The 141,543-nt window shown below is 33.0% G+C and overlaps 14 protein-coding genes and 2 long non-coding RNA genes across 38 annotated transcripts in view; 5 read left to right on the top strand and 11 right to left on the bottom strand.

Moving 5' to 3' along the window:
• LOC118061363 (uncharacterized) overlaps nt 1-973 on the bottom strand; it is a 2,781-nt gene extending 1,808 nt beyond the window's left edge. The window contains exon 1 of the mRNA XM_035074795.2: nt 1-973. This exon is cut by the window's left edge and continues 469 nt beyond it. Within this exon, the coding sequence (XP_034930686.2) occupies nt 1-672 (672 nt within the window). The 5' untranslated portion in view covers nt 673-973.
• Nucleotides 974-15,536: 14,563 nt separating this feature from the next.
• Nucleotides 15,537-22,301, bottom strand: LOC118061360 (F-box/LRR-repeat protein At5g63520-like). The gene is made up of 10 exons (XM_035074789.2): nt 21,896-22,301; nt 21,683-21,793; nt 21,340-21,432; nt 21,123-21,245; nt 19,437-19,541; nt 19,248-19,287; nt 18,355-18,513; nt 17,148-17,335; nt 16,267-16,376; nt 15,537-16,111 (listed from the first exon to the last, which is right to left on the bottom strand). Exons 1-10 carry the CDS (start codon nt 22,100-22,102, stop codon nt 15,661-15,663), a joined length of 1,587 nt encoding a protein of 528 aa, XP_034930680.1. The 5' UTR covers nt 22,103-22,301; the 3' UTR covers nt 15,537-15,660.
• A 9,650-nt stretch (nt 22,302-31,951) lies between these two features.
• Nucleotides 31,952-42,567, bottom strand: LOC118061361 (F-box/LRR-repeat protein At5g63520-like). Its single transcript, XM_035074790.2, has 11 exons — nt 42,470-42,567; nt 39,742-40,069; nt 39,513-39,626; nt 39,244-39,336; nt 39,018-39,140; nt 34,532-34,633; nt 34,417-34,456; nt 33,810-33,968; nt 33,360-33,547; nt 32,725-32,834; nt 31,952-32,571 (listed from the first exon to the last, which is right to left on the bottom strand). The coding sequence occupies exons 2-11, from the start codon at nt 39,946-39,948 to the stop codon at nt 32,121-32,123; spliced, it is 1,587 nt and encodes a 528-aa protein (XP_034930681.1). The 5' UTR covers nt 39,949-40,069; nt 42,470-42,567; the 3' UTR covers nt 31,952-32,120.
• A 731-nt stretch (nt 42,568-43,298) lies between these two features.
• LOC118061358 (F-box/LRR-repeat protein At5g63520-like) lies at nt 43,299-48,928 on the bottom strand. Its single transcript, XM_035074787.2, has 10 exons — nt 48,534-48,928; nt 48,321-48,431; nt 47,978-48,070; nt 47,761-47,883; nt 46,130-46,234; nt 45,945-45,984; nt 45,056-45,214; nt 44,443-44,630; nt 44,059-44,168; nt 43,299-43,903 (listed from the first exon to the last, which is right to left on the bottom strand). Exons 1-10 carry the CDS (start codon nt 48,738-48,740, stop codon nt 43,453-43,455), a joined length of 1,587 nt encoding a protein of 528 aa, XP_034930678.1. The 5' UTR covers nt 48,741-48,928; the 3' UTR covers nt 43,299-43,452.
• A 2,251-nt stretch (nt 48,929-51,179) lies between these two features.
• On the top strand, nt 51,180-52,639 carry LOC118061352 (chaperonin-like RBCX protein 1, chloroplastic). Of its 3 annotated transcripts, none has more exons than XR_012171304.1 (6): nt 51,180-51,496; nt 51,577-51,671; nt 51,774-51,891; nt 51,987-52,050; nt 52,155-52,226; nt 52,329-52,395. XR_012171304.1 is itself a non-coding variant. In XM_035074782.2 (6 exons), exons 1-6 carry the CDS (start codon nt 51,349-51,351, stop codon nt 52,404-52,406), a joined length of 519 nt encoding a protein of 172 aa, XP_034930673.1. In that variant the 5' UTR covers nt 51,189-51,348; the 3' UTR covers nt 52,407-52,639. The 3 variants fall into 3 exon arrangements, 1 of the variants encoding a protein (XP_034930673.1); XR_012171303.1 differs by having other exon boundaries at nt 51,181-51,496; nt 52,164-52,226; nt 52,329-52,398; XM_035074782.2 differs by having other exon boundaries at nt 51,189-51,496; nt 52,034-52,050; nt 52,164-52,226; nt 52,329-52,639.
• A 356-nt stretch (nt 52,640-52,995) lies between these two features.
• Nucleotides 52,996-58,049, bottom strand: LOC118061351 (uncharacterized). Its single transcript, XM_073412802.1, is given in 13 exon segments — nt 52,996-53,107; nt 53,355-53,483; nt 54,274-54,452; nt 54,737-54,820; nt 55,288-55,365; nt 55,433-55,491; nt 55,982-56,072; nt 56,163-56,307; nt 56,987-57,173; nt 57,259-57,385; nt 57,471-57,561; nt 57,684-57,781; nt 57,902-58,049. Coding segments are annotated over 13 exon segments (1,320 nt in total). The 5' UTR covers nt 57,914-58,049; the 3' UTR covers nt 52,996-53,067.
• A 13,147-nt stretch (nt 58,050-71,196) lies between these two features.
• LOC118061384 (protein STRUBBELIG-RECEPTOR FAMILY 8) lies at nt 71,197-77,267 on the top strand. The gene is made up of 16 exons (XM_035074816.2): nt 71,197-71,596; nt 72,072-72,204; nt 72,297-72,368; nt 72,472-72,537; nt 72,630-72,701; nt 72,789-72,860; nt 73,438-73,509; nt 73,631-73,696; nt 73,776-73,841; nt 73,936-74,246; nt 74,630-74,886; nt 75,243-75,514; nt 75,595-75,730; nt 75,867-76,006; nt 76,134-76,290; nt 76,805-77,267. Exons 1-16 carry the CDS (start codon nt 71,494-71,496, stop codon nt 76,955-76,957), a joined length of 2,148 nt encoding a protein of 715 aa, XP_034930707.1. The 5' UTR covers nt 71,197-71,493; the 3' UTR covers nt 76,958-77,267.
• Nucleotides 77,268-78,995: 1,728 nt separating this feature from the next.
• Nucleotides 78,996-84,671, top strand: LOC118061348 (O-fucosyltransferase 15). Of its 2 annotated transcripts, XM_073412496.1 has the most exons (11): nt 78,996-79,415; nt 79,798-79,887; nt 80,047-80,140; nt 80,329-80,390; nt 80,533-80,621; nt 81,011-81,131; nt 81,231-81,374; nt 81,504-81,838; nt 82,796-83,036; nt 83,819-84,107; nt 84,398-84,671. In XM_073412496.1, exons 1-11 carry the CDS (start codon nt 79,143-79,145, stop codon nt 84,541-84,543), a joined length of 1,884 nt encoding a protein of 627 aa, XP_073268597.1. In that variant the 5' UTR covers nt 78,996-79,142; the 3' UTR covers nt 84,544-84,671. The 2 variants fall into 2 exon arrangements, with proteins under 2 accessions (XP_073268597.1, XP_034930670.1); XM_035074779.2 differs by lacking the exon at nt 84,398-84,671 and having other exon boundaries at nt 83,819-84,298.
• LOC118061347 (subtilisin-like protease SBT2.4) lies at nt 84,478-89,476 on the bottom strand. Its single transcript, XM_035074778.2, has 10 exons — nt 87,896-89,476; nt 87,609-87,753; nt 87,113-87,510; nt 86,918-87,013; nt 86,743-86,812; nt 86,361-86,643; nt 85,858-86,198; nt 85,509-85,776; nt 85,156-85,428; nt 84,478-85,079 (listed from the first exon to the last, which is right to left on the bottom strand). The coding sequence occupies exons 1-10, from the start codon at nt 88,105-88,107 to the stop codon at nt 84,667-84,669; spliced, it is 2,499 nt and encodes an 832-aa protein (XP_034930669.1). The 5' UTR covers nt 88,108-89,476; the 3' UTR covers nt 84,478-84,666.
• A 140-nt stretch (nt 89,477-89,616) lies between these two features.
• On the bottom strand, nt 89,617-93,894 carry LOC118061350 (chromatin remodeling protein EBS). The gene is made up of 5 exons (XM_035074780.2): nt 93,571-93,894; nt 93,053-93,395; nt 92,876-92,944; nt 91,680-91,818; nt 89,617-89,871 (listed from the first exon to the last, which is right to left on the bottom strand). Exons 1-5 carry the CDS (start codon nt 93,668-93,670, stop codon nt 89,845-89,847), a joined length of 678 nt encoding a protein of 225 aa, XP_034930671.1. The 5' UTR covers nt 93,671-93,894; the 3' UTR covers nt 89,617-89,844.
• Nucleotides 93,895-94,608: 714 nt separating this feature from the next.
• LOC118061388 (uncharacterized) lies at nt 94,609-98,288 on the bottom strand. 20 transcript variants are annotated; one of them, XR_012171119.1, is made up of 8 exons: nt 98,062-98,287; nt 97,651-97,826; nt 97,502-97,533; nt 97,337-97,397; nt 97,054-97,174; nt 96,442-96,831; nt 96,050-96,142; nt 95,292-95,965 (listed from the first exon to the last, which is right to left on the bottom strand). It is a non-coding gene; the product is annotated as an uncharacterized lncRNA (long non-coding RNA). The 20 variants fall into 20 exon arrangements; XR_012171107.1 differs by adding an exon at nt 94,609-95,251 and having other exon boundaries at nt 95,394-95,965; nt 96,442-97,179; nt 97,502-97,826; nt 98,062-98,284; XR_012171108.1 differs by adding an exon at nt 94,610-95,123 and having other exon boundaries at nt 95,394-95,965; nt 96,442-97,179; nt 97,502-97,826; nt 98,062-98,284.
• Nucleotides 98,289-100,446: 2,158 nt separating this feature from the next.
• LOC118061385 (homeobox protein knotted-1-like LET6) lies at nt 100,447-105,710 on the bottom strand. The gene is made up of 4 exons (XM_035074817.2): nt 104,435-105,710; nt 103,795-104,038; nt 101,333-101,577; nt 100,447-100,849 (listed from the first exon to the last, which is right to left on the bottom strand). Exons 1-4 carry the CDS (start codon nt 104,846-104,848, stop codon nt 100,646-100,648), a joined length of 1,107 nt encoding a protein of 368 aa, XP_034930708.1. The 5' UTR covers nt 104,849-105,710; the 3' UTR covers nt 100,447-100,645.
• Nucleotides 105,711-122,056: 16,346 nt separating this feature from the next.
• On the bottom strand, nt 122,057-125,078 carry LOC118061387 (plant UBX domain-containing protein 4). Its single transcript, XM_035074818.2, has 4 exons — nt 124,834-125,078; nt 123,390-123,675; nt 122,903-122,998; nt 122,057-122,668 (listed from the first exon to the last, which is right to left on the bottom strand). The coding sequence occupies exons 1-4, from the start codon at nt 124,983-124,985 to the stop codon at nt 122,285-122,287; spliced, it is 918 nt and encodes a 305-aa protein (XP_034930709.1). The 5' UTR covers nt 124,986-125,078; the 3' UTR covers nt 122,057-122,284.
• Nucleotides 125,079-126,673: 1,595 nt separating this feature from the next.
• LOC118061391 (uncharacterized protein At4g22160) lies at nt 126,674-127,419 on the top strand. Its single transcript, XM_035074819.2, has 2 exons — nt 126,674-127,127; nt 127,218-127,419. Exons 1-2 carry the CDS (start codon nt 126,709-126,711, stop codon nt 127,264-127,266), a joined length of 468 nt encoding a protein of 155 aa, XP_034930710.1. The 5' UTR covers nt 126,674-126,708; the 3' UTR covers nt 127,267-127,419.
• A 419-nt stretch (nt 127,420-127,838) lies between these two features.
• Nucleotides 127,839-129,098, bottom strand: LOC118061393 (uncharacterized). Its single transcript, XR_004689568.2, has 3 exons — nt 128,933-129,098; nt 128,791-128,834; nt 127,839-128,708 (listed from the first exon to the last, which is right to left on the bottom strand). It is a non-coding gene; the product is annotated as an uncharacterized lncRNA (long non-coding RNA).
• Nucleotides 129,099-129,102: 4 nt separating this feature from the next.
• On the top strand, nt 129,103-133,864 carry LOC118061392 (disease resistance protein RPV1-like). Its single transcript, XM_073412796.1, is given in 8 exon segments — nt 129,103-129,405; nt 129,523-129,615; nt 129,716-130,246; nt 130,584-131,343; nt 131,345-131,662; nt 131,770-132,177; nt 132,252-133,013; nt 133,103-133,864. Coding segments are annotated over 6 exon segments (3,396 nt in total). The 5' UTR covers nt 129,103-129,405; nt 129,523-129,615; nt 129,716-129,749; the 3' UTR covers nt 133,754-133,864.
• The last annotated feature ends 7,679 nt before the right edge of the window (nt 133,865-141,543 follow it).

Here is a 141,543-nt window from a genome sequence, read left to right as displayed (position 1 = left end):
GATTTTATCTAGCCGATCGTCCAGTCCATCAAGGAACACATACACCCGATCCTCTTGAAGCAGGGTGTTGTGTCTCTGTACATCAATTGCACACTCCATTGGGTTTGGTCGCCGGTAATCAATTTCCCTCCATAAGCCCTGAAGACAATTGTAATATCCCTCAATAGATTCCCCATTTTGTTTCATTCGAGTGACCCTTCTCTTCAAATCGTATACCTGCGATTTATCATTCCCATCAAAATAAGTTGTGGCAATTGATTCCCATACCTGTTTTGCTGTTGGAAATCGGATAAAGTTGCCGACTAGAGAAGGGTCCATTGAATTAATCAGCCAACCCTTTACAATAGAGTTTTCTGTCCTCCATCTTCTGAATGTTGGATCATTCAATTCTGGTTGCGGAAGATCACCATTGATATATCCTAGTTTGTCTTTTCCTGAGATATACATCTCGACAATCTGAGACCATATAGCATAATTAGTTCCATTGAGTTTGATAGCAATCGGTGCAGCAGTATCATATGTTACTGCAGGGGTCTGGTTCAGGCTTTGTCTCAAAGCCTGGGTCATTCTCGTAGTCAAATCTTCCAGGATAGCCTCTGTTCCTTGTTGATTTTGTTCTACTAAATCGGTAGGGGCTGCCATCGTATCTACTAAATCAGTAGGAATTTCCATCAAGTTTCTACGCTAACAGGGAGAGATAGTTTGTTCTGGGTGGCGGCTGCCTCTTTGTTTCACAACTCAAAGGAAAAAAAAGGTTAAAAAATTTAGGGTATTTGCTCTGATACCATGTAAGTAAAGAAGGAAATTTGGTAATTGTAAAATCTTTATTAAAATCTTACGTTTACACTGTTGTAGTATATATACAAAAAAAAAAGAATTTGTAACGTTCTAGGTTCCTATTATAATTAGGAAATTTACAACTGTAGAATAAATCAATTCCTAGAATCTCTCCAATGACAGTAAATGCTAACAATATATACTGTGGAACCTTATGAAATCCACTTAAGATTATGATATTTTCTCATACTCTAACAAGATTTCAGAGAATTCCAACTTCCCCTTATTTTTTAATCTTTATATAGAAAATAAAAATACATTCCAAACAGATTGAATTAATTTCTATTAACAAAGCAAAAAATGACACCTCAAAACAGATTGGATTTCGAGGCACTATCTGTCTCTCCGGGCTCGCACTTCTACTTGCTTCTTTCCCTCAACGTAATCTTTATTAATTTGCAGATCTTGGAGACTACTTTTCTAGCTTTTCCAATATCTGTAATCATGTGCCTTTGACCATGCTGATCGTTTCTTGATCATCAACTACTTCCCTCGTTCGTCAAAACAATCACCCTTGTTCTTTGGTTACTGCTAGCGAATGATTTATCCTCTTGTTTGGATTTTCCTCGTCTATATATCTACTTTATTGTAAGTTTTCATCTTAGACGAGTGCGCATTGAGTCACATTCAAAATATCTAGCAAATAAACATTTACCCGAGTCAAGTTTTCAGCAAATGAAAGCTTTGTCCACTTAAAAAAAAACAAGAAAACAAAAAAAAAACAAGTTGGTGGCTTCATTGAAAGGGAAGATGGGATAGATGTGGGCTCACGATCATGCAAGGTGGCCGCACACGGTGTGATGACCGTGTGCGATCCGTGTGCGGTGGGTGCCAAGGAGGAGAAAAGTATTTGAAAGCAGAAAGATCATTTAAAAAGATAATTAAATCCCACTTGTGAAAATCCAGTCAAGCAATTAAAGTTTTTGCTGTTGAATTTCAATCATATTTAATTCAATCTTGGCCAACTAGCCTGCCCATAATGATCTTAAGCATTGTGGCCCAAATTTGTCCACATGCATTGAGAATAACTATGTTGGAAAAATGAAATATTATTAGCATTGAAAACTTTAAGGTGTTGTAGTTAAGCTAAAAAATGGATTTATTTTAGCAGATTATTGCTTTGAGTTTGAATTCAATGGTGGGTTGTGAAAATCTGATGATAAAAAAATATTTGTTTTGATATATTGACTATCAAAACTAAATAAAGTAGAGCCAGAATTCTAGAAATCAAGTTATGATTTCAGGTAACAGGTGAGTTTGTTTTTCACATTATTATTTTAAAATCAAATTAAAAAAACTGCAATAAAGGGACTTCTTTGTTCACCTCAAGGAATAAAGATTTTATTAATTTGAAGTATATAAAAAAATTAATATCCTAATTACCTTTATTATTAAATTTTAAATTTTCTATTATTAGGTTTATTTTCCCCTATATTGCTAGACACTGTTGATATATAAATTCATTATCCATGTGAACCAACAAAATGCCATGGAAAATGCTATCATAGACATCCAAAACAAGAAGTACTAAGAAAGCAACAAGGATTTTCAGTTTTATGAAGTACTTTTATGGTTCATCTATTTATTTTTAAAGTGTTTTAGAAATTGCGTTTCAATTTTTTTTAATATATTAAATGCAAGATTCAATAAAAAAAATAATTTTAAAGATATGTCAAAACTCTTCTAACATACTCGAGATAAATTTAATAACATTAAAAATATTCACAAACAATAAATAAAATGAATTCTACAAGTGGTCCAAAAATATCAAGATTCATTCGTTTTTGGGCTACTCGTGTAGTTCATTTTGATTATCATTTTTAATTTTTTTTTAGTGTTATTAAAATTTGTCTTGTATATATCTTTCCATCAATAACAAAGACATTGTTATTGAAGTTAATGTGCGTCCAAGGTGGTTTTTTCTTTTTTATTTTTTTATTAAGTTTTGTGTATAATAATTTTATAATTTAAGAGAATCTTACTTAATTATTGTGACTTGCTAATTATAGGTGTCATTTGAAACTCTTTAAACTAGGTTAATTTTTAAAAAATATTTGAAGTATGATATTATTTTTTATTTTAAGATCTAATACATCATTATTTTATTTTAATTTTGCATCTTGTATTATTCTTGGACTCTTCCTTTTTGTTATTTTTTTCATATATTTGGAAGAGTTAAGAACATGTAATTCAAGTTAAAATTGGGAAATTTGTAACATTTTCCCTCATTAACTTATCCAGCATATATGTTTTGGCAAATATAAACAATATTGATATTTTTTTTTGGGTTTAGAGATTACAGATCAAAGTTCGAGGATTCTGTAGAAAAAAAAAAAAACTTGAATTTGTTCTTAAACAAACACAAATGAAATTCATAATGTAAGAGTTTAGGAGACGTTTTACTTTAAATGTTTTTTAAATAAATATTTTTATCACCAAATGAAAGCTCCGCCCACTTAAAAAAAATAAGTTGGTGGCTTCTGAATTTTCGATACACGATTACTTTAGTGAATGAATTGTGATTAATCCCAACATTTGACCAATAATTTCTTACCAAAAATAAAATAAAATAAAAAAAACCATGGGCTCACGATCATGTAATTTGGCTGCACGCAGTGTGCAATCCGTGTGTGGTAGGTGCCAAGGAGGAGAAAATTATTTGAAAGCAGAAAGATCATGGCTTTTGAAAGCAGAATCCCCTACTCACTTGTTCATTTATAAATTAAAAAGCAACCACTAACATTGTAGGTAATTAAAAATATTAAAATTACTTAATCATTAATTTTAGGATTTGTAAAATTAGTCGAGGTACGTGTAAGCTTGTCCGGACACCAAAGTTAATAAAAAATTTATAAAATTAATTTTAAAAGGTAGCTCAACTGGTCAGATCTTGAGTTCGTTCTTCAATGGTTATAAATTTGAGTCTTTTTAGAATCACTGTAGGCTTACATGTTAGTTAACTTCAAGACCCGTAAAATTAGTTGAGATATGTACAAATTAGCATAATACCTATATTAATTAAAAAAACATTTTTAATATATTTCTAAATAAAAATATTTTTAAAAATCATAATACACCAAACACACATAATGATTTTTGTGATTCAAAATGCTTGTAAGTGGTTGCCAAAACTAACATGTTTGAGCTTTAAACCAAATAAATACTATGGAACCTTATGAAATCCACTTAAGATTATGATATTTTCTCATACTCTAACAAGATTCAGAGAATTCCAACTTCCCCTTATTTTTGAATCTTTATAAGAAAATAAAAATACCTTCCAAACAGATTGAATTAATTTCTATTAACAAAGCAAAAAATGACACCTCAAAACAGATTGGATTTCTAGGTACTCTCTGTCTCCCCGGGCTCTCACTTCTACTTGCTTCTTTCCCTCAACGTAATCTTTATTAATTTGCAGATCTTGGAGAGGAGCTTTTCTAGCTTTTCCAATATCTGTAATCATGTGCCTTTGACCATGCTGATCGTTTCTTGATCATCAACTACTTCCCTCGTTTGTCGAAACAATCACCCTTGTTCTTTGATTACTGCTAGCGAATGATTTAACCTCTTGTTTGGATTTTCTTCGTCTATATATCGACTTTGTTGTAAGTTTTCATCTTAGACGAGTGCGCATTGAGTCACATTCAAAATATCTAGCAAATAAACATTTACCCGAGTCAAGTTTTCAGCAAATGAAAGCTTTGCCCACTTAAAAAAAACAAGAAAACAAAAAAAAAAAACAAGTTGGTGGCTTCATTGAAAGGGAAGATGGGATAGATGTGGGCTCACGATCATGCAAGGTGGCCGCACACGGTGTGATGACAGTGTGCGATCCGTGTGTGGTGGGTGCCAAGGAGGAGAAAAGTATATGAAAGCAGAAAGATCATGGCTTTCGATGGAATCCTATCCCTACTCTCCTGTTCATTTAAAAAGATAATTAAATCCCACTTGAGAAAATCCAGTCAAGCAATTAAAGTTTTTGCTGTTGAATTTCAATCATATTTAATTCAATCTTGGCCAACTAGCCTGCTCATAATGATCTTAATCATTGTGGCCCAAATGTGTCCACATACATTGAGAATAACTATGTTGGAAAAATGTTAAGAAAAATGAAATATTATTAGCATTGAAAACTTTAAGGTGTTGTAGTTAAGCTAAAAAAATGGATTTATTTTAGCAGATTATTGCTTTGAGTTTGAATTCAATGGTGGGTTGTGAAAATCTGATGATATAAAAATATTTGTTTTGATATATTGACTATCAAAACTAAATAAAATAGAGCCAGAATTCTAGAAATCAAGTTATGATTTCAGGTAACAAGTGAGTTTGTTTTTCACATTATTATTTTAAAATCAAATTAAAAAAACTGAAATAAAGGGACTTCTTTGTTCACCTCAAGGAATAAAGATTTTATTAAGTTGAAGTATATAAAAAATTAATATCCTAATTACCTTTATTATTAAATTTAAAATTTTTCTATTATTAGGTTTATTTTCCCCTATATTGCTAGACACTGTTGATATATAAATTCATTATCCATGTGAACCAACAAAATGCCATGGAAAATGCTATCATAGACATCCAAAACAAGAAGTACTAAGAAAGCAACAAGGATTTTCAGTTTTATGAAGTACTTTTATGGTTCATCTATTTATTTTAAAGTGTTTTAGAAATTGCGTTTCAATTTTTTTTAATATATTAAAATAATATATTTTTATTATTTTTAAAACATATTTTTAATATTAACAATAAAATATTCTAAAATCACTCTCAGACAGATGACAGCAACCTTTTTTAGCAACTTGGGGAAACAGTGGCATAATCATTCCAAAGGTAATGACAACAAACCTTTTTCAGCAACTTGGGAAAAAGTGGCATAATCACTACTTCCATGGAAGGACGTGATCCAAGCACTATTGTTAATTTTGTTTTGAAAGATATTTTATTTTTTTAATTAAAATTAAATGTTTTAGTTTTAAAATGTTTCAACATGTTGTTTCGAGGTTAAATTGTTTATGTGTGTATATATATATATATATTTAATAAACATCATTTAAATTTAAAATAAATTAATTATAAATTATACAATATAAACATAATGCCAAACAAATATAATTTTAAAATTTAAAATATTTCTAAATAGTGAAGATTAAATAAATCTTTAACTTAAAATAATTCAACTTAAACAAAATATCAAAAATATTATGAAAGTAAAATGTTTTAACACAAATATTTTAAATATAAAGTTAGGTTAATGTTATCAAGGTTAATGAAATATAAAACATTTATTGTTTTGCTCAAATTCCTACAAAGTATAAACATGGAAAAAAACATGAATATAAACCATGTAATTAGTGATAAATCTAATTTTAAAAAATTAATATCAATGTTAATGAAAATAGTAATGATAATCTTCAATATTATTATTAATATCATTGTTATTGAAAATAGTAATGAAAAAAGAGCTTTTATATTTGAGTGGTTTGATTAATTAAATTGAATAAGGTTCAATTTGATTTAATGGCTTTTCAAGAGCGGAACGGAACATGTGGAATGAAATCTAAAATGAACCGAAATTTAAAATGAGAAGAAACTTATTATGTTTTGTTCTGTTTTTTGAATTAATATGAAATGTTTCGGCCATTTCAAACGAAACAGAACGGAATTGATAACTTGGACCCAAGAGCTTACATGCTTGAAGTTGTCTTGGTTTTGTTTTTGTTCAACTACCATTCCATTATCCTAGAGACCTTCTCAAGCTTGTGGCAGAAGATGTTTTCAAGAAATATCATCTTTGTTGTGTGATTCTGAATTTTCTGATGCATTATCGGGCCAAAATTTGAACAGCTTTTGAATTTTTTCTCACTTTCTTCCATGTTTTAATAATTCTTAAGCATTGTCGGGCCAAAATACTTTGAATTAATCTACTGTGTGTGCTGAGAAAGTGCAGGGACAAACACCATCTTAAACATCCATAGGAGAAAGGAGTTACCAGCAAAGTAAGAGGATTTTTCTGTCTTATGGAGTGGTTTCTGCTGTCCACCCATTTAACCAAATTTTGGGGACCAATGTACTGTTGTCATCATCATTTAGAAACTTTCATGGAAGGACCTGGAATTAGTCAGAAGAGCCAAAGAGACCAAGTCCATTTGCATCAAAGTCATGTTGGTTTTTGTAGTTTTTCCGCAACCACTGTCCTAAAGTCGTTTTCAAGCATGGACTGAAGAAGAAAGATCATTTAAGGACTCAGTCAGGCTTCGGAATTTAGTTGTTGATTTTTCGAAACTCCACAGAAACATCATTTTAATGGTTGAAGCGTCTCAGTCTGGTTTTATTGGGTTTTCCACGGTTTTTCAGTGGCTTAGATATGCACAAGTTATTAAATCCTTCCGATTTAGCAGGTTGATTTTAGAAAAATTACATTGACTTAGCTAAACTGATTGATCAATGACTCGACCAGACCGCTCCAAATCTAGATAGGTTAACACCAAGATTTTTTTTTAATTTTTTTAACAAAAGGATGAAACAAAATTAGTTTTGATAAATTTTTTTTTACTCTGGGAGTCCCGGCAACCCAATGACCTGAGTTATTTTCGAGTCATATCCCAGACCGAGTCTAACAAGGTATAGTATGGCACTCCTGATAAGAATTATTCTTTGTTCTGCAAATAAAGTTCCTATTTACTAGGAAGACTTTTTCTTATTTCCATTGTACACGTTACCACTTCTGTTAGCATAGATAGTGGGCTGAATTTGTGGTCTTTCTGTTATCTTTGTAAGGCTATTTAATAGCTAACATTTCTATTCAATAATTATCTATTCCAGTTTTGCTTGGCATATTGCAATAGTTGCCGTGTAGTTAACAAACTGGTATCAGAGCCCCCACTGGGAACTGAAAATAAAGCAGCAGCTTTTGTGAGAGTTTTATACAGAGAGAGGTGAAGAGAGCAATGTCTTCTGAAGGGCATTTTGTGCAACCAGCTATTCCACGCTTTGATGGTCACTATGACCATTGGAGCATGCTCATGGAAAATTTTCTTCGCAGCAAGGAATATTGGTGCTTAATTGAAACTGGTTTTGAAGAACCAGCACTTGGGGAACAACCACTGTCAGAAGGAAGACAGAAAGAGCTTGATGCATGGAAGCTAAAGGATCTTAAAGCCAAGAACTATCTTTTCCAAGCAATTGACAGAAGTATTCTGGAGACAATCTTGGAAAAGGATACGTCTAAGAAGATCTGGGAGTCAATGAAGACCAAATATGAGGGAAATGCTCGAGTCAAACGATCAACACTTCAAGCCCTGCGAAGGGATTTTGAAATACTGGAGATGAAGACTGGTGAAACAATTACTGCTTATTTTGCTAGAGTAATGACGGTAGCAAATAAGATGAGGGTGTATGGAGAAGCCATGACTGATGTCACAATCTGTGAAAAAATTCTTCGATCTCTCACGGACAAATTTAATTACATAGTTTGTTCGATTGAGGAATCCAGGAATTTGGATACAATTACTATTGATGAGTTGCAGAGTTCTCTTACTATACACGAGCAAAAATTCCACAAAAGCAGTGGTTTGGAGCAGGCTTTGAAGGTGACAACAGACAATACCTGGAGCAGCAGTGGACGTGGAAGGGGACATTACAGAGGACGAGGGCGTGGAAGAGGAGGTTCAGCCTTCAATAGAGCTACTGTGGAATGTTACAAGTGTCATAATCTTGGACATTTTCAATATGAATGTCCAAGATGGAATAAAGAAGCAAATTATGTGGAAGCAAGTGCAGAAACCGATATGCTTTTGATGGCATACATAGAGACGCATGAAGCCGATCAGGTTGAGGACATGTTATTGATAACTTACACTGAGTTATCTGAAGCAGAACAGGTTCAAGTTGATGATATGCTATTGATGGCATACACTGAGTCAGCTGAAACTGAACAAATTGAAGCCTGGTTTCTTGACTCCGGGTGTTCAAATCACATGTGTGGCAGCAGAGGTATGTTCATAAATCTTGATGAGAGTTTTGTTCATTCAGTAAAATTGGGCAACAATAGCAAAATGAATGTGATTGGGAAGGGCAGTATTAAGTTATTTCTGAATGGAATTACTCATGTTGTGAATGAGGTATATTATGTCCCAGAACTCAAAAACAATCTTTTGAGCATTGGCCAATTACAAGAGAAGGGTTTGGCTATTTTAATTCAACATGGTTTTTGCAAATTATATCACCCTCTAAAGGGTCTGATTATTCAGACCAAAATGAGTATAAACCGAATGTTTATACTGCTGTCTCATACACCAGCTGCTGCTAAAGTGTCATCAGAATGGTGCTCTTATACAAGCACAAATGATCTGTTTTTTTGTGGCACCGAAGATACGGTCACCTTAGTTATTCAGGCTTGAAAGTTTTGCAACAAAAGGGGATGGTTCGTGGTCTTCCTAGGCTTCAAGAATCACATACTGTCTGTATAAATTGTATCAATGGGAAGCAACAGCGTGGTGATATGCAGACAAGGACAACGTGGAGAGCAAGTCAGCCTTTGGAGCTCATTCATGCAGATATATGTGGCCCAATATCTCCTACTTCAAATGGTGGAAAAAGGTATACCTTGTGTTTTATTGATGATTTTAGCCGTAAATCATGGGTATACCTGTTGACAGCAAAGAGTGAAGCACTGTGTTGTTTCAAATTGTTTACAACAATGGTGGAAAAGGAGAGAGGTTTGAGCATCAAATGCTTACGCACTGACAGGGGAGAGGAGTTTACTTCCATTGATTTCACAGATTACTGCAACAAAATGGGCATCAAAAGGCAGCTCACAAATGCTTACACGCCACAACAAAACGGGGTGGCTGAAAGGAAAAATCATACGGTGATGAATATGGTTAGATCGATGCTATCTGATAAAAAGCTTCCAAAAACATTCTGGCCTGAAGCTGTGAAATGGACTTTTTATGTCTTGAATCGTTGTCCTACTTTGGCAGTGAAGAATATCACACCACAAGAGGCGTGGAGTGGTGTGAAGCCTTCTGTTGAGCATTTCAGGGTATTCGGCTGCCTAGCTCATGTGCATGTCCCTGCTGCTAAAAGAGGTAAATTAGATGACAGAAGTTTTCCATGTGTTTTGTTAGGGGTGAGTGAAGAATCAAAGGGTTATCGTTTATTTGATCCATTAGCAAAAAAAAATTGTTGTTAGTAGAGATGTTATTTTTGAGGAGGATGAACAATGGAATTGGGATGTATGTTATGAGAGCCAAATCTTGTTAGATTTAGACTGGGGAGAAAATAACAGTGATGCGGTAGAGAGGGTGAGTGCAGACACTGAAATTCATGGGGAAAGCAACATAAGGGTGAGTGAAAATAATGGGGATCGAGTGCATGAAAATAGTGAGAATCATGGGGACAGTGATGAAATGGTGAGTGAAAATGATGCAAGGGTGAGTGATGCAAGGGAAATTGATACACGGGTGAATGAACTTCAGGGAAGGGCACGGGTGAGTGAATTTGAGGGAGAAGAGGGTGAAAGCAGTAACATGTTTAATGATGATACAGAGAGATTACGTAATCAAAGAACACGACGTCCTCCCTCTTACCTACATGATTATGTCCTCTTGGCCGATGAGGACATAGAAGACGAAGCACATATTGTTCAGAATATGTCAACAGGGGATCCTCTTTATTTTGAAGATGCAGTAACGGATGCAAAGTGGAGACAAGCTATGGACATTGAGATCAGCTCAATTAAAAAAAATAACACATGGTCCTTGCATGAATTGCCCACCGGAGCAAAGAAAATTGGTGTCAAATGGGTATACAAGACCAAATACAATGAACATGGCGAAATCGACAAGCACAAAGCACGGCTTGTAGCTAAAGGCTATTCGCAAAAACATGGAATAGACTACACGGAGGTTTTTGCACCAGTAGCAAGAATGGACACTGTGAGAATGATCATTGCCCTGGCAGCACAAAAGGGATGGAAGATTTTTCAGCTAGATGTCAAGTCAGCTTTTCTTTATGGAGAACTAAGCGAAGAAGTTTATATTGAGCAACCAAGGGGTTACGAGATAGAAGGAAAGGAACACTTGGTCTACAAATTACACAAAGCACTGTATGGATTAAAACAGGCTCCACGAGCATGGTTTAGTCGAATTGAGGGACACTTTATCAAGGAGGGATTTCAGAAGTGTGATAGTGAGCAAACACTTTTCATAAAGAAGAATGCAGCAGGAAAAATCATCATTGTAAGTATTTATGTTGATGATTTGATTTTTACTGGTGATGATAAAAATATGATGTGCGATTTCAAAAATTCAATGATGAGAGAGTTTGATATGACTGATTTGGGGAGCATGAGATTTTTTCTTGGCATAGAAGTGCTTCAACAAGCGGATGGTATTTTTATATATCAAAGAAATTATGCTATTGAAATCTTAAAGAGATTTGGAATGCTTGAAAGTAATGAAGTGAGCAGTCCAATTATCCCAGGTTTTAAGATCAATAAAGATGAAAATGGTACTACTATAGATGAGACATATTTTAAACAAATTGTGGGAAGTTTGATGTATCTCACTGCCACAAGACCGGATATGATGTTTGCCACAAGTCTTATAAGCAGATTCATGTCAAGACCAACTGAGTTGCATTTACAGGCTGCAAAGCGAGTTCTTCGGTACTTAAAAGGAACGGTAAATTATGGTATTTACTACAGAAAAGTTGGAGATGATGGACTTCTTGCTTTCACTGATAGTGATTATGCAGGAGATATGGAAGATCGAAAGAGCACAAGTGGTTATGTGTTTTTATTAAGTTCAGGTGCTGTAACGTGGAGTTCAAAGAAACAGCCTATTGTCACATTGTCCACTACAGAAGCAGAATTTATAGCAGCTGCAGTTTGTGCGTGTCAAGCCATATGGATGAAAAGAGTACTGAAGGAGTTTGAATACAATAATGAGACTTGTACTTTGATCAGATGTGATAACAGTTCAACCATCAAGTTGTCCAAGAATCCTGTGATGCATGGTCGAAGTAAACATATCGATGTGAGGTATCATTTTCTACGAAATCTCACGAAGGAAGGTTCGATTGCTTTAATTCATTGTGGGAGCAAGGATCAGGTAGCAGACATAATGACCAAACCATTAAAGGTCGATGTTTTTCAAAGACTTCGAAGGATGATGGGTGTCTGCGATGCTTATAGTATAAACTAACTGTTGAATGACAGTAAGTTTAAGGGAGGGATTTGATAAGAATTATTCTTTGTTCTGCAAATAAAGTTCCTATTTACTAGGAAGACTTTTTCTTATTTTCATTGTACACGTTACCACTTCTGTTAGCATAGATAGTGGGCTGAATTTGTGGTCTTTCTGTTATCTTTGTAAGGCTATTTAATAGCTAACATTTCTATTTAATAATTATCTATTCCAGTTTTGCTTGGCATATTGCAATAGTTGCCGTGTAGTTAACAACTCCTCCCAAAATGAAAGCCTCAAGTTTTCTCCTGAGAGAAATTCTATAGGTATGCAGAAATTAAAGAAGGAGAGAATTATACATGAAATGAATCTAGGAAGAAGACAATCTGTCTTCCCATATATATATATATATATATATATATATATATATATATATATATTATAGACAGGGAGACGTTGAAAGAACAATTAAATTAATATCCTAATTACCTTTATTATTAAATTTAAAAATTTCTACTATTAGGTTTATTTTTCCCCATATTGCTAGACACTGTTGATATATATAAATTCATTATCCATGTGAACCAACAAAATGCCATGGAAAATGCTATCATAGACATCCAAAGCAAGAAGTGCTAAGAAAGCAACAAGGATTTTCAGTTTTATGAAGTACTTTTATGGTTCATCTATTTAATATTTATTTTAATGTTAGTAATAAATTGTATGGGACTGCGAATCTAAGAGTTTGCTCGATAAGATCAGTCAATAATCATTATTTATTAAAAAAATAATATAAATTTTATTTTTAAAATCTCACATAATAATTTAAGTTTTTAGATTAAATTGGTTATTTGACAAAACATTAAAGTTTTAATGATCAAGCGATTACAAGTTCGAATCTTATCATTTTTATTTATTTAATAAAAATTAAGCATAAATTAGTGTGAGTCTAGATAAATTTTTAAATTAAAAAAACTTTTACTTAAAAGGGGTGTATTAAAGAATAATATAAATTATATTATAAAATTAAACTTCATCTAACCATTTTTTAAATTTAGATTAAATTGATTCTTTAATATACTTTATTTTTTCAAATCATTCTTTTTGGGATGTCTTGCGTGGTTCTCTCAATGAAAACACCACTGATAAAAACTCCAGAAGAGAAAATCTCACAACCCTTATTCTTTTTAATTAAATTAATAAAAATTGAAGCATAAAGCAAATGCCAATCCTTCCGATTCCCTTCGATAGTGAGGTGAAGAAAGTTTTTCCATTTCCTGACTTGTCAATCATCCCTTGTTTCATGTACATCTGCTCCTTCTCCAACTCACTCAGGTTCACCCGCATTCTTGATATCTCAAGCTTTAGTTCTCGGTTTTCCCTCCGCAAAGAAGCATAATTATCTGTGATAGGAACCCGTCTCCTGAGCTTCCAGACAAGGCATTCTTTAAACGTAGCTGCTCAGAGTAGAGAACTTGAACTGTCATCTGCACTGGAAGACGATCATTCTGTGCAGCATGATTTGCACGACATGGGACAGTATAAGTTTTGATTTTTAAAAACTTTCATACATTATATAAATAAGTTTTCGGGTTAATTTATATGAATAGATCTATGATCAATCTGATTAATCTAATAAGTTGTTCTCCTGTAAGGATTTAGATCATCCAGTAAAAACTCATTTCACTGGCAACGTACCTTCCAACATTAGCTTGATTAAAGCTTTGAATTTGCATAGAAAGGATCGACATCCCTACCCTCAATTGAGAAGGAAAGTGTCATAAGGGCAACAACAAATGACCCCATCGCATTGGTCTTAGTTGAGGATTTTCTACTGGGAAAGTTCTAGCAAGCTCAGCCATTTGTAAGCACAAGTCATCGTATACACAAACCTGCATTTCACCTTGCGATACTGTCTCGTGGGTAGTCATCTCCAAGCTTAGGATCGTCAAGTTGATCAGGCTGACACATAACATCCTCGGACTGCAGTAGATCCACACATGTAACTCTATGTTACTTTGTGCTTCAAAAAATGCACAGGACCTAATAGCATAGGCGCACATAAGTACCTGGGTAATTAATGAACTATCGAAACATGCTAGCTATCTTACCTTGTAAGCAAATGAAGTTAGGCAAAGTAAAGAAGGAATGTATTCAGAATCATAAGCCCCCTTTGCTGTTAGATCAGATTGAAACTGATATAGTCTAAAGCTAAAGATAGTAACAAACAGAAGAAAAAATACATAAATTTTAATGAGTAAATTAAAGAAGCTGCAGATGTGAACTTTAAGTTTACATGTTTTAACGAGATTTTCAAAATCTGAAGTTCAAATAGTCAGAGTAGCGATTTCATGGAACCACATTTGCAATAAAAACAGCCTCTAAAAATTATTGTAAAATTTTTAACGTAATTTAATAATCAGATTAAAAGTTATGCTTTATTATTCTAGTCTGGTATGATTAGATCTTCTCTTGAGTCTAAATCTGTCCCATTAATTCATAAATACATTTATTAGATCATTAACGTAATCTTTCTAAGATAAATCCTCAACTAGTTATAGCAGATAAATATCTGATTGTTTAGATTACAAGCCTGTAAATATTGGTGTTGCAAATGTAAGTAAACTGGAACTTACTCCGGAGGCATGTATTCGAAATGAATGCAGAAGCACTTCCCAAATTCAGTTATCTTTGCCCATCCAGAATCTGAAACATGTACAAAGCATTAATTAGGACTACGCACATGAATCAACTTCAGGGTCTATCCCATGAACACAAGAATCTGAATTCAGAACCCCTCCATTGAAGTTTTATTTTATTAAAATGTTTGCTGCTTTTAACATCACGATCGACTGTAGTTGATGCAGGGGAAGATAGGGCTTCTCAAGGCTTAAAGTTACAATCTAAACTGTAGAGAAAAATTGTTTAATCTATTTTAAAATTTAATAATTCATAAAACGTTTCTAAAACTAACTTTTAAATAAGTACTAAAACAAACCTAGTTAAGGAAATCTAAATCGAATTAGGAATCCTCATTAAAAAAATAAAGAAAATCTCCGAACAACAACTTTTAGACTTAATTTAGACATAGATCCCGACTTTAACTGTAATAACCTTAGCTAGTTACATTAATCCGAACCTATAAAGAATTAGACTCGGAGTACATGCTGACTGATTCTCAACCCAATCCAACGATAGTCACGCGTCCATTATATGCTTATGGATATATTCAAGGCCTCTAACCCATCAGTCAAAAGAAATTGTACCCTAGTCGGCCATGGCATTATGTGCATCAAGCTTGATTGATAACAAAGTTATTACGTTTTATGGCAGTGGACTCTGCCGCTGGGGATAACAGATTCTTTCCGGACTGAAGCAGGTAGGTCAGGAACAGTTTGGTTAACAAGGTACAATATTAGATCTTTCATCTACATTTCAACTTCTGTAAATTTCATATAGATGGTCTCCTATGATCCATACGAATATTATAATATAAGCAGAAAATGTAGTAAGAATTCTGTAGTACTAGATATATTTCACCCCAATAAAATAAAACAACAAGTCCTACCAATAGTAGAGAGAGTCATCAGTACTTCTGGTAATCCATCAATAAGAAGATGGACAAACTCTAATGCTTTAGAGGTGCTGGAGTATAAGACACCAACACATATATAGTGCTATATACATGAAGACAGCAACACGAAGTCTGTTCTTCTTGGTCTTCATGGTCATCTGCGTTCAACATTGTAAAGCCACGTCCGACTTCGCCATAGCAAAAGATTCCTGCCATTGGGATTCCTGGAAAGTTATCCAAGAATGGTGAGCTATCCACGTTGCTGTGTCCAAAGAATGATTCACCACGACCCCAACAAGAGAAAACCAAACCTCCAACAACTTCCTTACTACCAACACCACCTGCATGAAGCTGGCAGCTTCTCCAATCCAGTTTCAAGTTTCTGAAATTCTTGGAGACATTACTACATGCACATAATGCGGCCTTTGGATCTGAATGGTAGAAATGAAAATAGTCTCCAGAACCGATGCCATCTCCACTAACAAAAAGGTGCTCTCCATCTCCTCTGTTGACAAGCAATCCATGTATTAATAAGAAGATAATCTTTGAGAATATACTTAAAACCAAGCTAAGAAAAAAAAGTCTCAAGTGCTTGGCAAACTTTCTGTAAAAAATACAATGCCACCATACATAAATACTGGTGAAAGTTCAGCATCTCACCCCTTAACTTCATGGAAAGCCAGGGATCTCAACAGTTTTGGATTCTCTGACCCAATATCGCATTGTCTTTGTTTTGAAACCCCAATGAACAGTTCAGTTTTGTTCACCAACTGTCATATATTGGAAAAAATCAATAGCAGAAAACTTCATTCATGGAACTTTAAAGCCTAGAGACAAATTATAACTAATAGCTGAAAATTTAACTCATACACGTATTCTATCTCTTAAATGTAAGCTTAAGAGCTCTAATGTGAGATTTCAGATTATAGGTTTGTAGTTATCAAGGAATTCTTCTATGGCTTACTCTAGGGATCCATGGCAAAAGTATCTTGTTTTTTTTTTTTTTTTTTGGTTAATAGTCAAAATTTTATTAACAAAAAGACTATAAAAATAATAGCCTAACTTATATCAGATGAACAAATAGAAAAAATAAAAATATAAAAACTATTGCATGAAACATAGGAGAGCAACAAAAGGAGGAACAAACAAATCAAACAAGTCTATTTTAAAGGCATATGAGTGGTAAAAGGGTTAGTATTTTAATTATTTTGGTAGAAATTGCTTGAACTTAAAAGGGATAGGAGTATTTGGATCTTAGAAGAGATGATATAGGTCTCCTGGTGTATTTCTTCTTCACTTACATAAAATCACTCTATCGAAGTACGAATACGTACATGGACCTTTTTTTTATAAGGTTTAAGCATCATAAATGAGAAAGTAATCACATTTTCAACCATATAATTTTAAAAATATAACTCGATAATGTCACTAAACAAGATCTTGCGGACACAACTATGCAATCGGTCTCAGGGATTTTCCGGTAACGTCAAAGCAGAAGCAAACGGTACAAACAACTAGCTAAATCATCGTAAGGCAAATACCTCATTGTTGATCTCATCTATAATCCTTTGACCTCCTAGAATCTCTTGCTCTCCTTCTCTTCTAGCTTTAAGGCATGTAGTAAGATCTGTCTCAGGTTGAATCTCTTTGACAGAAACTACCTTGTACCTTGGACCTACTGTAGAAACACCACTTGATAATGCAGAATGGAACTGGATTTCCCCTACATCTGCTCATTAAGCCAAAGCATCAGAGGTATATATGATGAGATAACATGTCATATGTATGATTTGTGTGTCATCCTTGCACAGGGACAATCAGTGGCAAAGTAAAAAACTTTTGTCAGTGGGAGCAAAGTCTATATATAGATGAACACATATGGACAGAAACAAAAGAGAACATATATTTTATGTTGGCATTTGAACAAGAATGCTGCTAGCTCTATCTATTAAAACATCTACTTAATCATCATTTATTTCCATAATTCTATTCATTTTATTTAATAACAAATTCATATTCGAGGCAATCATTCCAGATTGAAAACATGTTTTTTGTCTTTTATTTCATTAAGTTGCATCTTGGTTTCGTTCCTATAAATCTAGTTTCGTATATACTGGTATGGATATCTTAAAAAATAGAGAAAAGTGTAGTGGACTGGAGTATTTAGTGTCTGTATCATATTATTCTGCCATAACTATTATGTTTCTTTGTTTTGCTGGATTTTCATCCTCTAGATGGCCAGCTTAATAAATTTTCTCAATTTTCAAAAAAACAAAAAGGATAAATAATAAGAATTGGGATTTAAAATCAAATTTGTAATTGTCAAACAGGAGCAAGATTAAGATAAAAATACATTCTGAATTTATAATTTTTGAAAATAAATTATTTAGAAACGAATGAAAAAAAAAGAAGAATTTAAGGATAACATTTAAGTTTAAAAATAAATATAAAAGAGATATGTAAGAAAACAATAAAACAATATACGACCGCATATGAAATCTAAAGAATGTATAGTCATTAATTTTTTTTTAAAAAAACTTTTTTTTTATTTTACACCTATGAAAATATTTTGAGGCCAGTGTAAGCAAGTGCTCCCACTGCCCACGTACTGGCCTTGCCCTATGAGCCATGTCAAAAACATTTATTGTTCTAATCTTATCACAAGTGCTTGAAGGGATGTTTTATCTCTCCATTTTTAGATGTCAAAAGAGAATGATGTAGTAAGAACATGGATGAATAAACAGATACCAGAAGCTCTGTGTCGATCCCTTGCAAAAACAAGAACAACTGCATCAGAAATATATTCATTGCCGCTCCCATGTACATTTCTTGACTCTATGCCACTTTTGTACAGGAATTGAGCTCTCTGATCACCCGCAATGAAAGTTTCCCTCGACGTGGCATGATCTGTAACATAAAATATATATTATCAACTTCAAGAACCTAGCTAGTGTTGTAAATCTTGATCAAGAATTGCAAAATCTGGATCAAGGAGTATAAGTGACTTAAGTTATCAACTAAATAGATATGTTTTAGAATTTTTTTTTTATTATAGTTATTAAACTCATCCGACATATCAACAGGGTGACTTGTTGATCAAGAGCTTAGCCTAAGCTGAGTTTTTTATTGAACCGAAATATATATTAGCATGGTCAGATCTATGTTAATTGACCAGTTAATTTCAAGAAATTTTATATTTTATTTGTTTAAAATGATATCATTTTACCTTTTTTTTATTTTTTATTTGAAACAATATATTTTTTAAGATAGATCCGGGTAGAGATAGTAAACTCATTACTCAAGTCATTAGCCAAGCCAGACTCCATATCAGGTAACTATGCGTTTTAGGAATCGGGTTTATAATGGTTGGAAGAAAGGAAATCAAGAAAATATATCTTGTAAAAGCACAAAAATGGTGGTGTAAGGATCAAATTCAGAAAAAGAATTATAATAGAATGGACTAAGATTTTCAATAATTGCATTAGTAGTTGTTGCCTTCTCTCAGCAGCCCCAAAAGTTAAATATCAGCTCTCTTTGCTGCCTATATATATTTTATGTGGGCGGACGAGCCTCGATGTATTTTCCTTCGAACAAAATCAAACAAAAGTAAATTCAAAGATCGCTTGTCTAGAAAAACTCACCCAACTTTTCCATGACAGGTTTTTGCTCGGCCTTTTCACCCTAGAGTGGAACAAAATTCACATCTCATGATATTAGCTAAAAATTTCAATTCCGAATCGGCCGGGTTTTGGATCGATCCATTAGGTAAGATTCAATTTCAAAACTATGCAATTAAGAATGTGCAAGCATGAAAACATGTATTAACTTACTCCAAACATTATAAGGAGAGCCGGTGAAGTGGAACCAGAAACATTTGCTGAGTAATTCCTAATATCCATCACAAACTTATCAACCATTGCCATTCCACTAGCTGCCTGATGTCACCATGTCAACAAAAACACTCAAGATCAGTATCAGAAGTGGCAAATGGGTGGCTATGAGTTACGAAATGTTTAGCAGAAATATACCCTTAATGTTATAATCTACTTTGTTGACGCGTTTTAACCACGAATAATTAAACATTAATATTTTTAATCATTTCATTGGTGATTTCATTTGTAATATTTAATTTAAATTTTTAATTTAATCAAAAATTTTCAGAAATCACTAAATATCACCAACGAGTCTTTCAATCCATTGATGATTCTATTTGTAATATTTAATTTAATAGAAATTTTTTAGAAAACTGCCAAAATAACACCGACGCCTTTTCATTCCATCGATGATTTTATCTGTAAAAAACAGTAATTAACAATGCAATTAGGAAGTGAACAATTTCAGAGCTCTCAGAAAATATCGACGGAATTTTTTGTTGGTGATTCCCTTTGTAATTGACATGATGAACAGTGTTCACAGTTTACCAACAAATTTACCAACAGAATTTATTCCATCGGTAATTTCGTTAGTAAAAATGGCACGTCATCATTTTTTTTGCTTTGTTTTAATCATTTTTTTTTCCACTCTAATTCACTCGCTAAATATCAAGAGAATATTTATGTCGGTAATTTATCAATGAATATATTTCCTCGATATTTTTATTTATATTTATTAATTTTTTAGCAGTGAAAAGAGATAAAACATGTTGCACTATATATAAAACCTACAACCTACACAAATGAAACTTGCACATTTGAAATAAAAAAATAAATAATTAAAGATTGACAAAAATTATAAGAATTGATTGCTAGAATTTCATCAAGAGAGCTTGAAAACAATACAGCTAGCACACTACAATGGTGTTGAAGTCAAATCACATGACACCATGAAGTAATATTGTACATAAAATAACTTTAGATAATAACTTTTAAGAAAAAAAAAATGATTTCCTATGCTATATCAGAATTCAGTATCATGGTTCTATCAACATAAAAAAAAAAAAAAAATCTCTTTTCTCTTTTCTTATTTTATTCACCCAAAGAATCATGGTATTTACTTTCAATTAACAAATATTTTTCTACTTTTTTTTTAGCACAGCTCATACCACTTATAAATAATAAGAAGATTGATTGCAGTGTTGATGCTTTTTTTATTTATTTTTGTGGAGGCATGTTTTTTTTTTTTTTTTTTTTTTTAAATAAACCTAAGTTTTGACCGAATTATATGGAAAACTCTTAAATAATTTTTATTAAACCAAGTTCAAGCTGGTTTCGCATCAACAGGCTAAATCAAACCGGGTTTAAAAATTATAGTATATATCAAGTATAATGACTGTTAGCAAAGATAGCATCTCTATCTGAGATTCTATTTGTAGACTGACTTTTTGTGGTTCTCTGTGATGCCATTTGAGAAGGAGCAAACCGGCTCTAAGAAATATCACTTTCTAAATAAGGCAAACTTCTGACCTTTCTTTTTTCTTTTTTTCTCTTATAATCATCAAGATATATTGAAAAGGCAATAAAGCCAATAGCTAAAGTAAAATAAAGGATATGAAAAAAAAAAAAAAAAAAACTTCTGACCTTTCTTGGCCGTAACAGCGGGATAGCTTCAACTTGGAGTCCCGGAAAGAATCCCACAGTCAGCAGGACACCAAAGCCTGAATTTTTTGATGCAGCATCAGCCCAAAAATCTTCTAACATAACCTGCATGCAAATTTGTTGATTACCAAGCCAAGAATTCATAAAACCTTTCATCTTTCTTAAGAACAAGAGAAGAAAAAATGTTAAAAGCGGCGACCTCTTGATGTTCATCAGTAACAGCATCTCTTCCTATGATTCCATTTGCACAAGACACAATAATTGGAGTTTTTGAACCAAGTTTCGCTGCTAACTGCAACATATACCATACAGAGTAACATAGAATTAGATTAACAAAAAAAAGGAATAAGAGGAAGAAGTGGAAGTAGAAGAAGGTCAAAAGGAGTTAAAACGAAGAAGAATAAAAAAGAGACATCAAAATATTATTAACTTATGTTATTTTGTAGCTCGAGTAAACATTAACCCCTCTTCCAAGGGCTTTAGGATCGAGTTTTTCCTTGGTAACAAGAAATAAAAAGGCAAAGTTTACTGATAAATCTTACAAAATTGAGGGTTTCACTCAAATCAACACCACTCCCAATAACATTTGCAATGGCAAACTGGGGTCTAATGGGCTCGGAGAGAACCTTATTCACAACCTCTTGTGATGCAACCTGTTTGATCATCATGAAAACACACTCAAAGTCAATTCAAGTTAGAGACTTACCATAAAATATAATGGCATTTGTAGGTTTTCTTTCGAAGGCCCAACAAACCTTCTGGTCTGGGTTGAGAGAAAAGGCAGAAGCAAGCTTTGGTTTGGAGAGGATTTGATTGCAAGTTTGGTTCCATGATTTGCAAACACAAGCTGCTGCTGCGAAGGATGTTGCTGGTGTTCTCTTTAGAATGTTTTGAACAAGGTCTTCGTTTATTGACGCAAAGCCTGTCAATGGCGTTCGGGGTTCTTTAGGTTTCCTCTCCATTGCTGATATCTAGATAGGGTGCAACTATTACTTTACCTGGACGTGATGGGTGTTAATTTATGGAGAGCCTCAAAAGGAAGTCAATTACTAACAGTGAAGACTCCGGCGTAATTTCGGGCACCTGCATTCAAAGAAATGTCCATAAACTTGCCCCTTTTTTCACGGAGAAGAACTCAAATCTACAACTTTTCAATGTAGGTCAAATAGACTCCAAACAGATCGTACGTAGCTAATTTGAAATGGAACCCATAAAAACGTTTAGTGGACTACAAAGACGAGTGGCCCCAAAGTGTATGAATATTATTTCATACGTATGAAGTAATCTATTAATGGTGGGGTTTGGATTCAATAATGGTCATTGTTGATTTGGACTTGACCATCCAAGATAGACTGTTAACAACATGTAAGATTAGAAAAGTCAAAAATCTTGAGCGTGTAATTTAATTATTTATATTTTAAATTTATTTATTAAAAATTATCGGTTCGAGTTTTATAAATCTTAAAACTACTAGAAACTTATATAATTATTAATTTTAGAACCTGTAAAATTAATTAAGATATATGCAAGTTGATCCGAACACCCATGTTAATTAAAAAAAATCATTTAGAAGTATGATGTAGACATACAAAAAAGGTTTTATGTTTATTATGGTGGATAGTGTTTTTTAAAAGTGTTTTTTTATTTAAAAATAATATTTTATTTTATTTTTTATATTAAAATTATTAAAAAATATTAATTTTATATTTTTCAAGCATTTTTAAAACTTAACACGGATAAAATGGTGATGGATCACACAAGATGGTTCAAAAGAAATCAAGCGAGTACTAATCATGATGATCATGGGTCTTGCTCACCAAACAAAAGCTTAATCTCACAACCTATTTTCGTCGTAATCAGATTTACCATAGCTTGAATTTTCATAGAAAGAACCAACATCCATTTTGTTGAAAAAAAAAAAAAAACAAAGCATTTTAGTATTGATTAGATTATTGACTACTAAATCGTGATTCAGATCAAAAAAATTTTGAACACATAAAAGAAACATCTAGTTATTGCTAATATTTTTTCATAGAAAAAAATAAACCATGTGGAGATTGACCCGATTAACTTGATGAATCCAAAAGCAACTCGAATAACTGATAAAAACATAATTTGATTACCAAAAATTCAAGACAACATTTTTTAAAAAAATATATAATATTAAAATGACAATATATTGGATTTATTTGGATCAATTTAAGTTAACCTATCAAATCCATAGTATGGATTATGAGACCATGATAACCCCATACAAAGCAAATCAAAACAAATAATGAAGCTCAATTCTCAATCAACCCAAAGTTTAAGAATGGAATTGAAAAAAAAAAATTAACTTGAGTTAAATTGTCAAACTTATGACCCAAGTCATGAAATCGATCATAGAAAGTAAATAAAAAAAAAATAACCTGAGTCAACGCGGATTAATCTACCAAACCTGCAATCAAGGTCATGAGATTGTGATAACCCCATAAAAAATAATCAAAAGAAATTATGAAGCTTAATTTTAAATAAACCCATAGCTAAAGGTTGAAGATGAAAAGAAAAATCAATCTAAAAATAGAACACATTAAAACAACCCAAGTTTACTCGGGTTAACTTGTAAAACACTTGACCTTAATAATAAAAACAGAATAACCTTATAGAAAGCAAACAAAAATAAATCATGAAGTCTAATTCATAATCAATTAAATGCTGAAAGATGAAATATAAAAAAAAATACCAATTAAAGAAGACAAAAAAAAAAACTCGAGTCAACTGGGTTAACCCGCTAAACACGTGACTTAAGTCATGAGAATGAAATAATCTCGTAGAAAGTAAATCAAAATAAATTATAAAGTCTAATACACAATCAACTCAATGTTGAAGAATAAAATTGAAAAAAAAATTGTTAATTAAAAAAAACTCGAGTCAACTCGTTAAAACTCGTAATACAAGTTATGAGACTAAGCTAACCACATATAAAACAAACCATAATAAATTATAAAGTATAATTTCCAATAAACTAAATAATTAAGTATGAAATTAGAAAAAAAAAATAAATTTAGAAAGAAAAAAAAACTAAAGGCAAAACAAATAATACTATTAAAATAAATAGTATTTTGTGCGGTGATGCATAGTAAGAGCACCGTCTTTCCTAGTATATGCTATAATAACTAACTATGTAACTTATGCTCTACCGCATTTCAATTAAAAAAATTAGCATATGAAATTAATATTTATTCGATGCAAAAAAAAGTAATAGATCAAAATACCTCTAATGAATCTTACAAAAACAATTTTGTCACGTTGAAAAATATTATTCTACTTTCAAGCAAAGTTTAAGAAATAAAAAATAAAAAAGTAAAATGATAATTTTACTGGAATAATTTACAATAAATTATGTCTATTATTACTGTAAAAAACTCACACGCTGTATATTTTTGTTAAAAAATAAAAGTCTAGTATATAAACACAAACTTGATCAAAATTTACATTGCAATTAAACCGAGTCAAGTGGATCAGGCTGACGAAGAACATCCTAAGATTGCAGCCTATCCACTCAGACAACAAGTCATCTAGTGCTTCAAAACTCCAAATGACCTGAAAATGAGGCACACGGAAGTAGTGGAGTAAGGTAATGGAGTAAATGCAATATCAAAACAAACTGTACTAAGTAAACCACTCATATGATATTATTTTTTGATGAGCGAATCAATCTTATATCCTGTAAGAAAATGCAGTAAGGAAAGTAGAGAAGGAATATATTCAAAATCAGAAGCCTCTTTCCTAGCTTAGATCAAATTGTGACCTTCTATGCTAATGCTGCAACCATAAACTGAAACTTACTCTGGTGGCATAAATCCGAATTTGCCCACAAGGCTTGTTAGCAATTAAGCACTAATTCCAGATTTAACGTTGTCAATCCAAAATTAGGACTATGTACAATAATCAACTTCCATGAACATATAGGAATATGTTGCCTGCTTAAGCTTTTGCTTATTAGACATCATGGTGGATTCTTACACACACTGTGTGCTCATGGATATTTCAAGGCCTCTAGCTGAGTCTAACGTAACTCTTACCCTAGCCGGACAACGCTGTCGAATATCCATCCCTAATTGTAAAACTGCATTGTGTTCATTAGACTTTGATTACAATAATTATGTCTGTCACTCCGCTGCTAGAGATGACAAAATCTCGCAATTCTGTCAGTATGGTATAGCTAAGTCTAGTATGATCCATAAATAGTACTATGTTATGAGCAGAAAATGTGATAAGAGTTCTGAGAACTGCAGTACTAAAGTGATATATTTCTCCTACAAACTACAGGATTTCACCCCAATAAAATAAAACAACAAGTCCTACCAATAGTAGAGAGAGTCATCAGTACTTCTGGTAATCCATCAATAAGAAGATGGACAAACTCTAATGCTTTAGAGGTGCTGGAGTATAAGACACCAACACATATATAGTGCTATATACATGTAGACAGCAACACGAAGTCTGTTCTTCATGGTCTTCATGGTCATCTGCGTTCAACAATGTAAAGACACGTCCGACTTCGCCATAGCAAAATATTCCTGCCATTGGGATTCCTGGAAAGTTATCCAAGAATGGTGAGCTATCCACGTTGCTGTGTCCAAAGAATGATTCACCACGGCCCCAACAAGAGAAAACCAAACCTCCAACAACTTCCTTACTACCAACACCACCTGCATGAAGCTGGCAGCTTCTCCAATCCAGTTTCAAGTTTCTGAAATTCTTGGAGACATTACTAGTTGAAGATAATGCGGCCTTTGGATCTGAATGGTAGAAATGAAAATATATACTGTGGAACCTTATGAAATCCACTTAAGATTATGATATTTTCTCATACTCTAACAAGATTTCAGAGAATTCCAACTTCCCCTTATTTTTTAATCTTTATATAGAAAATAAAAATACATTCCAAACAGATTGAATTAATTTCTATTAACAAAGCAAAAAATGACACCTCAAAACAGATTGGATTTCGAGGCACTATCTGTCTCTCCGGGCTCGCACTTCTACTTGCTTCTTTCCCTCAACGTAATCTTTATTAATTTGCAGATCTTGGAGACTACTTTTCTAGCTTTTCCAATATCTGTAATCATGTGCCTTTGACCATGCTGATCGTTTCTTGATCATCAACTACTTCCCTCGTTCGTCAAAACAATCACCCTTGTTCTTTGGTTACTGCTAGCGAATGATTTATCCTCTTGTTTGGATTTTCCTCGTCTATATATCTACTTTATTGTAAGTTTTCATCTTAGACGAGTGCGCATTGAGTCACATTCAAAATATCTAGCAAATAAACATTTACCCGAGTCAAGTTTTCAGCAAATGAAAGCTTTGTCCACTTAAAAAAAAACAAGAAAACAAAAAAAAAAAAACAAGTTGGTGGCTTCAACTTGAAAGCAGAAAGATCATTTAAAAAGATAATTAAATCCCACTTGTGAAAATCCAGTCAAGCAATTAAAGTTTTTGCTGTTGAATTTCAATCATATTTAATTCAATCTTGGCCAACTAGCCTGCCCATAATGATCTTAAGCATTGTGGCCCAAATTTGTCCACATGCATTGAGAATAACTATGTTTGTTTCGAAAAATGAAATATTATTAGCATTGAAAACTTTAAGGTGTTGTAGTTAAGCTAAAAAATGGATTTATTTTAGCAGATTATTGCTTTGAGTTTGAATTCAATGGTGGGTTGTGAAAATCTGATGATAAAAAAATATTTGTTTTGATATATTGACTATCAAAACTAAATAAAGTAGAGCCAGAATTCTAGAAATCAAGTTATGATTTCAGGTAACAGGTGAGTTTGTGTAGGTTTATTGCTAGACACTGTTGATCCATGTGACCAACAAAATGCCGTACAAAGCTTATTTATTTCTGCGTTTCAAAAGCATTTTTGAAAAAAATTTAAATATTTTTTATTTTTTTATTAACTTTAAATTAATTTGTTTTTAGTGTTTTCAAATCATTTTGATGTACTGATATCAAAAATAATTTTTTAAAAATAAAAAAATATCATTGACATGTATTTTTGCATGAAAAATTATTTTAAAAAGAAATCGCAATCACACTGCCAAACAAACTCTAAAAAAGTAATAAGGATTTTCAGTTTTATGAAGTACTTTTATGGTTCATCTATTTATTTTAAAGTGTTTTAGAAATTGCGTTTCATATTATTATATATATATATTAAAATAATATATTTTTATTATTTTTAAAACTTATTTTTAATATTAACAATAAAATATTCTAAAATCACTCTCAGACAGATGACAGCAACCTTTTTTAGCAACTTGGGGAAACAGTGGCATAATCATTCCACAGGTAATGACAACAAACCTTTTTCAGCAACTTGGGGAAAAGTTGACGAGACTGAGTTTACATGCTTGAAGTTGTCTTGGTTTTGTTTTTGTCCATCTACCATTCCATTATCCTAGAGACCTTCTCAAGCTTGTGGCAGAAGATGTTTTCAAGAAATATCATCTTTGTTGTGTGATTCTGAATTTTCTGATGGATTATCAGGCCAAAATTTGAACAGCTTTTGAATTTTTTTCTCACTTTCTTCCATGTTTTAATAATTCTTAAGCATTGTCGGGCCAAAATACTTTGAATTAATCTACTGTGTGTGCTGAGAAAGTGCAGGGACAAACACCATCTTAAACATCCATAGGAGAAAGGAGTTACCAGCAAAGTAAGATTATTTTTCTGTCTTATGGAGTGGTTTCTGCTGTCCACCCATTTAACCAAATTTTTGGGGAACAATGTACTTTTGTCATCATCATTTAGAAACTTTCATGGAAGGACCTGGAATTAGTCAGAAGAGCCCAAGAGACCAAGTCCATTTGCATCAAAGTCATGTTGGTTTTTGTAGTTTTTCCGCAACCACTGTCCTAAAGTCGTTTTCAAGCATGGACTGAAGAAGAAAGATCATTTAAGGATCCAGTCAGGCTTCGGAATTTAGTTGTTGATTTTTCGAAACTCCACAGAAACATCATTTTCGAAACTCCACAGAAACATCATTTAAACTTCAGTCTGGTTTTATTGGGTTTTCCACGGTTTTTCAGTGGCTTAGATATGCACAAGTTATTAAATCCTTCCGATTTAGCAGGTTGATTTTAGAAAAATTACATTGACTTAGCTAAACTGATTGATCAATGACTCGACCAGACCGCTCCAAATCTAGATAGGTTAACACCAAGATTTTTTTTTTTATTATTTTTTTAACAAAAGGATGAAACAAAATTAGTTTTGTTCATTTTTTTTTTACTCTGGGAGTCCCAACAACCCAATGACCTGAGTTATTTTCGAGTCATATCCCAGACCGAGTCTAACAAGGTATAGTATGGCACTCCTCCCAAAATGGAAGCCTCAAGTTTTCTCCTGAGAGAAATTAAAGAAGGAGAGAATTATACATGAAATGAATCTAGGAAGAAGACAATCTGTCTTCCCATATATATATTATAAACAGGGAGACGTTGAAAGAACAATTAAATTAATATCCTAATTACCTTTATTATTAAATTTAAAAATTTCTACTATTAGGTTTATTTTTCCCCATATTGCTAGACACTGTTGATATATATAAATTCATTATCCATGTGAACCAACAAAATGCCATGGAAAATGCTATCATAGACATCCAAAGCAAGAAGTGCTAAGAAGCAACAAGGATTTTCAGTTTTATGAAGTACTTTTATGGTTCATCTATTTAATATTTATTTTAATGTTAGTAATAAATTGTATGGGACTGCGAATCTAAAGAGTTTGCTCGATAAGATCAGTCAATAATCATTATTTATTAAAAAAATAATATAAATTTATTTTTAAAATCTCACATAATAATTTAAGTTTTTAGATTAAATTGGTTATTTGACAAACATTAAAGTTTTAATGATCAAGCGATTACAAGTTCGAATCTTATCATTTTTATTTATTTAATAAAAATTAAGCATAAATTAGTGTGAGTCTAGATAAATTTTAAATTAAAAAAACTTTTACTTAAAAAGGGGTGTATTAAAGAATAATATAAATTATATTATAAAATTAAACTTCATCTAACCATTTTTTAAATTTAGATTAAATTGATTCTTTAATATACTTTATTTTTTCAAATCATTCTTTTTGGGATGTCTTGCGTGGTTCTCTCAATGAAAACACCACTGATAAAAACTCCAGAAGAGAAAATCTCACAACCCTTATTCTTTTTAATTAAATAATAAAAATTGAAGCATAAAGCAAATGCCAATCCTTCCGATTCCCTTCGATAGTGAGGTGAAGAAAGTTTTTCCATTTCCTGACTTGTCAATCATCCCTTGTTTCATGTACATCTGCTCCTTCTCCAACTCACTCAGTCTCACCCGCATTCTTGATATCTGAAGCTCACTCAGGCAATGTAAGAAAAATAACTCACTCGGGGACAAACTTCTTTTCCCTCCGTTGTTTGCAAATCTTTGAACTTTATCTAAATAATATTATTTTTAATGACGCTGAACCTTCAAATCTGTTTCTCCATGGTGCGTCAAAGTATTGCTTTATGGCCAAGGCTTGACTCCAACTCTTTAAAGCTTAATATAGAGAATGTTTAGTCAGGAGTTTGATTGAACTGTTTCATGTAATAGTTTCTGTGCTTTCCTTTCCTCTGCTTGTTCATCTGATGTAAGTTAAGCTACTATCTTTGTAGTCTTTTCTTAATAAAATTTTGACTATAACAAAAAAAAAAAGTTTTGATTTTTAAAAACTTTCATACATTATATAAAAAAGTTTTCGGATTAATTTATATGAATAGATCTATGATCAATCTGATTAATCTAATAAGTTGTTCTCCTGTAAGGATTTAGATCATCCAGTAAAAACTCATTTCACTGGCAACGTACCTTCCAACATTAGCTTGATTAAAGCTTTGAATTTGCATAGAAAGGATCGACATCCCTACCCTCAATTGAGAAGGAAAGTGTCATAAGGGCAACAACAAATGACCCCATCGCATTGGTCTTAGTTGAGGATTTTCTACTGGGAAAGTTCTAGCAAGCTCAGCCATTTGTAAGCACAAGTCATCGTATACACAAACCTGCATTTCACCTTGCGATACTGTCTCGTGGGTAGTCATCTCCAAGCTTAGGATCGTCAAGTTGATCAGGCTGACACATAACATCCTCGGACTGCAGTAGATCCACACATGTAACTCCATGTAATTAATGAAATATCGAAACACGCTAGCTGTTGAGCAAAATCTATCTTACCTTGTAAGCAAATGAAGTTAGGCAAAGTAAAGAATGAATGTATTCAGAATCATAAGCCCCCTTTGCTGTTAGATCATATTGAAACTGATATAGTCGAAAGCTAAAGATAGTAACAAACAGAAGAAAAAATACATAAATTTTAATGAGTAAATTAAAGATGCTGCAGATGTGAACTTTAAGTTTACAGGTTTTATTTTCTCGAGGATAACAATCTTCCAGTTTTCCTCTTTAGAAGATTTACAAAGCTTTACATAAGATAAAAACATTACCTCAACTAAAAAACAAAATAAAAAATTCTCAAAATAGTAAGGAAAAAAAGCATGAAATCTAAAAATAATAAAAAAAATCACAAAAATTATCAAAACCAGAGTCTTTTAGTGAGATTTTCAAAATCTAAAGTTCAAATAGTCAGAGTAGCAATTCCATGAAACATTTGCAATAAAAACAACCTCCAAAAATTATTGTAAAATTTTTAACGTAATCTAATAATCAGATCAAAAGTTATGTTTTATTATTCTGGTTTGGTACGATCAGATCTTCTTTTGAGTCTAAATCTGTCCCACTAATTCATAAATATATTTGTTAGGCTATTCACATAATCTATCTTAGACAAATCATCATCTAGTTATAGGAAATACATATCTGATTATTCAGAATCACTCGTTATCACAAGCCTAACCATGTAAATCTTTTATATTAATGCTGCAAATGTAAGTAAACTGGAACTTACTCCGGAGGCATGTATTCGAAATGAATGCAGAAGCACTTCCCAAATTCAGTTATCTTTGCCCATCCAGAATCTGAAACATGTACAAAGCATTAATTAGGACTACGCACATGAATCAACTTCAGGGTCTATCCCATGAACACAAGAATCTGAATTCAGAACCCCTCCCTTGAAGTTTTATTTTATTAAAATGTTTGCTGATTTTAACATCACGATCGACTGTAGTTGATGCAGGGGAAGATAGGGCTTCTCAAGGCTTAAAGTTACAATCTAAACTGTAGAGAAAAATTGTTTAATCTATTTTAAAATTTAATAATTCATAAAACGTTTCTAAAACTAACTTTTAAATAAGTACTAAAACAAACCTAGTTAAGGAAATCTAAATCGAATTAGGAATCCTCATTAAAAAAAATAAAGAAAATCTCCGAACAACAACTTTTAGAGTTAATTTAGACATAGATCCCGACTTTAACTGTATTAACCTTAGCTAGTTACATTAATCCGAACCTATAAAGAATTAGACTCGGAGTACATGCTGACTAATTCTCAACCCAATCCAACGATAGTCACGCGTCCATTATATGGTCATGGATATATTCAAGGCCTCTAACCCATCAGTCAAAAGAAATTGTACCCTAGTCGGCCATGGCATTATGTGCATCAAGCTTGATTGATAACAAAGTTATTACGTTTTATGGCAGTGGACTCTGCCGCTGGGGATAACAGATTCTTTCCGAACTGAAGCAGGTATGTCAAGAACAGTTTGGTTAATAAGGTACAATATTAGATCTTTCATCTACATTTCAACTTCTGTAAATTTCATATAGATGGTCTCCTATGATCCATACGAATATTATAATATAAGCAGAAAATGTAGTAAGAATTCAGTAGTACTAGATTTATTTCACCCCAACAAAATAAAAACAACAAGTCCTGCCAATAGTAGAGAGAGTCATCAGTACTTCTGGTAATCCATCAAGAAGAAGATGGACAAACTCTAATGCTTTAGAGGTGCTGGAGTATAAGACACCAACACATATATAGTGCTATATACATGTAGACAGCAACACGAAGTCTTTTCTTCTTGGTCTTCATGATCATCTGCGTTCAACATTGTAAAGCCACGTCCGACTTCGCCACAGCCAAATATTCCTGCCATTGGGATTCCTGGAAAGTTATCCAAGAATGGTGAGCTATCCACGTTGCTGTGTCCAAAGAATGATTCACCACGGCCCCAACAAGAGAAAACCAAACCTCCAACAACTTCCTTACTACCAACACCACCTCCATGAAGCTGGCAGCTTCTGCAATCCAGTTTCAAGTTTCTGAAATACTTGGAGACATTACTACATGCACATAATGCGGCCTTTGGATCTGAATGGTAGAAATGAAAATAGTCTCCAGAACCGATGCCATCTCCACTAACAAGAAGGTGCTCTCCATCTCCTCTGTTGACAAGCAATCCATGTCTCAATAAGAAGAGAATCTTTGACAATATACTTAAAACCAAGCTAAGAAAAAAATCTCACGTGCTTGGCAAACTTTCTGTAAGAAATAAAAAGCCAACATATAAAAATACTGGTGAAAGTTCAGCATCTCACCCCTTAACTTGATGTAAAGCCAGGGATCTCAACAGTTTTGGATTCTCTGACCCAGTAACGCATTGTCTTTGTTTTGAAACCCCGATGAACAGTTCAGTTTTGTTCACCAGCTGTCATATATTGGAAAAAATCAATAGAGAAAACTTCATTCATGGAACTTTAAAGCCAGAAAAAAATGATATTGTTAAAGAGAGTAATATAAAACCATTAATTAATGATAACTTTTTCAATAATTTAATATTTTGGATTAGAATAATTCTTTGATATTTCAAAATCTTAATGAACAAGTCTTATTATTTTTATTCTTTCTAATTAAATGAATAAAAAATCAAGTACAAAATAGTGGTGTGACTATACAAATTTTATGGGGGTTGAAAGAAATTCTTGCATGGCTTGATGTAGGGAGAGCAAAAGTCCCTCGTACCCATTAAGGCATTAACCCATTCATAGAGTCAAAGGGATATGAATAATAAAAGGGCCAGAGTAAAAATTAAATTAAATTAAATGGGTTGAATAGGCTCAAAACTTAAAACGGCTGAATGGTTTTGAGTACAACCCCACTCACATAAAACTCTATCGTAAGGTTCGCATGTCATATATGGATGAAAAAAATGGTTTTTCAAAAACTAGCATACCTCACTCTCGATGCTATCTATAATCATTTGACCACCAAGAATCTCTTGTTCTCCTTGTCTTCTGGCAGTAAGCCATGTAGTAAGACCTGTCTCAGATTGAGTTTCTTTGACGGAAACTGCCTTGTACCTTGGTCCTATTGCAGAAACACCACTTGATATTGCAGAATGGAATTGGATTTTCCCTTCACCTGCACATTAAGCCAAATGAAGCAGCAGAGATATGAGATAACATGTCATAATTTCAGGTGAAAAAAAAAGAGGCAATTACATTGTGATCTTTCCATTCTTTTCTTTTATCTACGAATGAAAAATATTTGAAATATTTCTTGATCTGTGCATGTCATGCTAATTTCTTTTAATCTTTCCAAATTTATAGGAAGAACATTCGTCATTAGATTTCAGTTTTCGAGAAGAATGAAATTGCAAAAACATAGACGAGTAAGGAGATACCAGAAGGTTTGTCTTCATCCCTTGCAAATATAAGAGCAACTGCATCAGTAAAATATTTTGTACTGCTCCCATTTACATTTCTTGCCTCTGTGCCCCTTCTGTACAGGAATTGGGATCTCCTACCACCGGCAATGATAGTTTCCCTTGACATGGCATGATCTGCAACATACAATATACATTTTCAAATTCAAGAACCAATACAGCAGCTTTCTACTATGCAATTTATTTTGAGGTTAATCCACTTCATAATGACATATCCACCGATATTTATATTCTTTCAATATTCTGATCATCCAGAAAAAAGACTCAAATATTCTGATCATCCGGTGATGGATTAGAAAGAAGTTTTTGCTTTAGAATAGCAGAGATTGATGCTTGAAAATGTCAATTAAATATCCTTATGGAGAGAAAATGAAAAGGGTTTGAAGAAAATAGCTTTTCGAAGCTGAAAAATGGAGTAAACATATTTTATTTATAAGAAACAAACTGAAGATTTTAAAGAAATTGGACTAAATTTTTTAGATTCTTGCCCATATTTTCCGTTTTCCTACGAATAAAATTGAATCAAACGCAAGAATTCTGGAACATCCCTTGTTAAAAAACTCACCCAACTTTTCCATGACAGGTTTGAGGTCAGCCTCTTCACCCTGTAGCATTACAGAAGTCACATCTTAGCAAGAAACTCATACAAGAATGAAGCATGTAAGCATGCATCAGCTTACTCCAAACATTATGATCAGAGCTGGTGATGTGGAACCAGAAACAGAAGCTGAATAATTCTTGATATCCATCACAAAGTTATCAATCATTGCCACTGGACCAGCCTGAGGTCACCAAGTTAGCGAAAATACTCAAGATCAGTTAATTTATTGTCACAAATCCATAAAGCTCTACGCGGAATTTTTTCATAAACTAACACGGCAGTAAAAATTATTTTCTAAACTATCACAACTAAGAAAACAATTTTCAACTACCACAATTTTCAACTAATAAATTTCATTTCAAGTTTTTATTATAAAGATCCAATGACATGAAATAAAGCAACATAATTTAATGGCTAGAAAGAAAAAATGACAAGGAAAAAAAAATAGAGAAGAGAAAGTTAAAAAAAAGGCATCGGAGACATACTAGAGTTTCAATAATGAAACCCCAAGTACCAGAAAAAATACATTGACAAAATGAATCTATAGACACTATGAAAAGCCAACTTTAAAGTCAATGGTGAGTTACACATGCAATCTAAAGATAGTTACATGCTCACGTACTAGCATCTTATCACAACTTTGAAGTTAACTTTTCATTGTATTTATGGATTTGTCTTATCAATATCATTACAAAAAAAATAGCAAATACAAACAGAAACACCATTATATTTTTTCTATCTATATATTACGATGATATTTACCAATTTAATTTTTCCATTGCTAAATCTATTGGTAAATAGTGATAGTAATATGTCATCGGTATATGCTGAGGTATATGCTGAGGGAATCACAATTGGAATAAAATGAATTAAAAAAGCCAAACAATTTGATCACATGTAAGTTTTTACCGACATAATTACCAACAGAATTCAACTAATGGTACAATTCGTCCATGAATATACTAATGTTTTTCATCTGTACATTACATAAAATATTACAATGAGATTGAAAAAAGTAAATCTTACAGTGATGTAGCATTGATATAGATAGAATTGTCGATGGAGTCACCATTAAAATAATTCCATAGGTAAAGCCATCGATGTTAAAGAACCATCTCAACCCAATAGCTTAAGCTGTTAGGTGATGTCCCGAGATATGATTTATATTATTCTCCAACACACCCTCTCAAGTGAAAACTCTTTGAGCTTGAAACTTGCACACGCCTACATTACATGTGCTTAATTTTTATCAAATAAATGGGATGTTAAGATTCGAATTCATGACCACTTGGTCATTAAAGCTTTAATACAATGTCATATAACTATTTCAACCCAATAGTTTAAGCTATTAGGTAAAGTTCAAATATATGATTTATATTATTCTCCTCCTCTAACGGTATCTCTTTTCTAGTTTCATTGTATTTGAATGCATAAATTTGTAATAAATATTTGGTTTTTATATTAAGATAATTGATTTTTAAATACTTGAATTTTATATAAATTTAATTTTTTAATTATTTTCTATTTCTGTTCAATAGATTTTTTTAAAAAATATATTTTTAATTTATTACTAATGGGGTTACTGATGGAATAATTTTATCGGTATATTCTAGAAAGTTAAAAAAAATTACCGCAAACGCGCCTGCAACTATTAAGTCGTCGATAAAATTATTTTATCGGTATATTATAAGAGAGTTTAAAAAGACTGTAAATGTTACTGCAACTCATCGAGAAAATTACAAATGGGTTGAAGAAGGTAATTGTTGTTTCTAGTGAACATGGTTTGCTTGTAAAGCCATCAATAAATTTAATAACGACACTTTTTTTATGGATAATTGATGTTCGTAATTCTATCAGTAAAATAATCATAAATAAAATATAAATATAAATATCAACAAAAAATTCTTATTGTAAATTTATTAAATCTAATAGTGTATATTTTTTGTAATAGTTTTATCATTGTAGTTCTGACTCCAACGCCTATTCTTTCTTTCTTCAAGCAAGTGATGTATATATGCACTACATAATTCATTATATTACTAGCTTTGATACCCGCACGATGTCGCAGGTCATTTTTGTTTGTATAAAAAATATTAAAAAAAATAAAAAATTTAAAATCTTGGGTTTTTCTGCAAAGTTATATCCAAAAATCTTAGGTTTGGCTGCAACACCTGACCTAAGAGTAATATTTATAATATTAATAATAAAATTAAACTTGCATGACCCAAGTTTAAGTGAGCCTGACTATAACACCGAACCCAAGAATATTGGATGTGGGTCTGGCTATAAGGTTGTGTCATAAAAGTGTGATAATTAAATAGATTAATTAAAAAAACAAAGAAAAAAATCAACAAAAAGAAAAAAACTAATGAACAAAAAGAAAAAGAAAAAGAAATTGAATTAATTGGGTTAACCCTTTAAACCAGGTTTTCCTGTAAAACCTGGGATTTGCGTCATGAAAGTTTGATAACTAAATAGAAAACAAATGACGGGTTTACCCAGAATTAACCGGGTTAACCCATCAAACCAAGTTAACCCATCAAGCCCAGGATACGTGTCATGAAAGTCTGATAATTAAATAGAAAGAAAATTAACTTTAACAAACTAAACTAAATGAAAAAAATAACTCGTCAAATCAGGTTAACCCATCAAACCCTAGATTCGTATCATGAAAATATGATAACTAAATTAAAAAGAAATTAACATTAACAAACTAAATCAAACAAAAAAAATTCATTAAAAAAAATTAAAAAGAAAAAACAAAAGAAAAAAACAGTCATATAATATATTGCAATATAATAATAATTATAATGAAAAAACATGAGGAAAGTTAAAGCTAAAGCTAAATTCTCAACCAACTCAATATTAAAAAAAAAAATTTAACAAAGATAATTTAAAAAATAAACATGTGGGGGAAACACTGCAACCAAACAAAAATCATGTAAGGAAAACACTAAGTTCTCAACCAGCTTAATATATATAAAAAACCGAGATATGTGTAATGAAAGTATGATAACTAAATTAAATTTTTTTTTCACATTAACAAACTAAATTAAACAAAAACAATTTCATTAAAAGAAACAAAAACACAAAGAAAAAAGAAAAAAGAAAAAAAAAACCAATGGGCAAAATGAATAAAAAAAGTTAAGTGTTTCACTGTGTGCACAGTGATACATTATATGTAAAAAAACAGAAGAAAACAAAAGCGAGGAAAAAAAAACAAAGCTACTACAATGAAAAACCCACCCGTTAAAAAAAAAACATGTAAAAAAAAAGAAAAAAAAAAGCTGCTACAGTGAAAAAACATTAAAAAAAAAACAAAAGCAAAAGCAAAAAAGAAAAGAAAAAGAAAAAACTGCTACAAAAAAAAAAACCAAAAACAAAAATAAAATACCTCCGAAGAAAAAACAAAAAAATAAAACTGCAAAAAAAAAAAAGCTTAAATAAGTAAAAGGCGCGGAGAAGCTACAGTAGTTTCCCCACGCCTTTTAGTAAATTAGAAAAAAAATCAAAAACCAAAAAAAATACCACCAAAAAAAAAACAAAACAAAAAAAAACTTAAATAAGTAAAAGGCATGGAGAAGCTACAGTAGTTTCCCCACGCCTTTTAGTATATTACTTAATTGGATTGTGTTTCTAAATGGTTTGATGGAAACCTGTCTATTTAGTCAAACTTTGCGACTGGTAGACTTGACAATTGAAGGACCATTGTGAAATTAGGTATATATACCAGTGGTTTTAAACACGGTTTGGTGGTTAATTTGGCTAAAGTTTCAGGTTACTGGGTTTTGACCGGATTATCCGGGTCAACTTTAATTTTTTTATAAATCAAAACAGTACTGTTTTAATAAAAAATAATTAATCAATGGGTTGCAACTAGATTTTTGATCGAGTCTTGCCATGTCATCCGAATTTTTTATTGCCCTTATTTTTTCTTAAACCTGGCCCTATTCTAGTTTCAGGTCAGTCGGGTTATGGATCAACCCGCCAAGCTGGGTCGGGTTTTAAAACTATAATACATAGATATAATCTCTTTTCATTCTATTTTTTATTTTGACAAAAAAGGATATAATTTCTTGTTTGACCTTCACATCAAGTTAAAATTTGGTAAGCATGTTTTATAGTTTTGGTTCTAAAATATATTTGCCTTTCGCAACCAAATGAGGTCATTTTATGACTAAATTAAACCTAGAAAATGTTGTTTTATTTTTTTTTCCAAATTATTTTTTTGATTCCTTTATGAATTATATTTATAATTTTGTTTGGTTTTTGTTTCATTAATCAGGTTTTTTTAGCTATTATTTAAACAATTTCTATGTTATTTTTCAGATGAGATTAAGAATATTATTATTATTATTATTATTATTATTATTATTATTATTATCACTGCCAGAAAATACATCAAATCAAAGTTTTCTTTACAGATTCTTTCTCTAAAATTTAGAACATTTTAAAGCTTATAAAACCCCAACTTTTCATCTATTCACTGCATCATTCCATGATGCCATGAAGGGGCTAACATGCTCTAATAAATATCATTTTCCAAAAAATGCAATTCTGCTTACCTTTCTTGGTCTTAACAGTGGAAAGGCTTCGACTTTGAGTCCTGGTAGATACCCCACCGTCAACAGCATACCAAAGCCTGAATTATTTGATGCAGCATCAACCCAGAAATCTTCCAACATAACCTGCACGCAAATTTATTGAAGAGGACAATAAATCACTCTGTCTTTCATATCTCGTGAAAACCAGAGAAGTGAAAATGTTAATAATAATCACTGTGGTACTGACCTCTTTATGTTCACCAGTAACAGCATCTCTTCCTATGATTCCATTGGTGCAGGACACTATAATCGGAGTTTTTGAACCAAGTTTTGCCGCTAACTGCAACATAAACAATGGAAGCCAGAATATTTAGATTAACAAAAAAGGCCAAGAGGAGTTAGGAAAACTTATCTTAATAGCTCAACTGGCATCCAAAACCTCCTTTCCGAAGAGCTATGGGTTTGAGGCTTTCCTTTGTAACAAAAAAATAAATAAAATACAATGGAAAATCTTACTAAATAGAGTGTTTCACTCAAATATTCAACACCATTCTCAATAACATTTGCAATGGCAAACTGGGGTCTGATTGGCTCGGAGAGAACCTTACTCACAACCTCTTGTAATGCAACCTGTTTGATCACCATCAAAGCATACAAAAGCACAGTTCACGTTAGAGAATTTACCATGAAGTATAATGACATTTGTAGGGTGTTTTTTTTTTTTTTTTTTGAAGGCCCAACAAACCTTTGGGTCTGGGTTGAGAGAAAAGGCAGAAGCAAGCTTTGGTTTGGAGAGGATTTGATTGCAATTGTCGTTCCATGATTTGCTAACACAAGCTGCTGATGCGAAGGATGTAGCTGGTGTTCTCTTTAGAATGTTTTGAACAAGGTCTTCGTTTATTGATGCAAAGCCTGTCAATGGCGTTAGGGGTTCTTTAGGTTTCTTCTCCATTGCTGATATCTAGATAGGGTGCAACTATTACTTAACCTGGACATGATGGGTGTTAATTTATGGAGAGCCTCAAAAGAAAGTCAATTTGTAATAGTGAAGACTACGGCATAATTTCGGGCACCTGCATTCAAAGAAATGTCCATAAACTTACCTCTTTTTTCATGGAGAAGAACTCAAATCTACAACTTCTCAATGCAGGTCAAATAAATTAATTCCAAACAGATCGTACGTAGCAAATTTGAAGTGGAACCCTTAAACACGTTTAGTGGACTACAAAGATGAGTGGACCCCAAAGTGTATGAATATTATTTCAAACGTATGAAGTAATCTATTAATGGTGGGGTTTGGATTCAATAATGGTCATTGTTGATTTGGACTTACCATCCAAGATAGACTGTTAACAGCCTGTAAGATTAGAAAAGTCATTCAAAAAATCTTGAAGGTGTAATTTAACTAATTATATTCTGAATTTATTTATTAAAGATTATCAGTTCGAGTTTTATAAATTCCAGGATCACTAGAGACCTATATAGTTATTAATTTTAGAATATGTGGAATTAATTGATATATATGCAAGCTAGTCCGAACAACCACGTTAATTTTTTTAAAAAAAATCATTTAGAAGTATGATGTAGACATACAGAAAAGGTTTTACGTTTATTATAGTGAATAGTATTTTTTAAAAGTGTTTTTTAATTTAAAAATATTTAAAAATAATATTTTATTTTATTTTTTATATTAAAAAATATTAATTTAATATTTTTCAAGCATTTTTAAAACTTAACACAGATAAAATGGTGATGGATCACACAAGATGGTTCAAAAGAAATAAAGCGAGTACTAACCATGATGATCATGGGTCTTGCTCACCAAACAAAAGCTTAATCTCACAACCTATTTTCTTCGTAATCTGATTTACCATAGCTTGAATTTTCATAGAAAGAACCAACATCCATTTGTTGACAAAAAAAAACAAAGCATTTTAGTATTGATTAGGTTATTGACTACTATATCATCATTCAGATCAAAAAAATTTTGAACATATAAAAGAAACATCTAGTCATTGCTACTATTTTTTTCGTAGAAAAAATAAACCATGCGAAGGTTGACCAAATTGATTTGATGAATCTAAAAACAACCCGAATAAGTGGTAAAAACATAGTTTGATTACTAAAAATTCAAGACAATATTTTAAAAAATATATATAATATTAAAATGACAATATATTGGATTTATTTGGATCAACTTAAGTTAACCTATCAAATTCACAACATGGATTATGAAACCATGATAACCCCATATAAAGCAAATCAAAACAAATTATAAAGCTCAATTCTCAATCAACCCAAAGTTTAATAATGGAATTGAAAAAAAAAAATTGACTCGAGTTAAATTATCAAACTCATGATCCGGATCATGAGATCAATCATAGAAAGTAAATAAAAAAATAATCTGAGTCAACGCGGATTATTCTACCAAACCCGCAATCAAGGTCATGAGATTGTGATAACCCTATAAAAAGTAAATCAAAACAAATTATGAAACTTAATTTTAAATAAACCCATTGTCAAAGGTTGAAAATATAAAAAAAAAATCAATCTAAAAATGAGACACATTAAAACAACTCAAGTCTATTCGAATTAACCTGTGAAACACGTGACCCGAATAATAAAAACATGATAACCTTATAAAAAGCAAACCAAAATAAATCATGAATCCTAATTCATAATGAATTAAATGCTGAAAGATGAAATAGAAAAAAATAACAATTAAAGAGGACAAAAAAAAAACTCGAGTCAACTGGGTTAACCCGCTAAACACGTGACTTGAGTCATGAGAACGAAATAACCTCATAGAAAGTAAATCAAAATAAATCATGAAACCTAATTCACAATCAACTCAACGTTGAAGAATGAAATTGAAAAAGAAATTGTCAATTAAAAAAAACTCGAGTCAACTCGCCGAACTCGTTACACAAGTTATGAAACTGAGCTAACGACGTTTAAAACAAACTACAATAAATTATAAAGTCTAAGATTCAATAAATTAAATATTTAAGTATGAAATTAGGAAAAGAAATATAGATTTAAAAAAAAAAACTAAAGGCAAAACAAATAATATTATTGAAATAAATAGTTATTTGTGCCGTGGTGTATAGTAAGAGCATCACCTATTTCTAGTTTATAATATAATAACTAACTATGTAACTTATGCTTTGCCGCATTTCAATTAAAACAAAATTAGCATAAGAAAATAATATTCATTCGATGCAAAAAAAAAAAGTATCAGGTCAAAATACCTGCAATGAATCTTACAAAAACAATTTTGTGACGTGAAAAATATTATTCTACTTTCGAGCAAAGTTTAAAAAATAAAAAGTAAAAAGTAAAATGATAATTTTACTGTAATAATTTACAATAAATTATGTCTATTATTACTGTAAAAAACTCACACGCTGTATATTTTTGTTAAAAAATAAAAGTCTAGTATATATGCATGCACAAACTTGATCAAATTGTACCTTGCAATGAAACCGAGTCAAGTGGATCAGGCTGACGAAGAACATCCTAAGATTGCAGCCTATCCACTCAGACAACAAGTCATCTAGTGCTTCAAAACTCCAAATGACCTGAAAAATGAGGCACGCGGAAGTAGTGGAGTAAGGTCAAGGAGTAAATGCAATATCAAAACAAACTGTACTAAGTAAACCACTCATATGATATTATTTTTTGATGAGCGAATCAATCTTATATCCTGTAAGAAAATGCAGTAAGGGAAAGTAGAGAAGGAATATATTCAAAATCAGAAGCCTCTTTCCTAGCTTAGATCAAATTGTGACCTTCTATGCTAATGCTGCAACTATAAACTGAAACTTACTCTGGTGGCATGAATCCGAGTTTGCCCACAAGGCTTGTTAGCAATTAAGCACTAATTCCAGATTTAACTTTGTCAATCCAAAATTAGGACTATGTACATTAATCAACTTCCATGAACATATAGGAATATGTTGCCTGCTTAAGCTTTTGCTGATTAGACATCATGGTGGATTCTTACAGACACTGTATGCTCATGGATATTTCAAGGCCTCTGGCTGAGTCTAAGGTAAATCTTACCCTAGCCGGACAAGGCTGTGGAATATCCTTCCCTAATTGTAAAACTGCATTGTGTTCATTAGACTTTGATTACAATAGTTATGTCTGTCACTCCGCTGCTAGAGATGACAAAATCTCGCAATACTGTCGATATGGTACTAGAGTATTTCATTTAAATTTCATATTATCCTTCTGTAAATATGATATAACTAAGTCTAGTATGATCCATAAATAGTACTATGTTATGAGCAGAAAATGTGATAAGAATTCTGAGAAATGCAGTACTAAAGTGATATATTTCTCCTACAAACTACAGGATTTCACCCCAATAAAATAAAACAACAAGTCCTACCAATAGTAGAGAGAGTCATCAGTACTTCTGGTAATCCATCAATAAGAAGATGGACAAACTCTAATGCTTTAGAGGTGCTGGAGTATAAGACACCAACACATATATAGTGCTATATACATGTAGACAGCAACACGAAGTCTGTTCTTCATGGTCTTCATGGTCATCTGCGTTCAACAATGTAAAGCCACGTCCGACTTCGCCATAGCAAAATATTCCTGCCATTGGGATTCCTGGAAAGTTATCCAAGAATGGTGAGCTATCCACGTTGCTGTGTCCAAAGAATGATTCACCACGGCCCCAACAAGAGAAAACCAAACCTCCAACAACTTCCTTACTACCAACACCACCTGCATGAAGCTGGCAGCTTCTCCAATCCAGTTTCAAGTTTCTGAAATTCTTGGAGACATTACTAGTTGAAGATAATGCGGCCTTTGGATCTGAATGGTAGAAATGAAAATAGTCTCCAGAACCGATGCCATCTCCACTAACAAAAAGGTGCTCTCCATCTCCTCTGTTGACAAGCAATCCATGTCTCAATAAAAAGAGAATCTTTGAGAATATACTTAAAACCAAGCTAAGAAAAAAAAGTCTCAAGTGCTTGGCAAACTTTCTGTGAAAAATACAATGCCACCATATATAAATACTGGTGAAAGTTCAACATCTCACCCCTTAACTTCATGGAAAGCCAGGGATCTCAACAGTTTTGGATTCTCTGACCCAATATCGCATTGTCTTTGTTTTGAAACCCCAATGAACAGTTCAGTTTTGTTCACCAACTGTCATATATTGGAAAACATTAACATCAGAAAACTTCATTCATGGAACTTTAAAGCCTAGAGACAAATTATAACTAATAGCTGAAAATTTAACTCATACACGTATTCTATCTCTTAAATGTAAGCTTAAGAGCTCTAATGTGAGATTTCAGATAATGTCACTAAACAAGATCTTGCGGACACAACTATGCAATCGGTCTCAGGGATTTTCCGGTAACGTCAAAGCAGAAGCAAACGGTACAAACAACTAGCTAAATCATCGTAAGGCAAATACCTCATTGTTGATGTCATCTATAATCCTTTGACCTCCAAGAATCTCTTGCTCTCCTTCTCTTCTAGCTTTAAGGCATGTAGTAAGATCTGTCTCAGGTTGAATCTCTTTGACAGAAACTACCTTGTACCTTGGACCTATTGTAGAAACACCACTTGATAATGCAGAATGGAACTGGATTTCCCCTACATCTGCTCATTAAGCCAAAGCATCAGAGGTATATATGATGAGATAACATGTCATATGTATGATTTGTGTGTCATCCTTGCACAGGGACAATCAGTGGCAAAGTAAAAAACTTTTATCAGTGCGAGCAAAGTCTATATATAGATGAACACATATGGACAGAAACAAAAGAGAACATATATTTTATGTTGGCACTTGAACAAGAATGCTACTAGCTCTATCTATTAAAACATCTACTTAATCATCATTTATTTCCATAATTCTATTCATATTTATTTAATAACAAATTCATATTCGAGGCAATCATTTCAGATTGAAAACATATATTGTTCTAGTCTTATCGCAAGTGCTTGAAGGGATGCTTTATCTCTCCATTTTTAGTTGTCAAAAGAGAATGAAACAGTAAGAAAATGGATGGACAAACAGATACCAGAAGCTCTGTGTCGATCCCTTGCAAATACAAGAACAACTGCATCAGAAATATATTCAGTGCCGCTCCCGTGTACATTTGTTGACTCTATGCCACTTTTGTACAGGAATTGGGCTCTCTCATCACCCGCAATGAAAGTTTCCCTGGACATGGCATGATCTGTAACATACAATATATAGTATCAACTTCAAGAACCTAGCTAGTGTTGTAAATCTGGATCAAGAATTGCTAAATCTGGATCAAGGAGTATTAAGTGACTTAAGTTATCAACTAAATAGATATATTTTTGGATATTTTATTTTTATCATAGTTATTAAACTCTTCTCGACATATATATCAACAAACTGTAACTTGTTGATCAAGAGCTTAGCCGAAGCCGAGCTTTTTATTAAACCGAAATATATATTAGCATGGTCAAATCTATGTTACTTGGCCCAGTTAATTTCAAGAAATTTATTTTTTATTTGTTTAAAATAATATATATTTTTTACTTAAAACGATATATTTTTAAGATAAATATGAGTTGAGATAGTAAACTAATTACTAAGTCTTCGGCCAAGCCAGACTCCATATCAGGTAACTATATGCGTTTTCGGAATCGGGTTTATAATGGTTGGAAGAAAGGAAATCAAGAAAATATATCTTGTAAAAGCACAAAAATGGTGGTGTAAGGATCAAATTCAGAAAAAGAATTATAATAAAATGGACTAAGATTTTCAATAATTGCATTAGTAGTAGTTGCCTTCTCTCAGCAGTCCCAAAAGTCAAATATTAGCTCTCTTTGCTGCCTATATATATTTTATGTGGGAAGGACGAGCCTCGATGTATTTTCCTCCGAACAAAATCAAACAAAAGTAAATTCAAAGATCGCTTGTCTAGAAAAACTCACCCAACTTTTCCATGACAGGTTTTTGCTCGGCCTTTTCACCCTATAGAGGAACAAAAAAAAAACACATCTCATGATCTTAGCAAGAAATTTCAGTGGCCGGGTCTCGAATCGATCCATCAGGTAAGATTGAATTTCAAAACTATGGAATTAAGAATGTGCAAGCATGAAAACATGCATTAACTTACTCCAAACATTATAACGAGAGCCGGTGAAGTGGAACCGGAAACATATGCTGCATAATTCCTAATATCCATCACAAACTTATCAACCATTGCCATTCCACTAGCTGCCTGATGTCACCATGTCAACAAAAACACTCAAGATCAGTATCAGAAGTGGCAAATGGGTGGCTATGAGTTGGGAAATGTTTAGCATGTTCATAACCTATTTATTTTTTGAAGAATATACCCTTATTTTTGTAATCCACTTTATCCTATATCCTATGTATCTTCCAGTAAATATTAATCTATTTAAATTGTTTTATATTTGTAATTTTTATAATTGTGACATATATGAATTGTAATAACAATCATAAATCTATAAAATAATAATAAAACTCAAGTAAATCCATGATCACTGTTGACATGTAATTTGTCTAATTTGATACACTACATATGATAATCATATGGCATTTTATCCTATTTGGCTTTTTTTAGGGCAATACAATATCGTTGAGTCATTATTAGTTGCTGTCAAATAAAATTGAGAGTTGTTGAGATTCAAAACTATATTTAGAAAAATAATATATGCATATATATGAAACATGGGAGTAAAGACTTTACATTTTATATTAATGGCTAATATTTTCTTCTTTCACACTTTACATGGGAGTACAAATAATATATGCCTATGACATTTTATATTAATGTCAAATAAAAAATGTATATTATTAATTAAAGATACATAATTAATTGAATCACTCAATTATTAGTTTCAAAAACACATTAAACTACTCAATTCTATGCTTGAGCCTCAAGAGACAAAATACATTGGACAGTTGGCAGATTAGAGTGACACATATTAATACTCTAGTTGTAGCGATTTCAAGTTTTGTAACGAATAACTTTTCTTTTTTTTATTTGAATCCCTTGAACTTTGTTTATTTTTATGTCTTAAATGTATTTTGAAAAAAAATTAATTTTTTTTATTTTTTTCTTTACTTCAAATTAATATTATTTTTTTTGTATTTTTAAATCATTTTTTATATGTTAATATCAAAAATAATTTTTTAAAAATAAAAAATATATTATTTTGATATATTTCTGAATAAAAAATACAATTGCAACTGCACTCTTAAATAGGCCAATATATATAGATATTTTAATATATTTCTTGATTATAAAAAAGACGATGAACAAGAAAAAATGATTATAAATACCAGACATAACATGTTGCAATATATATAAAACCTACAACCTCCACAAATGAAACTTTCACAATTGAAAAAAAAAATTAATTAAAGATTGATAAAAATCAAAAGAATTGATTGCTAGAATTTCATCAAGAGAGCTTCAAAACAATAAAGCTAGCACGCTACCATGGTGTTGAAGTCAAACCAACCCGACAGCATGAATAATATTGTACATATAAGTTATTATCTAATAACTTTAGATTATAACTTTATAAAAAAAAGATGATTTCCTATGCTATATCAGAATTCAGTATCATGGTTCTATCATCGAGATTCTAATTGTAGGGCATGATTATCTCTCCATTAATTTCCTTTTTTCCAAACCATACAAAGTAGACTGACATTTGAGAAGAAGCAAACAGGCTCTAAGAAATATCACTTTCTAAATAATGCAAAATTTCTGACCTTTCTTGGCCGTAACAGCGGGATAGCTTCAACTTGGAGTCCCGGAAAGAATCCCACAGTCAGCAGGACACCAAAGCCTGAATTTTTTGATGCAGCATCAGCCCAAAAATCTTCTAACATAACCTGCATGCAAATTTGTTGATTACCAAGCCAAGAATTCATAAAACCTTTCATCTTTCTTAAGAAAAAGAGAAGAAAAAATGTTAAAAGCGGGGACCTCTTGATGTTCATCAGTAACAGCATCTCTTCCTATGATTCCATTTGCACAAGACACAATAATTGGAGTTTTTGAACCAAGTTTCGCTGCTAACTGCAACATATACCATACAGAGTAACATAGAATTAGATTAACGAAAAAAAGGAATAAGAGGAAGAAGTGGAAGTAGAAGAAGGTCAAAAGGAGTTAAAACGAAGAAGAATAAAAAAGAGACATCAAAATATTATTAACTTATGTTATTTTGTAGCTCGAGTAAACATTAACCCCTCTTCCAAGGGCTTTAGGATCGAGTTTTTCCTTCGTAACAAGAAATAAAAAGGCAAAGTTTACTGATAAATCTTACAAAATTGAGGGTTTCACTCAAATCAACACCACTCCCAATAACATTTGCAATGGCAAACTGGGGTCTAATGGGCTCGGAGAGAACCTTATTCACTACCTCTTGTGATGCAACCTGTGTGATCATCATGAAAACACACTCAAAGTCAATTCAAGTTAGAGACTTAACATAAAATATAATGGCATTTGTAGGTTTTCATTCGAAGGCCCAACAAACCTTCTGGTCTGGGTTGAGAGAAAAGGCAGAAGCAAGCTTTGGTTTGGAGAGGATTTGATTGCAAATTTGGTTCCATGATTTGCAAACACAAGCAGCTGATGCAAAGGATGAAGCTGGTGTTTTCTTCAGAATGTTTTGAACAAGGTCTTCGTTTATTGACGCAAAGCCTGTCAATGGCGTTCTTGCTTCTTTAGGTTTCTTCTCCATTATTGATAGATATCAGTAATAGTGCAACTGATGCTTAACCTCAACGTGAGGGGTCCCATTATATGGGGAGCTCAACAGGAAGTCAATTGCTAACAGTGAAGTCTCGATCCAGCCAATAATCAACTTGGAAGGGACTGGAGGGATCAGCAAGCGCGTATGAGGGCACCTATCAGCATTCACATAATTGTTTTTAGGGTTGACTCTTTTTTTTTTTTTTTTATGATGTGTGAAGGTGTGTTTGTTACGAATAAAAGCATGAACATCATTTTTTTTTCTTTTCAAGCAAGCTTGAACATCCTTAAAATGATTTAACTATATATTTACTCTATATACACATTTATATATATTATAGATCGTGTGTATAATATAATGACATTACATGCGATAAATATTCACTTTTTAATTAAAGCAGTTAAAGTGTTATTATGTACGCCTTAAAATATTGAAATTATATAAAAAAAAATACATTAAAATATGTGAGAAATATTTCATATATCATAATATTAATTAACTGATATCGAAACTTAATTCTCGTATGAATCAAAAACCTAAGATGGCTTCCAAAACAACTTTGAATTCTTATATATCGATCAAAGGGAGACTTGAACGATGGTCTCCAAGTGTATTATTTCTTTGAAACGTGAGCGGTTGGGCCTCAGATTAAATAATGGACATTATTGATCAGGACTTAAACCAGCCAAAATAGACTGTTGACATCCTGTAAGAGAAGAAAAGTCGTTGGCAATAATGGTGTAGACATATAATTCAGGAAAGCGAAAGGTCTGATTCTCTCAATAGAGTATGAGGCTAAGTCAAGGTCACAAATAGTTGTGGAGGAGGATTTGGACTTCGAATTAATTGAGGAAAAAGAAGGGAAGAGCATGAAAGATTTGACTGCAAGAATTGATTTGAGAAGCGATCGATCGTTTACAAGGGTGCAAGAAGGTATTCAGTGGATTGTTTATTTGAATTCTGTATCCAATCTTGGCCTATTTTGATGACATTGAATTTGCTTGTTTATAGCCGTAAGTATCAGATTGTCAGTCAATTTTTGCAGCAGATGTTTTGGGTGCAATTTAATCATAAAATTACTTTTTGAAAGCCAAGTTAATTTCAAATCGACTATTCAGGTTCAAATTAATATCATTATTCATCTACATTTATTAAATTTAATCTGGTTTAATATTTTTATCCAAAACTCGGCTAATTTAATTCTAGTTTGGTCCAGTGTTAAAAAATATATTAACTTGTAATTAATATAGTTATTTAACTTCATAAAACTTAAGAGATTGTTGTTTTGATTCACTCAGGTCAATTCATCCAACTAGTAATCAAAGTTTTGATCTAGTTCAGTGATGAGTTTAAGACTTCGCATTCATCTTTCTTTAAGAACCGACCCTCCCTTGTTTAAAGCAAATATCATCATCTATTTAAACTCGGCTTTTGTTGTCATGTTGATCCAAGATCTGCTAACCTAGTTCCTGGTCTAGGTCAAGTATTAGAACAAGTTAACTCGATACGACTACCTATAATCTGATTTATTCAGTCAAAACATGATTTAATTTAAAAAAATAAAATAAAACTCGATATGACTATCTATAACCTGATTTATTCAATCAAAACATGGTTTTATTTAAAAAAATAAAATACAACGATATCATTATTGATCAAAGTTAACTCAAATAAACCCATCTAACTTGTGATTAAAGGTTTAATCAAGGTTATAGATCAAAGTCAACTCAAATAAACCCATCTAACTTGTGATTAAAGGTTTAATCAAGGTTATAGATCAAGCTGTTTTATAACTTTACATCCATCTTTAGTTATTATTTAAAGATGTTTCAAAATGATTTTTATTTAATTTTAATATAAAAAATATTAATTAGATATTTTTTTAATATTAGATATAATTTTAAAAACGTATTAAAATATATTTAAAAAAAAAAAAGTGAATAAGGAAGTAGTCTCCCTTGTTCAAAGCAAAATGAAGACGTACAAGAGTCATCAAGTTCTATCACACTGTCCTTCGCTTCAAAAATTAGTTAAGATGTCATAATTTTGTTTTAGCAAATCTCAAAGAAACCCCTCGACTATTGGATTGCTATCTTTTAGCTCCAAGCAATTTTGATTTCGTCAATTGAAGCCTTCTATCATAATTCTTTAAAACAAAAAAAAAACCAACAACAACCACAATTTGGATGGAATCTGCTATCAAATATGGATGGAAATACTTGGTTAAATTTTTAAAAAACTATAGGCGACACATTTGCTATCCACATGACTCTACCTGGTCCAGATTTGTAGTTTTGTGCAATTTGGCAGGAGCAACTTCCCTTTGCACCTAAGACAACAGTGGTGGGGCTCCATCCTGGAGGATATGAAAGAAAGTGTGACTACTGAGAGAGATTTTACCACTTTTCCAGATGGACTCATAAGATATTTTTGCATCAACTACTGGAAGCAAAGCTGAAGCGGATAGGATTTTGTTTTTTTTTTTTTTTTGTGCTTCAATCAGTTTTGGTGGTCTCAGCCTGAGCTCAAAGCATCACAAAAAACAGAACCCAAATCTTCACTTCTCAGACCAAAACTAAGATTTCTATCAGCAAGCATGGAAACCTCTTCAGTTCTGTCACTCTCTCAGCTCTCTTTTTTCTTACCAAAATCTTACAGGAACAAAGCTTATCCTTCTTGGCCATGCAAGAAACCAAGAACCACTCAACCAACTCGCTTGTACTGCCAAAAGATGTATGTCCCTGGTGGGTGTCAGACAGAAATATACATCTTTGTGTTTCTTTATCTTTTTTAAGTTTTAATTGTTAGACGTATAATTGTGTAGGATTTGGAGAAGCATCACCAGAGAAAAAGGCAGCAAAAAACCTGCATGATTTCTTCACTTACATTGCTGTTAGAATTGTCACTGCACAGCTAGAGGTTCCTCCTTTCCTTGCTGCTGAAGTTTCATCTGTTTTGTTTATAAGCCTATGATTGTTTGTTTGGATGATTTCATCTGTTAACAATTATTTCCCAGAGCAGAGCTATAGCCCCGAAGCATATGAAGAGTTGATGGAGTTTTTGAGTAGGCATTCCTTGAATGATGGAGACAAATTTTGTGCTGAATTGATGAGGGAATCTTCTAGGCATAAGGGTTTGGGTAATGCTAACCACACATCTCTTACTGGTTCTTAATTTTCTATTTCTGTTGTTAATTCTTCCTCTCTAACATTATATCCTTTTTTCTCTCAAACGTGCCCAAATCCTATGATTCAAATCACACCATCATGTCCGCATTACAGCTATGCGAATCTTAGAGGTCAGCACACTTTTTGTTCTTGTTCAAAATTTCATTTTTTTTTATCCAGAAATGCCAGCCACATCTGCATGTATTGATCAACAATAATCTGAATCTATGGCAAGCTGCTGTAGGTTCGATCTGCGTACTGTAAGAATGATTTTGAGTGGGACAACTTGAAGAGATTATCAGTGGAGGTCAGAATTCAGTCATTTTGTTTCTGATGCTTCTCGCCATTGATAAATGATGATGGATAATTCTTCTTATTGTTTCGTGGTTCTTTGGCCTCCTTTTTACAGATAGTTGATGAATCAAACACAAGGCTCATGAGAGATTATGTTGTCGAAACAAGCCCCACTAAAGAAAATGAGAAGTGATCAATCTATATGCACCAGCTGTTGTGTCTGTCAGAATCCATCCAGTGTTCTGGCCTGATTACACCATATACCTATGTTATGCAATAGAAATATCCTTCTGATATGAGCTATGATAGCCATTCGAATGGTTAAGGTTCCAAAGTTCGATCGCAGGCGTTGGAGACCAAATTATTGTAATGTATGAACACAAGAGTTAATTAATGAAGATTACGCTAGGTATCTTTTTAATGTAATGCTTTCTAGTATTCAATCCGTGTACATTGTTGACACTTTATTGGTTTATTTTTCCATATAAAAAGGAAATTGCAAAACAAATATACAAGGTTACAGAAACAAACACAGGAAGTGAAGCAACAAGAAAGACGTCTTCTGTCAACCTGGAACAGAGTGTGGCATCTTCTTGAACCTTATTTGATCAAAGCTCATCCAAGACCATAAATTGAGCAAGACATGAGCTTCCCTTCCTTTGTATTCTTAATAATCTACAAATGCAAGAACTAGCTAAACTGGAAGCAAAATTATGTACTGGATGTTTATCCTGCAAAGCTAATCTGCAGTCGCCTCATGTTCCTTCTGTGGCTACAGACAATAACCAAAAAATTAAGGCTTTATCCAACAAAAGAACTGAGAAATACAAGGCCATCTCCACCACACCCGGTTATTAGACCTCTGTGTCACTTACTACACATGACCTGTCATTTCTATGAAACAAATGGAACAACTTTATGAGGAAGTGTTCTTTGTACGTAAGGAAAAGAGAGTTACAATTATATGCACCAAAGGCAGAGAAAGTTACAATTTCAATCAATATTGTATGTTGCTTCAACTGCCATGCCTCGTGACAATTTGGTTCCTTTGACATTTTCAATTAGAAATATAACCTTTTGCAGGGGATTCAAAGCCCCTGGCCAGCAGTTTCATTAGACTTAAATGTTAAAGTTCTCTTACCTGGCACACAACCGCATTAGAGGGGGCTTCAAGGCAGAGAGTAATTCAGCTGAACTGGTCCACTCATAGTTTGTTGATGTCAGCAAGTTCAGCATCACTTCCATGCCCTTTTTTCCAGCACAAGTCCCCCTACAGACTGAAGTGTGTTATCCATCTATAGCATTTTGATGCAAGTTCTTAATTGGTCATAGTTTTAAGAAACATAAGAGAAGCAACTGTTGATACTATGATGAGACAATGATATCATGATGATTGGTCCAAGATGACCTTTGAGATGTCATGTACAAAAGCACTGCAGTTTTGAGGAAAACAGAGAGCAACAAGGATCATGAATCCATATTTTATCTGCTGGAGACTGGACCTGCCACCTTTCAATGTTGTTCAATGAGATTCTTACAGCTTCTTTCAACACAAAGTACTGTTGTACAATATAAGAGGATTATACTGCCTTCATTAGGTGGCAGGCTTCTGATCATCCTAAATTATCAGAATGTATGACATATTTGCAAAATCTGTGTACATATGTTTTCCATGCTGGTAAAAAACTGCTAAAAGCCCTTGGTAAAAGAAAACGTTTAGGACTCTTTAGAATCTGCTTCAGTTGGGAATTAGTGAAGCATGATGGTGCAAAAGTGGAACTGAGATGAAAAAATAAATTGCTGAATGAGGGAATTAGTTGTCTAATATGTGTTAGGATGGTAAAACAAATTGTAGGAAATGACAGCTTAGAAAGGATTGATGCTTGAGTATGACCTAGAAGCAAGACAAAAGAGGAAGCTTTGAAGCAGCCTGTGAGAGAGACATTTTTTTAGTTTTATAAGAATACTATTCCAGATGCTATTGGGGAAAAGACTCTCTCAAGGATACAAACCACAGAATAATCAAAATTCGAAGAGACGGATAACAAATAGAAACTTACGGAGCAGAATTCATGAGCATTCTTTCTTCATCTGGTTCAAGTAAATTCTCCTGAAAAGTGGAACCAGATCCACCTGCTGGTTGTTCCGTGTTGTCTCCTTTAGCAAGTACTGATTGAGATGCCAGCTTAGATAGCAACCATTGCATCTATCCAGGGATTGGGCTTGGTGTTGCAAATGTCTTTGTAGAATAAATGAAAAATGTCAGCAACTAATAGAATCTCACAAGACAAAATACCTTATTTAACCATGAAATTCCAGAAAAAGCAAGGATTAATTATAACTTCTTCATTTCCAACAAAGCTACTAATATCAAGTGACTTTGAATGAGCAGAAAAATGTAGTCTTAGCAAACACGTTCCATTCTTCACTCTAGTGAAGCAACAAGGTTTAAAGGAAATTTTGTTGAATAAAGATACCGGAATTTCAATTTTAAAAGGATGAGAATGAGAAAAAAATACTTACAGATACTTGTGGCATATCTCTTTTCACCAATGTGATCACACGTTTAATAAGAAACTTCCCTAGATTGATCCCTGCCAAGCCAGGCTGTCAACTTTCTGTAAGTATGTAATTAGATGAAAAGGAAGAAGATGATCAAAGTTCATTGTTCAACACTCTGTTATTGATAAAGCATTGCTGTCATCAATAAATACTCATGCACACTGAAAAACACTTGTAAGTTACAACCATCATGTCTATGTACACATTAGTAAAAGGTGCATATGGAAAACAAAAAACAGCAACTACTATAGGGCACATCATCGGGATAGAAGAAGAAGCTTCAATGCAAGGGCAGGGTAAGTGTTTTCTCTCGCAAAAGATATACTGGAAAGAATAGTTCAACTAAAGGCAAAGGCTCAGGCAACAAGAGAGCAGAAATACATGGTGTGGTAGTATATTAGACTTTAGGCATGCCATAATTGATAATCAACCATCAGCGGACAAAATTTTCACAACCAGACATGCCTTCAATCTGAAATCAATAGAGAATAGACAATTTTAACTATTCTTACCTGAGTAGACGATATAGAATAAAATAATGCACAAGTGGCCTCAGGTTCGGGTATGGAAGGATCATCCCACAAAACTTCCTGTTAGAATTTAAGAAATTGTTAGCAACAATAAGGTAAAATGGAAACTTCAATTTGTGAAACGAACCTGTATTGTCTGAGCCACATTCTTCAGAAGCACAACTTCTATGAAAATAAGGGGCTCACCTAAAAAGAAATTCATTTTTTTTATCACAGCAAGTACATAGTTAAAGGTTCTTTTAAAAAACCCAGAAGCAACAGTTTCATGCATAGATGCTGTAACTCCAATTCATAATGTATCAATCTAGTCCCGTGATTTCTGGTGAGCATTTTATAATTTGCTTGTGACAGATTCAAGCTCTTGACTTAATATATGCACTTCAAATTTACTGCTAAAGAGGCTGATTAACACTATTTTCATTTGTGAGGTTTCTGCCTTTCTTGCATTGGTAAGGGTAATCTCCATTAAAAAATTTCATCAGTGATGTGTGCAGGATATGAAACAGTTTGTGAAACATTTCACATCGCATATCAATTTCAAAGGAAGTGAAATAATTGGTCTAATGCTATGAGGTATGGACCATCTATCACCTGTATCCATAACATTAACCAGATGTTAAGGGAAAAAGGTAGATGAACTGGATTGTCCACACAAGCAGTGAGAAGATTTGCTAACCTGGTATTGATGCATGCAAATACCCAAAACAACGGTGGTCAATGCCCAATCTTCTTTTAAGATCCAAAAGATTGTTGATTGGATGCACAGCCTGGATGAAACAACACCATTAGAAAATGCACAACCTAAACAAGGAACAATTACATCCATGAGTAGTGCAAGACAGGTCAAGGAATCACACCTCATAAGCCACAATTTTCTCCAGCAAAGAAGCAGAATCATCCCATGTAATCTGGTGAAGCTCCAATGCAGCTGGACTAAGCCAAGTACTAAGTTTCTCCTTTAAGAAGTATTCTAATGCTCGCAAAGACACAATATTTTCATGTCTGCACACATAAAGAATCCACGAAGGAAATTTCAATCTGTCATTGTATATTGTGGTTGGTACTCCAAGAATTTAGCGTATATTAAAAAGTTAATACCATCCGTAACAAGCTAACAATAATGATCAACCACAAGTTTCTTTAAAAAAAAAATTATGCATCCTAACTGTTTAATTTGCAAGACCTTGTACAAAGAACCATTTCATTTGCTAGGGAATGGAATTGTGTAAAACTGCTGGGAGTGTAACGTTAAAGCATGAAAAGGTAGAACCTGCGACACTTTGAAAACAGTGTTTATGGTTATTTCTATGTTCAACATCCAGTACACTCAAGGCTTGTTTAAGAGTGTGGTAGAAGTTGTGTCTTTTACTCGGAAATGCATTACAATAATATTTAAAAAAAAATTATTTTTGATATCAACACATCAAAACAATCTAAAAATACAAAAAATAATAATTTTAAACAAAAAGAAAATTTTCAAATTTTGGGCATACAACATTTGGCTGCATTGCCAAACGTCGTCTCAAAAGACAACCCAAATGAGAAGCAAAGGCTTTCTTTTCCCTTTTTCCATACAAGTTTCTAATAAATATGTGTTGCCAATAACATGACATTCTAAACAGATAAAGATCCGAACAAAAAATCCATGCAAATATGCAGGAAAAGAAAAACATAACCTTACTCGAGAATGGACAAGATATCAGCTCGAAGAATCGACAAGAACTTCAAACCCCCAGTATGATTATTAAGCCGTTCAAAAAGAACATCATACATCGGCTTCAGAGCTTGTCTCAAGTTTTTCTCAATCCAATAGAAAGCAGAAAACAATGCACTCTCATCATCAACATTACTTGATTCACCTTCATTACCTGAAAATCAAAACATCAATACCCCTCAATCTCACAAACCTCAACACTAACACACCAATATTAACATATCCAGCAAAAGCCTCACCACTTTGAAGTTCAAGGCCAGGATATTGCTTCAACAATTCACTAACTTGATTCCTATTAAGATCATACTCTTTTGCAAGCACAAGCAACAATTTCTTCCGATTTTCATTCGAAAGACTAAAATAACCCTAAAAACCACAATTTACATCATCAAATCAGTACTTAAACAACAAAATTAATTACAAATTCTTAACTTTTTACATCTATATCTACCTCAGAGAAATCATCAAGTACAGCATCCAAAGATTCAGTTTTGTTCAAAGATATTGCCAAGTCCATGGAATCCTTTACTACATCAAAATTCCTATAAAATCAATATAAAATAACAAAAAGAATTATTTAATTTATAGAACAAATAAAGTAATCAAAACCCATTAAATATAATTAAAAATCAACAACAATTAACATTAAAAAAAATAACAAGACCTATCAGTATGATTTCCAAAAGCACTGGACTTGATGCTTGAATCCGCTGAAGACCCTTCATTTCTCGGAGGATTAGACATCATTTGACTTATCCCATTCTGTTTTCGAAAAAAACAAATTCGTATTTTCAAAAATTAACAAAAAGATTCTTAAAATTTTGAAATAAGTTACAAGAAATCGATTATCCTTTCTTGTTCATTTATAATCACAACACTTACAGTTTTTTTCATTAATTATTTTCAGTTAAATTAAATTTTAATTTAATTTAATTTTGAGAAATTGGAGGTTTCTCTTTTGCTTTCGTTGTTGATGATGATACATTGCTGTCCACGAACTGAACCTTATCTTACTTGACTCCGCATCTTTATTGTCTAAAGCACATACTTATTAAACCCGGCCCGGGATTAACCTGGTCAAGGAACCGGTCCTGAGTTTTAAAATAAGTTGGTAGAGTATAGTACCCACATAATTAAATATGTTGGCATGCATGAGATTAATCCAAAACAAGAAATAATAAGCTTTATACTCTATATTATTTCACAAAAAATGTTTGTCGACAGCTATTTTCAACCTCAAAAGTGTGGTGCTCTTGTGTTCTCCTACTTTTAATCCATATCTTATAATTCATGAAAATGACAAGAACTAGGTGGATTTTTGCCAGCTGTGGGATTCTTTGCCTCCATTCTTGCATTAAAAAAAGGTTGAATGAATAAATACAATAAAGTTCTGTCACTTTAGTTGTGCCCTTCTTTTCAATGCATAACATATATAGTTTCAGCATCAACCGACTTTGCTAATAGTTACTTTTTCTCTGCGTTCTATAAAAGTTATTAAATTTGTATGGTCTAAATGGTCATGAGTTTTAAATCTCATCATCTTTATTTATTTAATAAAAATTAAACACAAGATAATGTGGGTCTGTGTAAGTTTCAAGCGCAAATGCTTTCACTTGAGGAGGTGTGTTAAAAAATAAAATAAATCATATCTTAGAACCTCACCTAATAGCTTAAATTATTGAGTTGAAATGGTTCTTTGACAGAATCCATCAAGTCAATTAGGTGATATCGAGTTAATCTTTATGCAATTTAATTCTTTTTTTACTAGAAAAATATTAACAATACCTTTAATGTTTCTATTGTATGTTAAAAAGAAAATTGATTTGACTCGCGGCATTGAGTGGGTCAACAATCTAGTAATTACAAAAAAAATTTAAAAGTGATCAGGCTTTTACTGTAGCTTTAGACACAAAATATTGTTGATTGGAACAGTATAAATACATTTTTGCCCTTGCCAAGAAAATTGAGTAAGCCTGCAATTAGGGATAAAATTGTCTTTTTTTCTAAATGAGACATTCATCATTGCAAAATTGATTCGGGACAAAATGGTCCGAACATATTTTTTTATGTATAGTGTGATGATTATTTTGCCTTTAAAAGCAAAAACAATTAGGCTTTAGGTGAGGGACTCTTTTGCCTTTTACAAAAAAAATAATAATAAATAGCTAATTTACAATCTCACCCTTAGGAGAGGAAAAAGAAATTAGCATGAGTCTGCCTTCTCTGTTTTTATTTTTATTTTTTAAAATAATAAAATCATAAAATTACCTTTGGATTTTGAAAAAAAAACTAGGACTATTTATGAGGATCTTTTTGTCTTTTTATATTTTTTGTTACAATTTCTCAAGTGGAGTCAAGGGTAATTGAGTATTTTAATATGCATAAATTATTATTTAAATTCAAAAGTGGTTAGTGCTTGTGGTGTGCAAATTGCAACAAGACGGTGTTCGATGCACCTCACCTCCCTAATCATAGTGGCAAGGCATGCTCGCAGCCGTCACACGAAGAAGCTACAGGCTACGGCTGCAAGTTTTTCCCTCCCTCCCTCTTTCCTCTCTCTTTTTCTAGAAAACTGTGTCAGCCATTGCAAAAAACATAAGAAAGTTTGGCTATTTGTTTGTTAAGTTAAATTATATTCTTATTCTTTTGATTGCAATGTATTTGGTCTTAAATTATTTATTAAGTTAATTTGTTTTTCAATTTCATCCATTGACGCTTGATTTTTATATTGGATTAGTCTCCATTCCTTTAATTGCGATGTATTTGGTCTCGAATTATTTATTAAGTTAATTTTTTTTTAATCTCATCCTTTGATACATGATTTTTATGTTAGATTTGGTCTTTATTCTTGTAATTGAGATGTATTTAGTCTTGAATCATTTATTGAATTAATTTGCCTTTGAATTTCATCCTTTGACATTCTATTTTTATATAAAATATGATTCCCATTCTTTTGATTGTTATTTTTATTTGTCAATTTTTCCTTGTTTATTTACATAAATGATTATTAATTTATTTAATGAAATACTTGCATATGCTTTTCAATTTATACTTTTAATTTTTTATGTTAAAAAATACATTGAAGCAACCTGCATAGCTAATATTTAAAAAAACAAACATTATGACCCACGGCGAAGCGGGGGTTAAATGGCTAGTAAGCCTAGTATAATCTAAAAGAGTGGTGTTTTAATTGTGCACTACCTCACAAAATGTTTTCCTAATTTCATACACTAATATTTAGTTTATTGGAGATTAGTCTTCATTATTTATTACAATTTATTTTATATATGGTTAGATCAGCCTCATAACTCATTACACGAGTTTGGCGAGTTAACTCAATTGACTCAAGTTTTTTTTGTCTTTTTCAATGAACAATTTTTTCAATTTCATCCCTCAACATTTGGCTAATTGGGAATTAGGCTTCATAATTTATTTTGATTTACTTTCTATGAGGTTATCTCAATCTCATAGCTCATGTCATAAATTTGGTAGGATGACTCAAGTTTTATTTGTCTTTTCTAATTGGCGTTTCTTTATATTTTGTCCTTCGGCATTGGATTGATTATAAATTAGACTTCATGGTTTATTTTGGTTTGCTTTTTATAAGGTTATCCAAATCTTATGGCTTATGTCACGTGTTTTGCGGGTTAACTGAGGTAAACTCAGGTCATTTTATTGTGTCATGTTTTTATTTTTTATTTTTTATTTTTCATTTTCAACTTTTAACAATGAGTTTATTAAGAATTAGGTTTCATAATTTGTTTTGATTTATTTTTTATAGGGCTATCACAATCTCATGATCTTAGTCGCGAGTTTAGCAGATTAATCTAGATTGACTTAAGTTTTTTTTTTTGTTTACTTTCTGTAACGATATCTTGATTTCATGACCCGGGTCACAAGTTTAGCATGTTAATTTAGGTTTTTTTTTCAATTTTATTCTTTAACATTGGATTGGTTGAAAATTGAGTTTCATAATTTGTTTTGATTTGCGTTATATAAGGTAATCATGGTCTTATAATTCGGGTCACGGATTTAACAGGCTAACCTGGGTTAGGTTAGATAAATCCAATATGTTTGTATTTCAATATTATTTAGAGAAAAAAAATGCTATTTTGAATTTTTATTAATCAAACTATATTTTTACTGATTGTCTAAGTTGTTTTTTAAATACTTCAAGTTGATTAAATTATACAAGGTCAATCTCCATAAAATTTTAAAAAAATTATTTCCTCGCAAATTTCTAATAATACCTGGATATTTCTTTGATATATTAAAAATAAAATTTAATCAGACCTGTAAATACAACTATATAGTTAATATACTAATGAAAAATGCACACGAGGATGTCAATCTCGATGCAGAAATGAAGGGACCGGCGGAGGCAATCACTTTAAAACCCTGACGTCTATCTTCATGACCAGATGAATAATAAAGAAGCAATGGGGCCTATGTGCCAAAAGGTCGTTGAAAAATAATTACAAACAGTGAATCAAATAATGAGACTTTGATGAGACCTGCAACCATGGCCAAAATATATAAGGTACCGATTCCCCAGAAGCTTACCCTCCACGCTGGCTCGGGGATGTTCTTAGAGAAGAGCTGGGGTTCGAATTGGTAAAGTTATCAATTCATTAGTTTAGCGATCCAGCTGATTATTTATCAATTCAATTTAGTCTTGTTTATTATCTAAAAAAATATTTTTTTCATGTTTTCTTTTAAGTAACATGTAATGAGTTAATTATCAAAGAACCATTTCAATCTAAAAGTTTAAGTTGTTAGGTAAAATCTCAAGATATGATTTATATTATTATCTAACACACCTCCTCAATTGAAAATCCTCTTGACTTGAAACTTACACTTGCCAATATTATCTTGTGCTTGATTTTTTTATCAAATAAATAAGGATAGTGAGAATCAAATTCGTGACCGTATAGTCATCAAATTCTGATATCATGTCAAAAAATCATCTTAACCTAAAAGTTTAAGTTGTCAAGTGAGGTCCCAAGATATGATTTATATTATTTTTTAACGCATCCCCTCAAGTGAAAGTTATTTGGGTTTGAAACTTGCACATACTCACATTATCTTATGCTTGATTTTTTTATCAAATAAATAGGGATAGTGAGATTCAAGCTTGTGATCACATGATCATCAAGATTTTAATACCATGTCAAAAAACTATCTCAAACCAAAAGTTTAAACTGTTATGTGAGGTCTAAAATATTAGTTATATTATTCTATAACATTGATTTTGAATCATTTTAATGGTTTAATTAGACCAACAAGACAAATCATTCTTAATTGATTTCCACTTATTCTTATTAAATGAATTATATAAACTTGGAATTGAACATGTCGGTTTGGAATTTTAATTTCTCTCAAATCTTGTATAGACTATTAGTTTATCTAAAATATGGTGAATTTAATTTCAATTATACAAGTAACGATGTTATTTATAGCACAAACAATATTCAGATGTAAATAAATACATATCATTAATTTAATTTTTTTTTATTTTTTTTTCTCCTTATTTCATTTGTATCACGAACATATTATTATTTATTTTTTAAAACAATCATTTAAGTTTTCAGGAATTATCTTCATGGTGACCTCAACACCAACTATAATTTGTGTATTCTAGCAATATAAATTTTTTTTTAGTATAGGGTGAGGGTAACCTTGAGTCATTTTTTTTTTTACGACTAATTAATTCTTTCTTGATTGAATTTTATATAAACTTATAACATTGATATTTAATAGTATTTAACGAATCTAAGATAGATTACGAGCATATTTTTGCCTTTCAAGGGAAAAAAAGAATAGGATTTTTTTGCCTTAGCAAGTAATCTTTGATTCTGAAATAATTATAAAAACAGGTCGTATCTAAGTACAACTTACCGGTGGGAGAAAAGAATTTTTTATCTGTAATTATTAAAAATGTTAAGTTCGTACACTGTATATACAGTTAATAATTATTAAAAAACTTTAGGACCCAATTGAGATAAAAAAAAATAAAAAAAATTGTCTGGGGACTTAATCAAAACTACGTATATAGTTGGACTTTTTTGAGGTTCTTACTTTCCCAAACCATTGATTCATGTTTTCCTTATTCTTTTATCATTAACCATACTCTAAATGCGTGGGAAAGTAACAGTATTTTTCTCACATCTTTTATGCATTAGTGTTTCACTGTTCATTGCACAGTGTATAGTGAAACTCTTAATATTTTTATTATTATTTTTTTTTTTTTTTTTTTATGTCTTTATGGTTTTTTCTTTTTTTTTTCTTTTTAATGAATTTTTGTTGTTTATTTTAGTTTGTTAATGTTATTTTTTTATTTTGTTATCAGACTTTTATGACACGGAACTCGGGTTTGACGAGTTAACCAAGAAATGTTTTTTTTTTTTTTTTTTTTTTAATTAATTTTTTTCATTTAGTTTAGTTTGTTAATGTTAAATTTCTTTCTATTTAATTATCAGACTTTCATGACATGTATCCTAGGCTTGACGGGTTAACTTGATTTAACGGGTTAACACAATTAATTCTTGGTTAACCCATTAATTTTTTTTTATTCAATTATCAAACTTTCATGACGCGAATCCCAGGTTAGACGGGTTAACCCAGTTAATTCAGATGTTTTTCTTTTTCTTTATTAGTTTTTTTTGCTTCCTGTTGGTTTTTTATCTTTGTTTATTTCTTTTCAATTATCACACTTTTATAACACAACCTTATAGCCAAACCAACATCCAAGGCTCTTGGGTCCAGTATTGCAGCCAGACTTACTTAAACTTGAGTCATGTAAATTTAATATTATTATTAATATTATAAATATTATTATTGGGTCAAGCGTTGCAGCTAGACCGAGGCTCTTGGGTATATCTTTGCAGAAAAACCTAACACTCTTAGATCTTAGCCTTTTTTGATATTTTTTATCCAAGAAAAAAATATTAATCCATGGCGTATGCCTTTGTTTTTTCTTTTTCTTTTTCTTTTTAGCATTTTATTGTGGACTGCACCGTGTAGTCCACGGTGAAAAAGTTGATGCCTTTAGTTTTTTTTTTTTTCTATAGTTTCTTAATATTAAATTTTTTTATATTTAATTATTATACTTTCATTACATGGATCTCGGGTTTAACGAGTTAACCTGACTTGACGGGTTAACCCAATTGATTCAGATTTTTTTTCTTTTTCTTCATTAGTTTTTTTTCTTCTTGTAGGTTTTTTTCTCTTTGCTTTTTCCTTTTTAATTAATATTTTTTTTAATTTTATTCATTAATATTAAATCTTTTTTCTATTTAGTTATCACACTTCCATGACACGAATCCCAAGTTTTAATAGGTTAACCCAGTCGATTCAGATTTTTTTTTCTTTTTCCTCATTAGTAAAAAGCTGATGTCTTTTGTTTGTTTTTGTTTTTTTTCCTTTTTAATTAAATTTTTTTGTTTAATTTAGTTTGTTAATGTTCAATTTTTTTATATTTAGTTATCAAACTTTCATGATACGGATTCCGGGTTTGATGGGTAACCTGGTTGGATGGGTTAGCCCAATAAATTTTAGGTTAACCCGTCAATTATTTTTTCTATTTAGTTATAAACTTTCACGACACGAATCCAAGGTTTAACGGGTTAATTCAAATTTTTTCTCTTTTTATTTATTAGTTTTTTTCTTTTTATTGGTTTATTTATTTTTAATTAATTTATTTAATTATCACACTCTTATGACATGACTTTGCAGCTAGACCCACATCCAAGGCTATTGGGTCTGGTATTGCAGCCAGACTTCATTTAAACTTGGGTCATGTAAGTTTAATGTTATTATCAATATCATAAATATTATTCTTGAGTTACGCATTACAGTCAAACCCTAGACTCTGGGTATAGCTTTGCAAAACGACCTAACACTTTTAAATCTTTTTTTTTTTGATATTTTTTATGAAAAAAAATGACTCGCGGCATTGCACAGGTCATATATCTAGTTTTGTTGCATTCAATGTGATTCACGTTTTAATTATAAATAAACATTAATATATATTTTAAAAAATAAATTCTATCAAATATTGATTTCAATACGGAAACTCAAGATAAAAGACATGCTTTATTAACCACCAACTTAGAGAGCATTTGAAAATGCGGTTGTATCTCTGTTTTTCAAAAAAATTATTTTTTTATTAAAAATTTATTATTTTGTATGTTTTGATGCACTAATTTTAAAAATTATTTTTAAAAAAATAAAATAAAGACATCATTTTTATTTAATCATTGGAGTTAGTCATAATATAAGATATTACATGAGCTATGATGCAAAAGTTATCCTAGTAAATTATTTTATTTTAATAAAATTTAAATAAAGTGGATTATACTAACAAAATATAAATTTTTATTAAGAAAAATATATCAATAAAAGAGGATTATATGAGTAAATTTTTGTATATCATTTAAATTATTAATTTCCTTATAAAAAAAAATATTAATAGCTCCTGATGACACTAGATCTATATTTATCTCTCGCATTTCTAATTGAATTTTTTTATTTGCGCCAATATGGCATTCTAATATTTATGTATGTATATAATACTATATATATTTGATTAAACCTTAAAAAACATGTTGGCAGTGTTTGCACATTCTCTATTTCATATTAAAAAAATAATTAACTATTTCACCGACAGCAAATCGCGGGTTATACTCTATATTAACTCACAAAAAAAAAAAAAAAAAAAAAGTGTTTGTAGACGGCTATTTTCTGGCTGGGAGTATGGTGCTCATGTGTTCTCCTACTTTTAATGCATATCTTACTTAAAATTCAAGAAAATGACAAGAACTAGGTGGATTTTAGCCAACTGTGGGATTCTTTGCCTCCATTCTTGCATTAATAAATAATAATAATAATAAAAAAAAAAGATTGAATGAACAGTATAAAGTTATTTGTCGCTTAAATTGTGCCCTTTTTTGGCAGTGTATAACATAGTTCAACTTCATCCAGCTTTGCTAACAATTATTTTCTCTCTACCTAATATTGTCTCAAGCCACTGCTGATTGTGGTGTCTCATCACCCCACTAATTTAGAAAAGATTATGACTTGTCGTGTACAATGGAAGATCAAGTTAAATGTGCATATATAATATGAAATATTTTGAATCCATTTTCACCGCAAACATTTAACGTGTCTATTTTGTATTTTAAAAATATTTTTTTATGATCAGGTCATGAATTAGGTTGAATGATTAGGATTACCAGAGTCAATTAGATTTTTTTATTATACAAAAAGTAAAAATAATACTATTTTGATAAAAAAAAATTAATGGCAAAAAAAGAAAATCAGTGAATATTGATATGATTTCATAACTAATTGCTTGACTAAAAAATAAAAGTTATATTATTTTGATATAAAAAAAAAAAAAAAAAGCCTCAGTGCATCCATATATCTTTAGAAATGAAGTCTTTAAAAACTAATGACGAAATTCAAATCTGAAATCTTTAAGCTGAATGAATCTTCTCCATCTTAATTACAGTGTGAGCTAGCCAACATGGATGGTTAATTTATTTACAAGTGATAAAACTTGAATTTTCTCTAACATTTTCCTGCATCTATATATAAACTCGTAAATTACTGGTCAATTTCATGAATTTCTAATAAATTGAAATGTTGTATTTATGAAATGTCTGCTGTAACATGCATCAGATTAATAAAAACATTGCTTTTGTGCCTTTCCTGCTAATATTTATAGCAACGTGGCTGTGTGCATGTGGCTGCTTTTCTTTTTATTCCACACCTACTTTTCACGGTCGTGATTATTTTGCCTTCTTGACTAATGTTCTCCATTGTCGTTTTCAGAATTGATCTCCTCTTCCTTGCATGCATTAATTGTGTCAATCACGACATAAATCTGTCTGGGCTGCACAATATCATTATACAAATACTAATGATCTTGAATTGAAAAGTACATACACCACCAAACTCATTAAAATCGGCCGTTTTAAGGCATATGTTATAATTATTGAATCGTATACAATATAGTTTGTGATCAAATCAATCATATTATAAGCTATTTTTTGTTAAATTGACTTCATTAATCATTATATACATTATAGTTTTCGATTAGATCTATAGAGTATAAATTATTTTATTAAATTGACTTGATCAATTATTATATAATTTAGATTTAAATTTAATTTATAATAAGTCAAAATTAACGAACTAATTTTTGATCAAATTAATAAGATTTCAGAATGTTTTGTTACATTGACTTAATAAATTATTATATACAATATAGTTTTCAATCATATCAATTAGATTATGAGTTGTTTTATTAGATTGACTTGATCAATTATTATATGATTTAAATTAAGATTTAATTCAAATTAAATTCTGAATTGAAATTGACGAACTGGATACAACAACATTGTAGTATTAGAGGAAGGGGGCGGAGCCAATCACTTCAAAAACCTGTCGTCTATCTTGACGATCCACTGTGAATAATAAGATGTAATGGGGCCCATTACCAAAGGTAGGTGAGGAGTAATTAATTACAACTACAGAATCAAATAATGAGCCTTGAGAAATGCAACCATGGGGAAAAAAATTAATGTTACCATTTCACCAATAGCTTACCCGCCAAACTTGCTCGGGGGTGTGCTTAGGTTGTCTTTGTTTGTGAGGTTGCTGTACTTTTAAAAGTTTTTTTTTAGTTTTAAATTAATATTATATATATATATATTTTAGAATTATAATATTAAAAATAAAAAATATTATTTTAATATATTTTCATATAAAAACACACCTTAAAAAAGTATTTATTATAATCTTAGAAACGTTCCTGTAACAATACCATTGTGGTAATAAATGATAGAGACTGAAATAATATAATAAAGATAGCAAATATAGAAAAGATAGAATTTTATTGGATAAAATCATCTCAAAAAAGAATTATTTTTGTTTTATATTTTAAAAGAGCATTTCAAAGTATTTTTCATACCGAAATATATTAAAATGATTTTTAAAAAAATATATATATTTTTTAAGATTAGCATCTAAAAAAAAATTTAAAACATATAAAAAAATAATTTTTTAATAATAAATAAAATTGAATTTTTTAAAAACATAGGTTGACACAAATTTTCAAATATAGTTTAAATCAACAAATTTATATGATTTTTGATACGTTCAACTGATTTTTGTCTGAAACCAAACTAATATTAACTTTAGTTTATAATTCACGAGTTAATCAGGTTGATAGAACATTTTTTATAATAGTGTTCTTGTAAAGAAATTTTCTACTGAACTAAAAAACCAAACTAATACTAGTTTTAGATTATCAATTACACGAGTTAATCGGATTGAGGCACACGTCTTTTTATAACAGTGTTCTTGTAAAGAAATTTTCTGGACTCAAATTTAGATTCGAAAATCAAATAATGATATGGAGAGGATAAATGATTGTCCCCCTACTCAGTGAGTCTGAAGGTATGCATGCTAATTATTTTAACGATGGTTGGTGAGCTGATGCCATTATCGAACAGTCATGGGTCGATCTTGTGCTTAGATTCGTTAATTGATATTTAACAATAATTAAGGTCAATAGTGGGATGGTCTGATTTATTTAACAGTTTTTCACGAATCCAAGACAGATCACGAGCATGATCTTGCCTTTCTATTCAAGAAAAAAAAGAAAGAATTTTCGTGTTGGCAAGCAATCTTTGATTCTGGGATATATATATATATATATATATATATATATATATATAAAGGTAGTAGTCTACAAAGATTTATTTTCATAGACAAAAACAATTTAAGCCCTAAATGAAATATTTATTAAGATTTGAATTCATTATACCATGCAATTCTCTTTATACCACCCACAGAAAACAATGCAATTCTCCTGGCTAGCCACCGTCCCAGCCAGCGACCACCGTCCCCGACCCTCCATTCCCTACCTCTGCTATATGATTCCGAAAATACTTGAAAATAAATCAAAAAAATCATTGAAGAAAGGCAATTGTGCAAAAGAAACAGGGCAAGAAACATTCTCAGCGTTTATTTCATGCCCTAAGAAACCCTAAAGCAAGGCAAGTCAAAAGGAGGAGATTCCCACCGTCAGTTCACATGTGGACATTTTCGTCATCTTCACAAACCCTCTTAGTGCCAGTCGTAGTCCCCTTCTGTCTGTGCCGGCAAGGGCCATGGCTAGGAGCTGGTCAGTCAACACGATAATGTCCGGCCCCTTCAAAAAAATAGCACAGCATGTAACATTTCTGCCCTAATTGTTCACTCAATTATTGAGGGTGACATTGATGAACTGAACCACTTCTTTTAAAACCATAGCTATAGAACATAAAGCTTCCCGAGTCAATCCAATAATTAATTAACTTGAAATTCAATCTAGATTTGATTTTATCTTAAATGATTTTTGTTGCTAAAATAGTTGTGTTTTTTGAACGTAAACTTGAATATCATTTTATGATTTTTTTTTAAAATTCAAAACTCGAGTTAATTCGTCCAAGTTCATCTTCTAACTATGTTTAAAAAACACTCATTAGACAAATAGGTAACAATGAAAAAATAAAAATTTTAAAATTGATTTAAAAATATGATTGAAGTTGTTTTTTAAAGTATTTTTATTCGGAAATATATTGAAATAATTTTTTTATTTTTTAAAAAATTATTTTTGATATTAATACATTAAAATGATTTAAAAATATTAAAAATATATTAATTTTAAAAAAAATAAATTTTAAATTTTAATCTTCTACCGCAGATGCCATTCCATTATTCTTTGTCTTCCAAGGATGCTCTGGGCTCTTCGCTATGCAACAAGACATGGGCAATGGATTCTTGCATGCAGGGACAAACAAGGGAGTCAGTTCCATTACACTCTCCAATACACATATTTAGTATACAATATTAGACAAGCGTGGAAGTTAACATTAGTTATCCAAAATGTTTTTACAAAAGATAATCAATGTAATATTTTTGTCTCTAATAAGCCACAAACTAGAAAAATGTAAGATTATTTGAATACAAATGTAACATGGAAAGGCAAAGGAGAATGGGCAATATTTATGTTTGATGTGGTGTGAAATGCAAAAAAGAAAAGAAAGAGTGCGTTGAGAGAAATAGAATCCAACAATGTTTTGAACCATAATTCGATTTAAAGTCTTAGGCTGGACATCGTCAAAAATCATCTCAACCCAATAAATTAAGTTATTGAGGTTTCAAGATATAGTTTATATTATTTTCTAATATATCTCTTAAAATAAAAACTCTTTGATCTTAAAACTTGTATAGGTTCACATTACTCTGTGCTTGATTTTTATTAGATAAATGAGGATGATGATATTTAAATTCATGATCACTTAGTTATCAAGACTCTGATTTCATATCAGAGAATCATCTCAACCCAAAAGTTTAAATTGTTAGGTTAAAATTTCAAGGTATAATTTATATTATTTTCTAACAGACAGACCAACGAATTAACTAGATTCAATGACTTTTTTTAAAAAAAAAAAAACTGTCATGAATAATGTCATTTTAAGTAGAAAAATAAAAAAAGAACAATAATTTTTTTTTTTAAGAATTTAACTGTGTTATGAGATTAACTAATCAAATCTCGACCAAGTTTCTTATATTAGTTGCATGACTGGTAAAAAAAACTTGGCCCAATCTAAAAATTAAATTAACAAATCATCGAATGGAATTCGAAATCGCAACTGGAGGAAAGTAAACAGAGGAAAGGTGAAGGAAAGATCCATAACAAGAGAAAAGTATCCATGTATAAGATGTACGTTACTCACTCGCCTAACCTTTTTCTTATTCTTTATGTCTACATAATTTCCTTTTATTTCAACACTTAGAAATCCCTTTTGCCAATATTTTGATCAACTTTCATATACTAAAAAAAATAATTTTATGTTCTATCGACAACATCTTTAGATATACAATCATAAAAATTAATTGATCTATCGATTTAGTTCTATGACTAGGATTTGTTTTTCGAGATCTTGCCCCGAATCTGATAATTATGCTAAAAATATTAATAAGAAATTTATTTATTGAAGAGATCCATGTTTAGCGATAAACAATAACTTTGGAAAGTGGTTTTTGGTAGAACTGAAATTAACATTAAAATGTATATTTCTTGGCATCAATTATTTTTCTCTTTCCAATTCTTTCCCTTTTGCGCCGACACCCAAAACAAGACACAAACACAGTTTTTCACTCACGTTATAAACAGTATCTCTCTCTAGCTGTCACTGTCTTTAATGACAACGTCTCTAACTACTGACTGTGATCTCCACCTCATAACATCCTCCTCTTCTTCTTGTTTGCTTCTTGGGTCTCCACATTTGACGAAACCATGAGCTTTTCCCTCACTTGATCAAACTGATCACCAACAACCTCTGAAGTCTAAACTAGACTGAACAAAAACACCCCAGAAGAGAAAAACACCAAACTTGATAAGTTTGTCGGTAAAGGCAATGGCATTGAAGCACTTTGAGTTGCTTTTGTTTGTGTTTGTGGTTAAAGTTTTGATCTTTGATTTCCCAGTTCTTGTCCAATGCACTACTGATGCTAATGATGGTAAAGTTTGCATTTTTTTGAAATATTTTTTAATGGGGTTTTGGTTTTTTGACTGATCGATTTTTTTTGTTAGTTTGATGGTGATTGGTGCGGTTAAAGTTATTGAATTTTGGTTATTTCTTTTTCTTTGGTTGGAGTGAGCTAGAGTCAAGAAATGAACTTTTACTACGATAATCTTTTTGTTTTTTTTTCTTTGGAAGATCAGTTTATTTTGTGTTTGTTTCCTAGGAAAATGTGCTGGCAATGATGTTCTACCTTTTGTGTTTAGCTCATGAAAGTATGATAGTTTTTTTTTTTTTATGGCTAAAGTAGGCTAATAATGATTGAAATGCTCTCTCATTTCATTTAGATTGCAATTTTGTTATTTATTTGCCTTCATTTCACAGTGAAATAATCAGGGGTTTATGTCGGCGGCTTTTTTTTAGGGGTTAAATTGATTGGTTTTGAGTATTGAAGGTATTTTCTGTTGTTGCAGTTCAAGCTCTACAAGCTATGTACTCTTCAATGAATAGTCCTTCACAGCTGACCAGTTGGAAAATTATTGATGGTGATCCATGTGGAGAGTCATGGAAAGGGATCACCTGTGAAGGATCAGCTGTTGTTTCCGTGTAAGAAAGTGCATTGAGAATTTAGGCGTTTAATTGATTGTGGTTCGCTTTGTTTCTTTTGTTCAATGGTTTTGTGCTGCTGTTGTTGACAGTCAGATTTCTGGGTTAGGACTTGACGGAACAATGGGATACATGCTTTCAAACCTCATGTCATTGAGAACATTGTGAGAGATTTAATGCTTTATTTCATCTGTTGGGTGTATGAAATTGTATTATTGCTTTCATTGGTTATTTGAGTTGCTGATATCAGCTGTTTGTGCGTGCCAGTGATCTAAGTGACAACAACATTCATGATCCACTCCCATACCAGTTGCCACCGAATCTTACAAGCTTGTAATGTTCCATCATGTCAACTGTTTCTAATTTCTTCGAGCTGTTGATTTTATTGTTCAATAATGTGTTCACTCTATTCTTGTATAATGCAGAAATCTTGCCAAAAACAACTTGAGTGGGAATCTTCCTTATTCCATTTCTACCATGGTTTCTCTTAGCTACCTGTGAGTGATTCATCTTGAATGCATTGAAGTTTTGTCAAGAAATTGCAGAATTTAGGTTATTCGCTGATTCAACATCTTTGGTTTCAGGAATGTAAGCCGTAATTCACTGTCACAGTCAATTGGAGATGTTTTCCATAATCTTTCTCTCCTCTCAACCATGTGAGTTTCTTACTTTAAAACAGATGTTATTTGGGTTTTAATTTTCATTAGAAATTTAATTTTTAGAATACATGTGCGACTGACTTTTCAGTACTATGCAAAGAATTATGATGGCTGATGGAAAATCCACAGCATGATAATATCTTCACAAACTTGACTATTCAAAGATAATACAAGAGGAAGGGAAGCAACACAATAAGAATGATCCACAAGTGGCATAAGTTCAATAGCGTTAGGCTGTTGAGGAGATTAGGGATCTGTTGAAGTAGAATTCACTTTATTGCAGAGAAATATATCTTGTTAGGAGAGATAAATGAATGGTAAAGGGGAGTGCCAAGCAAGAAAAGCGAAACTATGGTGTTTTGGTGTCTAACATGGTGGAAGGATAGTGCCAATCAGAGAACGATCTGGAAAGCATATTTCATCTATATGAATTGTGTCCCAATTGCCTACCATGGGGGCTTTTGTCATGTTATTCTTTGATTTTCTTCAGTTTCCAGCACAATATAATGCCCTTGTATGCTTTTTCAATAGATAGTACTCTTGGATGTTTACTATTGCTTGTCCGTGCATGCAGGGATGTCTCTTTCAACAACTTTAGTGGAGATATTCCCAGTTCCTTTAGTTCATTGTCTAATCTTTCTACACTGTGAGTAGAGTGCTGACTTCTTTCAAAATTAACTAAATAACATATATATTGAGCAAAATAAAAAGGTTGCAAACTCTTGGACATTTTGATTAAAGTCTTGTGATATTCTTAAACTTTGCAGCAATGTTCAGAACAATCAACTGACAGGTTCTCTTAATGTTCTTACTGGTTTGCCTTTGACGACTCTGTAAGTTCCTAAAGCAATAGTGGGATTGTAAATGTATCATCTGCCAATATGTTCTTATTGCACCTTGCATTTTCAACAGAAATGTTGCAAACAACAATTTGAGTGGATGGATACCTCAAGAGCTTAGTTCAATCCCAAACTTTATGTAAGTTTTCATGCTCTGTATATCCCCCCATGCTAAATTTATCATGTTCTGCTTCTGCAATATCTTAAATAAGCTCTTTGAATAATTAAATCAGATACAATGGAAATTCTTTTGACAATGGTCCTGCTCCACCTCCGCCACCATATACCTCTCCACCTCCTGGTAAATCTCACAGAAACCGTACTCATCCAGGATCTGGTGCACCTAGGACCCCATCTTCTGATGGTCAACCATCTGAGTCAGATAAGGGGATATCAGTGGGAGCAATTGTAGGCGTAGCCCTAGGTTCTGTGGTTCTGGTTCTCATTGCACTACTTGCTCTTGTCTTTTGCGTTAAAAAGTATCAAGGCAAGGAAATTGATCCTCTAGCTTCCCGGGGAAGTCGTCCTGCTGATACATATTATAGTAGGTTTTCTGTCCCTTGTATCTTTTTTCTTCTGACAGAACCTTTTGAATTTTCAGAATATGGGGCCACATTTTTGCCTAATTGGTTTCATGTGGGGTTGCAGTATCTATAACACTGGTATCCATGAGGCAATTAAACTAGTGTTTCTAAATCCTGACATCAGTCAAGTTCATTTTCTTTAGACACTTCAAAAGTCAATCTAAATTAAGATTGAATGTGATTAGCTGGTTTGTCTGCGTATTAATGCGCAATATAATGCTGAATCCCTCCTTCATTCAACATGCTTCAAAATTTTGTTGCTTAATAGTTTGAAGCTGGAAGCTCATCTAATAATCCTAACCACTTGGGTTTTTACACTGCATTTGTTGCATTGTTTTTATAGCTGGTGCAGAGATGCAAGAGCCGAGGGTGAAAAACATGGCTGCTGTTACGGATCTGAAGCCCCCGCCTGCTGAGAAATTGGTGGTTGAGAGATTACTAGGGAATTCTGGATCCATAAAGAGAATGAAGTCGCCCATCACTGCCACTTCATATAGTGTTGCTTCTCTTCAAACAGCAACAAATAGCTTTAGTCAAGAGTTTATAATTGGTGAAGGCTCTCTTGGTCGTGTTTACAGAGGGGACTTTCCTCATGGAAAGGTAACTTAATCATTGGATATAAAATGATATCTATGTTCTTATAGTTATGCTGGTTTCTATACTTGTATTGGTATGAATCAGTGGAGCTGCCATTATTGCATGCACTTGAAAGGGTCCTGTTGCTAACCATATTGATCATGTATTTTTGTGCTTGTTGAGTCGTTGACTCGCCTTTATCTAGTAATTTGATTTAATTCACGAATATTCGTTTGATCCAAAGGACATTAAAATAAAGCCATCTTGAATGTGAGAGTTTCTCTTCACTCAGTTTTCTAGTTGGGTTACTTTTTTGTTTTTACAGATTCTGCCAACCTCTTTAGCAAGCTAACTAAATAACTTATGTTCTATTGAGCTAGATAATGGCTGTTAAGAAGATAGACAACGCAGCACTGTCATTACAGGAGGAAGATAACTTTCTTGAAGCTGTTTCAAATATGTCACACTTGAGGCACCCAAACATCGTTTCCCTAGCAGGATACTGTGTAGAGCATGGGCAGCGACTTTTGGTTTATGAATTTATAGCAAATGGGAGTCTGCATGATATACTGCACTTTGCTGATGATGGCAGCAAGACTTTATCTTGGAATGCACGTGTTAGAGTAGCACTTGGCACTGCCCGGGCTTTAGAGTATGTTATCCATGTGTGCATTATAATTCTCTCATACAGCTTGCCCTACATCCTCTCTTAACTGTAGCCTGCTTACTCAGGTACTTGCATGAAGTCTGTTTGCCTTCTGTTGTACATAGAAACTTCAAGTCAGCAAATATTTTACTTGATGAAGAACTCAATCCCCACTTGTCAGACTGTGGTTTAGCTGCTCTGACACCAAACACAGAGAGACAGGTAAAGCAAAAGGATTGGATAGTATTATATGTTGTCAATGCAAACTTTCATTAAGTTCATGCTTTGTGGAACTTTTGGTTAACATCCCTCTTGTTGTGTTTGGACTGACTAGATCTACTATGACTCACATTGACAGGTTTCAACACAGATGGTTGGTTCATTTGGTTATAGTGCTCCTGAATTTGCCCTGTCAGGAATATACACTGTAAAAAGTGATGTCTACAGCTTTGGGGTGGTGATGTTGGAGCTATTGACCGGTCGGAAGCCACTGGACAGGTAATGTCTCTCTTGTTTGCTGATCTATTGTGCTTTAGTTCTTTAGACTTGTTTAGGCATTTATTTTTCTGGTTATTCTTAAACTTGGTTTATATGTATCCCTTATCCAATTTTTTGGGTTTCATAGTTCGAGGGTGAGATCAGAGCAGTCACTTGTTAGATGGGCTACTCCTCAACTGCATGATATCGATGCCTTGGCAAAAATGGTTGATCCTGCCCTGAATGGCATGTATCCTGCAAAGTCTCTTTCACGTTTTGCTGACATCATCGCCCTCTGTGTTCAGGTAAGCTTCTATTCTGATGACAAAACTAAAAACAAACCTATCTTTAGCTTTCATGAAAAATCAAGCATGTAAAAGACGGAAGACAGTTTATTCTACTTAAGAATTCTGAAATGGTTATCTGGAGTCATTTTGCCATGCTGGAAAAGAATTAAAAAGAATGAAAGAAATAAAGGTTATTCAGCTTGACCTCTCTGGAAAATGAAGCCTGAAATGCAGTGAGCAATCTAATACTTCCGTTAATTATTTTTGGAGAGAAATATATCAGTTGATGATTCATCTAACTTGTAAACTTTGAGCTTAAAATCATCTGTGCATCATATAGAGCCTATTCTTGTCTTGACATGCATTCCCATTTGCCTCCATTGATTCATTTCCTTCGGATGTGATTATGGGTCAGAATATGCACGCACATGTATGCTCTGCATGGAGTTCTTTAATTTTACCTGCAGCTTTATTTATTATCATTCTCCCTCCGCTGAGAATGGTCACCATTTGATTTTTGTTTTCTTTATAGCCCGAACCGGAGTTCCGTCCTCCCATGTCTGAAGTTGTGCAAGCATTAGTACGACTAGTGCAAAGGGCCAGTGTGGTCAAGAGACGACCCAGTGATGATTCAGGATTTGCATATAAAACCCCGGATCACGAGGCAATCGATTCATCACTTTGAGTGTCTCGGCGTTATTGAACTTGGAAGTGAAGCATCTGGTTTTGCATACAGCCATGCAGAAGTCGATGGCCGATGAAATCATGCACAGATAAAGAGGAAAGATGCTTAAAAGCTATAAAATCAGATCAGAAAGATATGTAATTATGTCTGAAACCTTGAGAGTTGCTTACTTATAACTCCATCTTTAGCTGTAAATGATTTAAAACTGTATTCCAAAATTTTCCTTCATCTTTTGTTGTAACATTTACGATATAATGCATCCTAATAAAAGAATATCCACTTGATCCTAGCAAATTTACATTTTCGCAAAGATTACTCGCCTGCAGTTAGATTTGAACTGTCAATTTGAACATGCTGCTCCACACCAGAAACTGCCAACCAAAAGCCGGAAAGGCAGGGAATCTGGGGAAAGACAAAAACAATGTTAGAAAAGCAGGTGGTTCCTCCTTTCATTGCATATTGGAAGCATGAAGGAGCAAGTGGATTATGGCTGACATCTGACCTCGAAAAAGACAGTGAACAGGTTGTTCCACGTGCCTCTCAAACTCCATAATGGAAATGGATGGAGAAGTTGTTGTCTTTTGCTTGAAGACTTGTATTTTGGAATTTTCTTTGGGACTAACAACAATCTTCATATTTTGTGGAATAAGGTTTAGTGTTTAGTATTGATTTTGTTGAATATTTTTCCCATAAGAATCTTTTGAAAAGATTAGCCCTTTTGAACTCCATTGTAACAGAGAGAAAAAACGTATAGTCACAACGCAATTTTTAAACGTATAGTCACAACGCCATTTTTACTCCATGCAGTAACCCCTATTATTAAGGTTTTCTTGTTTTTTCTATATGAAGACTTATATTAGCATTTTGGTAAATAAAGACTACGAGAAATAAAAATTAAGTATTCTAAAATCTTCCCATAATTATAATATTTGTGGTCTTTAAAAATTTTAACTTCTAACAAAGAAAAAAATAAATTATCCTTCACTCCCATATGCATTAGAGATCCTGTTTTTTCCTTGTGCCCGGCAAAAATAGCCTCTCAACCATAGTTTTGAACCCTGCTTGGTAGGTCGATCCGGAACCTGGCCGATTCAGGGCTGGAACCAGCCTGGATTGAAAAAAAAATAGGGAAAGGAAAAACCTGATATGACTCGGCTAACCTAGCGAGTTGACCCGACGACCTGATTGACCTGGCAAGATCCTGTCAAAAACTCGATTGCAACTCGTTGATTTTTATTTTTATTTTACTAAAACGATGTTGTTTTTATTTTTAAAAAAATTAACTCTATTAAAACTTAAAATTCAAATCTTAAACCGGATAAAATCTAAAAACTATGTTCTCAACTACTTTCAATTATCAAGCCAGGTTTGATTTTACAAAACATCGATCTTCTCAAATGGTTGATAGAATTTGAAAAACCCTCATGAAGCCAGCTCATTTGTGGTGCCTTTATTACTCAATTTGAAATAAAAGTAGGATTTTTTTTACCTAAGGAATAATAGGGGTTACTACAAGGTATCAGTAAAAATATAAAAGCCAATTAAACAACAATTAGTTTTATATTTCATAAAAAAAATTATTATTTTATTCAAATTAATTATTGAATTGATAGCAATATTTCATGACAAAGATATTCTATAACAGACCCATCAAATAATAAAAGGTCAATTTGTCTTTGTCTAGAGAGATAATTTTAATTAATCCTTGTAGTTAACAAACTTAATTAACTTACTTAGTATATAAACCTAGAAACTATATTTTTAATCTCTCTTAATTCAATTCTCACGTTTATTTTTTTTTTGATAATTATTATACAAAAATAGTGGTATATTTTTACCTATTTTAATATTAACGAAATATTATTTTTTTATTCTGAAAAAATATTAAATTAAGAATGGTCAATATTGTTGAGCAACTATATAATTATTTTAACACTATATTTATAGGGACTATTCGATTAGTTATAACAAAATACAGGGACTTATAATAAACTCTTGTGTTCATAAACAAGCAGCTTGTGATACCAAACTCATGACAGCAAACTCAAAACAAAAGCCAGTTAGTCCACAGTTTATTACATATATCTATCCCAAATTCAGACAACAAGAAGAACAAGAACCCGTTTCGAAGCAAAACCTCGAAAAAAGCTTTCGGTTTTTAGCAGAAAGAAGCAACATTTTTCATATGTCCTCCTCAGCTGACCTCTATAATATACCCTCATCACCGAGTCAGTCTCCTCGGCCCGGACAAAAGAAAGGGAAGAGAAAGAGAGAGAGGGAGAAGGTTTTTTGGTATCAGAAGAGGGGAGCCAAAGGGATTGTGGGTTTGATTTGTTTGGTGGGTCTGTTTTTTATTTTCAATGGGTTCATGGTTTTAAGGCTTCAACTTGATGATGAAATCAGCGGCAACAAAGATGTGTCTGTTCGAAATTCTTCTTCAATTTCAGTTTCAATAAAGGTACTTTTTTCTTTGAAACTTAGCTGTGGTTAATATTTTGTGGATTTGGAGAAGGAATGGAGTGACTTTATGGATACACGGTTTGGTAATTTAATAAAGATACATGATTTTATGTAATCTGTGATTAATTAGGAAGATTGCAGCATAAAAACTTCCTGTTTTGATTCTTTATATTAACTTGGAGAAGTTAAAAAGTTGTTTAAATTGCTGTATTTCATCTTTGTTAATATATAAAAGATGCATGGCTTTTGTACTTTGTGATTCATTTGGAGAATCTGATCTTGAGTCGAGCAGGCCAGATCATGAGTGAATAGAAAATGATAAAAAAAAGAAAAAACATTCCCATTATAATTTTTTATATGTTTAACTGGATTGAATGCAGGGAGAATTGAAAACGATTGGTAAAGGAAAAAGGCAGCGAAAGGGTACTTATGATAGGATGTTGGCTTTGGCTGCTCATTCCCTTGCTGAGGTATTTGAATTGCCAAGTTTTTATCTTGTTATATGGGTATAGTTTGTTTTGGTTTGGGAGTTATTTGGATTAAATCTCTACTGACTTAATCTTTATGTAGCTGCAATTTTTTCTTTTTGCGTTCTGTATTGTTTGATTTTTTTTCCTCCATGATAACAGAATAAACGTGAGCCGAAAGATTTGTGGCAGGAGCTGTTTGTTCCTGCTTCTGCTTGGAGACCTTGTGCTGATCATCGTAAATGGAATCCTAGTGGTAACTAACTCTTTCTGTGTTGTGCGAGTTTGTATGCAGGTGGACATTTGACTTGATGTCTGCATTTGGATGTGTTTCTGCCTGTGTCTCATGTGGAAATATGTCTTGGATATCTTAATTTGAGTAAACACGTGTTATAGTGGTGCAAAACTGGTTCTAACTTGGTATTTCTCGGTGGTGCTTTGTAGAGGGAAATAATGGTTACATTTTGGTCACTGCGAATGGTGGGATGAACCAGCAAAGAGTAGCTGTAAGCAATGCTTTGACTAATTGCAGCTTTCATATTACTCCTTTGTGACCCAGTTTCATAGTTTGTGTGCAACTGTCTTTGCTTCTGAAGGGATATATTTTGTATTTTCAACTGATTCAACTTTGTTCTATTTTAAAAACAGGTTTGCAATGCTGTTGTTATTTCACGGTTGTTGAATTCAACTCTTGTTATTCCTAGATTTATGTACAGCAGCGTCTGGAGAGATGTGAGGTAATATTTTTTATCTTTGTTTTCTCGCATTTTTTCCCTTTAGAGAAAGTGTACATTTTGATTGTTGGATAAAACATAATTGCCTGTGATAGTTGTTGGTTGCCTAGTGGTGTGGCTTGAAATTGGTATATCTATCTTGAAGAAAAGTGCGTGCATCTTTTAATAATTGGATTGGAGAAATAATCTTGTGGATGCCTTGATTTTAAGGTGATTGCTGCTTGTGATATTTACTGCTATTGTGTACCCATAATGAGTTAGTTAACTTCTTCTCCCATAAGTGCCAGAAATGCAATGCTTCATCACTGCAAATCAAAGCAATTTATTTGAGTCATTCTTACTCTTACATGTGATTTGGATGGAAAAGTGACGATCAATTCTTTATTTCATAGTCAATTCAGTGACATCTATCAGGAGGAGCATTTTATTAATTACCTCACTCCTGATATTCGGATAGTGAAGGAACTGCCTAAAGAGCTGCAGTCGCTAGATTTGGAGGCAATTGGTAGTGTTGTGAGTTTCTTATCCATAATAATTCTGAGTGCACTCACACCTTATTTGTTCTTATCTTGCGTAATTTGTTGTTAGTAATGATATCACAATATCATGCAGGTGACAGATGCAGATATTGGGAAAGAATCAAAGCCAAGTTTTTATTTGAAAAACATTCTCCCTATATTACTAAAAAATAGAGTTGTCCATTTTGTTGGATTTGGGAATCGCTTGGCATTTGATCCAATACCATTTCAGTTGCAGGTAAATCTCTTTCCTTTTGTACTCTAGTTTGCTGCGTATGATGGTATATTGTAAGCAATATACCAGATTGTCATCCTTATTCCATTTCCTTCCTGCTTTGCTCATCCTAATGTCGGGGACTTCATCTAGACACTTCGGTGCAGATGTAATTTTCATGCACTGCAATTTTCTCCCAAGATACAAGAAACTGGTGCCATGCTCATCCAAAGGTTGCGTAAACATGCTGCCCATTCAGGGCTACTCGATCATTATCTTATTGGTCCTTATGCAGAAAAAAATCTGCAAGAGAAAGTGGGTCATGCTGTCAAAGCTTCAAGATATCTAGCTCTACATCTGAGGTTCGAAATTGACATGGTAGCACACTCTTTGTGTGAATATGGTGGAGGAGGAGAAGAGAGGAAAGAGTTGGAAGCATATCGTGAGATTCATTTCCCTGCTCTGACACTTCTTAAGAAGACAAATAAGTACGCACCTATGCATTTTTTCTATATGTTCATTATCCCCTGTATGTAGGCATGCATTGTAGCGTGCTGGTCAACAGGTGCCCTAAGTTATTCCTATCTTATATAAGGCAATAGTTAAGAACCGTAGTGCCTTTGTTTCCCTATCTTTCAATATTTTTTTTCCTGGTCTTTATATATGTAGACAGATAGGTGTAAAAATTTTGTTTTCACTTCCACTCAACTGTGTTTATGAGGGTGAAGCCCACCTTTCGAATAAGTATGCCCCATGCGTGCCTCGCTTGCTTAATGCCACACCATATCTGATGCAGGGCAGCTTAGGGGGGTATTTTCAAGGGGATGTGAACAGTAATGTGAATAGAGATTTGAGGGTTTGAATTGGTCTTTTGGTGGCTATTGGATATAGGATTGATTGGGTATGAATGTGTGTGGGTGTTTTGGAGTTCGATTGAGGTTGTTTGATGGTTAGAATAAAGAGCTTTGTTTAAAGGAATTGCGATGTATGTGAAAAAGCTAATGGAGCCACACCAGTAGAGTTTACACACCTAAAAGGAGGAAAGACCTGAGCATCACACCTATGGTTCTAAGGAGTCACACCTACAAGAGACTGTGCAAAACATAGTTGCTGGAAGTTACATTCATAAACTGATTCTCTAAAATGAAGCATTGCCAGCATAGTTATTTGTGAACTCACACACACCTAAAGCTATACATAGTTGGATTACTAATTTGAGAGAATACTTTTTGGTTCCAACTGCCATTTTGTAGGTCTAAACCTAGTCATCATTCTCCTATTCCAAGGATAACTTCATTTGAGAGAATACTTTTTCCTTGAAACATGTGTAGCAGAGAGATATCCTTTTGATTTTTTTGATTTATTTTTTTTATTATCAAAGGGATAGCATACATGCTACAATTGCCTTGGCTTATTTCCTGGGTATGTTGTTTGATTTATGGCAGGCTACCTTCTCCTGCAATGCTGAGGGAAGAAGGCTTATGTCCCTTAACTCCTGAGGAAGCAGTACTTATGGTTGCAGCTCTAGGGTTCAGTAGGAAGACACATATATTCATAGCAGGTGCAAATATATATGGAGGGAGATCAAGATTAACTGCTTTAACCAGCTTGTATCCTAATTTAGTTACTAAAGAGAAACTGCTTTCAGCAACTGAACTCGAACCATTCAAGAATTTTTCATCTCAGGTAATTAAGAGACATTTTTCACAACTTTTTATTGTGTAATTTTGTGGTTTTCATCTGCTTAATTTGATATAGTGCATTAGGTGGAGCCATGTAGTGTAAATAGGAGGATGTCTGAATCCTCAAGTTAGCTCTTTATTAATATACGGTATCTTGGTGATTGAAGTGAACATGGGACCAAGACCAGTACTTTGGATGATCCTTCTGTTGTAGCTTGCATCATGCTGAACCTGAACTTGTATCTCATGCTAAACATCTTAGGCAGCTGTTATTGTGTGGATTTGGGTTGAGAGCAACACATTTCATTCCTCAAAGGGTAGGTCTAAGAGGACCTTTTTCAAAGCATTCCTAACCCAGTGTGGTTTTGGTGGATCTATGACTAAGGAATGCCTTGTTTTTTCAGTTTTGAGCTTGCAACGAAATTTTAGAACCTGGGGGGTGTCATTTATTGACAGGGAGTTCAAATTAAGCCACAGAACCATGCAGTGTTCTGATTACTTGAGAAATTTACAGAAAACCATGTAATTTTTGTTTCTGATAGTGGTTGCTTTGAGAAGCTTAGTGACAAAAGGTTTGGCTCTTTTGCATTCTACTACTGTATTGCAGCCTTTCCTTTTCAGTTGGCCGTCAATTTTTTTTTTTTGAGTGGGGCTTCACCATTATCACTGCACCATGAAATGATACATGAACCCTGCTGTCCTTGTCAGAGTTTGTTTTCTTACATCATTGAACTGTTTTTCCTTTTTAATCAGTCTTCATGCATGATGAGCTTATTTCTTGTGTAGCTTGCAGCGCTGGACTTCATAGCCTGCACTGCGTCTGATGCATTTGCCATGACGGACTCTGGGAGTCAGTTGTCATCTTTGGTTTCTGGTTTTCGAATATACTATGGTGGAGGGAAGATGCCAACAATACGACCAAACAAGCGGAGACTTGCTGACATTTTCAGGAAGAACAACAGTATTGAATGGAAGATATTTGAGCTGAGAGTTAGAAAGGCAGTTAGACAAACTAAACATGTGCTGCAAAGGCCAAAGGCTAGGAGTGTTTACAGATATCCACGGTGTAAAGAGTGTATGTGCCTAACAGAATAATGTGTTCCTTATCTGACATTTGATGCCATTGTAGCTTCCATTTTTTTATTAATCTGATGTATTTCATTCTTTCTTATTTCTGTAAGTGAGACAAATTGGGGAAACGCCCAAAATACAAATAGAGTAACATACACGAGACTATCTTAATAGAATATTGCATTCTTTCCCTTTCTTTGAGCTTAACCCTGTCTTTTCTAGCATGGCTCACTCTCTAGTGAATATATTGCTTTTGATGCATCTAAAATGCCTTTGGCTTTTCTACTTTTTCAGGCAGTGAACTGTATCCTTGGTACTTGACAGGACATTGTCAAAATTTAGTATTTGTTTATAAATACAAAATACCCAACGGTATTGTTTGTGAACAGGAAGGAGCAGCTGTTAGGTATTGGTTATGTCTGATTTCTTGTTGCTTTTGATTTGTGGATTACTCTAGAATCTAGCCGCTGTAAATGATTTGTGGATTACTCTTGAGTCTAGCCGCTGTAAAACAGAAATTTATGTTCCTCAAATATATTTTCTTAAACATTTCCAACCCATGTCTATGATGTTGAAATAGGCAAAACAGATAATGGTAGTCTGACAATATGATTTAAACTTCCTGTCAGAACAATTTCACCAAAGCTAAACTCACCCCCTGCTTGGATCACTCGAAACTGTATCTCAATATCTTGTATTTCTTGTGGAGCTATTCTAAACCAAGTTGGAGACAAGTTTACCATGGTCCCATTAGGCGATATGACTGAGCATGTGTATGTCTCTGGTCTGCTGTCCACGTTCTTCACACTCCGCTTGACTGTTAGAGAGTTTCTTAGTGTCGATATCGTCACTGAAGGGAGGTTCAGGTTGGCCGGATGGCTAAGCGATCGGTTGCACCTCTCTCCAGTTGCAGCATTGATCACAGACCAATCAATACCAGGCAATGAGCACAGAAAGTTTATGTGGTCTTCAAATTCTGCTTCATACTACACATCAGTTCAACTTCAGACGAATACTAAAAAAGTAAAAAACTTGAAGAGGTTAAATGTTACCTGCGGGTAAGACAAGGCCTGGATCAATAGCACGAGCAGGATTCACAAGTCCAGCGCCCCGATCGAAATGAGTGGACGGATAGTAGCTATTAAGATAAGATCCTTCTGCTAGTATGACTTCTCCATAATTGTCATACTTGGTAGCAGTAGTGGAGATGGAAGATGCAATCATAGATGGAGTCCACGAAGGATTATATTGCTTGATAAGTGCTGCTATTCCCGCTGTATGAGGTGTTGCCATACTTGTACCGGACAGTAGTGCAAAATGGTATCCTAAATAATTAGCGAGCTCGCCTTAGAAGATACTCTCATCAATCTAATGATAATAGCTTTTATAATACAGACTTGCTTACCAGTTAGTATGGGTTCTAAGGCACTGAGGGGGCTCCAAGCTGCCCATATTTGGTGTCCTGGGGCAAGAATGTCTGGCTTAAGTACATCGGCAGGATTCCTGTTAATGTCAACAAAATCTGGCCCCCTGGAAGAGAATCTACTGACAATAGGTGCTTGCCCCGCAAAAGAAGCAACTCTACCCTCTCTTATAGCTGCTCTTGCACAGTATTGAATCACAAATCCTCTCTCATCCCTCTGGATATTTTGCTCGTAGTACTGAGATATGATCTGCATATAGAGACTGCATTATACTTCTCACAAGACAAAGCATTCATGGTGCTTAATGTTTTCTGATGCAGCATTTAATACCTGTGCATCAACAACTTTTGGAATTATAATGCCTGAAACAGCAAAAGGAATAGGTTCTGCAATGAAATCACCGTAGGCCGGGTTTGCAACAAAAGCAAAACCCATAAATCCCAGAGTTCTTGCTGTGTCAATAATGGCATTGATGTTTGATGTCCCATTATAGAAGCCGGCTGAGAAGACACAGATAACTATTCGTCCTCGCACAATAACAGGGTCCAATGCTTCTGGATATTGACATTCTTCAACATATTCTGGAGTCCTTGGGAATGCCCCATTTACCCTAACTGCATCTTTAGCCAGCACCAACTTACACAGAAACTTCCCATCTCCAAAAGTAGGACCTGGAAAAGATTATGCAATGCATAAGTATAACAACGAGGACGGCGACAACCAAGCCTCAACCTTTTAAACTAGTTGGGGTTGGCTAAATGGATCCTTTTTCTCCATTCAGCAAGAACATATATTGGTATTGTGCCAATTATACTACATCGGATACCTCATACCTGATAAACCTACGCCTCCAACCTTTAGCCCATTTCCAAGAAGAAGAGAACCGGGGTAACTTCTGTCTGTGCTGCAAGCAGCTACACCTACAGCCCAAGGGCTGTAAGATACAACAGTTGAAAAGTCTGGCCCGTGGTTACCTGCAGCTTGAGCAACGAAAACTCCAGCTCGTCGAGCAAATAACATGAAAACATCAAACACACTTAAGAATGTAATGGTGTCTTCTGGTGGTTCATCTGGTCCAACTGAGAGCGTTAATATGTCCACTCCATCCATTGTTGCCTGTGCCACAGATTCAGCACATGAGATTAATAAGATCCAATCAACAATATAAATGCTGTAGATATTTTCCGTTACAGACTAGTAAACCTCAAGACTTACTTGATCTATTGCTGCAACCACATCTGTTATAGTTCCCACTGTTGGATACACAGCCTTATAAACAGCAATTCTGAGGCCAATACATGTTAAAAGGTCATCTACTTCTCATCAAAGTGTTGCCTAAACGCCATGCAAGTAAAATAATTAAGGCTGCTGTATAAAACAAAGAGCATACCGAGCACGAGGAGCCATCCCACTAGCTTGCCCATAATAGAAGCCATCCACAATCACTGGGACCCCAGCATTTCCAGCAGCAATTGATGCTACATGACTAAACATAGTATATTCATTTATATCAATGACATCTTCAGCAGATGGCTATTTGATTATATTCAAGAGCATTTTACATAGTGATCATTGCAGTACGTACCTGCCATGCCCAGCAGCATCAAAGGGGGAGAGGAAGTCCACTGAAGTGTTGAGAGTAGCAATTGCTTGAGCCCCAGCTGAGAAGTACCTAGCTGACACTATCTTACCAGTGCAAGAACTAGATGGAAATCTAGGCCCCGTTTCGCAAGCACCCGAAAAATGAGAAATATTTGATGTGAAAGGATTCAAGGGATCATAAGTAAAACTTGGATGTTCAGGGGTGATTCCTGTGTCAACAAAACCAATAACAATCCCTTCACCTGCATTTTTGTCTCCTCCTTCCTTTGCCCATACTTCTTGAGGTAGCCCTAGGAATTGAGGAGTGTATGTTGTCATCAATTTGGCTCCTCTATCTTTCTCCACCAGCTTCACTCCAGGAGCAACTTTCAATTTGTTTGCCTGGAATTTTCAACCAACAAAACTTGCATTTACTTTTACCATCAACTTTGAGAAAATATATATAGAGAAATAGAAGGCTAAGAAACTAGGAAAGAAACCTGAGAAGGGGTTGTATGAACAGAAAAGCCATTAACAATGTGTTTGAAGCTGTAGAGCTTGTTGTAGCTTCCAGTTTCTAGATTGCTTTGCAGAAGATGGTCATGAGAATCCACCAAGTGCTTTGCATGAGCCTTGGAAACTTCACTATCCATACAAAAATATATATCCTGATCAGTACCAATAGAAGAAAATGAATTCAACCCTAAAAATCTACATCCTCCCTTGCCCTAGAAGTCTAGGACAAATTTGTAAGATGTTCAAGACAGGAAAACAGCAGTAGTAATACCTGTCAAGTGCAAGTACTTTTCGTCCTTCATGAGATAAATGGCTTCCATGAAATGCTACTGGCTCTTCTTCCATTAAGACCAAGTATACTGATCTTTCTTCTGCACAGCAAGAGCCAACAATAACAAGGACAGTAATCAGAAGTGCATAAAAACTCGAAGAAGCCGATGTATCAACCTTGTCTGCCATGATCATTTTCAGTGAAGGAAACATGAGCTCAGGCACCAGCGATGTTGAGAAAAATAAGCTGCCATATACACAGCATGCAAAAACGTAAAGCAATAATTCTTAGACACAATGTCCATGTGAATAAAGCAGTAACGGTTTAGCTAATATGGAAAGGAAGCCCTGCTTAATTTGGACTTAAACCGTTACTATTCCCTTAGATTATTACCTTGTATAGAATGCAAAAATGGTGGAGAATATCGAGGAAAGGCTTTTAGAGGTACTTCTTGGGCATGCATGCTGCCATGCGTATCAAAAAAATTACTACAGAGACCTGATTTATGTAGACGAGAAGCATGTTGCTAGGACTTACCGATAATATTTACTACCAATATGTTGATTTTGGGAGGTTCTTTATTCTTCGTTGATTAAATTGACTCCTTTTTTTAATCTAGGAGGGATTTCGATAGATTAAATTTTGATGAAATTGAAACAAATATGGTATTGAAATGACCTTCACACTCGGATTGATTGGCAACTTCTAGGCCTCCTGTTAAAATAAGAATTTATTACAAACACGCAGGTAGGATTAAATAAAAACCTAATTCGAGTTAAATTTTTAATTAAAACAGATAAAATATTAATCTTATCTTAATGTAAAAAAAAAACTAGTTTGATTCAGCTAAATTTTTAGTGATGTAATGAAAAATAAAATAATCAACATTTAATAGAAACGATTAACCCATGAGTTAATGTAATGATTTAGACTCTTTTTTAGTCGTTTATAATCCTCTCGACAAATATGAACAGGATAACTCCGGAGGGTTTTCAAGACTGGAATGGGTTGCACTCCATCCTCGACCACTAGGGTACAAATATAGTACTCTTAGCCACGGTTTTGAAAGGCGGATGTCATGATTGCAAACTTCATAGATTGCCAAGTAACGCTCGCACCATCACCTAATCCAATAACACGCAGTAAAAAGCGATGCGAGCCCTAGGGCCAGATGATTTATACTCTATTGTTTGTAGCCCTGTGCATGTAGTTAAGCTCTGAGTTGGTAGAATAATGTTGTAGACTTGACAATTTAATCTTGACAAATGAATAGCATAAAGAAATAACCAAAAAGACAGCTAGGTCCACCGGCAGTCAGGCTCCACGATCTTGAGGTCAGCTTTCGAAAATGAAAATTGTGTAGGAAAGAAGACCCAAGCTGGGACCATTTGTCTTCGTCTAAGCCCACACGATTTTTAACGGTGTAAAGCTGTAAATCAAGGAGGCGTTCCTGCTTCCACCTAAGGCCCTCATTTCAGTTTGTCGCCATCAGTTCAGACTTGGGCAATGCATCACAAGTCTATAGTGAGAGTTGTTGTGAAAACTCTGTGCGTGTGGAAGAAAGACCACAAATGAGCAACTACAACATAGGTTACGCTGGTTGCTATCAAACTGGCAAGTGAACCATCAGCATAAATGGGGTTCTGTCTTGGCTTTCAAAAAAGGGAAAACCAGAAACTAAGAATGTCTACTCCATGCAATAGGTTTGATGTCAGAAAACATCCAAAATGAAACCTTTTTCGGGATAGATTCATAATAAATTAATTATGTCCTGAACCTAGCATAGTTTACATATTCCACATGACAAAACACAAGAAATTACTGACAGCCCAGTTTGAGCAAAGCACACCATGGTCTTTTGCACTATACATCTCAAACACTGACAATCTACAAGTTAAACCTGCAAGAAGATTTAGGTCTCCCTGTGCATTTCACTGACCTAACTGCACTCATCTCTTCCGGCGCTTGTTCTCTACCTGTAAAGTTCAGAGACTTCAACAATCATTCATTTCAGAGAACAATAAAGAGGGAAAACATGCCATCATTTATGAAGATTGGGCTATGTATGTGATCAATGTTTTTCCCTAACCAACATCCAAACTTTGCAAGAACAATATTAGTGAGAGTCTACATGTAATCTATCCAAATTCCAATACCCTGATATTTTTCCCTAACCAATAAATATCAGTATTTTTCCCTAACAAATTGCAAGAACAGTATTGGTGTCTCTACAAAATATTTCCAAATTCCAATACCCTAATGCAACATTTTGGATGAAGACAGAGCAATCCATCCATTGTGGATTGGAATCCCTTGGCGTAGACAAATAACTTAATTCCAATAAATGAAGATGAAATAAAATACTTGTAAGATCGCAGTAAGAAGCTAGAAGTGACTGTAAACAAAATCGCACCATGAAGGTTGTATATGGATTACATATAGAAAAACCATATGTGAAAAACAAGATCTGGCTCAATGTTTCTGACATGCCTTGAAGACAACATGAAGTTGATAGTAGCCTTCCATGTAGAAACATGCAGATACACTCTCCAACTGACTATAACATCATATCCCGATCTTCCTTTTTTTTTTTTTTTGAAATTATATCCCAATCTCAAAACATCCTGAATGTGTTATAATGGGAATAATGAGCATTCATAGTTGCAGTGAATACCTTGCCTTAATTTCAACAAAATCAAACTCTGCCACAGAACAGAACTTGTTTTCAAACAGGAATACTAGAGTCTAGAAAAGAACCAATAAGTGGCAGTATTAAGCAAACAGGGGACAAAACGGGTAAATATATCACTGTGGATTTTGATATAATGACAGACCAAACTTCTAATTATACTCTGTAACCATGGAGCCAAATTTAGATTGACAGTTCAGGATGTCTTGTACATTGCAGGATTGGAAAGAGAAATGAACATAAAAATCCATATCAAACAACTTCTAGCATTTGCACCACCCAAGCATAGCCCACCATATCACAACAATTCAGATGAAGATGCAACTATTGGACCCGGATTCATCTCATCCAAGCAAATCAATACAATAACTCAAATTTTCAAATGGCAATGTGTGCATCAAAGTTACAATCTTCTGAACATTATAAACCAACCTACACTTCAAATTCCATAAGAAGATAGGGATCAGGCAAGTGTAGAAGTGAAAATTGTATTGCCAGTGTAGCACAGCCCATGAAACTATATAAGAGCAAGATATTTCTAACACAAAGTAATAGAAACATAAATGCTTGATTAATCACAGTCCATAGCAAATAAGATATAGATAAATAAATGAACATGAGCACGAAGCCAAACTGCTATGTGAAATACATGGATCATGCTTACTACAGGTAAAAAATGCTTTTCTTTTCAAGATCAGCAAGCTATTGCGGCCAAAATGCAGCCCCAGCCCATGTATTCAATTTCATACATGAAAGCAGTAGTGCATCCTACAAATATATTCTTTGGTACCAGCTAAATGTTCAGTACATTTTACCCAAAAGGATGGTTGATGCCACAATGGTAATGGAGACTCATGTATCACTACTTATCTACTTATCCACACCATACGCCCATCATTAGAGTTATCAAAACACTAATATCAACAACCTACTCCACACAATATTAGTAACAAATCCTGTTAACTTCTTAAATCACAACCCAAAAATCATCGCAGAAAACAAGCTCATAGCATGTCATGCACAGTAAATGGGGTATAGTAAGGCCACAAAAATGAATATCAAGAAAAAAGGAAACAGGATAGAGAAAAGTCTCACCTTGACTTCAGCTAATGATGATGCTGAAAATCCATTCTGTGATCTTTTCACATCTTCATCAGATGCACACTCAGAACACATGAAGTGATCCAATTTCTTTGCCTCTTCAATTGTCATGTCAACACAAGCAGGATGATACCTAAAAAGAACAGGAGTAGCATAACTATTAAAGCAGACTAAAACTTTTTTTTAAGGCTATCACACATAAGCATATAGACGAAATTCCCTTACTATTCATGATGCCTCCAAAACCTAACAGAAACATAACTATTCACAATGCCTCCAAAAAGTAATAGAAGCATAACTATAAAAGCAGACTATCCCCTGCCATTCAAACTACATCCAAAAGGCCTGAATTTGGGAGTATAGCAAATGAATTTACATTCTCTGTAGGTTAGTAAGCACTAGAAATGCACGACAAAGAACATTTTGCATCTTCTACGTGCAAGTAGATATATCACATGGGTGAGTCAGTTTCATACCATTAGAACTATCATGTTTGAGATGTATTTGAGAGCATAAAACGCCATAGAAATGGTAATAATCTTACATGGGGAAAAGGAAAAACCAGAAAAATCACATCTTGTTAACTGCCATTGACTTAAATGCAATAGACAAAATAGTGTTGAACAGCAAAGCAAAAATATATGGCCCCAGAATGATGCCAATATCATTTGTAAAATTTAACTAGAATAACTGCCCCTAAAGTCCAGATTTATGATCTAAATGGAAAAGGCGGGCATAGGGAGGATAACACTTGTGAGATCAAGCTATCAGCTCAAATAGCAGTCAATTCTCCCACATCAAGCAAATTGTTTTTGTATATTTGCACTTTGTTTCTTGATACGGAGAATTGCCTCTTTCTAATCCTTGTGCTCCTTTCTCTGTCCAGCATTGATGATTGAAGGGCTGAGAACTTCACCAACAAAACTCTATTATTTTTTTTTAATTTACAAGCCTTCTCTTGGAAATGGGTTGAAGAGTGGTCGTCCTTAGCTCCTTTTCCTTAGGACACAAAATTTCACTCTTTTTTTAAAAATTTTCCCCATTTTTAACTTCCTATAGAACACATTTCCCAATTTTTTTATTGTCACGGGACTACCTTGGAGAAAACTAACTGACTAAATAACAAAAAGAGAAAAGGAGAATTAAGAAAAAATAAAAAAAAAACAACAGAAACAAGAAAGCTACATTACCAGTCCTTGCAACCCTCACATTGCACCATGAGATCATCTGGGTTATATGGCATCTCACATTTGCAATACCTTCAAAAATCAAAAAGCACTAGGACCTCAATCAAATAACACACTAACAAAAAATAAAACACATTCCAGCATACTCAAATCTAAACCATGTTGAAAGAAAAAACTAACACTGCAACACGGTCTGGTGTGAAACCTCCAGTAGCAGCCTTATACTCAAACCTACAATAATAATCCTCAGCTCCAACATTCTCGAGCTTAGTATAGTTCTTAAAAGAGTGAACTATACACTTCCCTTCAATAGTGTGAGCACTTTGTACATCATAATGATCTGATAAGAACAACTCTTTTGCTCCATGAAACTGCCTGCGCCCTCCCAAAGACTCTTCTGGCCTATAGTACCATCTCACTCTAACCTTCACATTGTTTCTGCTATCAGCCTCAATCGCCTCAATTTTTGCCACGTATGAAGGCCTACCAGTATCAGATGGTCTCATCAATACACAATCCCCCGCTACATAAACACAAGAAAACACACAAAAAGATCAAAACTTTACAACAACCCATTATCAAATACACAAAACGACAACAACCCATTATCAGAAACACCACAAAACAAACGAAAATCAGAACTTTACAACAACCCAGATAAATATAACTGCGAAAACGCATTTTGAGAATGTTATTACCTCTAACAACTTTGGTAGTGCCACGAATTGTGTAGGAGTCAAGGTCCCTCTTGCCTGTTTTAGGCTTGGAGATGATGCCTCCTGGTCTGGTTTTAGCCATGGGACCTTAAGACTTCAAGTGTCTTCTCTTCTTGATACTGATGAAGTAGGATTTTGGTAGAAAGTGGAGTGGAGATTTTGGAGGGAGAGAAACCCTAGCTTCTTGACATTGAAGAGAGAGAGAAGACAACAGGAGAAGATGCCGTGACCCTTGACCTGTTACGGTGTCATTTTTTTTTTTTTTAGTGTGTGTGTAAGCTTAATTAACCACAAGCTATGTAGTTTGGCTGTAATGATATGGATTTTCTTTTTCTTGTAAGAGTTTAAGGATTGGTTTCGTATTTGGTTAAGTTTTGTCATTGGGTTTTGGCCAATGGGGTGTTGCCATGCAACCCAATTTGTGTAAATATTGGATTGTCTTTTCTTAGTTTTGTCTTTATGTCCCATCCCATCTATTTTTTTTTATCATTAAATAAAAGTTATTAATGTAGACATATTATGTTTTTAAAATATTTTTTTATTTTTTTAAAATAATTTTTTTATTTTTAAAATTTTATTTTTTATATTAATATATTAAAACGAATCCAAAAAAACTAAAATAATCAAAATTTAAGTAAAAAAAAATTTTAATCACACTATAGAACACCTATTATATATTAAATAAGTTAATTTTGGATTAACTTAATTTAATTTAAAATCATGTTATTTTAATATTTTATTTTAAAAACAAATCAAACCAAGTTTGGATTAAATTGATCAAATCACAAGTTGATATAACAAATCAATTAAATATGCCGAATCAATTTTTATTTAATTTAATTTAAAATTCAAGCTAAATCAAATTTAATAATGTTATTTTATTTTAAGATCATTTCAAAATTATATTATATTATTCAAATTTGACCAAATCAATCAAGTTTGATTGAATAAACTCTCCTCTAATTTAATTTAAAAATCAAGTTAAACTAAGCTTAATAACACTAATTTGCATACTTAATTCTTCTAAGATAAAATCACAATCATATAAACTCAATTTAAAACCACTTAGATACAATCTAAATTAAAATTTCATCATTTAGTATAGTTATATGTTCAATAATAAAGTTCGAATATTTTTATAAAAATAAATTGGTTGAAACACTATTATTTTTTTTTATAATTGTGACATTTTGAAATCAAAACTATTAAAAAGACTCAATCAAACCTAGTCTCTAATCAACAATGTTGTCACGGAATAGTCAGACCCTTCTTGACATGATGATAGAATTTTAAAAAGTTGCGAGGGCATCTTGTCCTGGCATGAGAAGCGACCCATAAGAGTGAACTTAGGCCATTGGAGGCACATTGATCCTTACGTATTCTCAACATGTATGATGTGTCCAAATCAAATGCCCACAATTTACGATGCGATGCTGACCTACCAACCGTTCCTTTTCAACTCTTAAGCCTTGTGTTCTTGACCTGACAACGGTCATTATGTTGCCAAGCTTGTAGCTTCAGCAACACGCAAAATCCTGAGTGGGATTCCATGTGGCATTGAGTATCAATTCAACCTCAACAAATTTCATCTTGAAATGCATATATTAGGAAAATCAATCATCGAATGGCTTATCCTGAGGCTCGTTGAGTAGATTTGGCTGTTCTTTCGGTGTTACGAAACCAAAAAATACAGACACAGGAAAGAAAGAAACATAAAATAAATAATTTTAAAGTAGGTGTTTGTATATGTAGACATTTGACATCACTGTGAAGGAGAAATGGTCTCTTTTCTATGATATTCTCACCTGTCCGTCGAGTCACCACCCATGAATGTTCTCACCGTCCTTTGTTTGGTGACTGATTCCCCACATGCAAGATACGAGAATCTGCTGACAATAAACAGGAAAAGCTAGTAATCAGGAGTCGTCGAATGGCAAGGAATCTTAAATTTCAGAAGATCGTAGTTACAGGAATGAACACAACGCTAGAACATCCCTTGGGAAATTAATTTGTACACAAATTTGACACTTTCATGGTCAAGGAGGTATAATCAGCTGCGTCACACAGCAAACCTTATACAGATTTCACTAATTATAGTAGATTCAAATAGTCCTAATAGCTATTCTTCAGTGCCTTCACGATATCCACCCACAAATGAATGGGTGAAGAAGAACAAAAATGCAGCTATTTTCATTGCGATGTCAAACAAAAAAAAAGAGGTCGATCACAAGTCACTTTTGTTACATATACATCCGATGAACTTTTATGGACGACCAATTTCGTCCAGTCTCATCAATAGAAACCAGAGAAACGTATTATACACTAGAGTGCATGTGGGAGGTCCAGCTTTTTATCTCCATCGAAGGCCTCACCATGACTGCAAAGACACAATCTTTAATAATTTGGCAGGAAATCTAAAAAAAAAGACGTAGATACTGATTAAGCAATGACAAATGATCACCTGAGATAGCTCAGAGCTGAAATTCGATAGAGACAGGTGAATACCAGAATATGTAACCCAATTGTATAGAAAAATGCAAAAGTTCGAGCATATCTGCAATAGTTATTTTAAATTAGAACTTGAAGAACTTTTGAAACATTGGAGAATACTTGCATAAAAAGAAGGTGGGAACTAAGAACGCCGTGTATAAGATGAATGCTATGAACAGGAAAAGCATGTAGCAGCACACATCGAACAGGGGCAACAAGGATACTCAACCACAAGTGAACATGACACATATGGAGCACTAATATCCATATTCATGGGTGAAAATTATATTTTTCCCAGCATAAGCTGAAGAAAAAAAAATGGGCATGTGCAAAAATCAAAGACGCAGAGACAGAGAGACATGCCTTTCCTTCTGCTGCGCGTGCTGACAAAGCAATCTTCAACCCCCAACACCTCACCTTGTTTAATTCAATAGCATGACTTTGTGGTTTAGGACCGTGCATAACAGCACCACCTCAAAACAGTGATCCAAACATTAATGTTAGGTCCACCTAACTGATCTTCAAGTTAAAGAAGCATTGACAATCAAGTAAAACAAAGATCATCAAGGGTGAAAGAGGCTCTTTACCTGGGGCCAATGCAACGTTCCATACCTTGCTTGGCCAGTGCGCTTTTGTCTATATGGCTTTCTTCCAGTACCACTAACCTCACTGATTGTTTTAGTTGAATATGTTCCCTGTTGACAACTCAATTGATACCAGTATCGGAGGCATCCACTTTATAAAGAGGAAGGCCTAACGTGCAGGTAGCAGATTTTTTTAAGAACATGAAAGTTAATCCATTTAGGAACACAATACTTGTCACGGTTCATGAAACATGGCAAGATAAAAACTAGCAAGTCATCAGACAGTTTTTCATAATAAACAAACCCAACAGGTTTTATCAATGATATGATTAGGAAGAGAGTTCTACATTTGTCATAATCCATTAATTTAAACTCTCTTCATAATCCGTACCTATCTCACATTGTGGCGTTACCACATTCTTTGCAGATAATAAATCAGAAGGAAACAATCCATCAGTAGATTCAGAAGTTCAGTTAGACGTTGAAACCTTCCATAAGCAAGGGAAGACCCCCTACCCTACATTAAAACATGCAACACCATCAATTCATGAGTTTATCAGTCGATGCAAATCCAAAACGAGTTTGACAAGCTGCACATAAATAACCCACATCCTCCAGGTTCAGAATTTGATGTGGACGAAGAAGGAAAAAATTTACAAACAATGAGAACAAACCTTGATAAAGCTAGAAGATTCAGCAGAAAATAAACAATCCCCGGAAAAATGCCATACAAATCTGCTACAGCAAAGGCAATCAAAATTCAAACAAAGAGCTAAAAAGCTAAAAATCTAAAAAAAAAAAAAATCCCAGAAAAATTCCAGTAAAGCAAGTTCCTTTACCATTAGAAGCTCGAAATGATTGACTGGTGAGACTAGATGAATCACCACAGCGACCAAGCCGAGAGAAGGATACAAAATTCAAACAAAAAGCTAAAAAGCTAAATAAAAAAAAAAACACAGAAAAATTCAAGTAAAGCAAGTTCCTTTACCATGAGAAGCTCGAAATGATTGACTGGTGAGACTAGAAGAATCACCACAGCGACCAAGCCGAGAGAAGGATCCAAAAGAACGCATAATCCTTCTCGAAATTGACAGTCATAACTCTAACTACCTAGAAACACAACTCCACTGATCCAGGCAGGCCAATGCCACTTCACCTGTTCATCTATTACTCAAAAAGTTCAGATTTTTCACTTTTTTATACTAGTAATAAACAGGAATATTGAAACCCTGATTGGATTATTGACCATTAATTATGATAATAAAATTTCAAACTTTCTTAAAGGAAACGAAAAAATAATAATAATAATAATAATAATAACTGCTAGGTGTTTGATAAAATGCTTCATCAAAGAATACAAAGGTAGCTCAGAATCTGTTGGGGTTAAAAAGGAGAGTACCGTGAGATGAAACCTTGAATGTAGAAATGAGACCAATGATTAATAGTGTTCGATCGTCCTCCAGCCGGAGAGGATCGTTTTTGAGAGAAAGGAAGCACTGTAAGGGTGGGTGAGAGGAGTGGAGAATAGCAGAACAAAACCTCAAAGCTTTCTTCCCATGGGATTTCGTGGGAGGTTTAATGGGCCACTCCTCTCTTGACAAGAAGCCTTTGAGGATTATGGGCTGCCTTCAGAAACAAAACATATGCCAACATTTTTTTTTATTATTATTTGAGGTCCCATTAGGTAAAACGGGGTTTCGTGGGAAGTTTAATGGGCCCCTCCTCTCTTGACAAGAAGCCTTTGAGGATTATGGACCGCCTTCACAAACAAAACATATGCTGTTTTTTTTTAATTTTTTTTATTTAAGGTCCCATTAGGTAAAAAAATATATCACACTTTTAAAACCTGATTATTGAATTCACTCATGACAAGGTCTAGATTACAAATTAAAGGAGTTAACTTGGATTTTAATATAAAAAAACAATGATCAAAAGAATATTGTTATGACCAAAAAAAAATCAATTAATTTTAAAACGATTTTATTTAAGTTTATCAGATTACATGTCAACGGATTTTTTATTGGGTCCATTAGATTGGCCCAAATTTTATAACTAGGAAATATGCAATATAGAGAGTGGTGATAAAAATAACCCTTCATTCAAGAATTAGTTTGTAATTTCAAATGGATCAAAAAATCATCCATTTTCAATTTAATGAAAGCATCTTTTTTCAAATAGAAGTTTCTTTATGGGTTTTTTTTCAAATGGAAAATTGCAATAAGAATGCATAAAGCATGTCCAGTCAAATCGTATGATGCATTATTTCATGATATTTAGATGATAATACTCGAGTATGCATGATAATAAAGTGTTAGCAAGCATGATATTGATCTATTTATACTTTGTTTGCCATCAATAGAAATAATATTTTTTTTCTTCAAAAAAGAAATGTTAGCATTGAAGTTATTTTATCTAGGTTATGAAAAATATTATGTTATTATAGGTACTAGATATATAGTATTGGTAAATGAGGTATTGGAGGAAAATTTAAAGTTAAGTTTTATTATGATTTCTGTAGTTACTTTTTAGGTATTATAAGATGAAATTATGAATTTAATAAATGCATTGGTAGAGCATCTAAGAGAAGGGAAGAAAATCCATTTTCTTTCAAAACAATTACAGATCAATGAAAGTAAGTATATTATATAGATGAAAAGAATTTCTGATTAGCTGGATGTATGCATCAAAGTCTTTTCAGTACTATACAAAATATTCAAATTAATTATTCTAAAAAATATAAAGCTAATTATTAGAAAAACAAAAACCCATAACAAAGCCAATAATTATAATTATAGAAGTCAACAGGCATGAAGAATCAATTAGATTATTATAGAGCTTGTAATGGATTGATAAGAGTATTATTGCAATAAATTAAAATTACAAGAGGTTTTTTCTTGGAAATTTGTACTGAAGTAGTTTGATTGGATTTTATTCACTTATTTAATCTTTCCAAAGAAATTAATTGTATGGATTCAACTGGGGGATCCCATAGATTCAATTATTGAAATTCGTGTGAGAATGGATTATAGTAAGATCAGTATCATTCTGAAAAAATTTACTTATCAATCTTGCTTCCTTGTAGCAGATATTCCAATCCCCTTTTCTTTCTAAATAAACTGTAACGTAAAATTCCAATCAAATCCAAGTTCAAAATCCAAATAAACCATCTTACGAGTGCTGTGGATGTAGCAGGAATTTTACATTGCTCGTGCATTATCAAATGAGAATCTAGTAAATTCTCTTGCCCCTATATACATTGTGACAGATATAGGCATTAAACTAGATCTAGCCCTGCAACTCGACCCTTCGAAGCCTGGTCCGGACCCCTACCAAGTCACCAGATACGGCCCCCTTTTCCAGACTAGATCCCAAAATTTTGTCGAAAGTAAATGAGTCTGTAATCGAATTCACATATAGGAAGTTTTAAGACTTCCACAAGGACATGAAAAAGCAGACCCATAACATGATGATCAACACTAGAAACAATAAAGACTTGACATGAAAACTTCATAAATATGAACTATCGCATGAGCAAGAGTTCATTTCAGCCAAAAAAGACTCCAGTGTAAACGGGGAATGGAGCAATGCACCGATGATTAACATAGAACACGCGTGAGCTTCAATTTGATATCCATGGCCCCGGAACAGGCATAAGCGGTATATGATTCATGCAAGTATAATAGCGAGGAGCCCCCAGTCAAGAAATGGCATTTCTTTATGCCCTGAGAGTCTTAACCTAGCAGGAGCCAGGCACCCACACCCATCTATAAACAACACTTGAGAGTGGAGAACATTACTATACTATATATATATATCTATATAATTAAGAGACGGGCTAGTTTCACAACATTCAACTACATTAGATAGCCTCCGGATGCATAAAAGTACACAAATATATAATTTGCACGTCAAATGGGGCAAGCGTGTGAAGAATTTCACTTGCATTCCAGCGGTGAAGATCAATCATGTACCATGCATGATCTTCAAAGCAGTGTGGGAGAGATGTCCATTGGGAAAGGATTGCCCAAAACATTATCCATGTAGTAATGAGGATGGCCGGCATCCATCACCACAAACTGCATGTCTTCCGATGGTTTCCAGTGTCGTTTCCTTTGGTTAATGAACCAGTTGTTTATTTGCTTCTGATCCAGACCAGTGGATTCAGCAAGGGCCAGCTTCTGCGACTCCTGTTGACACATAAAATAGCTAAAAAAATCTATGAACAAAAATATACATAAACAATTGTCAAACATAATGTAATCTCCGACACAAAGTGATGAACTATTTAACTACCTACTTACAAGAGTTGAATTACTTATAGTTTGCACTTTAAATAAAATTCCACTCGGCACAAACAAATATGTAAGAAAAGGTTTGAGAATCATCCGCAGCCACCAAAAACATCTTTGAAAAAACAAGGAAATCTAAACCAAGAGGTAATTAACCGAGGGGAAGCAAACAAGGGTTAATTTAGATCCACTAAAAGTCTTCATTAACCACTTGTCGGATGCAACAGAAGCCAGTGATGAGAGAAAGGAGAGGAGAAAAATCAGCTTTTACGGTGCTGTGACATGAAGAGGGACATAAAAGCTTCCCCGGCTTCTAATTCTTACACTAAGGCGCAACAAAGTATGGCATTGACGAGGTTAGATGATAAAAACCATACATACCGATGGATATGGCCATTTGTAATGCCTGCTCCACCAATCTAGCAGCTGTTGCCTGGCTTCTTTCGGTAACTTCCCTTTCTTTCTCTTTTTCATGAATTCCTGCTTGAGACTCCCTAAATATCCACTGTACCTGCGAAGTAGCTGACCCTTCAGTTCTTGATCTTCAGCTTGAGGATCTATGAAGTTGTTATTCACATCAACCTCTTCTTCAGATGACACATTCCTATCATTGCCATCACCACAACCTGATGACAACACAAATGAGTTAGCAGCTCAAAACGCATTAAAATATCCCATGAAAAGTTACTGCGGCAACTAGCATGATATTTTCGTAGTAATTGTGTTGAAAGACAGTAAAGCAGCATCCATACTGCTGCTGCAACAGAAAAACCTTGCTCCATTACCACTTACATATGGAAACATACAATTATTTAAACTTCACCCATTTTCTTGAAAAAGAGGGAAGCTAGTCCTTCAAATGTATTTTCTGGTCCTATCCTTTCCTACTTTTTTCATGAATTACAAGGAAAGAGACAGACAGTAACAAATTCAATGAATCTGATTCTGATGAACCATCCTTATAACTCTAATCAAACAACCATTTATCTAAAAGGTATATAAAAAGAGCAATAACATAAGACAACGAAAGATATCCTTGCATCAATGAGGAAGGCTTCATGAATATAGATCGACAAAACTCTACATATACTACCTCATTATGAATTTGCCCTATATTTGCAGAGGGAAAAGAAGAGATAATCTGAATACAAGTTCTGCACCGTTCTAGCACTAAGAAATTCATCATTGTACCGACTTGGAAAAATTCATCAGACAGACTAGGGTTTCGTTGATAAGATTGAAAAACACTCCAGAAACTCTTACACCTTGTTCACGCTCATGCGATCCTACATTATAACTAAAGAATCATGGCAGTATCACTGTAACAACTAGGGAGCATGAATGAAGTCCATTAATATTTAGGAGATGCAAATGAAACGGATTGCATTTTAATTACAACAAATGGATTTACTAACAGTCCAAGTCCATTAGAGGCCTATAAGTGCTTGTTTTCCGACTCAGTATATCTTGCTCCGAAGCCAACAAAGTAAGAAGAATATATGCATACATGTTAATCCATAGAGGACTGCATTATTGCCCATGCAGAACCAGATAGACCAAGAAATTCTACCTAGATGCAACATTAACACACATCACTCATTATACGAAGAAAATTACCTTATAAGGTTGGAAATAAGTTCTCACAGCTTCATATAACTCTAATTTAGCTAAGAAATTATTAGTTGTATTACAGAAATCTTTCAACAGGTAGAGACAACCACAACTCCCTTCAAGAAGTTTCGTCCCTTAAATACACGGTTATCACTACAGTTCCTTATGAAAAATAAATGAAAGATTGTGAATCAAATTTAGTCCCTTGACATGTATTGTGATTTAGGTATCCTATGGGAGAACCTACTCCAATTCCAGCAAAACTAGTGACTTTGCTGTCAAAAGAACAAAAGAACACACTACAAGCTGTTCTGACTTCCATAAAATACACAACCACTAGAGAAAAGGTCCTTTTACAATGGATGCAGATCTCCTTCACGCATCACAAGTCCATACTGATCAGCCTCTAATCGCATTACCCCCATCCGTGTTTCTGTCATCCTTAAATGTTTTAAGCTCGTGATCCATAATATGAACACTAAAATTCTCAAGGAACCCTAAAAATATGAACACTATTATCCCTCAACTCACTAAAATATGATCACCTGTGTATCTCATCTATTTTCAAAACTTTAAACATCTAAGCCCTGCAATTGCCATCTTATCAGCCAGATGTATGAGTTGCTTTCTACGAAGAATCTTCTATGCAATCGAGACTCTAGCAGCCAGATATTAAACTAGCAATCTCCAAAAGTACTTACAATTGTCTGGCAAAAACGCATATAAATTATAAGAACCTAGCTTTCAACAACATCAACAACAGTACTAGTACAATATTGATTGGAAATAAATGGGCCAATATCTACCAATACAGGAAGTAGAATTGAAGAAAAACAAAACAAAATACACAAGCACCGAGAAGAGAATCAAATCAGAGAACATTAACCCTACCACCCCATCGATGTTCAGCAAGAAAGACCGTCTTCTCTATGGATACCATACCACCTCAAACAGTTGCATCTAGGGAAAGAAAAAAAAATGTACATGCCAGGGAAATGAATATAATAGCACCCACTTTGGGAAACAAGCTCTTCGATGTTGTTAATTAATCCTTCTTGGAAACAAACACATGCATGAAGTCCTATTAGTATTTTAATAAAGAATCAAATCAACAATAATAAACAAGTAAAATATATTTTAATTTGGAGCTCAAAGACCTTAACACACCGAGAGAAGGAAAGAAAGAGAGGGGAAAGGGTGGGGGTGGGGGTAGAGGGAGAGGTTATGATCACCAGAAATTGGAGAGGAAACAGTGAGAGCTTTGAATTGACACTCAACCCTCTGAAGAAAAAGCATGGCTTCCTTTAAGGGTTTAGAGAGCTCTTGCTCATACTTGGTCAGCATCTCACAGTAAGCCTCCATGAATTGGTCAAGGGCTGGATCTTCGCCGATGCAGCCTGTGTTAGCGGGGGCCATAGAACCAGCCGATGCGCAAGCTTCTTCTAGCCTAGCCACCACTTCAGGTGGTGCTCCAACCTGAAGAAATACTGACATGTGTGAGAGATATATATTTATATCCCATGAATGAAAGAGGAATGAAGGAAAGAGAAGAACTAATTAAGCTCATGTCTCTATCATGTGTATTTGCTTAAAAGGGTTTGACCTCTCACTTTCTTTGCAACAGAATTTTTCTTGGATGCATCAAAAGAACCCCGAAAAAATCTAGGATTTGGGAGATGTTTACTTCTTAGATCCATAATTACAAGAACTTATGGCAAAATTTGAGGATAACTGGGCTAGTCTACTTCCACAAGAGAAAGAGTGTTGCTACTAGGTATGCATGAGAGCAGGAAGAAACACATATATATTTATGGGTTTGGGGTGTTTAGTTAATAGGGTTCCAGAGACTGGAAATTCAGCTTCGTTCTTCACCTTCTGACAATTAGCATAGGCAGCAAGGAGACGATGGTAGTGAGGATGAGCCATAATTTTGGCCTTCACAGAAGAACTACTACCATCATTGTTATCCATGAAATAACACCCAGTAGCAGTGACAGTGTTGTTGTGGTTGTGATCGTCAATAATCATAGAAGAAGAGCCACTAGCATTACTATGGATACGGTTATGGCCTTGATTGTTTGTAGGAGGTAGAGGAAGGAATAAGGTATTTGATATTGACGAATCGCCCTCATTAGCCCGATGATGATGATGATGATGATGAGCAGAAGACGAAGAAGACATGAGAGGCGTCATCATCATCATAGGGCAAAGTCCATTGCTGTTGTCTCCAAAAGCCATCATACATGAAGTGGTACTTGAACCACCATCACCACCACCTCCCTCCATTATCTCTCTCTCTCACTATCTTATCTTTTTCTTAGTTGTTCACTTGTGTGCCTTGCAACTTGGTAGCTACTAGTGAAGTATTAGTAGTAGTACTACAAATTTTAACCCCATCCCCCCCCCCCTCTCTCTCTCTTCTCCTCTCTTTTTCTTCCCACCTACCTATGCAAAACCTTGTATTTTCTTTGCTCAAAAAGTGGGGTGTAGTATTAGTATTGTGCAGTGCCCTCCCGGGATTTATGCTTCAAAGACCAGACTTTTTCAGAGAAATCCTAAATAGTTATAGTGTAGATAGAAGTAGCAAAAGAGTCAGTATCTTGTTATATGTTGGTAAGAGGGTTTGGTGCTATCTTGGCAAGCGAGATAAGAGTCTCTGTCTGCCAAAAAAGACTGCACAGATTTCCTTTGGAAAATGAGTGAGGAGCGAGTGAGTTTCTGGTCTTTAAAAAGAAAGGGGTAATAGCAGAGTGCACGCGAGAGAGAGGGAGAGAGAGAGCAGCAGCAGCAGCAGCAGGTGTGGCGGTGGGTTGATAGATGGTAAAATGAAAGGAAATATTTGGGTTATCTTTGAGGGACTGTTCCAAAACTTTACCTTCCCAATGAAAACTCAAGTCTCTACCTCCCTCTTTTCTTGCACTGCCACTGCCATTACTGGCAAAGAAGAAAAAGGAGAGAGAGAGAGAGAGCCAAAGTTGCGAGAAAAAAAAATATGAACGATCAAATCGAGGAAATATGAGAAACCAGCCACGAAAGAAATCTGCCTCTAGTCTCTTTGTGGTGTAAAATGGAGGTTTTGACGGGGGCACGGTTATCAATATAACCCTACACAAGTCTCTTCTCTCTCTCTCTCTCTCTCTCTCTCTCTCTCACATACAGTATCTGTAGAGTACACTACAGTTTCTTTCTTCCTTTAATATTTAATGCGGGGGTTTGATAGCAATGTGTCCATTAATATTCTCCCTAACTTATATGCTGTCCTCTTCTCCACCTTAACCTTAACCCTAGGGCCTTAAAACTCCCAATATTATGCCCATCCACCATCTCCCCTTCTTCTTGTTCATCTTTCTTATTTTGCTGTGACAGTGGCCACACTTGTCCTTGCTGTTTTGGTGGGCTTCGAGCTCTTTAATGCCGCCCCTCTCCAACTCATTATGCTATGTTATTTTTTCACAAATCTCTTGTGAAGAAATCTTGATGATAAAAAAAAAAATAGGCTATGTAAAAGTTTTAGGTTCTGTTTTTTTATGTTTATAAAAGTATGCTTGGAAAAATTTAAATTTATTTTTTGTTTTAGGTTAATATTTTTTTGGTGTTTTTAGATTATTTTGATGTGTTAAGATCAAAAATAATTTTTAAAAAATAAAAAAAATATTATTTTGATACATTTCCAAATGAAAAATACTTTTAAAAACAACTGCAACCATATTTTTAAACTGGTTCTTAGTTGGTAAACTAATCCACGCTACGTAAGTTGCGTCGGATAGAGTTCTTTTAACATGAATAAAAGAAAAATAGGTTATATTATATTCGAATTATGGCTTTTTATCTAGCTCAGTGACTCAAATCAATATGCTTGGATAATTTTTATACTGTATAAAGACAACTTAAATAAACATTGAAAATGTAATTTATTTTTTAATTTTTTTATAACAATGACCTAGTCAAACTAAATTAATCCATCAAAACAATGATTCAAATTTTAAAATTTATTGGGCTTAAAAACTTTTTTTTAATATGAAATTATTTTTTATTTAATTTTATAATAAAAAAAAATAGATACTCAAAAAATTAAATACCAACTCAATATTAAAACGTTTGTTTGAGATGACAATAACATTGTGGAAAACAAATCAAAATAAGTTACGAAACCTCAGCTATTAACATGATTTATTTTTTTTGGAAATAAAAGATGCTATTTATGTTTTGTATAAAAAAAATTAAGAAATATTGAAATTATAAATAAAAAGAAGTTGTTAATAGTAATTAATTTTTAAAGTGGGAATCTACTTTTAAAAATATATATAAAAGATAGATGCACATGTAAATGTTTAGCATCGACCATCCTTTTTTATTTAAAATGCTTTCATTTATTTTCCTGGTGGGCATTTGTTGTTACTAAAAACAATTTGGTTTCATTTTTACAAAACCCATACTTGTAGGGATTCATCAGTTTCAATTTTGTGGATTCAAAGACAACTCAAGTGATTGATGACATTATAGTTTGACTTAAAATAAATATTCATTGTGAGATTTTTTTTATATAGACATCGAGACAAAACATATTAGATCAATTTAGGTTAATTTCTTAATCTGTATGTTAGATTATGAAACCATTGTAACACCATACAAAATAAATCAAAACAAATTATAAAAGCTTAATTATTAATGAAATCTAATATTTAATGATGAAATTTTAAAAAATTAATTAAAAAAACAAAAAAAAATATTAAAGTTAATCCTGTTTAACTTACCAACAACATGCGACATGTCGCATGTTTTTATATTTCTTAATTGTCCATATTGATATAAAAAAAAAAATTAAGCTCCAAGCTTTTGAATCCAAAAACTCAATTTTCTAGTCATCATGATATGAAAACATCTCAAAAACACTTTTAAAATCTTGATAGACCATCCACAAACTCTAAAATAACTCAAAAAACAAAAATCAACTAAATAAAAAAATCTAAATGGAGCTTGATCTTCTTTTCTAGATATGTTTATAAAAAATGCTTACACCATCAAATTTTTCCTATCAAAAGGGACTCGTCGATACCAAACGACATGTTTTATTGTTGAAAAGAGATCATTCACCAACTTTTTCTATCCCTTGCTGTTTTTATATGACTTTCCCTCTCATTTATAAAACCCAAGAATTGATATGTTAAGAAAATTGATTTTTTTTATTAAAGAAAAATTGCAAAAACTAAATATATTATAAAGTAAGAAAAAATAAAGTAGATAAACTAAACATATCTTTTTTACAGTGAATTTGACATTGATCATGGGATTTTTACTTGTTCTACACACTGGTTCTCTTTTGTTGGTTTATTTCTTTCCCTAACAAGTTTTAAGAAACTGGTCATGGAAGATTGCAATTGAAAAAAGTGCGAGGGGTGAAATGAAAGAAAAATTTTGGGTTATTTGAATTGTTACATGTTTGTGACATGTGAAAACAACACAAGAAAATAAGCAAGTACAATGACATAGAACACAGAATTCCGACGAAAAGGCTCTCCATGTAAAAAAAACATGATTTGGAATTTTTTCATTAAATATTTTATGTCAAAATAGTGAGTCTCTCTAAGAAATTTTTCGCTCGTTTAATAAACTAAAAAAACAACCTAAATAAATCAGGGAATACAAAAATAAAAGAAAAGGTGATAAAAGTCATAAATAAACCAGAAAACTAAAAAATAAAGAGAAAAAATAAAAAAACCACCGACAAAGGAATATCTTCTGTAACACATGGGATGGTTTTTAAAACATAAACCACAGACAAAACAATAAATGATATTTTGTAAAACATGGAATTCATAAGTGAACATACAAAATAGATGTGATGGAGTTTCTGTAATATAACCTCAATGAGTTAAGGATTTATGCTCTGTTTGTTGACCCTTTTCAGCACAAAAACAGAATCCAAACACCCTCAAATCTCGAAGTCATGCTCCAGAAATTTTATTCTCCTAGACGTATCAAATTAGTATAAAGGTGTCAAAGAGACGTGATCTCGTCTCGATTAACATGCAAAAATACCTTCGAATTCCACAAAATTGACGTTTCACAGGGCCTTAAATCCCACTTTTCAGAAAGTAAATTTCTTTTAAAATTAGGAGAATCACATTCTCTAGGGTTCGGACGTAAAAATTATTTTCTATCCGGGTGTTATTACTATGAATATTAAAAAATAATATAAATTATATTTTAAAATCTTGTTTAATAATTTAATTTATTAGATTAAGATAACATTTTAACATGATATCAAAGTCTTGATGACTAAGCGATCACAAGTTTAAATCTCATCATCTTCATTTATTTGATAAAAATAAAATATAATACAATACGAGCTTATACAAGTTTCAAACTCAAATGACTTTCATTTGAAAGAATATGTTAAAAAATAATATAAATCATATATTATAATCTCATTTAATAATTTAAGCTATTGAATTAAAATGATTCTTTAAAATTAAAAAATATTGAAATACATAATGTGGTTCAATAAATTTAATGGTGTTTTTGGAAACACGGTGTATACCGTATTCCCAAAATTTTTGAAAAATTTTCTTTTTGTTTTAGATAATTTTATTTTTATGTTTTCAGATATTTTAATATACCGATATCAAAAATAATTTTTAAAATATAAAAATATATTTTTTAATAATTTTAATTATTATTATTACCACGATTTCAAATAAACGTTAAACCGGTGAAAACAGTGACACATTTATGTTGTCTCCACCTTGTAGGCATTTTTATGACATCCATGTACTGTTCAATTGTCATTGATGTGTGGTGGACTGATATTTTTACCAATAAAACATGTGCTATAAAATTTGCATGCCTTGCATTTTCTCAACACCCTGTTTGTCACGAGCAGTTACAATTTTTAGTCTTCTATCAAGATATTCATGTCTTTTACCCAGAAATTAAATCTATAGATTGATAATATGTGACCATGTATATGATTTTCTATAAATACTAATTAATATTGTCAAAGTAAACTAATTTGAGTTTTGATGGTAAGATTATAATTTTGTTTAAATGTGATGCTTTTTTTTATGATGAATCAAACATTGTAGAATTCATTTTAAAAATACACTCAAATAATCATATTTTTGAATTTATAATAAATAGATAGATATAAATTAACTAAACTGCTCATGACTAGTTCAAATTCCCATTCGTTGCAACACATTTGTAATGTAATTATGAGGTGTTTTTGAAGTGTGATAAATACTTTTCATTTGAAAAATATATTAAAATAATATATATATATATATGTTTAACATTAATATATTAAAATGATTTAAAAACATCAATAAAATATTATTTTTAAAATAAAAATACTTTTAAAATATAAAAATAAACACCATTTATATCCATCGGTATTTCCATGCAACCATGGCTATGGCTAAAAAAGATGTTAAATACTGGCTGCAATGAAATTTATATTCTTATTTTCTAATTCCCTTTGGAGCGCATCTGGTATAACTTTGGTTTTTAACTGAAGCTTTTTCCTTGACCGTAATTATTGTAGTTGTGAACATAATTGTAATGGTGTCTGCTAATACTTTTATGTTAAAATGAAATTCAAAGATCCAAAAATCTCGATTTATGGTTTCTAGCTTTTGATTGCCACCAAATTTGTTTCATATTTTTTACAAAAATATTTTTAAAAAAAAATTAATTTTTTTTTTTTTTTTATTTTAAATTAATATATTTTTGATATTTTCATATCATTTTAATATATTGATGTCAAAAATAATTTTAAAAAAATAAAAAACTTATTATTTTAATGTGTTATGAAATAAAAAGTATTTTAAAAAACAACTACAATCACATTTCTAAATACGCACGCCCAAAAGTTCTTTTTCTTTTTTTTTAAAAAAAAAGCAAATTTTTTTCATTTGTGATTATAAGTTAAATATCATAGAATTTCTTCATGTATTAATAATTAGAACAATTATATTCAATTGATACAAAATTATATCCATTTACTCAACAAGCAAACATTTTTATTGAGTGTTCGTTCTATCTCGTAGGAAGCTGTTAAGACTTAAGAGTATACAAAAAAAAATCTTTAATTTTTCAAAAATATATTAATCATACATTTCAAAAGTATTTTTTAAAAAATTAATTTTTATTTATTTATTTATTTACTTTAATTTAATATATTTTTTAGATTATTTTGTTTTGCTGGTATTAAAACAAAATATCACTGTAGCGCAAAATACCTTGTGTGCTTGTCTGCTGGGTCCAGGATCATTTGGAGGATTCTAACTCTTCTTAATTTCATACAATACCTATTTTTGGTTGGCAAAACAAAAATATTATATCTATTAAATGTTCATATGACAACTTTTAGATTCCCAAAATACATGGGAAAACTGAATTCAAAATTGAGGTATCACATTTTTAAGTTTAGTTAGGAAAAAAAACTATGATTAGTCTATTGATTAAGGAGGTCTCTTTCAAGACTTGACCGGTGGAGAAAATGATCTTATACCTGTAGAATTCACGGCTATGATTTTTTAAGACTTCAAATAAATGGTCAAATTAAAAAAAAAAATCCACTTAAAGGGAGAGATTGAGGTGTTTTAGTGTTTCTAATTAATTTTATTTCTATATATATATATATTTGTTATTTGTAAAATACAATTTTTACAGGCTATATAATGAAAAAAAGAAGAGATATCTAATATACTGCTTTATATTTATTTTAATTAATCAATTAATTTTCATTGATTAAAACATGAATATTTCATTTTTAACTTTTTTTTTTTTTGTTAATTGTAACTACTTATTTGAAATTTGGTAAATTCACTAAGTTAAGGACTGAAATGAAATTGGTTTTTTTTTATATTTTTAAATAATATTGCTTTATTTTTATTAAAAAAAAAATCTTTAAAATATATTTTTTAAATATTGTATGGATAATTTTTTTAAAAAAATTTCATCCAATCAAATCTCACTTAATTTGACGAGATTAATTAGTATTTGACAAGATAAATTTTTAAATTATTTTAAAATAAAACTTAGAATAAATTACCATATTATTTTTAAATTATGTTTGTTTATATGATGTAGTTTGTGTTTTGTCCCAATTATAATTATAAAAATATCTAATTAATCAATATACGTTATAGTTTGCATAGATCCCATTTAAAATTCTATTTTAAAACTCCGGCTAAAATAAAGTTATAATTTATAGTTATTTTTAAATTTATTTTTTAAAATCACAATGGCACAAACTCTCTTGATATCATTACTGATATTTTATATTATCTTACATAATATTTTTTTTTTTTTTTAAAAATACATTAATTTCTTTTAGTTTTTTATACATCAACCCATCAACACAACTAAAAGAACTAAAAAAACTCATAAATTTAATATTTTTTTAAAAAGAAAACACTTTGAAAAAAAAACTTAAAAAAACCTCCCTCCCTAAAACACAACTAAGATCTGTGGCAGTGAAATCCGCAAAAGAAGAAAGATGAGCTCAAGAACAAGACAAGGAATTGCATGCTGTAATCTAATCTGTAAAAATCTGGACTCCCTTATCCCCCCCTCTGTTCACAAAACACATGAGCACTCGACGAACAAGTCAGGGACAGGTGGAGACGAAAAATGAACAGGATGAAGAAAAAATCTTTTGGCAAGATTGAAAATATGTAGCTTTTCTTACACCCTAATTATTAGCTTAGTCACCGTCATAGCATCTAATCCAAGCTCTGTTAGCAGGGGAAAAAAAGTAGGTTACCGCCGTTTAAAAAGCTGATAAAGGTTGTGGGACAGTCCGAATGTCTCTTCTCAACACGGCTGGTCCCCAGATTTATTTTTTTCTTTTTCTAAAATCATCTTCTCTACATGTTTATATCATTTTAATTTGTTAGGGTTGAAAAATAAATTTTAAAAAACAATTGCCATACACCACCATGGCAGCTCTAGCCTCTAGCTTCAACGAATCATGGCTTCTAGCTCCACTCGTCTCGAGCAAATTGTCTCCTAGCTCTTCCTCGTCTAATCCCTATCGCCACCAAAATAGCGGTGTTGTAATCATTAATTGTGATCATGAATGATTTCGCATCTTGATAAAGTCATCAGGTTTGCAGGAAATATGTTCATGTATAACATTTGAAATGCAATAAATATTACATTATTTTGCATCGAATATTAGATATGACTGAAAAAATAAAAAAATTAATTAAATTAAGAAAAAAAAAAATAAATTAAAAAAATGGAATTATAAAAAAACTGATTAAATTAATTTTTTTTTAAAAATTATCCGGTTCAGTTTAGTTTTGACTTTATGAGCCCGAAACTGAAAAAACTAAACCGAACCCAAAAAAAAAAAAAAAAACCGAGCCAAATTGAAAAAAACCTAGCCAAACCAAAAAACCAAGCCAAACTAAAAAAATCGAGCTATAACCAAGCCAAACAAAACCAAAATCGGTTGGTTTGAACCAGTTTTTATTTGTTTTTTTTTTTTTTAATTTTGATTCAATTATTTATTTTTTATAAAAATCAAATTGAATCTAAAATGATTACTCCTAAAAAAATATGATCATGTGTAACATTTTAAATGCAATAAATATTACATTATTTGAAAGGTAATAAATTGATTAGAGTAGAAAATAAATCTGAAGGAGAGAGTTAAATTCATAGATTGGTTATCAAATATTTACATTTATCATTTATTTAAAATGTTTCTTAAAGATTACAAATATTCTTATATAAAAAATTTTTTACTTAGAACAAACAACCGTTAATTAAGAATGACAAAATGTGCACAAAACCCTCCAAACATGACTAGTGAAATAGGAACTTAAGTACTACTTGTAGTACTCTTCTCGTGCAGTCCAAGAGGCAGGCATGTAGCTTGTAACGCCTGCATATGGGAGGCTTGTACATGATAAAAGAGGCATGCAGGCTGTAGCTAGTAATAATTTTTGTACTGTTTTCTTTTTGTTTTTTTTAAAATATTTTTTATTTTATTTTATTTATTAAACTAAAAAAATTATTTAAATATATTTTCAATTACTTTTAAATATAATATATACTCCACTTACAAATACCCGGAAAAAAAAAATCGTGGAGTGCTTTTTTTTGTTTTATGTGGTGAATCTTGATTCAATTCGTCATTCATGTGCTGGTTTTTTTTTTTTTATCTCATTCAAAGCCGATGGCACTAATCGCTTTGAAAACGTGGGAGTAAAAATATTTTTGGTCGCTGGTTCTTATTACTCATGTTTAAAATCCCAACTTGATTCCCTTAACTTTTGTTAACTCTGTTTTTTCTAATCTATTGGTTTTTCTCTAAGCTCTTACTACCTAATAATGTTATTAAATTCAATACAATTCAGCAGGTGAACCTCTAATTCAACAGCTCGGGACCTAGACCGAGTCAAGTATAAGAATTTTTTTATTTATTAAAAGGACGATGTTCTGTTGTTTTCTAAAAAAACAATATAGGCCGGGTCAACTCGTTGACATAAGATTTAACCCTCACCCAGCGACATAGATTTTAGATCAGGTTTATCATTGAGTCCAGTTTAATAACTTTGCTATTGGAATTTAAATGGTCAAATACAGAGATTTGGAACTAGACAGTGTTGAACAGGAGTGAAGGGACTGATTATATATATTTTCAAAAACCAAGGACTAATTAGAATTTAAATGGTCAAACACAGAGATCAAGGAATTGCATTTTACTCCCATTTTTTCGTCTTGAAGAGACCCCCACATGTATGAATTGTGCTTCATGTGACCACCGGCTCCGAGAGGTTTGGTGCCAGCTCCGAGTGACGAGAGACCAAGGAGTGGTCAGGGTTGGCCCTGGTCCCGAAGATTGAGATTCTTGCCATCTCACCCTTTAATGATTGATTTATATAGTCCTTATTTTTTGAGAGATTTAAAATCCATCCCTCTGCTGTGAAGTTCAGATGTCATCCATCCTCTTAGTACCTAAAAGATGTTTTCTTTATATTTTTTAGATGTTATTTGTCATTGCCTTATTATTGTTACCTGTGTTTGAATGTTTTTGGCATAAATAAAAATCAAATATATATTTTTTATGTTTTTTTAGTAATTTTAATATGCAGATATTAAAAATTAAAAAAAATTATATTAATATATTCTTAAATAAAAAACATTTTTGGGAAGTATCTGCGCACTGCAATTTCAAATACTATTTTAATATTCCAAAAAAAAAGAAAAAAAAAACTTCATTCAAGGATAATGAATTTCCCTTTGTTTCTTCAAAAGAAAACCTAGTTTAACACCCATAAAATAAAAATATATAACTTTATTTTTATACTGGTAAAAGGTTGAGTAAATGATTGTCTCAAAATCTTTTTAAGAAATTAATATGTGTTTGGTGATATAAAAATTATATCACCAAACACATATTTTATATGCAAAGTATATATATAAACTCTAAAGAGAAAATAAGTGTTTGATTTCTATCACATTAATGCATTTCCCCTTTTATTTTACTTCTCAAATTGTCGTTTAATATACAAGTTTTCTATTCTGGGCATGACCCAATTTAAGAAAATATCCACTGAAAAAACATAAATAACGTAGGGTAGTGTGCAAAATCAAGAAAAGGGTTGTGTACACCAAAAGCAAGCAAGGTTGGTGCATGTCGTCGCGTGTGTGTGTATATATATATATATATTTATATTTATATTTATATATATTTACACACACACACCCAAGCATATAATCTATCAAGAACAGAAAAATCCCAGAGGTCCGCAATTGGCATAATCGATCTGGGTCCAGGGAATGTGTTGTTCCTCTGGTGGAGTCCAAGTTGGATACCTTTAATTATTAGATAATATTAGATATTAATATAGAATTATTTAAATATTTTATTCACTATTTTAAATTACTGAATTGAAATGATTATTTAATAAATATTAAATTATTAACAACTAAACAATCAGAAAGTTCATCTAATATTTTATGTTTAAGTATACAATGATTACCGAGTTTATATAGATTTCAAGTCAAATAGTTATTTGACAAATATTTTTAAAAAGGACCCAGCTCCCTATCATTTTCCAGGTCGTATTGAACACAACTCTCAAATTCTTCTCTTTTACAATTTGCATTTGATACGGAGAATCAATGTAAGATTTCAGAAGGAGAGAACCCTAAGCTTTGTTCCGTGTCTGGTCCATTAGCTACGTAAATTTTGACACCAGATCGGTGGTCTGCAGGGGTTAGGGTTATCAGTATAACAGAGAGAGAGAGAGAGAGAGAGAGAGAGAGGATAGTGAATTTTAGTGAAGTGTCACAGTACGCGAATCCGTCACAACAGGGTAAGAATAAGAGAAAAGCAAGAAAGAAAACAGAGAGAGAGAGAGAGAGAGAGAGAGAGAGAGAGACGTCATTACTAGAGGTGTATGCAAGTGTGTGGAGGTTTTGAAGGGTGTGGAGAGCAGAGGAAGGCAGATGGTATAATAATATTGGGAAGGGAAAGGAAGGGACAGCAAACCCTAGCTAGGCAGAGGCCCTTTCAACCTACTATATTATTAGCTTTTCTGATTTTCACTTTACGTCTCTTCTATCAACAGTTGCATGATATAACGTAAAGGGTCTTCTTCTTTTTCAATTTTATATATTTTTTCCCTTTCATCCAAAGGTTTTTTTTTTTTTTAATATATATATATATATATATATAAACAGAACCAAGCCTTTCTTGTTTTTTGATTATTAGATACGACTGTATAACGAAGATATTAAACGCAGATAACCCGGACAAAACCGAAATTACAAGTACACGGGTTGATCAAGGTGGTTTTAATATTATTTTTGGAAAAACTAAAATAATTTGATCTATTTTTTTTAAATCAAAATAAAATTTGACTTGGTGAATCAGATTATAAGTTGATATACTAGTTGAATTTAATCTAATCTAATTTAAAATCTAATCGAAGAATTAAATTTTAGGTTAAATGGATCATAGGCTTTAATAATATTTTTATAACATCTGACCTAATTTAATTATTATTAGTTTAAGGGTTTAATCAATCAAAAGTAATCAAGCACATTTACCAATAAGTTCTTGGCTCAAAGTCAACAAATTCTCGATATCAGTTTAGATTCTCAATATTTATATTCCATGAAACAAATATTTAAATCATTCATATAGTAAACATCTATTTGATTACTGAGTTTATTATTGTCTGGAATCAAATGATAGATCGTGAGAGATAAATTCTTCATAATTAAATTAAATATGCACCAAATCAACTTGTAAATGAATAAATTATTTTAAAAATATTAGAATACCTTTCCATATATAGAAGAAGAAAAATAATTTAACTTAAAAATAGTTATATTTTTTTTCACATGAAATACTTCACGAGTTCAATCTTTAAAAAATATATTTATTAAAAAGGATTGTTATGAATTCAAATCAAATTAATCTTAGCCTTAAAAGAGTGCAAAGAATACTCAAAAAAAAAAAAAAAAAAACTCCATAAGCTATCACTTCTGAAAATGTTCGCACTCTATATTTCTCTAATTCTCTCATGAGCAGTCATAATCGACAAGAACATTAAAAACAACGAAGACGACAAGCCAGTAATGTAAAGTGTGTTTCATAGGTCAAGAAATTCTAAAATCTCTTGGACGCTGTTAAGCCAAATTATTTTATCTTGTCCCACTCAAAGGGTGCAAAAGCCATAAAAAATATACAAGCCGCTACTACCCAACTCCGATTTCTCTGCTTTTTTTGAATCACCGCATTAAAATGCTGTTCTTCCTGTGTTAAGATGCGTTTAAGAATATATTTAATATGAAAAAAATTAAATTTATATTTTTTAAATAATTTTTAGTGAATTTGATGTAGTAATATAAAGAGAAAAATATTTTTAAAATTATTATACAATACAATACTAAACACTTAGTAATTAAATTAGATGGAAGTGCATGCCAACTTGGCTTGCAATAAGGATTTAACTTCATTGATGATGCTCAAATTAAATTGGGATACGATTTTAGGTTACCATGTTGGGTTTCTTATCCTGTCATTTTTAGAGTTTGTGTGGGCAAGTTAAGTTGAATTTAATTGGATGGTCTCTTTTTTATTTTTTATATATGTCAATCGGGTTCAAGACTTGAGTTCAAGTCGAGTGAATTTATATTTGAATAATTTGGTTAATTTAAATCATGATTTAAAATAAGCAAGACTCGACCTGAATTATATTTTTAATTAATTGGATGGTTTCCTTTTCTTTTTATATCAATTGAGTTGAAGACTTGAGTTGCTAGTTGAGTGAATTTATACATTAATTAGCAAGTTAATTTGATAAAACCCGAATTTCACAACTAGGCTGAAAAAGTAGTCTTCTTTTGCTTTTTTTTTTCTTGTCTTTGTTATGCGGTAGGCGAAATCATGTTAATCTTTGAACATTCAATCTGGCCACTTGTGATGATGAGGTGTGTGTGTGTTATTAAGAAATAAGGCGTCTCTTATTGGTGAAAACTCGATCGAAGAAGATGAAGGCCACTGTGTCATTGTTCCTTGACGATATCAAACATCAACAATTCAACTCTAACATAAGTTTTGATATGCCATAAACAGAGAAGCTTCTTGACTTCGAGGTGCAATGGATCTTCACTTGGGGTTCCTTTTAGTCTTTATATAATCATTCATTGCAGACAGTTGAGAACCGTAGTGCTTATTGCTTGAACATTCAATAGATCTTCCACCAGCACAACTTAATAGAAAAAGATTCCATGGCTGCTGCTCAAGATTTCAGAGGACCCTAGCCTGATGGTTCTGTAAGAATAATGAAGATCTCAAAGCGAAAGACAACAATCTTGGCATTCAGAGGACCCTAGCCTGATAGTTTCACAAGAATAGTAAAGAAGACAGTGTTACATTGTTTTTTAAAATGAATTTAACTTGAAAATTCATGAAGATAATTTTTTTATTTAAAATTTATTTTTTTTTTATCAAAACCATAAAAAAACAATATTTAAAAAGCACAAACAAGCAATTTCAAATTCTAAATGGAACCCATAATTGAAGTGCAAGAGAGAAACAACTAATCATCGTGATCAAACTAGCTATTTAGTATTGTTCTCTACTAACCATGGAATCCAATTAATGATACTTTTGTTTGAAATTCTATCTTTATTACTGTAAACAAAGAACGTCCATTCCTGTCAAATTGAGCTACACGTTCAGATTAGTCGCCCAACAACAACACAAGGAAGGGCCACCGGCGTTGTCGTTTTAGTGTCATGGGACCCGGCCTGACTTAACGAGTTAACTCAATGACCCATCGATCTGCAGTTTAGCATGGCAAGTCAGCTTGATTACTCAAGACCTGGCCTGGCAAGTCAATTGCTACACTAGTTTCCGCCATGGTAAAATATTTCCGTATGAACCAGCAAAATTAAAACGATGACAGAATCTTCAAGTACAGGATATAATTATTAGCTGAGATTAAATAAATTAAGTAGAAGCCCTTGGCTAATCTTCTGTTTACAGGTGTTGGAGATTACAATTTGTCATTAGAATTGTGTCAAGACTGGTGTGAATTGTGAAGGGTGAGGTTGATGTCATGTACTGTTTAGGAGAACAAGTGTTTATGTCCTTCAGAATTGTCAATAAAAGCTAGGATGATTCGATCCTGCTGCTCTAATCCTCCAAAATCAAGTTTTCCAAACTTTTTTTATTTATTTACGTGAGTGTCCGGGCCAGCTTGTGCGCATCATGACTAATCTCACGGCTCACTGAACATCTTGCAAACCCAATAAACATGTAATGACAGGCGAGCACAGTGAGGTTTGAACCCAGGATGCAGAGAAATGGAACAAGTCCCTTCAACCGTTGGGCCAAGACCTCAAGTGCTGTTCTCATTTTCTTGATTAAATTTGTGAGCCTACTAAGTATTTGAATTTGTTTGGTGATGTTGTAAAAAGTTGTTTTTTAAATTATTTTTTTATTTTAAAAAATATTAAAATAATTTGTTTTTATTTTTATTTTTGTAATATTAACATATTTAAACAATTTGAAAACATTAAAAAAATAATATTTTAATAAAAAACATGTTGAAACTTATTTTTAAACAATATCTTTGTTAGATTGTGCTTTTGCTAATACAAATACACTACTTGTAAAAAAATAAAAATATATTCAATTTCAATAAAAAAAATAAAATAATTTTGATGTGAATTTCTTTTAAGATAACAATCAAATAGTCTGTCTTGATCATTATAGTCAATTCAATAGTATCTTCAAATCTATACAAAAATGAAGTACTAGACATTGGTTGAAACAGCATAAATAACAAGCATGAAATTGTTAAACATAGAAAAAATTAATCGAGTACATATATTTTGTTCCTTCAAGAAATGAAAATCATATGAACACCCATTGATCAACGTGCAGTGCGAAGGGGCAAGTAATGCAAGAGTTGCAAGATTCAACAACATCCCATGAGCGTCCACACATAGCTGAAGTTGTAAAGATATCTGCTTGATGACAATTGCATGCTTGTGTTCCTTGACAGCTTAATTATGAAATGAGCTGTGGGTCTCAGATTAAAGGTCTTGCTCGCAGCAACAACCACTTGATTACTCGAGTTTTAATGATAATTGCATGCTTTCGTCCATTGACAGCTTAGAAAGGCACCAGGACACTGTTATCTTGTGCATTGCCATAGGAAGCAAGAAGTTCCTTGGAGGTCTTAAGCATGGAGATAATAATTAAAGGAGCTCCTAATGATTTTGACAGCAAGCCAGAAACCATACGGTCAACTTATCTGATGCAACTCAGAGGCCGATATTATTGGCAAACAGTCTATGAACTTAAACCACAATTGGGACGTCATGATCAATGCAAAGTACAGTCAACTTGTAGATTAAAGAGAAATTAACCCTCGAGGGAAACCACTTTGAATGGTGGGGTCTCAGTTTTCTTTTCAAAATTGTATGTGCACCAGCACCACCATAAGCGAAGATCTTCAATCAACAATCCAACCACTAATATCATTCATAAAGTTGGATGGCACCATCTCGGTTTCTTTGAAATGTGGACGTGAAGCTATCAGTGTGTTTCCCTAATGGTCTGATATTCGCTCGCAAATTGGCAACAAGAGGAGGCCGGGAATCTTGCTTTGCTACACGAGGCATGAGCAGCTAGCTCACCTATGATCCTATCTATGGCCTTTTGTACATGTTCCTTGACGTGACCCCCAATGACTTGCTTGAGAGGGTGCGTTTGGCGAGCAGAAGAAATTTGGCTGGACAAGATGAGTTTGTCGTCCCATGGGGAAAAACAAGGAGCTTTCGGAACACACCAACTAACTTGCAGATGAACTTGTTTTGTCTGGTTTCATGCATCAAGTGCTATCTATGTGTGTAGCATTATTTAAGTGTATAGATATATATAGTAGTGAATAGAATTTTGGAGATATCTCACTTAAAATGTTCTTACGAGCATAATTATTAAATCTAATTCAATCTCATTACTTAGAATTAGAGAACTTGTAATTTAAAATTAAATTCAAATAATGTTTTAATTTGGACTAGTTTTGATCTTCACACTGCTAAAATTAAATGATTTAACCATATCAATACCAAAAAACTTATAAAAAACTCGGAATAATTTTGTTTTGAATAAAAATAATACATATGAGTTAACCATAGTTTCTTTTCTGGATGGAACTTCAGAAAAAATCTGACAATTATAATTATTAATAAGTTTAACTTCTGATTTCTAGCCTTTAAGCAACTTTTCGAAATTACAAAACCTTTTTTTTTTAGTGACTTTTGAGGGGGGATACTTACAAAAATACCATGTCGCCTAACGGGCTCTAAATCATGCAAGGCTGTCATGTTGATGCATGGCTAGCACATGGGCTCAGGGGGACCCTTTAGTCCGGCGAGCCCTAAAGAGGGGAAATTTTCAAATGGGAGCACAAACGGGTTATTTTGGCCGACAAAAGAATCTTTATCTTGTCTAATCCATGGCACGATGAATGGGGATAGAAACTGTTGAGAGGGGTGTTTTGAGATGCCTCACCGGCTCACTGTGATCATTAGATGCCTTACCAAGTAGTGAATAAGATACCTTGCGTGCATCCACTTTAGAGACACAGATCTTTTATAGTCTTACTTTGTAAAGGATGTTAGGTAAGAAGAGACATTTTTAGATTGTAGACTCCGGCCTCGAGTCCAGGACTATACATGGCATGTTACTGTAGCCGCCTAGTGCCTAGCCACTCTGTTAAGGCTACAGTCCTTTCCTCAGTTCAGGGCTGGGCTTGTGAGCCATGGGCTGGTTACTGCAGATTTTGCAAGTGCTAATCCAGCGAGGATCTAGTAATGGTTCCTCGTACTCATTTACTTCAATCCTATTCACCAAGTAGGGCCATGCTTGCATGGGTTACTCTGGTTTGGACGACTGTAGGGGAAGAACAGATGCCAGCTACATGAATAAAGTGGGAAGCGAGAAAATGTCAAGCAAGCAAAACAACGGCATTCAATTTACAAGACAACGCAGAAGAATACATTTTGGAATCACAAAATTCAACTCCATTTTCCAATCAACCAGCCGCCAACCCTCCTTTTTGTATACAAGGAAACATATATTCAAGGTCTTCATGTTCATAAAATCGGTTCACTTGCTGCGAGAAACAGCTCCATCTTGCCTAGAGACAGTATGCAATCCTCTTGCAGCTTTTGCTAGAATTTCTGAATAACAACTGAATTGGCAAGGCCTGCCTGCTCTATTGTCTGTGTTGGATCAGTAAGAAGCTTAGGTGGGAACCCCATCAACTGCAGTTGATAATTAAGAGCAGCCCCAGGCCTGGAAGCATCTATGAAGGATCGAATGTCATTGACTGTGTGATGATTATTAAAGTGGGCCACCATGCGGGTCCCATCAGCCAGCCTAAGCTGAATTGAAGTCGATGGCAGTGTTTCATCCACAACCAGGCCCATAAAAGGAGTCGGGGCAGAGTTCAGAGGAGCAGAAGCAGCTGTTGGTTCAGTTGCAAGTGCAGTACTGCTGCTTCCTAGAGTTCTCCCTACACCTTGGAATGGAAGAGGGCGCTGCTTCTCTGGTTCCTGCAGGAAAACAATGACAAAGGAGTGTCAGTACGGGTCAGCACCAATGTCATTCAAACACATGTACCAACACCGATGTATTTCAAACACACATGTAAAAGCATGCTGATGCTCTTTTCGGGAACAAGTACTGACCAAAACACTGACTCGGGGATTAAAAAAGGATGACAATTTCTAAAGTTCTAAAGATAATTATTAGTCTAAGTAAGAAAAGAGTGAGAGAAAGAGACTCACTGGGCACTTTTGATCCCTCCTAACCAAATTGACATGAACTGAGGACCTTCTATCCGCTGGTTCAAGCTCCTTCGGACACTCGGACTTCCTGATGCTCTGCAATAAGACATTATAAAACAAAATAATAATATCACCACAAACAATACTAACGAAGAAATAAGGGAGCAGGAATAAGTAAAACACGACGACATAAAACAAAAGCTGCCCTAGCATATGCTACTATAAGTAAAGGTTCAAGATAAGGTAGAAAAAGAAGTCTTAGGATGAACTACCTATCTAGCAGAATCATTAGTCATTATTGAAACAAGCAAGATAGTGAAAAGATATTGATTGAGAATGATGCAATTACCACGAACTTTGAATTTTTCTCACACATAAGGGGTGGAAACAATCACCAACTACAAATCAAAAAACTCCACTTTGTGAAAATTTTCTTCTCACTCTGTATAATTTATTTTATTTCATTTTATATCTGTATTGCTATTACCTCCAAGAAAGATGCATTTTCAGGATCGTCCAGACTCCTCAAGGGACCATCATTTACAGTGAAACCATTTGTCCAGAAAACAATATTGTGAACAACAGCTTCAGGTTGTTGAGGAGCAGATGGTACAGTCTCCCCTGAGAGTAATCTACCAGTTCCACTAAAGCTACTTGAGCTTGAAGATTGATTAATATTCTCCAAAGGCCCTTCAACAGCACCAAGCTGTCTAGCTTGATTGAAAATTGCATCCACGTCATTACCCTTTGTAGGATCTTGGACAAGCATACCACTGCAACCGTAAAAATTAGAAATGCGCAAAGTACTTAAATAAACACATTTCATACGTATATTATATAAGGGAAAGAATGACCAAGGGCAACAAGTCAGATAAAAACAAATGATAGACATAGGCATTAGCAACTACAGCTTTGTGAAATATTTCAGGAGCCACAGTTGTGGGATTGAAAAGCATTCTAACATTTGCAAGATAAAGCGCAAAAAATCTAAAAATTATTGAATTAACAAATATTGAAAATATGAAAATACACCAAGATCAAATTTGGTTCCTTACAAAATTACAAAGGATTGGAAATTATAAATGCTTTAAATACAAAATATAACGGACTAGCTTATGAAACGGCCCGATAAATATATGACAGAAATAAAGCTAACAATGCACTAAAGAGCCATCATCTATAAACATTCCAGAACCATGGAGCTTTCTTTGCTCAGTACTCAGTCTACATGCCTAGAGTCGAGACTCTGAGTAAGATGATTCTTCTCTACCTATGTTACAGCTCTGGCATCAATAGTAAATGAACTCTACAAAAAGCAAGCTCTATAAACAAATCCCATCGCTATCAGATCCTACCAATGCTGTCATCCAGATCCTCTTGCACCCACCCCAAAAGCATTTTCAAATCAGCAAGTCCAATGCTCGCCTAAACAAAATAATAATCAAAATGACAGTTTTTGATTTACAATAGATGACAGCATTTCCATCCGTCTAAGGGGCAGGACTGTTTCCATTGACCAAGGAAACTAACACTACACAACCAGGCAATAAAACCAAGAACCCGTATCCATACTATCCCTCCACCTAATTGTCTAACTCTCAAATGCGCAACTTCCTACTTCATGATTTTCAATGCCTAAACTTCAAGTATCTTTCTTACCACGACTAAAGACACCCGCCCCATTCATTTTTCTTCTCAAAAGACTCATCCTCAACCCTCAGCACTAAAAACCCACTTCAAAATTAAATCAATTATCACTACTAACCCACCAATTAACAAACAAATCAATGAATTCATCAATTATAAAAGGATACCATTATTGCTAATCCAAAAAAGATTGCAACTTTACATTAAAAATCAAAATTTGAAATCCCAGAAGAAGTAAATCTCGATATATAATTAGGGTTTTAAAGGGGGTATTTGTTTGTTACCTTTTCTCTCCACCAGTGTAGTACTCTTGAGGAGCATCTTCGTCGTCGCTGTCAGAGTCAGGCCCGGAACGCCGGTTCAGATCGGAGAGAGTACGGATACCTCCGGCTCGACTGCTTGAGGGTTTTGCTGGTTTCTTGTCCCTTGACGCCATTTTTGTTTTGCTTTGGATAGATTTGTTGAGACTCGATGAGGTTTAGGAAGAAAGACAAAGCCTATAACCAGCAGATATTAATAATTTTGGCACGGTATATATATATATATATTTCTTTTTTTTTTTCATACAAAGATTAGCGATGGTAACTGTAACTACGAGTCAGTTTCTACTTCATGCATGTCTTATCCATTACTTAATAATAAAAAAAAAAATTTTAGACATATCAACAGATATTTAAACTATAAAAAAAAAAATTGTTGACATATGATATTAAAATTTTTTTTTTTAATTTTAAAATTTATTTTTTTTAATTTGATTTAAATTCAAAATTAAATTATATATAGAAATTATGTCAATTTAATTATTCCAAAATCATCAACTATAAAAAAAATTCAAGAACAAAAAAAAAAAAAAAAATTCAACTCAACTTTTTATACATGCCTAAACAAGTTTTTTTTTAAAAATATTCACAATAACAAATAACAAATGACGTGTAAATAAGAAATTGATCATTAATACATATATGAAATCCGGATGAAATTCATCTTTCTTTTGCAAGGGTCGAGTATGAAAGTAGTAATAACATATTACTATTATTAATACGATCATTAATATTTTTTTAATATATAAACATTTTTAATATTATATATTTAAAAATATTAAAATAATTATTTTTCTCACAAATTATTTTTAAAATATAAAAATAAAGAGGTTCAAAATTCCATGCAAAGAAGTGTGGAAAGTGGAAACTCGATCACAAGTGCTAGATTCATGGACCTAGTAACTCTAGGTTCAAGTCATCGTCCATGATAATTGAGAGTTCGACACCTATACCAATCAATAATTTATTCATCAATCAGCAATTTTCTTTCTTAGTTTACACTTGTTGGATATTCATATGAATTTTTTTAGGTTAGAGATGATTTCCATTATTATATTTAATCTCATAATCTCTCATAATCATAATTTTTTTTATTTAGATATTCCCATAAATAATGTCTAAATACTTGATACCTGAAATAATTAATATTTCACTCATGTTTTAGTTTAAAATTATTTTTCTATTTTTTTTGTTGTGTAATTTTTTTTTAACATATAAAGGTTTGATTTATTTATCTATTATATTTTTTCTTGAAATTTCACCTCCAACCATGAGAGATCACAAAATATATAAATTATTGATTTTAAATTCTTGAATTAGAGATGATTTTTATTTAAATTGTTGCGCACATCTCCTTGACACAAACAAGTTTTTTAACAAGTTATGATCATATTGCTAGCTAACTAACATCAATCTACAACGCACACATAAATTTAGATAAATAAATTATTAATTTAATATTTTTTAAATAATTTTCATTATTTTATATTGAAAATATTAAAAAAATTAATTTAATATTCTTTTTAAAAAAAAAAAAACAATTTCAACCACGATACTAAAGACAGTGACCAAGTTTAAGTGATTTCTATTTCACTTTGTTACATAGTTGAAGCACTTGCCACTTCCCATGAGCTGAAAGAACAAAAATCTAACTGTAGTTAGGTTTACTACTTTGGTTGGGCAACTCACTACTTTTCAATCATCAAAGTAAGGAGACATCGAGTGTTGGTGGGTCCCATTAACAACAAAGTTAGCTGACGTGGCAGCATCTTCACTTTATGAGTGACCCTGTGATAATAATGGTAGGAGAGCATGGTAGAATAGAACAAAGATAAGGTAATGGCAGACGCAGCCGATCGAGCCAGACCGAACCGGGAAGAGGAGAACCGTTTAAAGCATGCCTGTGATGCTGGAATGGTGTCTGGTGAAGTCCCTTCGGACAGCGAGGATTCTAATAATCCACTGAGTTCTGACTCTGTAAGCTCCGAGTCACCTCCAAGACTTGCTGATCTTGCAGCGAGTTTCCGGGTCTTCTCGGAGTCAATGGCGAGAATGGACCTTGCAGAGATGGAGATGATCAAGGTAAGAGAGGCTTCAAGGTTGGAGGCAGAGAAAAGGAGGATGGAGTTGGAGGCTGAGTTGACTAGAATGATGTTGCAGACTCAGTTGCAGATTGCTTCGACTGTGGCCGGGAAAGGAACGAGTAGAAAGAGGAAACGAGTTGGAGAAGAAGAGGGGGAGATGCCCATTCTGTCAAGGTACAGTTCATTCTCTCTCAATGAAAAAGTTTCGGACTTTTGTATGTTTTTTGATTGCTTAACTCACTGAGTCGTGATTGGTTAATGCAGGGAAGGAGCTTTGCTGCTAAGTTTGCTACAATGCAACTTCTTCTTTTGAAGTCTATTTGTTTTGGATTCGGCCCTGGTTTCTTGCCCTTTTCTTCTCTTTTCTTTTCATCAAATAAAAATTTCTGCTTGATGTTTTCTCTATATTTAAGTCAAGAATGGACAGAGCAATAAAGAGATCTGCATCCATTGCTTCTTTGCATTATGTTTGATGGTGTGGTATCCTAACTACTGTTCTGCAAACCCTAAGTACAGAATTCCTACTGCAAAACCTGAAATTGACCTTCTGCTGATTTATTAGGACTCGTATGCATGCTATACATCTATTGATATACCTAGGGTTTGTGCTATATAACATTGAAATTACAATTCCTCTGTCAATCTTTCTAACATGTATCCACTTGAGGTTTCTGTGGGTGCATAATAGAACCTCGAATTTTCTGTTCTGCAATGCTAGCTAGAGCCTTCCTTCGATTCAAGGTGCTTTTCGGTGTATTCTGCCAGAGGTTGAAACATGTAGAGATGAAATGCTTAGAACCTTGAATTTTCTGCTATACAATGCTAGCTAGAGCCTTCCTTCAATTTCCTATGCTTATAACCTTGAATGCTATACAATCTCAGAGGGGGAAGACTGAAACATGTAGATATGATATGCTTAGAACCTTGAATTTTCTGCTCTACAATGCTAGCTAGAGCCTACCTTCAATTCATGGAGTTTTTTGGTGTATTCTGCCAGAGGTGGAAGACTTCCTTGTTCTCCATCTTTACTTGCTTGTCCTCGAATTATGCTGCGAATGCAAAGACATGTAAACAATACGATGTGAGAGGACATGGGATGTTTAGTTGGTTACCTTTGATGCCCATGATCGTTCTGCCTGTTGACACACATCTCTAACATCTCTTCCAGATAGATGAATACAGCAAGAGCAAATATGAGTGCAAAGGAAAATGAAAGAAAAAAAATGAAGCAACTTAACAGAGTACAGAAGGAATGCTCTCATCGCATGGACCAAAATCTTTCCAAATTGATTGCAGCCCAACCTCAAAACCACATTTATGAGAATTTCTACATGAACACAGAACAATTCGATTGCTTACTCCTCTGTTGCTCTAGCAAATTCCTCTAATTCCGATTTTGTTAGGTGCTAAGCATTCTGGGCAGCTTTTTCCAGGCGATTTGTCGATCAGGTGCGCCAAAGGTAACCATTGAATCAAACACGACTAAGAACGCACATAAAACATGAGTTAGAATGCACTCCAATTGGCCCAGGCAATGACCAACATGATACAGAGATCTTTGCACTAATTTACACACCTCTCTCAATAGTGGCTTTCTGAGTTTTTCTTGGGGGAACAAGTACAAATTGACCAAACAAGTTTGTTTCTTGTCCTCAGCACGGATGCGTTTAGAAAGATACAAAATGTAAAATTTCTCCAGCTAAATTACACAAGTTCTACGGAAGTTATGAGCACTTTCCCAATAGCGATGTGTACCTGTATCAAAAGCAGAAATAGCTTCTCTTATTCTGAGCAAATTAAAGAAAAAAAAAGGTCCTAACGCGGAAATGGCCCATACCACAGAGACCTTCAAGGTTGATTTAAAAGCAGATAATTGATGAACTGATAAGAGAACATCAGCGAAGGGAAAGTGAGGATTGCAGGTAACTTTATCAGATTTGCTTTATACAAAAAAAAAAAAAAAAACAAATTTACTTTACCTTTATCTTGATTTTGATCTTAATGTTTGGTACGTGCTCCTTTAAGTGCCAGGTTCAAAATTTAATTTAACATAATTTGATGTGTTGGATTTCGCAAAAGAAAGAAAGAGAAAGGAATATTGCGCTGGAAGTAAGAGAAAGCACTGTAAAAGAAATTATACACATTAATTATATATAGTTAATTAATGTAAGATTGGCCCGACCCATGGGTGCTCTTAATATATGTGGGAAGAAAAATCCTAAAGAACAAGAAGGTCAGGAAAGTCATGGGGAAGAAATCTACACAAAGATGTAACAAGCAACTTCCCCTCCACGCGTGATAAATGATTTGAGCAAATAAAAAAAAAGAATAAAAAAAGAAAATGGTCCTAACGCGGAAATGACTTGTGAGGTTGACTTAAAAGCAGAAAATTGATGGACTGAAGAGAACATCAGCGAAGAGAACATCAGCGAAGGGAAAGTGAAGATTGCAGGTACTCTCTCTTTCTTATCTCTTTTAGTATAATGTTATATTGTGGAATGTAACTTAAATTAATTCACTGTTAGAAACTAATTATTGATGATCTCATCAACCGATTTTCTTGGTTCAGCATAGAGATTTATCATATCTACAAATATTTTTCTGAAAGGGCATGGAGGAGTTGATTGCTGGGAAATAACTTGAAAATTGTCTTACAGAAAAAGTAAGATAATAATAAATGAACACTTCAGCTTATTGGTGTGCTGTGTCGACCTTGAACTATCGACTTTAATCCTGCAATTCCTTTTTTTTTTTTTGTCCAGATCTTTGTAAAGTCTTATCTTTGCTAGACTCGAAATGGCTGCTGAGAAATATCAAGAATCCTACTCTTCTCGGTTTTCTAATTGTAAATATCAAGTGTTCTTGAGTTTTAGAGGTGAAGACACCCGCAAGAACTTTACCGATCACCTCTACTGGGCCCTGGTTCAAGCAGGGTTTCACACATTTAGAGATGATGATGAGATTCAGAGAGGAGAGAATATAGAGTTGGAGCTCCAGAAGGCAATACAAGAATCGAAAATATCGATAATCGTGTTCTCCAAAGACTATGCTCGGTCGAGATGGTGCCTCGATGAACTTGTGAAGATCATGGAACATAAGAGGACTGCCGCCTCCATAGTTTTGCCGGTATTCTACCATGTGAATCCATCTGAAGTCAGAAATCAAACAGGGAGCTTCGCTGCAGCATTTGTGGAACAAGAAAAGCGCTTCAAGGAGGAGATAGAGCGGGTGAAGGGGTGGAGGATTGCTTTGAAGGAAGTTGCAGATTTAGCTGGAAAGGATTTAAGAGATGGGTAAGTTGCATCTCTTGATTAAACTACACAAAACATAAGACTAGAGTGCTGGTCGTGAACTCTTAATTTCTTTCAGTTAAGTATTTAAATGAAGACCGATAAGAAAACATAAAAGAAAAAAAAAATACCTATAATTTCTTTCTTCTTTTGTTTGTTTGTTTGTTTTTTTTTTCCAAACATGATTTGGTTTTAGTAGGTGGTGATAACGCACCTACAAATTTAACTATCAATCATTGACATGCAACCTGCTTTAATTTCTTAGCTAAATGTTGTCTATTTTTATCCTTTATAGAGAGACTAGCAATTATCGTACATTGTACTTTACGTTTTGATGTAGTTACGAGTCACAGTTTGTCCAATCTATTGTGGAGAATGTCTCAAAGAATTTGGATCCAAAAATATTTCATGTCCCCCTTCATTTCATTGGAAGAGATGCTATGGTACAATATATCAACTCATGGTTGCAAGATGGATCCCATGGTGCTGCCATTGCTTTACTCTATGGAATTGGTGGAGTGGGAAAGACAGCCATAGCTAAGAGTGTTTTTAACCAGAACTTTAATAAATTTGAAGGAAAGAGCTTCCTGTCAAATTTTAGATCAAAACATATAGTTTGCCTGCAGAGGCAACTTCTTTCCGACATCCTAAAAAAGACTGTTGATGAGATAAATGATGAAGATGAAGGAATTTTGAAGATTAAGGATGCATTACGTTGCAGAAGAACTCTTATTGTTCTAGATGATGTGGACAAAAGGGACCAATTCAATAAAATCATTGGCATGCAAAATTGGCTTTGTAAAGGAAGTAAAATCATTGTAACAACCAGAAATAAAGGTCTGTTTTCAGCTAATGATATTGAGTGGTTCGAGTGCAAAGTCGAACCTTTGGATAACAAAAAATCGCTTGAGCTTTTCAGTTGGAATGCCTTTGGGAGAGCTTACCCTGTTGATGGTTTTGTAGAAGACTCTTGGAGAATAGTACATCATTGTAATGGACTTCCATTAGCTCTTGGAGTTCTTGGCTCTTCATTGTCCGGAAAAGGAAGAGAAATATGGGAAAGCGCATTACAACAAATGGAAATGATTCCTAATTTTGAAAGTTCAAAAGGTTCTTCGAATAAGTTACGACTATCTTGATGGTGATTATCCGAAGAACTTATTCCTTGATATCGCATGTTTCTTCAATGGAATGGATGTGGATGATGTAGTTAGGATACTGGATGGGCTCGATAAAGGTGCAAGATTTGGGATTGACAATCTCATCGATAGATGTCTTGTTGAAATCAACAGTGATCAAAGGTTGTGGATGCATCAACTAGTAAGAGATATGGGTAGGGAAATTGCTCGTCAAGAATCACCCAAATGTCAAAGAATATGGCATCATGGGGATGCTTTTACAGTTTTGCAAGGAACTACTGTAAGTAGCTGAATTTTTTTTAAATGTCTACTTAAATGGTTTGTGGTGCCTTGACATATTCATTCATCAACTTTCCTTTTTCATGTACTTTTAATATTATTACGCAGGATGCTGAAAAATTGCGTGGTCTTACCATTGATATGCATGCATTAATGGAATATCATTATGCAGAAGTTGTCTGTACTGATTCAATGGTTTGTCACAAGCGCCGCAGGCTTAACTTCTTTCAACAATGGCTTTCCAATTTTTCTGATGGGGGAAAATTACAAACTAGCCAAACAAGTTTGTTTCCCATCCTTAGCACGGATGCTTTTAGAAAGATGACAGATGTAAAATTTCTCCAGCTAAACTGCACTAATTTTCATGGAAGTTTTGAGCACTTTCCCAAGAATTTGATATGGTTAAGTTGGCATGGATTGTCTTTGAGCTCCATACCAAATCACATATGCTTGGAGAAGCTGGTGGTTCTTGATCTATCCAGAAGCTGTCTAATTGATGCTTGGAAGGGCAAACCAGTATGTATCAAGTCTCTCTATGGCTCTCTCTCTCGTTTTCAATTGATAACAACTAAATTCATGTATTTTCACAGTTTCTTCCAAAATTAAAAATTCTTGATCTCCGTCACTCTCGTGATCTCATTAGAACCCCAGACTTCTCGGGTCTCCCAGCCCTTGAAAAGCTAATACTTGTAGACTGCATCCGTTTGGTTCAAGTTCACGGATCTATTGGTGATTTACAAAGATTGTTGATCTTAAATCTAAGAAATTGTACAAGTCTTATGGAGCTTCCAGAAGAAATGAGTAGATTGAATTCACTTCAAGAGCTGGATTTAGATGGTTGCTCAAATCTTAACAGCCTGAATATGGAGCTAGAGCATCATCAGGGACGCAATTTGCTTCAAAGTGATGGAATTGTTGCAAGTACATCATTCATTTCATCTCTTCCATTGAAGCTATTCTTTCCCTCTAGGTTTTCAATGAGGAAAATGTTGAGATTTACCTTGTTTTCACTGCCACGCTTCTTGGAGAGTCTAGATTTAAGTGGAACTCCAATTCGTTTTCTTCCGGAAAGCATCAAGGATCTTGGTCTACTCAGACACCTATATTTAAGAAATTGCAAAATGCTTCAGGCACTCCCAAGGCTTCCATCCCATTTGGATTCGTTAGATGTGTCCTTTTGCTATTCACTGCCAAAACTTGCAAATCCAAACAATTGGACTGAAGTAGATGGTTGTGATTACTTACTCGAGTTCCAAGATCGGATAAAGCAAGAATTAATCCAAAAGTTTGACTCTCACATGTTCAGAATAATGGAAACAGTTAGTGCTCAAATACAGACATCGAGATTTCAGGTCCTCCCTCACCCATTTTATTGTTTTGGAAATCTACATTTGAATACTTTTCTTTTGCTTATTTTGTAAACATTGTTTTGGTGGTACAGATAGCATTTCTGGATGGCATATTCAACGTTGTCGCATCTGTATTTGATAAAGATGAGATGTTAAGGGGGTTTCATGAGGAGGAGGAAAGGGATAAATGGCTAATTCAGAATGAGTTTGTAGATACCTTTTCATTCAAAATATCTTCACCTCCTCCTGCACACCGGATATGTGGCTTTAATCTGTTCACAAGTTGTGTGATGTCAGCATACCATGGCTATTGTTATGTTTATATTGAAATCAGAAACAATACCAGTGGTCGATCCTTGCTTTGTAAAGCCTTTGTCTTCCCTATGAGATACAAGCGTGATGTTCGTGAAATCCAAATGCTAAGCCACAGGAAATTAGGGGGCGATGATCCTACATTTGATAATGGTGATGACGTGAGTATTTCAGTGCGTCCACATGGTCCAGCTATCCAAATAAGGACCGTTGGTGTACAATGGTTGCATGAAGAGGAAGGAAAGGATGAAGTTATCACTGCCCCCAACAGTAGCGATGATGATGATGGTGATGCAGCACACGTAGCCAAAGTAGAAATAGCTTCTCATATACTTAGAAATTATAATTGTGCTTTCCTTGGTAAACACAGGGCTGGCAATTTCACTTTTTGGAATTTTGCAAAGAAGGGTCTAGAACTTGTATTCTTTTAGGCTTCATTAAGTAGAGGTTTGCTTTTTTAGATTTCAACCGTAAAATGAAAAAAAAGCTGGAAAGCTTTTGAAATAGTTTTTTCTTTTTTTATTGAAAAGCTTATCATGAAATAGTTTTGTCTCTAGTAATCTTCCTCCTTTCTTTGTCTAGCATGAGATCTTTTATTTATAAATATTTATAAGGGTTTTCATATTAAAAAATGTAATATGATATTATTTTATTAATTAATTTTTATTTATAAAATCTTATATTTATAATAAGATATCTTATTTTATGTGTCAATTTTCTATTGACCAAAATATATGCAAAGATCTATTTTTTCATGTTATTTTATCTATTTTATTTTATCTTTTTTATGTAAAAATAAAAAATAACACATTATGAAATTTGATTAGTATTTTTTTTTGTTTCTATATATACCCTCACGAGATAAGTTCACTTGTAATAAAAAATAAATGGGCATGTCTTTAAAATATAATTGAGAAGGTTTTATAATTTGAATATATTTCATTTTAATTAAAAATTAAATTGATTTTATTAAATTTTCACAATAAATTAATATAGATATTTTTATTATAAAAATAAAATATAATAATAATCAAAATTAGAAATTTAAAAATTAATTTTGATTGAAAATTATCAAATTAAAAGATAGAATTAAAATTCAATAACAAAAGTGGAAATCCTAAAATTTTCTATTGTAGCCAACAACTTTGACTGCCTATGAGACTCTTTCTTTTCATAAAAAAACAGTTACTTTGAGATCTTGGTTTGAAAGTCTCGTTATCCTGAATCAAAAAACGCAATCTGTTCATGATTTTGATTAATGATCGATACAATTGAATCAGTTTTCATATACCAGCACTGCACTGTCACCCATGACCTCAAACATTATGACCCTTTTTTTATCAACATTATGAGGATCTTGGAATGTGTTTTCATTTCCCTGGTTTTTGACAGCAACAGTTGTTCTAGGAGACGCGAAAGCCACAAAGTTCTGACCACTTGGACTTTTTAATGGTTGGCTGTTGGAGCTATATCATGGCATGCTCTGTTGGCAGTGATGGAGGTATGAAAAGCTCGAATTATGTTGCACTGGTTAGCTTCTGTAGATTTTCTAACTTCACAGGGGTGAAGGCAAAGGGAAGAATCAAAAAATGCTCCGATCTGATACAGAACCAAGGAGTTGGACATTATTTAATTCTGTTGGGTTCTCCATTCTCTTTATGAGCCCTGGTGAGGTGTGGTTCTTTCTTCGAACATTAAGAACGAACCAAGACCTTAGCTTCAAGTGCTTGTATGAAGCACCAACTTGATGAGAAGTACTTTTCATTTGCAAACAATGTCCCAATACATATTATGCGAAAGAACAGGCGAAAAGAAGATAAACAAATTAACTATAGCTCCCATGCACCTGCACATGTGACTGGATGGAAGTAAATAGACATGAACCACCTGTGGAGATCACCAAGAGACGGCAACCAATTGTGTGGATTGTGGAAGTGCTGCAGATTTAAAACAGCAGATTTATGGAAGTTACTTTTTGATCGGTACAAGTAAAGGACTTATTCCATGAACAACGTTTGGAGAACCCAAAATAAGAATTTTTTTGGGTCTTTCACATCTGTCTCCAGAGAAGCACGCAGGCACTTGTTGAGGGGGATCAACAAATGGGTGAACGGAGACCCTTGCCACCACTCTCTTGTGTTGATGATCCTGCCACTTCCGTCTCTTTTTTTCTTCCATTTATTGTGTATGGGACTTTGCTTGCTAAATTATTATGCCTAAACAATAAGAAATCATCTTCCAACTCCATACCCAAATACTCGCCTCTAGCAAAGAATCCAAAACACATCACCACACCCACCAGACCACCTTGCAATGAATGAGAATATGACTCAGATTCGGGAGCTTCACTTCACAGCACCTGGATAAACAATTCACGTTATAGCATACTTGGCGAGCAATTACGCGGCGAGTACTAAGTGATCTGCCTACAATAGGCCTAAGCTCCTCCCCAATCGAGCATTCTTGAAGGATGTTGCTGGAAACACAACCATAACCCATCCCAACAGGTGTATTTCTTATTATCATCCCACTTCAAACGCATCCCCATCGTGACCCTGCTTTATCAGAAACATCGCAGAGAACTTTTCAGTGATAGGAAATCGAATATGCAATCCTTAACTTAATAAGCTGTTTATGTGTTGGATGTTTTATTGTATAATACGAAAATCATGTGCGTGCGTTAGATAATGTTTGTTGCTAATTAATTTTCATTAGAGCATCCTATTAATATGTTACGCAAAAAAAAAAAAAATTTCCTAATTTTCATGTTAAATTGAGAATTTATCCCGGAATAAAAATGGGGATGTCACAACTTCTCTCTTTTTTCTTTCTCTCTCTTCCTCTTCTGCTATTTATCTCGCCAACCAACCTCCCACTCTTTCTTTCTCTTCTCTCTCTCATTCTCTCCTCGAGCAACGACCCTCTTTTCTCTAACAGGTATGGCTTCTCCTTCTCTTTTCTCCTCGGTTTGTTTAATTTTTTATTTGTTAATTAACTCATAACTTGTCATTTTTTTTATTCTCAGATTAACCCACAACTAATATAAGGTAAGAATTCTCCTATTTTCTTCTCTAAGTTTTTGTGTGTTTTTTTTTTAAATTTATTTTCTTAATTGTTTGAATTTTTTTCATATGAGAAAATTTTGTTATATTTAGTTTTTTTTTTCAATTTTTTTTCAATTAAATTAAAAAATAAAAAAACCTAATTGAACTTTAAAAAGGTTTAAGTGGCTTGAACAGGAGCTAAAATGAAAGAAAAATAAAGTTTAGAAGTCAATTTGTTAGAAATTAGAAGAATCAATAAGTCTAGGGACTTAATTGAAATTTGGTTTATGTTAACTAATGCAACTAGGGACTTAATTGAAGGAAAAAAAAGTTTGAGAGTCAATTTGTGTCAAGATTGCAATAATTAAAGGTTCAAAGACTAAAATGAATGGGTGTTGACGTTTTGAGAGGCAAATTAATTTAATCAAGGGTGAAATCAAAAAAATTAAAAGTATAAAAGGGCAATTGAGGATGAAATTAAAGAATATCAAGACCAATGATCATACTGTAAAAGACACTAAGTGCTCAATCAAAGAAATCAAGTGGCATAATTGAAAAGATTATTAAAGATTGTGACCAATTGAGGGTTTGTTTGTGAAATAACAAGAAAATAGGGACCAAAATTGACTTTCACTTATTAAATTTTTTTAAGGCCCGTTTGTTTGCTGGAAAGTAGTTTCCTTTTTGAAAGTGAATTTTGGGAAAGTAAATTCCAGGAAAGTAAATTATGTTTTGATGTTTGGTAGTGTAATAGAAAATAAGTTGGAAAACACTTTGTAGTGTTTGGTTATGTTATGGAAAATAAGCTGGAAAATAACTTATTAATGTTTTATTTTTTTCAAGTTTATTAAAACAATGAGGAACAAATCTTACAAATTTAGAAGTTGAATGAGAATGAAATTGTTAAAAATATAATTTCATAAATTATCTCAAATAAAATAAATAATAATCAAATAATAGAGATCAAATATAATAAATAAAAAAATTGAAAGATGAAGAAATTAAAATAATAATAATTATCATTTCATAAATTATTTCAAATAAAATAAGTAACAATCAAAAGAATGAGGATCAAATTTGATAGAAAAAAAATTTTCAATTAAAAAATGGTAAGGGAAAAACAAATAATAATTATAAAAATAAAGATCAAATTTAATATAAAAATCAAATTCTAAGGGATGAAATTGAAAAAAATATTCAAAATAATATATATATATATATATATATATATATATAAAGTTTGAAGACCAAATTTGATATAATCAGCAAATAATATGATATTTCTAAATTTTTCATAACTTTTAAAAAAATATTTTCAGTCTAAAATAAAAGAAATGATGCATTAGTCCTAAATGTTAGGAGTAAATTGAAAGCAATCCCCATTTGTTTTTAGTATGATCAGATTTCTTTGCTCAAGTACTTGAAAGACATTTAATACAATACGTTTTGGTCTAAACCGAAGACAATATTTATTATAAAATTAATTGACCTGTTGTTGATTGGTCTACTAACGATGTCTTATGAGAAAAAAAAAAAACATTTATAAAAGCATGTGAGTTCAGAGAAGCTGATTGGAATATAGAGGAGATATTTTAGAAAAAGGCAAATAGACGTAATGGAAAACTAGGAGAAATTAATGGCAAACAGATATAAAATTTAGGGATTTAATATTATGTTATTGAAATATTTTCTAGCTTCAGGATGGCAAACAGAAGCAAAAGATTTGAGAAAAAAGAGAGAAACAGAAATGATGTTAATAGCCAACATCTTCTCCTCTTAATTAGAAACAAAAGATTCTTACTTCTGGATGTCACCACTAGCCATCAACTTGTGGAATTTATTTTCTGACTTTTTTCTTACTTCACCAGGTCATTAGCCGTCAACTCCCGGCACCAAAATTTTCCATGCATAACTGGTCAAGCCTAGACATTCCGACTTTCTGCTTCCGCCATTAGCCATGGAAAATTCCTCACGCGGAAACGTTCCATACCATAGAGAGAGTGGACTTGTAGGGATGACTTGTCTTAAAATTACAATCCACCCTTTCTCTCTCAATTTTAAAACCATTCGCCCATGTCTTGGGCCCAGTTGTAGACTTGGTCTGAGGATATATCGGAGACGTATCGTTTTAACAAGACAGCAGAGTTCCGCGTCTTTGAATCATTGGCAATGGCAGGTATGAATACGATGGAATTTGAGATGTTTAATGGTTTGTTCCTGGATATAAAAAACTCGTGAATTAGATTTTTTATGAATTAAATTTAAATTTAAATAAAAAATATTAATTTAACTAAACCTTGCTAACTCCCGATAGGATCAATATCAAAAAATTATTTTTAAAATAAAAAAGTAAAATAATTTTATTTTTATAAAATAATTGACTTAAGTTAATTGAATAACGCAACTACCCAGAATTTATTTTCGAAGCGTGTTTAAGAGTGTGGTAACAATTGCTTTTTAAAAATGCTTTTTCATTCCAAAAACACATTAAAATAATTTTTTTATTTTTTTAAAATTATTTTTTTATATTAACACATCAAAATAATTTGAAAACATCAAAAATATTATTTTTAAAAAAATTAAATTTTATTTTTTTTAATATTTCAAAAAATAAGCATACCCTAATTGTGTTGTATGAGTGTCTCTAATGTCCCTTTTGGTAATTATACTCTACGCGTGATAAATGATTTGAATTTTGAGAAAATTAGAAGAAAAAAAAATGGTCCTAAAGCGGAAATGGCCCATACCCCAACTTGTAAATATAAGAATTGTCTGGCAACGTAGTATAAACTTGTATTTTTAAAAATTTTAAAAACTTTTTATTTAAAATTATTTTTTTAATATTTAAAATTATTTTAATATATCAAAAATAATATTTTAAAATAAAAAAAATTATTTTAATTATTTATAAAAAAATATCCCTTTAAAAAATAACAACACTTTCAATCACAACCTTAAAAGCATAAAATTGGATGAACTTACAAGTAAAGATTACAGGTACTCTCTCTCTCTTATCTCTTTTAGTATTATGTTATATTTATCTCTTGTGAGAATCACTTAAATTAATTCACTGTTAGAAACTAATTATTGATGATCTCATCAACCAATTTCGTTGGTTCAGCATAGAGATTTTATCAATGTACAAGATATTTTTCTATCACTTTGTTTTACAGAAAAAGTAAAGGATAATAATATATGAACACTTCACTTATTGGTGTGCTGTCGATCTTGAACTATCGACTTGAAAAACTTTTTTTTGTTCAGATCTTTGAAAAGTCTTATCTTTGCTAGACTGAAATGGCTGCTGGGAAATATCAAGAATCCTACTCTTCACGGTTTTCTTATTGTAAATATCAAGTGTTCTTGAGTTTTAGAGGTGAAGACACCCGCAAGAACTTTACCGATCACCTCTACAGGCCCTGGTTCAAGCAGGGATTCACACATTTAGAGATGATGATGAAATTCGGAGAGGAAAGAATATACAACTGGAGCTCCAGAAGGCAATACAGCAATCAAAAATATCGATAATCGTGTTCTCCAAAAAACTATGCTTGGTCGAGATGGTGCCTCGATGAACTTGTAATGATCATGGAACGTAAGAGGAATGCTGACTGCATAGTTGTGCCAGTATTCTATGATGTGGATCCATCCCAAGTCGGACGTCAAACAGGGAGCTTCGCTGCAGCATTTGTGGAACATGAAAAAGAGCTTCAACGAGGAGATGGAGCGGGTGAATGGGTGGAGAATTGCTTTGAAGGAAGTGGCTGATTTAGCTGGAATGGATTTAGGAGATGGGTAAGTTGTATCTCTTTATGAAACTACACATAGCATAAGACTAGAATGCTGGTCGTGAACTCTTAATTTCTTTCAGTTAAGTATACTGATAAAAAACATATAAGAAAAAAAAAAAAAAAACTCATGATTTCTTCATTGTTTTTTTTTTTTCCAATCATGATTTGGTTTTAATGGTGATAATGCACCTACAAAATTAACTATCAATCAATCATGACACGCAACCTGCTTTAATTTCTTAGCTAAATGTTGTTTATTTCTATCTTTATAGAGAGGCTCATTGTATTTTACCTTTTTGATGTAGGTACGAGGCACAGTTTGTCCAATCTATTGTGGAGAATATCTTAAAGAATTTGGATCAAAAATATGTTTCATTTACCCCCTTCATTTCATTGGAAGAGATCCTCTGGTACAAGATATCAACTCATGGTTGCAAGATGGGTCCCATGATGCTGCCATTGCTTATACTCTATGGAATTGGTGGCAGTTGGAAAGACAGCCATAGCTAAGAGTGTTTTATAACCAGAACTATTATAAATTTGAAGGCAAGAGCTTTCTATCAAATTTTAGGTCAAAGGATATAGTTTGCCTACAGAGCCAACTTCTTTTTCCGACATCCTAAACAAGACTGTTGATGAGATAAATGATGAAGATGAAGGAATTCTAAAAATTAAGGATGCAATTATGTTACCGAAGAACTCTTATTGTTCTAGATGATGTGGACAAAAGGGACCAATTCAATAAAATCATTGGCATGCAAAATTGGCTTTGTAAAGGAAGTAAGATCATTGTAACAACCAGAAATAAGGGTCTGTTTTCAGCTAATGATATTGAGGGGTCCGGTGCAAAGTTGAACGCTAGATGATGAAAAATCACTTGAGCTTTTCAGTTGGAATGCCTTTGGACAAGCTGACCCTGTTGATGGTTTTGTAGAAGACTCTTGGAGAATAGTACATCATTGTAATGGACTTCCATTAGCTCTTGGAGTTATTGGCTCTTCATTGTCTGGAAAAGAAAGAGAGATATGGGAAAGCGCATTACAACAAATGAAAGTGATTCCTAATTTTGAAGTTCATAAGGTTCTTCGAATAAGTTACGACTTTCTTGATGGTGATTATCCGAAGAACTTATTCCTTGATATCGCATGTTTCTTCAATGGAATGGATGCGGATGATGCGGTTAGGATACTGGATGGGCTCCATAAAGGTGCAAGATTTGGGATTGATAATCTCATCGATAGATGTCTTGTTGAAATCAACAATGATCAAAGGTTGTGGATGCATCAACTAGTAAGAGATATGGGTAGGGAAATTGCTCGTCAAGAATCACCCAAATGTCAAAGAATATGGCATCAGGGATGCTTTTACAGTTTTGAAAGGAACTAG

Source organism: Populus alba, chromosome 11 (assembly GCF_005239225.2).
Source record: "Populus alba chromosome 11, ASM523922v2, whole genome shotgun sequence".
NCBI classification, from domain to species: Eukaryota; Viridiplantae; Streptophyta; class Magnoliopsida; order Malpighiales; family Salicaceae; genus Populus; species Populus alba.
Note: the sequence above shows the minus strand (reverse complement) of the source record. Positions and strands in the feature narration are given on the sequence as shown.

What these genes read in the sequence shown, in the direction of transcription:
- LOC118061387 (XM_035074818.2), bottom strand. Translation starts at nt 124,985, where the DNA reads ATGGCGTCAAGGGACAAGAAACCAGCAAAACCCTCAAGCAGTCGAGCC. An exon ending in TACACTGGTGGAGAGAAAAG is followed by an intron (nt 123,676 to 124,833) that starts GTAACAAACAAA and finishes TTACGGTTGCAG; the next exon opens with TGGTATGCTTGTCCAAGATC. An exon ending in GGAGGGATCAAAAGTGCCCA is followed by an intron (nt 122,669 to 122,902) that starts GTGAGTCTCTTT and finishes GTTTTCCTGCAG; the next exon opens with GAACCAGAGAAGCAGCGCCC.
- LOC118061360 (XM_035074789.2), bottom strand. Translation starts at nt 22,102, where the DNA reads ATGGAGAGGAAACCTAAAGAACCCCGAACGCCATTGACAGGCTTTGCG. An exon ending in TGAGTGAAACCCTCAATTTT is followed by an intron (nt 21,433 to 21,682) that starts GTAAGATTTATC and finishes TATATGTTGCAG; the next exon opens with TTAGCAGCGAAACTTGGTTC. An exon ending in TAGATGAGATCAACAATGAG is followed by an intron (nt 16,377 to 17,147) that starts GTATTTGCCTTA and finishes AATATATGACAG; the next exon opens with TTGGTGAACAAAACTGAACT.
- LOC118061361 (XM_035074790.2), bottom strand. Translation starts at nt 39,948, where the DNA reads ATGGAGAAGAAACCTAAAGAACCCCTAACGCCATTGACAGGCTTTGCA. An exon ending in CTCTGATCATAATGTTTGGA is followed by an intron (nt 34,457 to 34,531) that starts GTAAGCTGATGC and finishes GTAATGCTACAG; the next exon opens with GGTGAAGAGGCTGACCTCAA. An exon ending in GGATGAAGACAAACCTTCTG is followed by an intron (nt 33,548 to 33,809) that starts GTATCTCCTTAC and finishes CTTAATGTGCAG; the next exon opens with GTGAAGGGAAAATCCAATTC.
- LOC118061352 (XM_035074782.2), top strand. Translation starts at nt 51,349, where the DNA reads ATGGAAACCTCTTCAGTTCTGTCACTCTCTCAGCTCTCTTTTTTCTTA. An exon ending in TTGTCACTGCACAGCTAGAG is followed by an intron (nt 51,672 to 51,773) that starts GTTCCTCCTTTC and finishes TTCCCAGAGCAG; the next exon opens with AGCTATAGCCCCGAAGCATA. An exon ending in TGAAGAGATTATCAGTGGAG is followed by an intron (nt 52,227 to 52,328) that starts GTCAGAATTCAG and finishes TCCTTTTTACAG; the next exon opens with ATAGTTGATGAATCAAACAC.
- LOC118061384 (XM_035074816.2), top strand. Translation starts at nt 71,494, where the DNA reads ATGGCATTGAAGCACTTTGAGTTGCTTTTGTTTGTGTTTGTGGTTAAA. An exon ending in CTTTCTCTCCTCTCAACCAT is followed by an intron (nt 72,861 to 73,437) that starts GTGAGTTTCTTA and finishes CCGTGCATGCAG; the next exon opens with GGATGTCTCTTTCAACAACT. An exon ending in CACCAAACACAGAGAGACAG is followed by an intron (nt 75,731 to 75,866) that starts GTAAAGCAAAAG and finishes TCACATTGACAG; the next exon opens with GTTTCAACACAGATGGTTGG.
- LOC118061391 (XM_035074819.2), top strand. Translation starts at nt 126,709, where the DNA reads ATGGCAGACGCAGCCGATCGAGCCAGACCGAACCGGGAAGAGGAGAAC. An exon ending in GAGATGCCCATTCTGTCAAG is followed by an intron (nt 127,128 to 127,217) that starts GTACAGTTCATT and finishes TGGTTAATGCAG; the next exon opens with GGAAGGAGCTTTGCTGCTAA.
- LOC118061385 (XM_035074817.2), bottom strand. Translation starts at nt 104,848, where the DNA reads ATGGAGGGAGGTGGTGGTGATGGTGGTTCAAGTACCACTTCATGTATG. An exon ending in CCTATGCTAATTGTCAGAAG is followed by an intron (nt 104,039 to 104,434) that starts GTGAAGAACGAA and finishes GTATTTCTTCAG; the next exon opens with GTTGGAGCACCACCTGAAGT. An exon ending in ACAAATGGCCATATCCATCG is followed by an intron (nt 100,850 to 101,332) that starts GTATGTATGGTT and finishes ATGTGTCAACAG; the next exon opens with GAGTCGCAGAAGCTGGCCCT.
- LOC118061348 (XM_073412496.1), top strand. Translation starts at nt 79,143, where the DNA reads ATGTCCTCCTCAGCTGACCTCTATAATATACCCTCATCACCGAGTCAG. An exon ending in CTGCTCATTCCCTTGCTGAG is followed by an intron (nt 79,888 to 80,046) that starts GTATTTGAATTG and finishes CCATGATAACAG; the next exon opens with AATAAACGTGAGCCGAAAGA. An exon ending in ATATCCACGGTGTAAAGAGT is followed by an intron (nt 84,108 to 84,397) that starts GTATGTGCCTAA and finishes CTACTTTTTCAG; the next exon opens with GCAGTGAACTGTATCCTTGG.
- LOC118061358 (XM_035074787.2), bottom strand. Translation starts at nt 48,740, where the DNA reads ATGGAGAAGAAACCTAAAGAAGCAAGAACGCCATTGACAGGCTTTGCG. An exon ending in CGCTGTTACGGCCAAGAAAG is followed by an intron (nt 46,235 to 47,760) that starts GTCAGAAATTTT and finishes TGGTGACATCAG; the next exon opens with GCAGCTAGTGGAATGGCAAT. An exon ending in GCTTTCCATGAAGTTAAGGG is followed by an intron (nt 43,904 to 44,058) that starts GTGAGATGTTGA and finishes GCTTGTCAACAG; the next exon opens with AGGAGATGGAGAGCACCTTT.
- LOC118061347 (XM_035074778.2), bottom strand. Translation starts at nt 88,107, where the DNA reads ATGTTTCCTTCACTGAAAATGATCATGGCAGACAAGGTTGATACATCG. An exon ending in TTCATACAACCCCTTCTCAG is followed by an intron (nt 87,511 to 87,608) that starts GTTTCTTTCCTA and finishes TGAAAATTCCAG; the next exon opens with GCAAACAAATTGAAAGTTGC. An exon ending in CTTAGAACCCATACTAACTG is followed by an intron (nt 85,429 to 85,508) that starts GTAAGCAAGTCT and finishes CTAATTATTTAG; the next exon opens with GATACCATTTTGCACTACTG.
- LOC118061350 (XM_035074780.2), bottom strand. Translation starts at nt 93,670, where the DNA reads ATGGCTAAAACCAGACCAGGAGGCATCATCTCCAAGCCTAAAACAGGC. An exon ending in CACTACCAAAGTTGTTAGAG is followed by an intron (nt 93,396 to 93,570) that starts GTAATAACATTC and finishes GTGTTTATGTAG; the next exon opens with CGGGGGATTGTGTATTGATG. An exon ending in CATCATTAGCTGAAGTCAAG is followed by an intron (nt 89,872 to 91,679) that starts GTGAGACTTTTC and finishes TGAACTTTACAG; the next exon opens with GTAGAGAACAAGCGCCGGAA.